The sequence below is a fragment of the Phyllobates terribilis genome, unplaced genomic scaffold, assembly GCF_046119375.1.
Source record: "Phyllobates terribilis strain yellow unplaced genomic scaffold, ASM4611937v1 Scaffold_144__1_contigs__length_4642544, whole genome shotgun sequence".
Classification (NCBI taxonomy): Eukaryota; Metazoa; Chordata; class Amphibia; order Anura; family Dendrobatidae; genus Phyllobates; species Phyllobates terribilis.
Genome location: NW_027362904.1, coordinates 1,498,393 through 1,642,571, shown reverse-complemented (window position 1 = coordinate 1,642,571; position 144,179 = coordinate 1,498,393).

The window sequence follows — 144,179 nt, the reverse complement described above, 5'->3', positions numbered from 1 at the left end:
TATTCTGTATGGATGACTATGAGGCCCATTGTACTGTATGGAGGACTATGAGTTGGCACATTACATTGTACGGATAACTATGTGGGGCCATTATTCTGTATGGAAGACGATGTGGGGACATTATTCTGTATGGAGGACTATGTCGGACACATTATTCTGTATGGAGGAGTATGTGGGACCCATTATTCTGTATGGAGGACTATGTGGGGCCATTATTCTGTATGGAGGACTATCTAGGGCCCATTATTTTGTATGGAGGAATATGTGGGGGCCATTATTCTGTATGGAGGACAATTAGTTGGCCTATTTTTCTGCATGGAGGACTATGTGGGGCACATTATACTGTATGGAGCAGTATGTGGGCCCATTATTGAATATGGAGGACTATGTGGGGCCTATTATTCTGTATGGAGGAGTATGTGGAGCCCATTATACTGTATGGATGACTATGTGAGGCCCATTATGCTGTGTGGAGTACTATGTGGGGCCCATTATACTGTATGGGTGACTATGTGAGACCCTTATACTGTATGGAGGATTATGAGGGGCCCATTATACTGTATGGAGGATTATGAGGGGCTCATTATACTGTATGGATCACTATGTGGGGCCATTATTCTGTATGGAGGACTATGTGGGGCCTATTATTCTGTATGGAGGACTATGTGGGGCCCATTATACTGTATGGAGGACTATGAGGTGACACATTAAACTGTATGGAGCACTATGTGGGCCCATTATTCAGTATTGAGGACTATGTGGGGCCTATTATTCTGTATGGAGGGCTATGTGAGGCCCATTATTCTGTATGGAGGACTCAATGGGGCCCATTATACTGTATGGAGAGCTTTGTGGGGATCACAGTTGCGGCATCATATTGTGTTGGGGTCACAGTAGGGTCATCATACCGTGTGTGTGGAGGGTTACCATGGAGGAAATCACTGTGATGGTATGATACTGTGTTTGGGAGGCACTTTTTTTGCATCATACTTTATTATCTGTATTATTTATTAAGTCAAAGTTTTTTATCTTTTGTTATTACATATTTAAATTAGGCCATTGGGCCATTTGCTTTTTACTGCTCTTACATAACATTATATTTTTCCAGTATGCCCTTTTTGTGATTGTCTTTTATTTTATTCTAAGATCTATTAATTAAAATGTACTTTGTTCGTGGCACAACCCCTTTAAGAAAAGTTTCATCATCATATTTGATAGGGAAAAACGTCTGCAATTCTAGACATTTTTTTAAATATGAACATTAGCCTGCGACTTTGTCTAAGTTTTTAATTTTGGCCATCTGTGTATTTGAGTTTGACATCCCTGCCATAAATCGTCTGATCGCTGTGTTGTGCGGGTCGTTATAGGTACAGGAACACATATGTCCATGGTATTTGCTGATTTGTGATGTTTATTATCTTAAAAAGCTCAATGAAAATGCCATTATTGTAATTGTTTTTCATTATTTTTTAGTAATGTTATAGGAAAAAAATCTTTTAATTTCCCTCTATAATACAGGGACAAAAAAATACACTGCTATGTATAGATGTATCTCTATGTATCAGTAGCATTTGCCTGTGGGTTCAGAGTGTGCAAATATCGAAAATCCTCCGTGATATCAGCAGAGGCTGTTGCTCATAGCTTTAGTTGTTACCGGCAATGATAGCGGTTGTGGGTTTGATTCCCATGGAGACCAGAAAATGGTTTATTTAATTCATGTAAGAACAAAGCAGAGATGCAGACCCCACCCAAAGGAGCATGTGCTGACACCCATTGGACAAAAAGTGTAGTGGGTTTTATTTTAACCCCACCTAGAAGTGAGAATTTCTGATGAGCCCAAAAGGGGGCAGGGTTAGGGATGGAACATAAAAGTCCCCATAAGAAAAAGTGATCCCCAATGATAAGAAAACTGAAAAGCCCTGATCTAAGTGATCAGGAGATTGGATCTTCAAATCCCCTATAGATTAGGAAAAAAAAACATTTTTCTTCGGTCTTGGTGTTGGAGCCATAGCTGTTGCTAGAGACTATAAAGATATCTATCCTTCCCACTTAAAAAAATAAAAATACTTAAAAAATGTATCAATCATTTGTATATATTATAGGTGCTGTTTATGCTGCCAATCAATGGGATATAAGGTCCTGATCCCAGCACCTATTGGTCAAAAGACCACTCTGAAGTGCGCAGCGCCTGCATAAGCTGTGTGGGGGCTCAATGGTAAGTCCTTGTGTCCGTACACCGCTCTCAGAAAAAAATCACATCATGCAGAAATCAATGGGGTCGCTCTGCTCCCATCTGCATCAGTTATTAGACAACCCCTTTCTATTAGGACAGAGCAGATATCCATCACTGCTTACTGTTGGGAAAGAGAGCCTGATGAAGGCATTAACACTGCCCCCTGCTGGATGATGTCTGGGGCGTTTCCTAGAGTAGAGCACATCCATCATGAATAACAAGTTTTACAATAACTGTCGCACTATAAGCCGTTTGTCTGCAGCCCGGGCCTATGGCGGCAGGATGAAGACTACAATGAAGCTCTGTGTGGGCAGGGCTGCACTAACTACTGAGCTACTGTGTCAGCCAATCACTGAGCTCCATCAGTGACATATGCAAATGAGCTTCTGGGAAAAGGGACAGAGGCAACGTGTATTCAGGGTAAATCTCCTAAATTTTCGCCTTAGTTGAGCTTTCTATAGCAGGAGGGTGTTCAGCAGGGGCGGCTCATTATATTAGCAGAAAAAAAAGTTTCTCTCCCTAAAGTCAAAGTTTCTCATTTTACGGACTATAAATACAGTATAGGTCGCAGGAGTATATTGGAGGTGAGGGGTAGTCTGCACTAAAGAAAAAAAAAAGAAAAAAAAAAAAAAGATATACATATCGTATATAAAAAAGTGATCTGACGCCTCAGTGTCTGCACTAAAGAAAAAAAAAAGAAAAAAAAAAAAAAAGATATACATATCGTATATAAAAAAGTGATCTGACGCCTCAGTGTCTGCACTAAAGAAAAAAAAAATAAAAAAATAAATAAAAAAAGAGATATACATATCGTATATAAAAAAGTGATGTGACGCCTCAGTGATCCACCACGTGCATCTGAATGAAGGTTAATGGACTTGTGCCAATTATCCGTCATGAATCAGATATTTTTTCAGATATTTTTTTAGAATTTTTAATTTTAATTTATAGAGATACTACCATTAATACTACACAATATATCAACAGGCCATAACCGCATATCACCAGCACTACAGTACTGACTATATACTGATCATTGACAAACCTGCTGTACAAAAACCAATATTCCCACCATACGGTGAGCATAAAGTAGTAGATACCAGTCCTACAGGGGCGCTATGTAGAGCACACGTGTCACATTCTGGCCCGCGGGCCAAGTCTGGCTCTCAGGGTGATTGTGTTTGGCCTGCGACGCTGGGGACTATATGGGGCCACTATACTGTCTGGAGGACTATGTGGGGCCATTATACTGTCTGGAGGACTATGTGGGGCCTATTATCCTGTAAGGAGGACTATGTGAGGCCATTATACTGTATGGAGGACTATGTGGGGCCATTATACTGTATGGAGGACTATGTGAGGCCATTATACTATATGAAGGACTATGTGGGGCCAATATTATGTATGGAGGACTATGTGGGGCACATTATTCTGTATGGAGGACTATCTAGGGCCCATTATTCTGTATAGAGGAATATGTGGGGCCCATTATTCTGTATGAAGGACAATAAGATGGCCCATTATTCTGTATGGAGGACTATCTTGGGCACATTATAATGTATGGAGCCTTATGTGGGCCCATTATTCAGAATGGAGGACTATGTGGGGCCTATTATTCTGCATGGAGGAAGATATGGGGCCCAGTATACTGTATGGATGACTATGTGTGGCCCATTATACTGTGTGGAGGACTATGTGGGGCCCATTATACTGTATGGGTGACTATGTGAGGCCCATTATACTGTAAGGAGGATTATGAGGGGCCCATTATACTGTATGGAGGATTATGAAGGGCCCATTATACTGTATTAAGCACTATGTGGGCCAATTATTCAGTATGGAGGACTATGTGGGGCCTATTATTCTGTATGGAGGACTATGTGGGGCCCATTATACTGTATGGAGGACTATGAGGTGGCACATTATACTGTATGGAGCACTATGTGGGCCCATTATTCAGTATAGGCGACTATGTGGGGCCTATTATTCGGTATGGAGGACTATGTGGGCCCATTATTCTTTATGGAGGACTATGTTGGGCCCATTATTCTTTATGGAGGACTATGTGGGGCCCATTATTCTGTTTGTAGGACTATCTAGGGCCCATTATTCTGTATGGAGGAATATGTGGGGCCCATTATTCTTTATGGATTACAATGAGTTGGCCCATTATTCTGTATGGAGGACTATGTGGGGCACATTTTACTGTATGGTGCACTATGTGGGCCCATTATTCAGTATGGAGGACTATGTGGGGCCTATTATTCTGTATGGAGGAAGATGTGTGGCCCATTATTCTATATGGAGGACTATGTGGGGCCCATTATAATGTATGAAGGACTATGTGGGGCCCATTATTCTGTATGGATGACTATGTGAGGCCCATTATACTGTATGGAGGACTATGAGGTGGCACATTATATTGTATGGAGGATTATGAGGGGCCCATTATACTGTATGGAGCACTATGTGGGGCCATTATTCAGTATGGAGAACTATGTGGGGCCTATTATTCTGTATCTAAGACTATGCTGGGCCCATTATACTGTATGGAGGACTATGTGGTGGCACATTATATTGTATGGATAACTATGTGCGGCCATTTTTCTGTATGGAGGACGATGTGGGGCCATTATTCTGTATGGAGGAATATGTGGGGCCCATTATTCTGTATGGAGGACTATCTAGGGCCCATTATTCTGTATGGAGGAATATGTGAGGGCCATTATTCTGTATGGAGGACAATGAGTTGGCCCATTATTCTGTATGGAGGGCTATGTGGGGCACATTATACTGTATGGAGCACTATGTGGGGCCCATTATTCAGTATGGAGGACTATGTGGGGCCTATTATTCTGTATGGAGGAAGATGTGGGGCCCATTATTCTGTATGGAGGACTATGTGGGGCCCATTATACTGAATGGATGATTATGTGAGGCCCATTATACTGTGTGGAGGACCATGTGGCGCCCATTATACTGTATGGGTGACTATATGAGGCCCATTATACTGTATGGAGGATTATGAGAGGCCCATTATACTGTATGGAGGATTATGAGGGGCTCATTATTCTGTATGGAGCACTATGTGGGCCCACTATTCAGTATGGAGGACTATGTGGGGCCTATTATTCTGTATGGAGGAAGATGTGGGGCCTATTATTCTGTATGGACTACTATGTGGGGCCCATTATACTGTATGGATGACTATGTGAGGCCCATTATACTGTATGGAGGACTATGAGGTGGCACATTATATTGTATGGAGGACTATGTGGGGCCAATATTCTGTATGGAGGACTATGTGGGGCCCATTATATTGTATTGAGGACTATTTGGGGCCATTATTCTGTATGGAGGACTATGAGGGGCCCATTATTCTGGGTGGATGACTATGTGGGGCCCATTATAATGTATGAAGAACAATAAGTTGGCCCATTATTCTCTATGGAGGACTATGTGGTGCCGATTAATCTGTATGGAGGACTATGTGAAGCCCATTATACTGTATGGAGGACTATGTGGGGCCCATTATTCTGTATGGATGACTATCTGGGGGCCGTTATACTGTATGGAGGACTATGAGGTGGCACATTATATTGTATGGAGGATTATGAGGGGCCCATTATACTGTATGGAGCACTATTTGGGCCCATTATTCAGTATGGAGGACTATGTGGGGCCCATTATACTGTATGGAGGACTATGAGGTGGCACGTTATTCTGTATGGAGCACTATGTGGGCCTATTATTCTGTATGCAGGAATATGTGGTGCCCATTATTCTGTATGGAGGACTATGTGGGGCCCATTATACTGTATGGATGACTGTGAGGCCAATTATACTGTATGGAGGACTATGAGGTGTCACATTATATTGTATGGAAAACTATGTGGGGCCAGTATTGTGTATGGAGGACGATGTGGGGCCATTATTCTGTATGGAGGACTATGTGGCACCCAATATTCTGCATGGAGGACTATGTGGGGCCATTATTCTGTATGGGGGACTATGTGGGGCCATTATTCTGTATGGAGGACTATGTGAGTCCCATTATACTATGTGGAGGACTATGTGGGGCTCATTATACTGTATGGATGACTATGTGAGGCCCGTTATACTGTATGGAGGACTATGAGGTGACACATTATTTCATATTGAGGACTATGTGGGGCCTATTTTTTGTAAGAAGGACAATGAGTTGGTCCATTATTCTGTATGGAGAACAATGTGATGCCCATTATTCTGTATGAAGGACTATGCGGGGCCCATTATACTGTATGGAGGACTATGTGGGGCCCATGATTCTGTATGAATGACTGTGTGAGGCCCATTATACTGTATGGAGGACTATGTGGGGCCTATTATCCTGTACGGAGGACTATGTAGGGCCATTATACTGTATGGAGGACTATGTGGGGCCAATATTCTGTATGGAGGACTATGCGGGGCCCATTATTCTGTATGGAGGACTATCTAGGGACTATTATTCTTTATGGAGGACTATGTTTGGCCCATTATTCTGTATGGAGGACAATGAGTTGGCCCATTATTCTGTATGGAGGACTATGTGGGGCCTATTATTCTGTATGGAGGACTATGTGGGGCCCATTATTCTGTATGGAGGACTATGTGGGGCCCATTATATTGTATGGAGCACTATGTTGGCCCATTATTCAGTATGGAGGACTATGTGGGGCTCATTATACTGAATGGGTGACTATGTGAGGCCCATTATACTGTAGGGAGGATTATGAGGGGCCCATTATACTGTATGGAGGATTATGAGGGGCCCATTATACTGCATAGAGCACTATGTGGGCCCATTATTCAGTATGGAGGACTATATGGAGCCTATTATTCTGTATCTAGGACTATGTGGGGCCAATTTTACTGTATGGAGGACTATGAGGTGGCACATTATACTGTATGGAACACTACGTGGGCCCATTATTCCGTATGGAGGACTATGTGGTGCCCATTATTCTGTATGGAGGACTATGTGGGGCCCATTATTCTGTATGGATGACTATGAGGCCCATTGTACTGTATGGAGGACTATGAGTTGGCACATTACATTGTACGGATAACTATGTGGGGCCATTATTCTGTATGGAAGACGATGTGGGGACATTATTCTGTATGGAGGACTATGTCGGACACATTATTCTGTATGGAGGAGTATGTGGGACCCATTATTCTGTATGGAGGACTATGTGGGGCCATTATTCTGTATGGAGGACTATCTAGGGCCCATTATTTTGTATGGAGGAATATGTGGGGGCCATTATTCTGTATGGAGGACAATTAGTTGGCCTATTTTTCTGCATGGAGGACTATGTGGGGCACATTATACTGTATGGAGCAGTATGTGGGCCCATTATTGAATATGGAGGACTATGTGGGGCCTATTATTCTGTATGGAGGAGTATGTGGAGCCCATTATACTGTATGGATGACTATGTGAGGCCCATTATGCTGTGTGGAGTACTATGTGGGGCCCATTATACTGTATGGGTGACTATGTGAGACCCTTATACTGTATGGAGGATTATGAGGGGCCCATTATACTGTATGGAGGATTATGAGGGGCTCATTATACTGTATGGATCACTATGTGGGGCCATTATTCTGTATGGAGGACTATGTGGGGCCTATTATTCTGTATGGAGGACTATGTGGGGCCCATTATACTGTATGGAGGACTATGAGGTGACACATTAAACTGTATGGAGCACTATGTGGGCCCATTATTCAGTATTGAGGACTATGTGGGGCCTATTATTCTGTATGGAGGGCTATGTGAGGCCCATTATTCTGTATGGAGGACTCAATGGGGCCCATTATACTGTATGGAGAGCTTTGTGGGGATCACAGTTGCGGCATCATATTGTGTTGGGGTCACAGTAGGGTCATCATACCGTGTGTGTGGAGGGTTACCATGGAGGAAATCACTGTGATGGTATGATACTGTGTTTGGGAGGCACTTTTTTTGCATCATACTTTATTATCTGTATTATTTATTAAGTCAAAGTTTTTTATCTTTTGTTATTACATATTTAAATTAGGCCATTGGGCCATTTGCTTTTTACTGCTCTTACATAACATTATATTTTTCCAGTATGCCCTTTTTGTGATTGTCTTTTATTTTATTCTAAGATCTATTAATTAAAATGTACTTTGTTCGTGGCACAACCCCTTTAAGAAAAGTTTCATCATCATATTTGATAGGGAAAAACGTCTGCAATTCTAGACATTTTTTTAAATATGAACATTAGCCTGCGACTTTGTCTAAGTTTTTAATTTTGGCCATCTGTGTATTTGAGTTTGACATCCCTGCCATAAATCGTCTGATCGCTGTGTTGTGCGGGTCGTTATAGGTACAGGAACACATATGTCCATGGTATTTGCTGATTTGTGATGTTTATTATCTTAAAAAGCTCAATGAAAATGCCATTATTGTAATTGTTTTTCATTATTTTTTAGTAATGTTATAGGAAAAAAATCTTTTAATTTCCCTCTATAATACAGGGACAAAAAAATACACTGCTATGTATAGATGTATCTCTATGTATCAGTAGCATTTGCCTGTGGGTTCAGAGTGTGCAAATATCGAAAATCCTCCGTGATATCAGCAGAGGCTGTTGCTCATAGCTTTAGTTGTTACCGGCAATGATAGCGGTTGTGGGTTTGATTCCCATGGAGACCAGAAAATGGTTTATTTAATTCATGTAAGAACAAAGCAGAGATGCAGACCCCACCCAAAGGAGCATGTGCTGACACCCATTGGACAAAAAGTGTAGTGGGTTTTATTTTAACCCCACCTAGAAGTGAGAATTTCTGATGAGCCCAAAAGGGGGCAGGGTTAGGGATGGAACATAAAAGTCCCCATAAGAAAAAGTGAGCCCAAATGATAAGAAGACTGAAAAGCCCTGATCTAAGTGATCAGGAGATTGGATCTTCAAATCCCCTATAGATTAGGAAAAAAAAACATTTTTCTTCGGTCTTGGTGTTGGAGCCATAGCTGTTGCTAGAGACTATAAAGATATCTATCCTTCCCACTTAAAAAAATAAAAATACTTAAAAAATGTATCAATCATTTGTATATATTATAGGTGCTGTTTATGCTGCCAATCAATGGGATATAAGGTCCTGATCCCAGCACCTATTGGTCAAAAGACCACTCTGAAGTGCGCAGCGCCTGCATAAGCTGTGTGGGGGCTCAATGGTAAGTCCTTGTGTCCGTACACCGCTCTCAGAAAAAAATCACATCATGCAGAAATCAATGGGGTCGCTCTGCTCCCATCTGCATCAGTTATTAGACAACCCCTTTCTAGTAGGACAGAGCAGATATCCATCACTGCTTACTGTTGGGAAAGAGAGCCTGATGAAGGCATTAACACTGCCCCCTGCTGGATGATGTCTGGGGCGTTTCCTAGAGTAGAGCACATCCATCATGAATAACAAGTTTTACAATAACTGTCGCACTATAAGCCGTTTGTCTGCAGCCCGGGCCTATGGCGGCAGGATGAAGACTACAATGAAGCTCTGTGTGGGCAGGGCTGCACTAACTACTGAGCTACTGTGTCAGCCAATCACTGAGCTCCATCAGTGACATATGCAAATGAGCTTCTGGGAAAAGGGACAGAGGCAACGTGTATTCAGGGTAAATCTCCTAAATTTTCGCCTTAGTTGAGCTTTCTATAGCAGGAGGGTGTTCAGCAGGGGCGGCTCATTATATTAGCAGAAAAAAAAGTTTCTCTCCCTAAAGTCAAAGTTTCTCATTTTACGGACTATAAATACAGTATAGGTCGCAGGAGTATATTGGAGGTGAGGGGTAGTCTGCACTAAAGAAAAAAAAAAGAAATAAAAAAAAAAAAAAGAGATATACATATCGTATATAAAAAAGTGATCTGACGCCTCAGTGTCTGCACTAAAGAAAAAATAAATAAAAAAAAATAAAAATAAAAAAAGAGATATACATATCGTATATAAAAAAGTGATGTGACGCCTCAGTGATCCACCACGTGCATCTGAATGAAGGTTAATGGACTTGTGCCAATTATCCGTCATGAATCAGATATTTTTTTAGAAATTTTAATTTTAATTTATAGAGATACTACCATTAATACTACACAATATATCAACAGGCCATAACCGCATATCACCAGCACTACAGTACTGACTATATACTGATCATTGACAAAACTGCTGTACAAAAACCAATATTCCCACCATACGGTGAGCATAAAGTAGTAGATACCAGTCCTACAGGGGCGCTATGTAGAGCACACGTGTCACATTCTGGCCCACGGGCCAAGTCTGGCTCTCAGGGTGATTGTGTTTGGCCTGCGACGCTGGGGACTATATGGGGCCACTATACTGTCTGGAGGACTATGTGGGGCCATTATACTGTCTGGAGGACTATGTGGGGCCTATTATCCTGTAAGGAGGACTATGTGAGGCCATTATACTGTATGGAGGACTATGTGGGGCCATTATACTGTATGGAGGACTATGTGAGGCCATTATACTATATGAAGGACTATGTGGGGCCAATATTATGTATGGAGGACTATGTGGGGCCCATTATTCTGTATGGAGGACTATGTGGGGCCTATTATTCTGCATGGAGGAAGATGTGGGGCCCAGTATACTGTATGGATGACTATGTGAGGCCCATTATACTGTGTGGAGGACTATGTGGGGCCCATTATACTGTATGGGTGACTATGTGAGGCCCATTATACTGTATGGAGGATTATGAGGGGCTCATTATACTATATGGAGGATTATGAGGGGCTCATTATACTGTATGGAGCACTATGTGGGCCCATTATTCAGTATGGAGGACTATGTGGGGCCCATTATACTGTATGGAGGACTATAAGGTGGCACATTAAACTGTATGGAGCACTATGTGGGCCCATTATTCAGTATTGAGGACTATGTGGGGCCTATTATTCTGTATGTAGGGCTATGTGGGGCCCATTATACTGAATGGGTGACTATGTGAGGCCCATTATACTGTATGGAGGATTATGAGGGGCCTATTATACTGTATGGAGCACTATGTGGGCCTATTATTCAGTATGGAGAAGTATGTGGGGCCTATTATTCTGTATGGAGGACTATGTGGGGCCCATAATACTGTATGGAGCACTATGACGTGGCACATTATATTGTATGGAGGACTATGTTGGGCCACTATTCTGTATGGAGGACTATGTGGGGCCATTTTTCTGTATGGAGGACTATGTGGGTCCCATTATTCTGTATGGAGGACTATGTGGGGACCATTATTCGGGATGGAAAAATATGTGGGGCCAATTATTCTGTATGGAGGACTATGAGGTGGCACATTATTCAATATTGAAGACTATGTGGGGCCTATTTTACTGTAAGAAGGACAATGAGTTGGTCCATTATTCTGTATGGAGGACTATGTGATGCCCATTATTCTGTATGGAGGACTATGTGGGGACAATTATACTGTATGGAGGACTATGTGGGGCCCATGATTCTGTATGAATGACTGTGTGAGGCCCATTATACTGTATGGAGGACTATGAGATGGCACATTATATTGTATGGAGGACTATGTGGGGCCATTATTCTGCATGGAGGACTATGTGGGGCCCATTATATTGAATAGAGGACTATTTGGTGCCATTATTATGTATGGAGGACTATGAGGGGCCCATTATTCTGAGTGGATGACTATCTGGGGCCCATTATTCTTTACAGAGGACTATGTGGGGCCCATTATTCTGTATGGAGGACTATGTGGGGCCTATTATTCTGTATGGAGGAAGATGCGGGGCCAATTATTCTGTATGGAGGACTATGTGGGGCCCATTATACTGTATGGATGACTATGTGAGGCCCATTATACTGTGTAGAGGACTATGTGGGGCCCATTATACTGTATGGGTGACTATGTGAGGACCATTATACTGCATGGCGGATTATGAGGGGCCCATTATACTGTATGGAGGATTATGAGGGGCTCATTATACTGTATGGAGCACTATGTGGGCCCATTATTCAGTATGGAGGACTATGTGGGGCCTATTATTCTGTATGGAGGGCTATGTGGGGTCCATTATACTGTATGGAGGAAGTTGTGGGATCCATTATTCTGTATGGAGGACTATGTGAGGCGCATTATACTGTATGAAGGACTATGAGGTGGCACATTATATTGTATGGAGTACTATGTGGGGCCATTATTCTCTATGGAGGACTATGTGGAGCCCATTATATTTTATCCATTATACTGTATGGAGGAAGTTGTGGGATCCATTATTCTGTATGGAGGACTATGTGAGGCGCATTATACTGTATGGAGGACTATGAGGTGGCACATTATATTGTATGGAGTACTATTTGGGGCCATTATTCTGTATGGAGGACTATGAGGGGCTCATTATTCTGGGTGGATGACTATGTTTGGCCCATTATACTGTATGAAGGACAATAAGTTGGCTTGTTATTCTGTATGGTGGACTATGTGGTGCCCATTATTCTGTACGGAGGACCATGTGGTGCCCATTATTCTGTACGGAGGACTATGTGAGGCCTATTATACTGTATGGAGGACTATGAGGTGGCACATTATATTGTATGGAGGATTATGAGGGGCCCATTATACTGTATGGAGCACTATGTGGGCCCATTATTCAGTATGAAGGACTATGTGGAGACTATTATTCTGTATCTAGGACTATGTGGGGCCCATTATACTGCATGGAGGACTATGAGGTGGCATATTATACTGTATGGAACACTATGTGGGCCCATTATTCTGTATGGAGGACTATGTGGTGCCCATTATTCTGGATGGAGGACTATGTGGGGCCCATTATTCTGTATGGATGACTGTGAGGCCCATTATACTGTATGGAGAACTATGAGGTGGCACATTACATTGTATGGATAACTATGTGGGGCCATTATTCTGTATGGAGGACGATGTGGGGCCATTATTCTGTATGGAGGACTATGTGGGGCCCATTATTCTGTATGGAAGAGTATGTGGGGCCATTATTCTGTATGGAGGACTATCTAGTGCCCATTATTCTGTATGGAGGAATATGTGGTGCCCATTATTCTGTATGGAGGACTATGTGGGGCCCATTATTCTGTATGGATGACTGTGAGGCCCATTATACTGTATGGATGACTATGAGGTGGCACATTACATTGTATGGATAACTATGTGGGGCCATTATTCTGTATGGAGGATGATGTGGGGCCATTATTCTGTATGGAGGACTATGTGGGACCCATTATTCTGTATGGAGGACTTTGTGGGGCCATTATTCTGTATGGAAGAATATGTGGTGCCCATTATTCTGTATCTAGGACTATGTGGGGCCTATTATACTGTATAGAGGACTATGAGGTGGCACATTACATTGTATGGATAACTATGTGGGGCCATTATTCTGTATGGAGGAATATGTGGGGCCCATTATTCTGTATGGAGGACTATCTAGGGCCCATTATTCTGTATGGAGGAAGATGTGGGGGCCATTATTCTGTATGGAGGACAATGAGTTGGCCCATTATTCTGTATGGAGGACTATGTGGGGCACATTATACTGTATGGAGCACTATGTGGGCCCATTATTCAGTAGGGAGGACTATGTGGGGCCTATTATTCTGTGTGGAGGAAGATGTGGGGCCCATTATTCTATATGGAGGACTATGTGGGGCCCGTTATACTGTATGGATGACTATGTGAGGCCCATTATACTGTTTGTTGGACTATGTGGGGCCCATTATACTGTATGGGTGACTATGTGAGGCCCATTATACTTTATGGAGGATTATGAGGGGCCCATTATACTGTATGGAGGATTATGAGGGGCTCATTATACTGTAGGGAGCACTATGTGGGCCCATTATTCAGTATGGGGGACTATGTGGGGCTTTATCGAGATCTATGGGTTGCATTATATTATATGTACTGTATGTTTGGCTGCATTATACTATAGGGAGGCTGCATTATACTCTATTAAGGACTGAGGAGAAAGCATTATACTATATGAAGGACTATGGGGAGTGCATTATACACTATGAAGGACTATGGAGAGTGCATTATACTATAGGGAGGGCTATGGGGAGTGTATTATACTATAGGGAGGATTATAGGGAGTATATTATACTATATGGAGGACTATGAGGTGCATTCCATTATATGGAGGACTATGGGGAGTATATTATACTATATGGAGGGCTATGGTGAGTGCATTATACTATATGGAGGACAATGAGGTGCATTATACTATATGGAGGACAATGAGGTGCATTATACTATATGGAGGGCTATGGGGAGTGTATTATACTATATGGAGGGCTATGGGGAGTATATTATACTATATGGTGGGCTATGGGGAGTGTATTATACTATATGGAGGACTATGAGGTGCATTATACTAATATGGAGGGCTATGGGGAGTGCATTACACTATATGGAGGGCTATGAGGTGCATTATACCATATGGAGGGCTATGGGGAGTGTATTATACTATATGGAGGAATATGCGGTGCATTATACTATATGGAGGACTCTGGGTAGTATATTATACTATGTGGAGGGCTATGGGGAGTGTGTTATACTATTTGGAGGAATATGGGCCACATTATACAATATTGAGCGCAGTGGGGCACATTATACAGTATGGAGGACTATGGGGAGTACATTATATTATAGGGAGGGCTATAGGGAGTGCATTATACTCTATGGAGGGCTATGGGAAGTGTATTATACTATATGGAGGACTATGGGGAAAGTATTATTCTATATTGAGGAATATGGGTCACATTATACCATTTGGAGGGTTGTGGGGCACATTATACTATATGGAGGACTATTGGGAGTGCATTATACTATATGGAGGACTATGGGGAGTATATTATACTATATGGAGGACTTTGGGGAGTGCATTATACTATTTAGAGGGCTATGGGGAGTGTATTATACTATATGGAGGACTATGAAGTGGATTATACTATATGGAGGGCTATGGAGAGTGTATTATACTATATGGAGGGCTATGGGGAGTGTATTATACTATATGGAGGGCTATGGGTAGTGTACTATACTATATGGAGGACTATGAGGTGCATTATACTATATGGAGGGCTATGGGGAGTGTATTATAGTATATGGAGGACTATGAGGTGCATTATACTAATATGGAGTGCTATGGGGAGTGCATTACACTAAATGGAGGGCTATGAGGTGCATTATACTATATGGAGGACTATGGGGAGTGTATTATACTATATGGAGTAATATGAGGTGCATTATACTATATGGAGGACTATGGGTAGTATATTATACTATGTGGAGGGCTATGGGGAGTGTATTATACTATTTGGAGGAATATGGGCCACATTATACAATATTGAGCGTTGTGGGGCACATTATACAATATGGAGGACTATGGGGAGTACATTATATTATAGGGAGGGCTATAGGGAGTGCATTATACTATATGGAGGGCTATGGGAAGTGTATTATACTATATGGAGGACTATGGGGAATGTATTATACTATATTGAGGAATATGGGTCACATTATACAATATGGAGGGCTGTGGGGCACATTATACTATATGGAGGACTATTGGGAGTGCATTATACTATTTAGAAGGCTATGGGGAGAGTATTATACTATATGGAGGACTATGAAGTGCATTATACTATATGGAGGGCTATGGGGAGTGTATTATACTATGTGGAGGGCTACGGGGAGTGTATTATACTATTTGGAGGAATATGGGTCACATTATACAATATGGAGCTCTGTGGGGCACATTATACAATATTGAAGATTTTGGGGAGTGCATTATACTATAGGGAGTGTATTATACTATATGGAGGGCTATGGGGAGTGCATTATACTATATGGAGGGCTATTGGGAGTGTATTATACTATATGGAGGACTATGGGGTGCATTATACTATATGGAGGACTATGAGGAGCTTTATACTATATGGAGAACTATGAGATGCATTATACTATATAGAGAGCTATGGGGAGTGTATTATACTATTTGGAGGAATATGGGCCACATTATACAATATGGAGGGCTGTGGGGCACATTATACAATATGAAAGCCTATGGGGAGTGCATTATACTATATGAAGGACTATGGAGAGTATATTATACTATATGGAGGGCTATGAGGTGACTTATACTATATAGAGGTCTATGAGGTGCATTATACTATATGGAGAACTATGAGGTGCATTATACTATATAGAGAGCTATGGGGAGTGTATTATACTATTTGGAGGAATATGGGCCACATTATACAATATGGAGGGCTGTGGGGCACATTATACAATATGGAGGACTATGGGGAGTATATTATACTATATAGAGGGTTATGGGGAATGCATTATACTATATGGAGGGCTATGAGGTGCATTATACTATATGGAGAACTATGAGGTGCATTATACTATATGGAGGGCTATGAGGTGCGTTATACTATATGGAGGACTATGAGGTGCATTATACTATATGGAGAACTATGAGGTGCATTATACTATATAGAGAGCTATGGGGAGTGCATTATACTATTTGGAGGAATATGGGCCACATTATACAATATGGAGGGCTGTATGGAGGACTATGGGGAGTATATTATACTATATAGAGGGTTATGGGGAGTGCATTATACTATATGGAGGGCTATCGGGAGTGTATTATACTATATGGAGGACTATGGGCCTCATTATACAATATGGGGGGCTGTGGGGCACATTATAAAATATGGAGGACTATGGCATGTATTATACTAAACAAGCAAAATGCTGCCTATTCATCGAGTAATTGGATTGTTTATGCCAGAACAAAAATCCTTGTTCTCAGCAGCACATCGGCCGGTGTAACCTGCAGATGTGCTGCTGATAACATGATGCTGTATGGGGACAGATTGATCTATTAGTGATTGTTCTGTATCCATCATTCTTCCTCAGCTGGTGTAAAGAGGTCGGGAAACAAGCGTCGAACGGCTTCAGTATTGTGGATTGCGCTCGTTTAGCGGCCTGATCTCAGCGCATGTACATACAAGCTAAATGTTTGTGTGGTGCTGTATGTCAGCATTTGGGACCCCACTTTAAACTTTTCTCCAGGGCCCCACTTTATCTAAAATCAGCCCTGCACCCACTGAAATGGTTCCCGTCCGCTGCACAGACTGGGAGAGAGAGGGGAGACTATTTGTGGCTTATGTAGTGGCGCTCAGTTTTGTGGACATCGGAGGGAAAGTTTTCTTTTAATTTATGAAATTCAATTCATGTGATAAATTTAAAAAAATATTAGGAACAATTCAACTTTATTTTAATCCTTAGGTTATGGGTGAGGATCTTTTGGCAGAAAGAACAGAGGAAGGACAAATGGACACAAAAACCACTCAGACATTGGCCTCTTACATAATGGCGTCTGACGCCGAGTTCAGAGTCAAATGGTTTCAGAAAGCGACCACTTTCCTAATGAGCAGCGAGTAAAGATGGTCAGCTCTCCGCCATCACTGACTGTCTGCCAACTGGAGCTTGTCCATCTCTAATCATTCCTGCTCAATGGGGGCCACAATATTTTGACTTCACAGTAATCACTGACATCTTTTCGGAGTATATTGTATACATAGTGATCTTTATACGGCTGGAGCACTTACAGTAGCCAATCAGATGGCATGCAGGTAGCGTTGTGCGAGATCCAGTATGCCGTCCTGCTTCTATCATTAGAGGGTCCTGCTAGAGAACAGCGGCCACACTATTATACTGTGTCCAGAGTTACAGGAGTCGGTCAGATGTGGACTGCTACGTTCCAAAAAATGCTTAATAAGTTATTTTTTTTCAAACTGGATTGATATGGAAAATATTTTTAATAAAATCATTTTCTTATACTTGCAGGGTTTCTGTTTATTCAGTAATGTTGTAGCTGTTTTCTCTCACGCTGTGGATGATTGTAAATGAATACAGTTTCCTACATAATCATTGCAGCGGATCAGTTAAAAACGGGTGCCGTATGTGTTGTACCCAGGGCCGGCATCACCACCCGGGCAAGTGCCTGGGCCCTGAGCGAGCAGGGGGCCCACTCACCCTCTGGGACACCAGCGCGCTATGGGGCCCATGAGTCAGCGGGGCCTGATGCCAGCGAATGGGCACGTGCACTGGGCCTTCCCCAGTGCTTTAAACTGTTTGCAATACTTACCTCTCCCTGTTCCTCTTCTGCTCCTCTGTCTTCTGCGTCTTCTTACTCTGTGACATCTCAGGGCAGAGGGCGTGATGACGTCACTACAGAGCACCCTCTGCTAAGCAGTCCCAGTGCAGAGAGTCGGAAGACCCTGATGAGACAGGCCTGCTTCCAGCAAGGAGCGGTGAGTATTTGATTTTTTTTTTTTAATGTAATGAGTATTATATGGGGCTCATTATCTATTGAACAATATATGGGGCTCATTATCTATTGAACAATATATGGGGCCCGTTATGTATGGAGTATTATATAGGGCTCATTATCTATTGAACAATATATGGGGCTCATTATGTATGGAGTAATATATGGGGATCATTATCTATTGGACAATATATGGGGCTCATGTATGGAGTATTATATGGGGCTCATTATCTATGGAACATTATATGGGGCTCATTATGTATGGAGTATTATATGGGGCTCATTATCTATTGAACAATATATGGGGCCCATTATGCATGGAGTATTATATGGGGCTTATTATCTATTGAACAATATATGGGGCTCATTATGTATGGAGTATTATATGGGGCTTATTATCTATTAAACAATATATGGGGCTCATTATGTATGGAGTATTATATGGGGCTCATTATCTATTGAACAATATATGGGGCCCATTATGTATGGAGTAATATATGGGGATCATTATCTATTGAACAATATATGGGGCTCATTATGTATGGAGTATTACAGTCATATGAAAAAGTTTGGGCACCCCTATTAATCTTAAGCTTAATGTTTTATAAAAATTGGTGTTTTTGCAACAGCTATTTCAGTTTGATATATGTAATAACTGTTGGACACAGTAATGTTTCTGCCTTGAAATGAGGTTTATTGTACTAACAGAAAATGTGCAATCTGCATTCAAACAAAATTTGACAGGTGCATAAGTATGGGCACCTCACCAGAAAAGTGACATTATTTAGTAGATCCTCCTTTTACAAAAATAACAGCCTCTAGTCGATTCCTGTAGCTTTTAATGAGTTCCTGGATCCTGGATGAAGGTATTTTTGACCATTCCTCTTTACAAAACAATTCCAGTTCAGTTAAGTTTGATGGTCGCCGAGCATGGACAGCCCTCTTCAAATGATCCCACAGATGTTCAATGATATTCAGGTCTGGGGACTGGGATGGCCATTCCAGAACATTGTAATTGTTCCTCTGCATGAATGCCTGAGTAGATTTGGAGCGGTGTTTTGGATCATTGTCTTGCTGAAAGATCCATCCCCTGCGTAACTTCAACTTTATCACTGATTCTTGAACATTATTGTCAAGAATCTGCTGATACTGAGTGGAATCCATGCGTCCCTCAACTTTAACAAGATTCCCAGTGCCGTCATTGGCCACACAGCCCCAAAGCATGATGGAACCTCCACCAAATTTTACTGTGGGTAGCAAGTGTTTTTCTTGGAATGCTGTGTTTTTTTGCCACCATGCATAACGCCTTTTTGTATGACCAAACAACTCAATCTTGGTTTCATCAGTCCACAGGACCTTCTTCCAAAGAGAAATTGGCTTCTCCAAATGTGCTTTTGCATACCTCAGCCAACTCTGTTTGTGGCGTGCTTGCAGAAACAGCTTCTTTCGCATCACTCTCCCATACAGCTTCTCCTTGTGCAAAGTGCGTTGTATAGTTGACCGATGCACAGTGACACCATCTGCAGCAAGTTGATGCTGCAGCTGTCTGGAGGTGGTCTGAGGATTGTCCTTGACTGATCTCACCATTCTTCTTCTCTGCCTTTCTGATGTTTTTCTTGGCCTGACACTTCTGGCCTTAACAAGAACTGTCCATGTGTTCTTCCATTTCCTTACTATGTTCCTCACAGTGGAAACTGACAGGTTAAATCTCTGAGACAGCTTTTTGTATCCTTCCCCTGAACAACTATGTTGAATAATCTTTGTTTTCAGATCATTTGACAGTTGTTTTGTGGAGCCCATGATGCCACTCTTCAGAGGAGATTCAAACAGGAGAACAACTTGCAAGTGGCCACTTTAAGTAGCTTTTCTCATGATTGCATACACCTGGCTATGAAGTTCAAAGCTCAATGAGGTTACAAAACCAAAAAAAGTGCTTTAGTAAGTCAGTAAAAAGTAGGTAGGAGTATTTAAAACAGGAAAATGATAAGGGTGCCCATACTTATGCACCTGTCAAATTTTGTTTGAATGCAGATTGCACATTTTCTATTAGTACAATAAGCCTCATTTCAAGGCAGAAACATTACTGTGTCCAACAGTTATTACATATATCAAACTGAAATAGCTGTTGCAAAAGCACAAATTTTTATAAAACATTAAGCTTAAGATTAATAGGGGTGCCCAAACTTTTTCATATGACTGTATATGGGGCTTATTATCTACTGAACAATATATGGGGCTCATTATGTATGGAGTATTATATGGGGCTCATTATCTATTGAACAATATATGGGACTCATTATGTATGGAGTATTATATGGGGCTCATTATCTATTGAACAATATATGGGGCCCATTATGTATGGAGTATTATATAGGGCCCATTATCTATGGAGCATTATATGGGGCCTATTCTTTATGGAGCAATATATTGGGCCCACTATTTATGGAGCAATATATAGGGCCCATACTGTATGGAGCAATATATGGGGCCCATACTGTATGGAGCAATATTTGGGCTCCATTATTCTGTATGGAGCATTATATGGTACCCATTATGTATGGAGCAATATATAGGGCTCATTTTACTTTATGGAGTAATATATGGGGTCCATTATACTGAATGGAGCAATATATGGGGATCATACTGTATGGAGCATTATATGCGGTCCATTATTCTGTATGGAGCAATATATGGTGCCCATAGTACTGGATACAGGACCATGTGCTGCCCATAATACTGTATTGAGGACCATGTGGTGTCCATAATACTGTATGGAGGACCATGTGGTGTCCATAATACTGTATGGAGGACCATGTGGTGTCCATAATACTGTATGGAGGACCATGTGGTGCCCATAATACTGTATGGAGGACCATGTGGTGTCCATAATACTGTATGGAGGACCATGTGGTGCCCATAATACTGTATAGAGGACCATGTGGTGCCCATAATACTGTGTGGAGGACCATGTGATGCCCATAATACTGTATATGGAGGACCATGTGGTGCCCATAATACTGTATATGGAGGACCACGTGGTGCCCATAATACTGTATATGGAGGACCACGTGGTGCCCATAATACTGTATATGGAGGACCACGTGGTGCCCATAATACTGTATGGAGGACCACGTGGTGCCCATAATACTGTATAGAGGACCACGTGGTGCCCATAATACTGTATAGAGGACCATGTGGTGCCCATAATACTGTATGGAGGATCATGTGGTGCCCATAATACTGTATATGGAGGACCATGTGGTGCCCATAATACTGTATATGGAGGACCACGTGGTGCCCATAATACTGTATATGGAGGACTATGTGGGGCCCATAATACTGTATATGGAGGACCACGTGGGGCCCATAATACTGTATATGGAGGACCACGTGGTGCCCATAATACTGTATATGGAGGACCACGTGGGGCCCATAATACTGTATATGGAGGACCACGTGGGGCCCATAATACTGTATATGGAGGACTACGTGGTGCCCATAATACTGTATATGGAGGACCACGTGGGGCCCATAATACTGTATATGGAGGACCACGTGGGGCCCATAATACTGTATATGGAGGACCACGTGGTGCCCATAATACTGTATATGGAGGACCACGTGGGGCCCATAATACTGTATATGGAGGACCACGTGGGGCCCATAATACTGTATATGGAGGACTACGTGGGGCCCATAATACTGTATAGAGGACTATATTGTCTGGTCTGAACTGTGCGCTGGGAGGATTCGCCGGTTTCTGAGCTGTTGTAGACTTTACAATAGATATCACTCATGTAATGTGAGAAGTAAGTGAGATCTTTAGCATTGTACTATACCTATATTTCTGTGCATCATGAATCGTGGTAGGTGTGAAAGGAGCCCACTGAGACTTTTGCCCGGGGCCCATGAAATCCTGGAGCCGGCCCTGGTTGTGGCATCTATTTCTTTTTGTACTGGATGCATGAGTTTTAATGGCGAATTTCTTTCAAAAAACAGTGGGATAAACAGTGATCTGAACTTGTCCCTTAACTTACATTGGTCTGTGAGGTGATCTGAAAGCAGAAAATCCAATGCTGACTTCTAGAACATTTGGGGTAACTTTCCCGCATTGGTCTCTACATAATCTGTGAATTCAGGGAACTGCTAGATCTGCGGCAGATAAAAGAGGGATTATATCAAAATGCCATCATGCAGACCAGCAAGTGACACATCGCTGGGATAAGGTCCTCTGCCCCGACTTGTTGCTTTTAGATTACATAGCAAAAACCTGATGACCGTTTTCCTGTAATAAAATCCCAGAGCTTCTCCCATGGGAGATACAGCGAGTGGCAGATACTGGCCTGGAATCCTGCAGATACACAGCACTGCCGTCGCCTATACACTGCATTGTGAAAGGATTTGGCCCCCTTGAACTTTTCTACCTTTTGCCACATTTCTGGCTTCAAACATAAAGATATAAAATTCTATTTTTTGGGGGAAGAATCAACAACAAGTGGGACACAATCGTGACGTGGAATGAAATTTATTTGCTATTTTAAACTTTTTTAACAAATTAAAAACTGAAAAGTGGGGCGTGCAATATTATTCGGCCCCCTTGAGTTAATACTTTGTAGCGCCACCTTTTGCTGCGATTACAGCTGCAAGTCGCTTGGGGTATGCCTCTATCAGTTTTGCACATCGAGTGGCTGAAATTCTTGCCCATACTTCCTTGCAAAACAGCTCGAGCTCATTGAGGTTGGATGGAGGGCGTTTGTGAACAGCAGTTTTCAGCTCTTTCCAAGATTCTCGTTTGGATTCAGGTCTGGACTTTGACTTGGCCATTCTAACACCTGCATATGTTTATTTTTGAACCATTCCATTGTAGATTTTGCTTTATGTTTGGGATCATTGTCTTGTTGGAAGATAAATCTCCGTCCCAGTCTCAGGTCTTTTGCAGACTCCAACAGGTTTTCTTACAGAATGGTCCTGTATTCGGCTCCATCCATCTTCCCATCAATTTTAACCATCTTCTCTGTCCCTGCTGAAGAAAAGCAGGCCCAAACCATGATGCTGCCACCACCATGTTCGACAGTGGGGATGGTGTTTTGAGGGTGATGAGCTGTGTTGCTTTTACGCCAAACATATCGTTTTGCATTGTGGCCAAAAAGTTTGATTTTGGTTTCATCTGACCAGAGCACCTTATTCCACATGTTTGGTGTGTCTCCCAGATGGCTTGTGGCAAACTTCAAACGAGACTTTTTATAGATATCTTTGAGAAATGGCTTTCTTCTTGCCATTCTTCCATAAAGCCCAGATTTGTGCAGTGTACAACTGATTGTTGTCCTATGGACAGACTAACCCACCTTAGCTCTAGATCTCTGCAGTTCATCCAGAGTGATCATGGGCCTTTTGGCTGCATCTCTGATCAGTCTTCTCCTTGTTCGAGATGAAAGTTTAGAGCAGTGTTTCCCATACTCCAGTCCTCACAGACCCCACAGGTCATGTTTTCAGGATTTCCATAGTATTGCACAGGTGAGAGAATTCCTGATGCCTTGATGATACTTCCATCACCTATGCAACACTAAGGAAATCCTGAAAACACGACCTGTGGGGGTCCGTGAGGACTGGAGTTTGGGAAACACTGGTTTAGAGGGACGGCCGGGTCTTGGTAGATTAGCATTGGTCTGATACTCCTTCTATTTCAATATGATCGCTTGTATAGTGCTCCTTGAGATGTCTAAAACTTGGAAAATCTTTTTTGTATCCAAATCCGGCTTTGAACTTCGCCACAACAGTATCTCGGACCTGCCTGGTGTGTTCCTTGGTCTTCATGATGCTCTCTGCACTTGAAACAGAACCCTGAGACTATCACACAGCAGGTGCATTTATACAGAGACTTGATTACACACAGGTGGATTCTAGTTATCGTTACCAGTCATTTAGGACAACATTGGATCAGTGGATTCTAGTTATCGTTACCAGTCATTTAGGACAACATTGGATCATTCAGAGATCCTCACTGAACTTCTGGAGTGAGTTTGCTGCACTGAAAGTAAAGGGGCCGAATAATATTGCACGCCCCACTTTTCATTTTTTTTTTATTTTTTAAAAGTTTAAAATATCCAATAAATTTCATTCCCACTTGTTGATTCTTCCCCCAAAAATGTGAATTTTATATCTTTATGTTTGAAGCCAGAAATGTGACAAAAGGTAGAAAAGTTCAAGGGGGCCAAATCCTTTCACAATGCAGTGTATCTACCACTCGCCGACCTCCCTCTGTGAGAAGCTGATGGTTATTAATGATGGAATACAATGTTTTATTATAGCGGTGAGTGCTGCATTCACTTCTTACACTCATTCATGTGGATTTGTCTGATTAGTGACCTGCACCAGCTTATATCATGGGGCTGCTCAAAGTATAAAAATTTACCAAAAAGGTGTGGTCTGTTTATTTTCTTTTGGTTTCCATTTTGTTTTACTTTTTTTTTTTTTCTTTACGTGGATCTTTCTGTAAAAAATAAATAAAAAATAAAATATAGTCAACCTCTGGTATGCTCTACTACCATGAGATCCCCATAATAAAGGCAGAATTTAATAAAGGGTTACACATTTATCCAAGACATTGAAAGTTATGGTTAAAAAGGTAAAAAGACTTTTCTTTTTTTGCAGCAAAATTGGCTACAATTGCCCAGACAGGTTATATTTGCTCACAGCGTGGGACTGGGGAGACTGGGGCCCACCCTACAGCTAGATGCAGATACCTGTTAGCCGTTATCCCCGTTATAGTGGGACCTCGACTGTAAAACACAGGCGGCTCCTGCACATCTACTGTGCGCACAGCACAACTGGGATGGACAATTACGGTCGTTTGCATTAAAGGGCTTCTTTTGTGAAAACAAGTTATCACCGATCCATGGGCTCCTCAGGATTGGTGATAACTTAATGATCGTTTGGGTCCGACCATTGGAAACTGCACTGATCAGAATTGGGAAGTTTTATCCCTGACAGGACACTTTTATCCCCATTTTAAAATGCAGCGGCAGGTGGGATGTCTGACCACAGATCCATTCATTGTCTTTGGGACTTCCAGAAAAAAACAAGAGCAGTGCTCGCAGCCATTGAGGGAATCAATGGATCAGTGGTGAAGTCGCACATGAGCTCCAGTCTAATGGGGAGAAAAGCTCCACATTCTACCAATCGGTGCGGGTCCCGGCAGTCAGACCCCCACCAATCAATACCTAATCACTTATCCTTTGGAAAGGTGATTACTTGTTTTCACAGTAGAATTCCTGTAAGTGCATCTTGTTCCAAGTATTTAATCACAAATCTAAATAAAGATTATTCTCCTAATATCAGAGAGAACAATTGACTGCTGTACACAACACACTCCACCTTTTCAAAACCAATAATACCACATTCAAGAGAGAACTAACGTGACACTGTGACCAGACCACATATTACCAGCATAAAGCGACCGAATAATCCCACGTAGAAGGGAGTAATACAGCCATATCGTGACCAGACCACATATTACCACCACATAGTGACCGAATAATACCTCATACTGTAAAAGGGACAAATATCGCCACACCATGACCAGACCAGATTTTAGCAGCATATAGCGACCAAATTATTCCACATAGAAGGGAGAACTACCATCACACCGTGAGCAGACCACATATGACCACCACATAGTGACCGAACAATACCTCATACTGTAAAAGGGAGAAATATCGCCACACCATGACCAGACCAGATATTACCAACATATAGCGACCAAATAATTGCACATACAAGGGAGAAATACCACCACACCATGTCCACACCACATAGTGACCAAATAATAACACATACAGGGATAAATACCACACCATGACCGGACCAGATATTACAACACAGTGACCGAATATTACAATACTGATCATTAATGAAATGTCCTCGGACGCACATTCAGTTGAAACCAGTGGGCCCCCTCTACGTCCTGCTCAGGGTCCTGCCAAGGACCCTGGCCCACCGGATAATCGTCCACTGTCCCGGTGCTCCAGTCAGACCCTGTTTGCCCACCAAACTCATCCATTTAAATGTCTGATTTTAGAGTTTGCATTGTGTTCCTTTTCTTTGCTTATAAAAACATAATAATGATAGTCTATGGACCTTTTCTGATGCTGATGGTTCACAAAAGAAATTTGAGACATGTTTGATTGTAATCTGATTTGCAGATAAAGCTGGCCCATTCAAATGATTGGATTGCCAAAAAGAGATCCATTTGCATCCTTGTTCTGTATGTTTTTCACTGACTAATGTTAGAAGTTTGTAAATCTTCATCACTTTTTTTCTCTCATCAATAGGTGGCAGAAAATGTCATTTTTCAACATGAGGAGAGAAAACTTCATTCCATCACTTTACCTGATGGGCCCATGCACGGTCGGACTGGCCTGGTGTGATAGCGGGAAAAGTTCCCGGTGGGCCCCGATGAGAGAATGAGAGAATTGGTAGCGGGGGCTCTTAAAAAGTGCGGGCCCTTTAAAAGCGCAGCCGAAGGAAATGTAGCGTCGCGTGCGGCGCTCCTACTATTCAGTGGTGACAGCGGGTGACGCGCATAGTCACATTACAGGAGGACGTGTTCTTGGTGGGCGGTGACACGCACCGCGCTCTGCTTTCCCGCTGGTGGCTGGCAGTTGTGTGGTGTCAGGTGACACGCTGACGTCACGCTCTCCTCTCCCTGTTCCCCTGCCCGCTGTTCATACGCCGCGCTCTGCTCTCCAGTCCCGGCTCCTGCTCCCTTGGAATTGGCCTTGTAACACCGGCTCCCGTCCGGGTATGTAACACCGCACCAGCACCGCGCACTGCCCTCTTCTCTCCTGCTCTCTTGGCCTTTTAAGCCGGCTCCTGGGCTGAGTATACGGTGACCTGCACTCTGCTCTCTCACCATCACCCTGGAAACAAGGCTGCAGGCCTGGCTACAGCTCTCCCTACTTCAACTTCAAGTCAAGTGCAATATCCACATTTTTCTGGGTGAGTGTTCCCAGCATTGGTCATCATCCATATATGGAGGGGTCGCAGGCTGGTCACATGGGGACATGGATGGAGACATGGGGCTGAAGGGGAGGCTGGCTGGACCCATGGGGACATGGATGGAGACATGGGGCTGAAGGGGAGGCTGGCTGGACCCATGGCGACATGGAGGGGGACATGGGGATGAAGGGGGGCAGGCTGAACCCATGGGGACATGGAGGGGGACATGGGGCTGAAGGAGGTGCTGGCTGGACCCATGGGGATATGGAGGGGGACATGGGGCTGAAGGGGGGGCTGGCTTGACCCATGGGGACATGGAGGGGGACATGGGGCTGAAGGGGGGGCTGGCTTGACCCATGGGGACATGGAGGGGGACATGGGGCTGAAGGGGGGGCTGGCTTGACCCATGGGGACATGGAGGGGGACATGGGGCTGAAGGGGGGGCTGGCTTGACCCATGGTGACATGGAGAGGGACATGGGGCTGAAGGGGGGGCTGGCTGGACCCATGGGGACATGGAGGGGGACATGGGGCTGAAGGGGGGCTGGCTGGACCCATGGGGACATGGAGGGGGACATGGGGCTGAAGGGGGGGCTGGCTGGACCCATGGGGACATGGGGGGGACATGGGGCTGAAGGGGGGGCTGGCTGGGGACATGGAGGGGGACATGGGGCTGAAGGGCGGGGGGGCTGGCTGGGGACATGGGGCTGAAGGGGGGGGCTGGCTGGGGACATGGGGCTGAAGGGGGGGGCTGGATGGACCCATGGGGACATGGGGCTGAAGGGGGGGGGCTGGATGGACCCATGGGGACATGGGGCTGAAGGGGGGGGGCTGGATGGACCCATGGGGACATGGGGCTGAAGGGGGGGGCTGGATGGACCCATGGGGACATGGGGCTGAAGGGGGGGGCTGGATGGACCCATGGGGACATGGGGCTGAAGGGGGGCGGGCTGGACACATGGGGACATGGGTCTGAAGGGGGAGCTGGATGGACCCATGGGGACATGGGGCTGAGGGGGGGGATGGCTGGACCCATGGGGACATGGGGCTGAAGGGGGGGCTGGATGGACCCATGGGGACATGGGGCTGAAGGGGGGCGGGCTGGACACATGGGGACATGGGTCTGAAGGGGGAGCTGGATGGACCCATGGGGAAATGGGGCTGAGGGGGGGGGACTGGCTGGACCCATGGGGACATGGGGCTGAAGGGGGGGCTGACTGGACACATGGGGACATGGATGGAGACATGGGGCTGAAGGGGGGGCTGGATGGACACATGGGGACATGGATGGAGACATGGGGCTGAAGGGGGGGCTGGATGGACACATGGGGACATGGATGGAGACATGGGGCTGAAGGGGAGGGGCTGGACGGACACATGGGGACATGGATGGAGACATGGGGCTGAAGGGGGGGCTGGATGGACACATTGGGACATGGAGGGAGACATGGGGCGGAAGGGGGGGCTGGATGGACACATGGTGACATGGATGGAGACATGGGGCTGAAGGGGTGGGGCTGGCTGGACACATGGGGACATGGATGGAGACATGGGGCTGAAGGGGTGGGGCTGTCTGGACACATGGTGACATGGATGGAGACATGGGGCTGAAGGGGTGGGGCTGGCTGGACACATGGGGACATGGATGGAGACATGGGGCTGAAGGGGGGGGCTGTCTGGACACATGGGGACATGGATGGAGACATGGGGCTGAAGGGGTGGGGCTGGATGGACACATGGGGACATGGATGGAGACATGAGGCTGAAGGGGGACATGGATGGAGACATGGGGCTGAAGGGGGGGCTGGATGGACACATGGGGACATGGGGCTGATGAAGGGGGGGCTGGATGGACACATGGGGACATGGATGGAGACATCGGGCTGAAGGGGGGGCTGGATGGACGCATGGGGACATGGATGGAGGCATGGGGCTGAAGTGGGTGGGCTGGCTGGACGCATGGGGGGACATATGGATGGAGGCATGGGGCGGAAGGGGGGGCTGGATGGACTCATGGGAGGACATATGGATGGAGGCATGGGGCTGAAGGGGGGGCTGGATGGACTCATGGGAGGACATATGGATGGAGGCATGGGGCTGAAGGGGGGGCTGGCTGGACCCATGGGGAGACATGGATGGAGGCATGGGGCTGAAGGGGGGCTGGATGGACGCATGGGAGGACATATGGATGGAGGCATGGGGCTGAAGGGGGGGGCTGGCTGGACGCATGGGGGGACACATGGAGGTGAAGGGGGCCAAGTTGGGGACCTGGATGGACACATGGAGATGAAGGGGGGCAAGCTGGACACATGGGGACCTGGATGGACACATGGAGGTGAAGAGCGGCAAGCTGGACACATGGGGACCTGGATAGATACATGGAGGTGAAGGGTGGCAAGCTGGACACATGGGGACCTGGATGGACACATGGAGGTGAAGGGCGGCAAGCTGGACACATGGGGACCTGGTTGGACACATGGAGGTGAAGGGCGACAAGCTGGACACATGGGGACCTGGATAGATATATGGGGTGGGGTGGGATGCATATATGAGGGGGACAGGATGGATATATGAAGGGGGGCGGGCTGGACACATGGAGGCCCGGATGGATATATGGGAGGGGCAGGCTGGATACATGGAGACCAGAATGGATATATGGGGGGGGGGTCAGGATGGATAGATGGGGGGCCACGCTGGACAAGGGACTTTATTACTGTTTAGGGGCCAGATTGAGGAACTTTATTAGTTTATGATGGCGAGTGGGGAACATTATTACTTTAGAGTCCAATTAGGGACATTATTACTTCTGTAATATAATTTACTTTTTAGGAAACTTTTCCATAAGAGGGGACAAAAGGGGGGTCCTGTTACTGTGCAGGGCGCCACTATGTCGCTTTATTTCTTCAACTGGTGTAGTGTAGAAGCCCGGGGAAAAGTGGGAATGTGCTCTAAAAGAGATCAGTTATTGATAACTGTGTGTTATTTTCTGCAGAGATGATTCCTGGCTGGAAGAAGTGATGGCGGACTGTGCCAGATGAAGAAAAGCGAAGATGAAGAACTTCACCTAGAGATATCACTGGTGAGTCAGTGTATTACTGTACACTTACACTATATAGTATATACAGAGCTCCTGTGTATGTCACTGGTGACCAGTGTATTACCTATACACTATATACAGAGCTCCTGTGTATAATGTCACTCGTGATAACTGTATTACCTGTACACTATATACAGAGCTCCTGTTTATAATGTCACCGGTGATCACTGTATTACCTGTACACTGACACTATATGCAGAGCTCATATGTATAGTGACAGTGTTGTTAGTATTGTGGTTTGTATTCCTGATCAGTATTGTATTATTTGGTCACTATGTGGTGGTAATATGTGGTCTGGTCATGGTGTGGTGATATTTGTCCCTTTTGTATGTGGTATTATTGGTGTTGTTATAGTGGATTATGTTGTGTATGGCGGTCATTTGTACTTCCTGAGATTAACTAGGAAAAGATTTTTTTCCATGAGGCCACGGCTTCACTATCAGTATTTGGTCAGTATTGTTTCTCAGTAGTGAGAGGCAAAAGCAGGAGTGGGTGATAAATCCAGAATTGGTGACTTGTTTCTATTATTCTCTTTCTCTGATTGTTCCTCACCTGGTTTTGGCTCCCACTCCTGAGAATAATCCTGACTGAATACTGATAGTGGGGCTGTGGCCTTAGAGATGAAATACTTGGAGCAGAGCGTCAGAGATGCACTTACAGGGGTTCTCCGGTGAAAACAAGTAATCACCTCTCCACAGGATCAGTGATAACTTATTGATTGGTGGGGGTCTGACTACTGGGACCTGCACCGATCGGCAGAATGTGGAGCTTTTCTCCCCATTAGACTGGAGCTCATGTGCGACTCGACCACTGATCCATTCATTCCCTCAGAGGCTGCGAGCGCTGCTCTTTTTTGGAAGCCCCCAAGAGAACGAATGAGGCTGTGGTCAGACGTCCCACCTGTCGCTGCATTTTAAAATGGGGATAAGTGTCCTGTCAGGGATGAAACTTCCCCATTCTTCCAATCGGTGCGGTTTCCAATCAATAAGTGATCACCTATCCTGTGCAGCCCATGAATCTGTGATCACTTGTTTTAACCAAAGAAGCTCTTTCATGCAAACTCCAGAAATTGTCCATCCCTGTTCTAGTCTGTGCACAGTAGATGTGAGGAGCCGCCGGTCACTGCTCCACTATAACAGGGAGAGCAGAGAAAAGAGATCTGCATATTGCTGTAGGTGGCCCCTAGAGTCAATGTCCCCTGTGGGCCCCAGACACCCCAGTCCGACCCTGCTGACATCTGATTAAGGCCTAAGGCCCCGTTCACATGTCAGGTTTTAATCAGTGTTTTTTTCTCATTTTCATCTGATTTTGGTCAGTGTGGCAGTTTCTCTCCTCAGTGGGGCATATTTTTTTATATGTAAAGTAAAAAGCTAAAGGTTTCCTAGCCTCGCTTGCCCGGCCTATAGACCCTGGAGAACAAGCAGTACAGGCAACATGGTTGGTTCTGGCCATTTTTCTGACAGACTCATTGACTTCAATAGATGATCTTTATCTACAAATCGGATGAAAATCGGACCGGTCTCAGTTCTGATTTACAGATCAATCGTCCACAAAAAATAGAGCTGTAAACCTGTCCCCGGTCTATAACGGAGCATATTCTACCTGTTAGAGAAATAACCAGACGTGAAAAGAGCCATGTGCTATTCTTACAGGGAAGGGGCCACCATTTAATTTTTTTATTAATAATTATTGATGATGTAATCAATTATTTTTAATACAAAATTAAATGTACCACTTTATTCATTTTTTAGTTATTTATGTTGACATTGGCCACTAGGCGCTGCCATTTTTATTTGGGGGAGGTGTAAGAAGCGCTCTTACACACCTCATTTACGGCAGCCCTGGCCATAAGAGACAGTAGTCAGTCACCGACCCTATCTCTAACATTAGAGGCCGCTCCTCCTGCCTCTAGCTGTGACCTGGGCACGCCCCCTTGGCTGTCCAGGTCGCAGCCGTGGGAGGAGATTGCAGCCATCTTTGTGGAGCCTGCAGTGTAAGCTGTACATTCCCCCTGTCGTCGCACGCACTGCTCAGTCAGAGCGTGCCATGACAGGAGCTGCCGGGGAGGAAATGCCTGGGAGTGGACGTCCCGAGTGAGTATCTGCGGCGGCTCCGTGCGGTGATCTCAGCTTTTCTGCTGTTATCAGTGCCGACATCTTCAGGCAACACAGACACAGCGCTGCGTGGGAACGTGGAAGGTGAGTAGAAGCGTTTATTGTTTTTTGTTTTTTTTTCCTTTGCATTGAATATATGGGGGCATATACACACAAGGGTGGGGTTGAAGGCATATACCCACCAGAGTGGAGGGGGAGGCATATACCCACCAGGATGGATGGAAGGGACATATACCCACCAGGATGTAGGGAGTTTGCATATACCCACCAATGAAGGGGGGCATTTACCCACCAGGATGGATGGAGGGGGGCATACACCCACAAGGATGGAGGGGGGGCGTATACCCACAAGGATGAAGGTGGGGCATATACCGACAAGGATGGAGGGGGGCATATACCCTCCAGGATGGATGGAGGGGGGCATATACCCTCCAGGATGGATGGAGGGGGGCATATACCCTCCAGGATGGATGGAGGGGGGCATATACCCACCAGGATGGATGGAGGGGGCATAAACCCACCAGGATGGAGGGAGGGGCATATACCCACCAGGATGGAGGGGGAGGCATATACCCACCAGGATGGAGAGGTGGCATATACCCACCAGGATGGAGAGGTGGCATATACCCACCAGGATGGAGAGGTGGCATATACCAGAATAGAGGGAGGGGGCATATACACCTACCCAGGATGGATGAAGGGGCATATACACCTTCCCTGGATGGATGAATGGAGGGGCATATACACCTTCCCAGGATGGATGGTTGGAGGGGCATATACACCTACCCAGGATGGATGGATGGAGGGGCATATACACCTACCCAGGATGGATGGATGGAGGGGCATATACACCTACCCAGGATGGATGGATGGAGGGGCATATACACCTACCCAGGATGGATGGATGGAGGGGCATATACACCTACCCAGGATGGATGGATGGAGGTGCACATACACCTACCCAGGATGGATGGATGGAGGAGCATATACATCTAACCAGGATGGATGGATGGAGGGGTATATTCACCTACCCAGGATGGAGGGGCATAGTCTCCTACCTAGGATGGATGGAGGGGCATATTCTCCTACCAAGGATGGATGGAGGGGCATATACTCCTACCCAGGATGGATGGATTGATAAAGGGGCATCTACACCTAACCAGGATGGATAGATGATGGAGCATATATACTTATCCAGGATGGATGGAGGGGCATATACACCTACCCAGGATGGATGGAGGGGCATATACACCTACCCAGGATGGATGGAGGGGCATATACACCTACCCAGGATGGATGGAGGGGCATATACACCTACCCAGGATATATGGAGGGACCGATACACCTACCCAGGATGGATTTATGGATGGAGGGGCATCTACACCTACCCAGGATGGATGGATGGAGAAGCATATACACCTACCCAGGATGGATGGATGGAGGGGCATATACACCTACCTAGGATGGAGGGGAATATACACTTACCCAGGATGGATGGATGGAGGGGCATCTACACCTACCCAGGGTGGATGGATGGAGGGGCATCTATACCTAACCAGGGTGGATGGATGGAGGGGCATTTTCACCTAAGCATGATGGATGGAGGGGCATATACACCTACCAGAATAGACTACCCAGGATGGATGGATGGATGGAGGGGCATCTACGCCTACCCAGGATGGATGGATGGAGGGGCATATACACCTACCCAGGATGGATGCATGGAGGGGCATATACACCTACCTAGGATGGATGGATGGAGGGGGATATACACCTACCCAGGATGGATGGATGGAGGGGGATATACACCTACCCAGGATGTATGGATGGAGGGGGATATACACCTACCCAGGATTGATGGATGGAGAGGCATATTCACCTACCCAGGATGGATGGATGGAGGGGCATATACACCTACCCGGATGGATGGAGAGGCATATACACCTACCCAGGATGGGGACCATATTCCATATACCAGGATGGGGCATATAGAAGGATGAGGGGCATATACTGTAGGGCGTATATTGGGCCATTACGCTTTGGCTCTTTTGATACCTGTGATACGTCTGACCTCATAGTATGTCCCCCCCTTTTTACTCTTTTGAAGGAGGCTGTTTTACACTTGAAGCATATATGTGTTACAATCCATAACTAAATCGTGTATATTTTTTATTTTCCCCTTCTCCCATGACAGCACCACCTGAGAGAGGGTATCCGCCCACCAAGGACAGGAACCTACTGAATAAAAAGGCGGTACCTCTCCTGCGCATCAGTTTTTTGGTTCCTGTCCCTGATGGGAGCCTCACCAGGTGGTACCTCACGTACCTGGATTATGGACGGTGCGGCCTGGAGGCCGTGGAAGCAGCAGATGGTCCCTGTTCCCAGCCCGTCTGGCTGCTGCCCGGGTCTGCGTGTGGGGAGGAGGTGCTGTTTTCCTTTGGATGCCTACCCGCGTGCGCCAGGGCCTGCGGCCGGGTCTGCGCCTCGCAAAGATGAACTGAGCGCGCCGGCCGGCAGGTCTTCCGGGCTGCGCACGTGGGGGTCGCGTCGCACCCTGTGACGGAGCGCGCCGGAAGTCCGGGCTGCGCACGCGCGGGGTGCTGACGCGCCCTATCACGGAGTGCACCGGAAACCGGGTCTGCGCATGCGCGGGTGGGAAGCTGTCATCCCGCTGCAAGCGCGCCGGGTGCCGCTGGGCTGCGCACGCGCAGAGGCAGGTGGATCTGCGGGTAGCGCGCCAGCTGGCTAAAATTTAAAAAAAAAAAAGAAAAAGAGAGATGAGCACGCTGCCGGAAGGGGAGGAGCCTAAAGGAGGTGGAGCCCTACTGCTTTTAAGGATGGGGAGCAATCAGGATGGCGGTGTCTGCATCACCGCCATGATGAATGAGGAACCGCAGTCACCTGGGCAGCAGCTGTCACCGCCACAGGAAGTACAGCAGCAGCCACAGCCATCAAAGCAGCGCAAGCAGCTCAAACAAATGGAACGGGAATCTTCGCATCGACAAAGTCACAGCAGTGAGGGGCGTACGAGTTCCGGCAAGACTGGTCAGAAAAGACTTCGTCAGTCCGCCTCCGCCAGATGGGAGCCCTCATGTGAACGGCAACCACCGCCTCCGGTACCCTAGTCTGAACGGCAGTGTGGTGAGTGATCTTCGTGAAAGTCTCACCTTGAATAATGTGCTCTTCTCTCTCTCTCTCTCTTTTCCTCCTTCTTCTCCTTTTATTTCTTGGGGCAGGAGGCGAAGAAGTGTAGTGCTAAAAATAAAAACAGGGAGTGTGCTTTATGCAAAATCGGTCTTCCCACCTCCTATGCCAAAAACCTATGCTCAGACTGTATTCAGAAAACCATTGCAGAGGAGTCCCCCAGGTTTTCTTTAGAATTAAAGGATCTAATCCAGACAGAGGTCAGAGAGTCTTTAAGAGGCTTAACCTCACTCAAAAAGAAGAAGCGAAAACTAGTTTCTTTAGAATCAGAGGAATCAGTGGAGTCCCGTTTTACGAGAGAACTGCCTTCCTCCTCTAATCACTCCTCATCGTCATCGGAGTCTTCGGATGGTAATGGGGGGGGCAGACCTTGTTTTTCGGTTGATAATACTGAGAGACTAGTTAAAGCCGTCAGAGGGACTATGGGTATTACCGATACCAAAGTGCCCAGAACAGTCCAGGATGTTATGTTCGGGGGCTTAGACCAAAGGAGGAGACGCTCATTCCCGGTCAATGACAGGATTAAATCTCTGATAGAAAGGGAATGGAAGAAACCGGAGAGGAAGGGTCAGCTGCCGTCATCCTCCAAGCGGAGGTACCCCTTTGAGGATGAGGATGCGGCTAAATGGGACAAAACCCCTAAGATTGACGTGGCCATTTCAAAATCTTCAAAAAAATCCACTCTGCCCTTTGAGGATTTAGGAGCCTTAAAAGACCCGCTGGATAAAAAAGCGGAGTCCTTCCTTAAGCAAACCTGGGAGTCGTCAGCAGGGGCCCTTAAACCGGCAGTAGCAGCGACCTGCACTGCTAGATCTATGATGATCTGGCTTCAACAATTGGAAGACCAGATCAGGGGGAATGTGTCCAGGGAGAAAATTCTATCAGACCTTCCTCTTGTGCAGGGAGCGGCTGCATTCCTGGCAGATGCATCGGCAGATTCAGTTAGGCTGGCTGCCCGGTCTGCAAACCTCTCTAATGCAGCCCGTAGGGCGCTATGGCTCAAGAGCTGGCCAGGAGATGTGCAGTCAAAGTCTAAACTGTGCTCAATCCCTTGTGAGGGGGACTTCTTGTTCGGCAAAGGTCTAGATGACATCCTAGATAAAGCCGCAGACAAAAAACATGGATTTCCCACGGTGTCTGGTTCCCGATTTAACAGTTCCTTTCGGAAGAGAAAATACAGCCGCAGTAAAGCTCCCAGAGACCAAGGTAGCTGGAAAGAAGTTCAAGAGCAGGCCCAAGAACACTGTCAAAATATCAGCCCCCAGAGGTTTAGCGGAACAGATAGCCTTACAGCAGGAAGTTCTCTCTCTGCTCAGGAAAGGAGTTCTGGTGGAAACACCTGCACCCGAGCAAGGAAGAGGATTCTATTCGACCCTCTTCCTAATAAAGAAGCCGGACGGCTCCTTCAGGACCATTGCGAACTTAAAGAGACTGAACGACCATTTAATCTACAGGCCTTTCAAGATGGAAACAATAAAATCAGCCATAAAGATGTTATTTCCGGACTGTTTTATGTGCGTCCTCGATCTGAAGGACGCCTACTACCACGTCCCGATTTTGCCAGATCATCAACAGTTTCTAAGAGTAGCTGTACAATTCGGCAGGCACGTAAGGCATTTTCAGTTCGCAGCTCTTCCCTTTGGCATTTCCATGGCGCCGAGAGTCTTCACAAAAATCATTCTGGAGGTCACAGCGCACTTGAGGGAAAGAGATATTTTAGTCATCCCTTATCTGGACGACTTCTTAGTAGTGGGCAGATCAAGTCAACTCTGTGCTCTAGCCCTGGCGGACGTCGTGGCCAGTCTAAGACGCCTAGGTTGGCTGTTAAATCTGGAGAAGTCAAGGCTGGAACCAAAGAGGGTTCAGTCTTTCCTGGGTCTCATTCTGGACTCGGAAAACCAAACCTGTCTTCTGCCAGAGGAAAAGAAACTGAAGATCAGATCCCTAACATCTCAGATTGTCAGCAATCCGACCATCACCCTGAGGAGTGCAATGTCTCTGTTGGGTACAATGACGTCTTGCATTCCGGCGGTTCAGTGGGCCCAGCACCATTCCAGATGTCTTCAACAGGAGATTCTGGCAGCGGACAGGCGGCTCAAAGGTCGCCTGAATGGGAAAATATCTCTTCCAGATGTTGTGATCAACTCCCTGGACTGGTGGACATCTCCGGTCAACCTATCTTTGGGGGTTTCTTGGACCTTCCAGGTGTCTGATACAATTACAACAGACGCAAGTGCGGAAGGTTGGGGAGCTCACCTAAGGGATCGTTCTGTACAAGGCCTCTGGTCGGACAGCGAGACAAGCCTCTCTTCCAACATGAAAGAGCTGTTGGCAGCCAGAAACGCGCTAAAAGAATTCAGTTCTGTTCTTCAGGGTCCTCACGTCAGGATAATGTCAGACAACAGATCAACAGTCGCCTACATCAATCATCAGGGGGGTACCAGGTCTCTCCCTCTGATGTTAATAGCGGATCAGATCTTCAGGTTTGCCGAGAGTCGGCTGGTTACGCTCTCGGCACTGCATATAAAAGGGGAAGAGAACATAAAGGCCGATTTCTTGAGTCGTCACATCTTGAAACAAGGAGAGTGGGAGTTGAATCCAGCCGTTTTTCAGCAGATTGTGGATCGGTGGGGACAGCCCCAGATAGATCTGTTTGCAAACAGACACAATCGGAAGACCGAAACCTTTTGCTCCCTGAATCCAAAAGAGGGGGCGTTTGCGGTGGACGCGCTGCAGATTCAGTGGGATTTCACTCTAGCTTATGCCTTTCCCCCTTTAGTACTGATCCCTACTATCCTGAGGAAGATCCGAGAGGAACGGGCGAGGGTTATATTGATCGCCCCGTTCTGGCCCAAGAGACCATGGTTCACTTGGATGAAGAGAATGTCCCAAGCAGATCCATGGGTTCTTCCGGACATCCCGGATCTCCTCAGGCAGGGCCCAGTCTGTCATCCCCAAAGAGCGGGCCTGCATTTGACGGCTTGGATTTTGAGAGGTCGCTATTGACGCAAAGGGGGTTTTCTCCAGATCTTGTTACTACCCTTCTAGCAAGTAGAAAGCCGATAACAACTAGAATCTATGGTAGAACCTGGGCTAAGTTCTTGTCTACCTCGGGTCAGTCTGCCAAAGGGAGGGTTCCTATTGAGGCCATACTAGAATTCCTCCAGAAGGGGTTAAACATGGGACTAGCCACCAGTACTCTTAAGGTACAGGTATCGGCTCTGGGGGCACTGTATAATTATGACTTGGCAGCAAATAGATGGATCATTAGATTTATTAAAGCCTGTCATAGATCCAGACCTATTCCTGTTCCAAGAATGCCTCCTTGGGACCTTAATTTAGTTCTGGAAGCATTAACCAAACCTCCCTTTGAGCCCTTAGAGAAGGTTTCAGAAAAAATCTTAACTTTAAAGACTGCGCTATTGGTGGCCCTGACATCAGCTCGTAGAGTCAGTGACTTACACGCACTATCCGTTAACCATCCATTCACTCATGTATGGATAGAGTAATCTTAAGACCAGACCCGGCCTATCTTCCAAAGGTAGCCTCCAAGTTCCATAGGACGCAAGTAATCACTCTCCCTTCCTTCTATCCTAATCCTAGGGATTCTGAGGAATATAAGCTTCACACCTTAGATGTTAGGAGGGTGTTAGTCCAGTATTTGGAAGTGACAAAAGCCTGGAGAAAGAGTGACGCTTTATTTATATCCTTTCAGGGGGCTAGGAAAGGACTTAAGGTTACAAGGGGGACCATAGCTAGATGGGTCAGGGATGCTATTACCTTAGCCTACTCTTCTAGCAATCTGCCGGTTCCTAAGAACCTGAAGGCCCATTCCACCAGAGCGGTAGCTGCTTCCTGGGCTGAGAAGGCGGATGTGCCCATCGACATTATATGTAAGGCGGCAACTTGGTCATCCCCTGCTACATTTTACAAACATTACCGTCTTGACCTTTCCTCTTCTACTGATCTGTCCTTTGGTAGAAGGGTGTTGCAAGCGGTGATCCCTCCCTCTGGTATTTAATCTCTATAAATCTCTCAGGTGGTGCTGTCATGGGAGAAGGGGAAAAGATCCTAGTTACTTACCGGTAACGGGATTTTACAGAGCCCATGACAGCACCCTATTAATTCCCTCCCCTTTATCACTGTGGTGTGCACTTTTTTTAAGGTGTTTAGTACATATGTTGAGGTGGTGGTTATGTATTAACCTGTCTTCGGAGGCCCTCTCATGCTCTGAAACAAAAAACTGATGCGGAGGAGAGGTACCGCCTTTTTATTCAGTAGGTTCCTGTCCTTGGTGGGCGGATACCCTCTCTCAGGTGGTGCTGTCATGGGCTCTGTAAAATCCCGTTACCGGTAAGTAACTAGGATCTTTTTCCTCTTTAGTGGTTAACTCTGGAATGAAGCACCGCTTTGTATTCATTTATATGAGATATTTTCATGTGCTGAGTGTCGGCTTATTTGTTACCCCCGCTCTTTTTCTCAGATATGATTGTAATTTGATTTATCATGAGACGATGGATTTTCGTTTTTTATACAGTTCTTCCCATTTTTGTATGTTTTAGATAAACCTTGATAAAGGCTGAGGCCGAAGTGTTGGTCAAACATCTGTCTCATGAACAATTTATTGTCTGAATAAATACCTTGATTTGCATCAATATCCATTGTGCCTAAAGGTTTATATATAAAATAAGTATTTTTGCATGTGAGTTTTCTTATAATGTTTTTAAATAGAAGACCGTATTGCGATATCATTGAGATACAAATGTTTCTGTTGCGATCCTCAGCTCTACCTGAGAACACAATCTGCGTGGGACTGGGCCGAGTGGGGGGCATCTGGCCAACATATAGCGGCGGGCACTCTGCAGCAACTCAGCACTGTTGACTTTGGAGGTCCTCTTCATTCCCTGGTGGTCAGCGGCTGCATGCATCCCCTAGAACTGGATATGCTAAGACTGTTTGCTGTGGAGCCCTCTAGTTTCGATCAGATAAATGTGGAGGACAGCTCAACATATCTGTCATCATAGACAATCTGTGCCGAATCCGCACCCCTCACGGCTGAGCAGCTACCCTGTCTAGGTGGCAGCACACAGTGCTTTGTGTGTGTCCCATTGTGTTACTAGTGATATAGCAGTATACTAGGGATGCACCAACTCCACATTTTTATTAATATTACTCCAGATATGGACGAAACCCTCCAAGATGCAGGCTTTATTATACTGCAGAATTTTGGTGCATCCATAATATATGCTCAAGCACTTTAATAGAAACCTGTTCCACCATGTCCATCCTTCACTGCGTTACTGGTATTTATTTGGAAACGCAGGGATATTCCAGGAAAACGTGTTTTATGCTTAATAAGAATAAACTGATCACATTTTCAGAGAATTTCCATTGGTGTTTATCTCCTTTTTTGTAATTTACCTGTCTGGTTAATTCATACTTTTCATGTTTTTTCTACAACCAGTTAATGGGGTGGTCTCAGTTTCTTAAAGGGAGTCTGTCACCCCAATACTCAAATCATTTATGGATTTGTATAGGAATCTTGGCCCCTATAAAAAAAATATACTTTAGGTATAGATGATATTTTTATGCAAAAACAGCATTTACACCCCACGCTTAATTACCATCCTCTGCCCCTCCCCTTACAATGATTGACAGCACTGCCTGTATTGAATCCTCAGCCCTGCACACACTGACACTGCAGGAGCTGAAAACTCAGTGTCCGAGCTTGCGGGTATCCTCTGATCCCCTTGTCCAGTCTACAGTTGTCTCGTTCAGTGGGCAGAAAAAAGCTTTTACTTAAAAATTGTAAGTCTCGATTTGAGTTTGCCAAAAGACGTGGGAGACTCCCAAAATATGTGGAGAAATGTGCTGTGGTCAGATGAGACCAAAATTGAACTTTTTGGCCACCAAGGTAAATGCTATGTCTGGCACCAAACCAACAGCTCATCACCCCAAGAACACCATCCCCACAGTGAAACATGGTGGTTGCAGTATCATGCTGTGGGTATGTTTTTCTGCAGCAGCCACCTCCATTATCTGAATGCAAGGAAGATTGTGAACTTGTGCAGTAACACTTTTTTATTTCTGCTCCATTCTGTCTTCAAGCACAGGGTTAACAATGCTCTGACTCCATATCCGGCTTCATGGCTTGATCATAGATGCTGGATCCTGATTCCCAAGAAAATCCCACCAACCCAAGATTGTGAAAGAAATGCACAAAACACTTTTAGTGAATGTTAAATAGACCAAATTTTATTACAAATCATATTATTTCATTCAGTGTCTGAAATTTAGAATCAGCCAATTGCTATGAAAAAGACACTGAAAATGGCAAACCTCCGACTCACGAAGAATCATCCGTCAGCACTCAGGAGAGGAAAACCCCCTGTGGAGGAAACCTCTAGGGAACCATGGCTGGAGGACTTGCCCATCCCTCGGGCTTAGAAGGATAGTGCCAACAAGTAACAGCAAATTGTACTAGAATTTGTACATTGTATCATATTTACAGTGAGAAATAATATACATCCACTATAGATATGATAGCAGTGACATCACATAGTCACACAAGTTACACATTACATCATCAGAAAACAGACAGTAATGGAGAAGGTCAAAGTAGGTGCCCTGTGCGAGCACCATATGGAGAAGTCTAATGCGACATCTCCAGGCCGTACACATAAAGGTGAAGGCAACTAGTACCGGACGTGAGGGAGATCTGGCTGCAACATCTGTCACCCCATTGATCGCTAGGGTTAGTTTGATCTGGCTGGCTAGGCGGTATGGCTGATCTGGCTGGCTAGGCGGTACGGCTGATCTGGGTGGCTAGGCGCTATGGCTGATCTGGCTGGCTAGGCCGTATCCCCTTCCTCCCTTACAGGTTGTGGAGTGATGAAGCTCCAGGTCTCCAGACACATCAAGTACGGCGCTTCATACGGCTGAATGACCTGTGGTTCCGGAATCATCTTCTATATCATAGATGTAAGTGTTTATGACATCAGCACAGTTGCCGTAGTTACCACAGGTGTTTATTACTGGTGTCTCACTGGCTAGAAAGTCTCTCTCAGTGTTCCAAAGAATTAACCCTTGAATGACTGGCATTGTACATTTGTCCAGAATCCTGTAACATAATCTTGTCACTGTGCAGGACCGTTATCAATATTATACTTTAAAATTACCCTAAACAAAGTCTAATTAGTGAGCGCATCTACAGATTTGATGGGTAACAAGCACAATAATCCCCTTAAGCCCTACTAAATGCATAAATGTCCAATATGAGTACAGAGCAGTCCATACAGAATGGGTGATATAGAGGGCAATACAGTTAGATAAAGAAGTAGAAAGCCAAACCAAGTAAATGTCTCCTGAGATCTCGGCTACTGAGGTCTCAATTGCGCATCTGCTGCCTCAGGCGGCCATTTGTGTAACACAAGCGATCGGAAGATCACAGCTTCTAGTCTGCTAAGGAGACTATTGAAGCATGTAAAAAGTAAAAAAAAAATATTTAAAAGTTCAAATCACCCCCCTTTTACCCCATTCAAAATAAAACAATCAAAAATCCACGTTTGGTATCGCCGCATTTAGAATCGCCCGATCTATCAATATATAAAAAGAATGACTTCGATCAGTAAACTGTATAACGAGGAAAAAAACAAAACTCCAGAATTAAGTTGTTTTGGTCGCCGCAACATTGCATTAAAATGTAATAACAGGCGATCATAACATCATATCTACACCAAAACGCTATCAATAAAAATGTCAGCTCAGTGCGCAAAAAATAACCCCTGACCCGGCTCTAGATCACGAAAAATGGAGACGCTACGGGTCTCGGAAAAATGATTATTTTTTTTACAAGCTTTGAATTTTGATTTCACCACTTAAATAAAATAGAAGCTCCACATGTTTGGTAACTACGAACTCGTAATGACCTGGAGAATCATAATGGCCGGTCAGTATTAGCATTTACTGAACATGGTAAAAAAAAAACTTTTGTGGAATTGCACTTTTTTTGCCATTTCACAGCACTTGGATATTTTTCCCATTTTCCAGTGCACAATATGGTAAAATCAATGGTGGTGTTCAAAAGAATAACTCATCCCACAATAAAACAAGCCCTCACATGGCCATATTGACGGAAAAATAAAAAAGTTATGGCTCTGGGAAGAAGGGGAGCAAAACATGAAAGCGCAAAAACGGAAAAACCAGAGGTGATAAAGGGGTTAACTGGAATTTTCTGCCATGGACTCATTGGCAAATCTGAAATAGATATTTCTCGCTCCCTTATCAGGGTGTAACATATATCTTTAGCCTCATTCAGACGTCTGTTTTTCATGTTTGTGTCCTCTCCATATTTGTTACGGATAGATCACATACACAATATAATCTGTGGAGTCGTCCACATGTCATTTTTTTTTTGAAAACCGCGTAGTGTCCGTTTTTTATCCTAGTGGTTGATGAAAATTCTCCAGTCAGATCTATGGGTCCATGACATCGCTGACAGCTGGCATTGCCATCCATGTGCTGTCTGTGATAACACTGTGACCAGAGGAGAAGCTTCTCAATTTATGGATTTATTTTGCATACAAGAAAAGCTGATGAAACGCTGAAGATAAAAACTGACCACTTTCAGACATTTTTTGCATATACGATAAGTCACTGACATCTGATTAAGGCCTAAGGCCCCGTTCACATGTCAGGTTTTAATCAGTGTTTTTCTCTCATTTTCATCTGATTTTGGTCAGTGTGGCAGTTTTTCCTCCTCAGTGGGGCATATTTTTTTATATGTAAAGTAAAAAGCTAAAGGTTTCCTCGCCTCGCTTGCCCGGCCTATAGACACTGGAGAACAAGCAGTACAGGCAACATGGTTGGTTCTGGCCATTTTTCTGACAGACTCATTGACTTCAATAGATGATCTTTATCTACAAATCGGATGAAAATCGGACCGGTCTCAGTTCTGATTTACAGATCAATCGTCCACAAAAAATAGAGCTGTAAACCTGTCCCCGGTCTATAACGGAGCATATTCTACCTGTTAGAGAAATAACCAGACGTGAAAAGAGCCATGTGCTATTCTTACAGGGAAGGGGCCACCATTTTATGTTTTGTATTAATAATTATGTAATCAATTATTTTTAATACAAAATTAAATGTCCCACTTTATTAGTTTTTTAGTTATTTATGTTGACATTGGCCACTGGGGGCTGCCATTTTTATTTGGGGGGTGTGTAAGAAGCGCTCTTACACACCTCATTTACGGCAGCCCTGGCCATAAGAGACAGTAGTCTGTCACCGACTCTATCTCTAACATTACAGGCCGCTCCTCCTGCCTCTAGCTGTGACCTGGGCACGCCCCCTTGGCTGTTCAGGTCGCAGCCGTGGGAGGAGATTGCAGCCATCTTTGTGGAGCCTGCAGTGTAAGCTGTACATTCCCCCTGTCGTCGCACGCACTGCTCAGTCAGAGCGTGCCATGACAGGAGCTGCCGGGGAGGAAATGCCTGGGAGTGGAGGCCCCGAGTGAGTATCTGCGGCGGCTCCGTGCGGTGATCTCAGCTTCTCTGCTGTTATCACTGCCAACATCTTCAGGCAAGACAGACACAGCGCTGCGTGGGAACATGGAAGGTGAGTAGAAGCGTTTATTGTTTTGTTTTGTTTTTCCTTTGCATTGAATATATGGGGGCATAAACCCACCAGGATGGAGGAGGAGGCATAAACCCACCAGGATGGAGGAGGAGGCATAAACCCACCAGGATGGAGGAGGGGGCATATACCCACCAGGATGGAGGAAGGGCATATACCCACCAGGATGGATGGGGGGGGGCATATACCCACTAGTATGGAGGGGGGGCATATACCCACCAGGATCGATGGAGGGGGGGCATATACCCACCATGATGGATGTAGGGGGGGCATATACAAGCCAGGATGGAGGGGGGCATATACCCACCAGTATGGAGTGGGGGATATACCCACCAGGATGGATGGATGGAGGGGGGCATATACACCTAACCAGGATAGATGGAGGTACATATACACCTACTCAGGATGGATGGATGGAGGGGCATATACACTTGCCCAGGATGGATGGATGGAGGGGCATATACACCTACCCAGAATGGATGGATGGAGAGGCATATACACCTAACCAGGATGGATTGAGGGGCATGTACACATACCCAGGATGGATGGATGGAGGGGCATTAACACCTACGCAGGATGGATGGATGCAGGGGCATTTACACCTACCCTGGAAGGATGGATGGAGGGGCATTTACACCTACCAAGGATGGATGGAGGGATGGAGGGGCATTTACACCTACACAGGATGGATGGATGGAGGGGCATATACACCTACCCAGGAAAGATGGAGGGGCAGATAATCCTACCCAGGATGGATGGAGGGGCATATACACCTATCCAGGATGGATGGAGGGGCATATACACCTACCCAGAATGGATGTATGGAGAGGCATATACACCTACCCAGGATAGATGGATGGAGGAGGGGCATGTACACCTACCCAGGATGGATGGAGGGGCATATACACCTACCCAGGATGGATGGATGGAGGGGCATATACACCTATCCAGGATGGATGGATGGAGGGGCATATACACCTATCCAGGATGGATGGATGGAGGGGCATTTACACCTACCCAGGATGGATGGATGGAGGGGCATTTACACCTACCCAGGATGGATGGATGGATGGAGGGGCATTTACACCTACCATGGATGGATGTATGGATGGAGGGGCATGTACACCTACCCAGGATAGATGGATGGATGAAGGGGCATGTACACCTACCCAGGATGGATGGATGGATGGAGGGGCATTTACACCTACCCAGGATGGATGGATGGAGGGGCATTTACACCTACCCAGGAGGGATGGATGGATGGAGGGGCATTTACACCTACCCAGGAGGGATGGATGAATGGAGGGGCATTTACTCCTACCCAGGAGGGATGGATGGATGGAGGAGCATTTACACCTACCCAGGATGGATGGATGGATGGAGGGGCATTTACACCTACCCTGGATGGATGGATGGATGGATGGATGGAGGGGCATATACACCTACCCAGGATGGATGGATGGATGGAGGGGCATTCACACCTACCCTGGATGGATGGACGGGCATTTACACCTACCCAGGATGGATGGATGGAGGGGCATTTACACCTACCCAAGATGGATGGGTGGAGGGGCATTTACACCTACCATGGATGGATGGATGGATTTAGAGGCATGTACACCTACCCAGGATGGATGGATGGATGGATGGAGGGGCATTTACACCTATCCAGGATGGATGGATGGAGGGGCATTTACACCTACCCAGGATGGATGGATGGATGGAGGGACATTTACACCTACCCAGGATGGATGGATGGAGGGTCATTTACACCTACCCAGGATGGATGGATGGAGGGGCATTTACACCTACCCAGGATGGATGGAGGGGCATTTACACCTACCCAGGAGGGATGGATGGATGGAGGGGCATTTACTCCTACCCAGGATGGATGGATGGATGGATAGAGGGGCATTTACTCCTACCCAGGATGGATGGATGGATGAAGGGGCATATGCATTTATCCAGGATGGATGGATGGAGGGGCATATACACCTACCCAGGATGGATGGAGGGGCATCTACACCTGTCCAGGATGGAGGGATGGAGGGGCATCTACGCCTACTCAGAATGGATGGATCGATGGAGGGGCATATACATCTACCCAGGATGGATGGATGGGGTGACATATGAACCTACCCAGCATGGATGGATGGAGGGGCATTTACACCTACCCAGGATTGATGGATGGATGAAGGGGCTTATACACCTACCCAGGATGAATGGATGGAGGCGCATCTACACCTAACCAGGATGGATGAATGGAGGGGCATCTACACCTAACCAGGATGGATGGAGGGGCATATACACCTATCCAGGATGGATGGATGGAGGGGCATTTACACCTACCCAGGATGGATGGATGGAGGGCATTTACACCTACCCAGGATGGATGGATGGATGGAGGGGCATTTACACCTCCATTCCTCCGTGCTGCTGCTATCCCCCCTCCATTCCTCCGTGCTGCTGCTATCCCCCCCTCCATTCCTCCTTGCTGCTGCTATCCCCCCTCCATTCCTCCGTGCTGCTGATACCCCCCCTCCATTCCTCCGTGCTGCTGCTATCCCCCCTTCCATTCCTCCGTGCTGCTGCTATCCCCCCTCTATTCCTTCGTGCTGCTGCTGATATCTCCCCCTCCATTCCTCCGTGCTGCTGCTGATATCCCCCCACCATTCCTCCGTGCTGCTGCTGATATTCCCCCCTCCATTCCTCCGTGCTGCTGCTGATATCCCCCCCTCCATTCCTCCGTGCTGCTGCTGATATCCCCCCTGCATTCCTCCGTGCTGCTGATATCCCCCCCTCCATTCCTCCGTGCTGCTGATACCCCCCCCTCCATTCCTCCGTGCTGCTGCTGATATACCCCCTCCATTCCTCCGTGCTGCTGATATCCCCCCCCCCTCCATTCCTCCGTCCTGCTGACCGGGTCCCCGCTACTTTCTTCTCTTCTTCCATTGTTGGCTCGTGCCTTTCCCATTCAAGTACTGGTGGTAGCAGGTATGGCCACTGAATTGGCTGCAGCAGTCACATGCCAACAGTACTGGGAAAGGAGCCTGGTGGGACCCGACCAGCAGCATGGAGGACTAGGGGGGGATCAGCAGGGGCTGTTCAGTATTTCCATCCCACACTCAGCCCATACCTACATATAGAATGTGATGTCTGCAGCCGATCTATAGCTACTGATTGTCTGCAGCGTTCCTCGGTGCACTTCACTATTGAGGGCGCTGTCCGGGATCGTCCTCACCCACTGGGATTCTGTCAATAATGAGAAGCGATAAATGACGGGTGAGGAAAATCCTGGAGAAAAGCCGCAAAGAGAAACCTTCAGGGTGTTTCCTACTGATTCTATAGAAATCCTTTTCTCCGCCAGTAACATAGTCCATTAGCCCCCATAGTGACCGCCTTGTGGTCAGGGGGTCCGGGGTGTTGTGCCCTGGTGGTCAGGGTGTCCGGGGTGTTGTGGTCAGGGGGTCTGGTGTGTTGCACCTGTGGCCTCTGTACATTTATAAGGGTGGAGTCGCTGATATCAGCCACAATATAGTGAGACATAAAGATGGAGAAATGCTGGAGATCTCCGGATCCACTGTGATCTCCTAGAAGAGATCTGCCGGTGACGCCCCAGAAACGATGACTGTTCGGAGCTCCGCACCTTGGATACGAGTGGGGTCTCATTCACACCTCCGTGATCTTCACGTGTGCAAGAAAAATGCTCCCGTGGTCCTCAGTGTTCTGGATATAAGTATAAGGGTCTGTGCGCACCACGTCTTGTAGATGCCGGCGACCCGCTCATCTTTACTACAGGAAGAAGCTGCAGAAACCGAGACAGGGAGAACTCCGAGCAGAAACCGCCTGGAGAACGGAGCGGTCACTTCTAACCGTGTGGCCTCTTCATAAACGTGAAACGGTTAAAGGACTGACCATGTGCACAGCGAGGCGGATTACATTGCAGGGTATATGGTCATTCTATCTATTTATTGGGTGGTTGTTCTTCAGACGGGTTGTGGAGCGTACCGGCCTGATAAAGGCGCTGTGTGCACAGAGCCTAAACCTGCAGCGGGAATCATAGGGTCAGCCATGAATCTCTGCTCGTAGATCACATTGCAAATGCACAAGGGATTTATTAGTGTGAACTCCCGGTAAAAATGCTCACACTCACTGTGTGGATGTGGACCAAGCCTGCTCATATTCACCACCCAACATGTATGGTGTTTCTTCATGTCTGCGAAGGAAAGATCAGGCATATTGGATATCAGCATGCCCAATCCTTTTCTTCTGAGAGAAGCTGTCATCAGTAAATATATTTCTAAAGGTGCTATTGCCATGAAATTCTCACCAGATGTCGGTAACAGCCAATCCAATCCACACAGGCATAGAAATTACCATAGATGTCCATAAATGAAGTTTTGTGTAATGAGAAATGACAATTTCTCAGCTGGAGGACTACGAGGCATCGAGTGATATCATTGCTACTAATGGAGACAAGTGTAGAGAATTCTGCTACTTCTGGGCTTAGGACCATTACGTGCAAAAAGTGTATGGTGTGTGTTACCAAAATAGGAATACCTCTTTAAAGGGGTTGTCCGAGCTTTTATACTTTTCAATGTGTGTGTCTAAGTTGCAGAATGCTGCCCCCTTGTAATATACTCACTGTCAGCATTCTGCCCTGTTGCCTACATACTATACTTCAGCATGTGACCAGCCTCACTCCTGATTTTGGAGGACCTGGTCACATCCTGACTAGTCTTTTCGTGTTCTGTTCGGAGACTAGTCATGAAGTCACAACTAACACCACACCCAGTTTCTGCCAGACCCTCCTCCTTCAGCCTCCTGTGCCTGCACATAGTGCAAGGCGGCAGTGGCATGTCACAGCTGGTGGCACTAACCAGTCCAATCAGCTGTTAGCAGAGACATACAGGTGAACTGAATGGTGGAACAAGGAACTGAAAGCTTCTTCCTCCACTGATCAATCTCAGGAAAGGCTGGAGGTCCTGTCACTGATGATGATGGGAAAACAGTGCTGCTGTAGGTGCAGCGCAAAATCACATTTTGCAAATGGGAAAGTAATCAGACCTAGGTATTTCTAATAGCTGCAGAGCAGGTGACATTACTTTGACCGGTGTCCTAATAGACCTTTCTTCAGTCAAGGTCTAATAGGAGCAGTAAGATGTCAGTCATGGGGGTCACTGTTAGGACCCCAACTTCTATAGAAACTCATCTGCACCGTAATCGTATCTCCCTCTCCTTCTGTCCAAACCATCTAGATGCTGTGGTTGCTACTGACGGTGGGGTATAAGGGGTTAAACTGCCAGGATCAGGAATAGCTCCTCCAGCAGCGGGACTGTGTAATACAGCTGTACGACTGCTGCAGATCTCGTAGGTGCCCTGACGACACCTGCCTGATGAAAATGTGCACTATTGAGCGGGTGCTGGATCCTGACTGTGAAGTAGATTTTCGATGCTTCTCGGGAACCAGTTATTCTTAATCTTTCAGCAGGTTAAGGGTAGAGAGTCTGATTCCAGTGATGTGTCAATTACTGGGTGTGTTTTGCTGTTTTAATACAATCAGTATTTTATCAGCAGGACGTTGTCACTACAAGACTAGGTGTCTCGTGTCTCCTAGTCCAACCACACCGCCATCACTGGTTAGCGGCTTTCTGTCAATATACAGTGTACATAGAAAGCTGCCAATCAATGGTGTGTTCAGGGTTATACAGGGCTCAACATCTGAGCTCTGCTACAGAGAAAAGTGTGATTCTATCACAATTGCTGCACCCAGTAAGTGGCACATCGCTGGAATCAGGGTCTCTGTCCCTACATCATGCTGCTGTCAGATTACATAGCAAAAACCTGCTGACAGATTCCCGTTAAGGCCCAGCTATAATATCACTGTAACACTATCATTAGATGTGAGCTCCCTATACCTGTATACCTGCTGCTGTGGTGCTGCACAAAAAGTTATTCACAAAATGAGCGTATACATGTATATCTATATCCCCTGAATGGTATTACTGCTAGATTTACTATAGATATACAGTACAGACCAAAAGATGAAGCTCATCAAGAGAATGCCAAGAGTGTGCAAAGCAGTCATCAAAGCAAAAGGTGGCTACTTTGAAGAACCTAGAATATAAGACATATTTTCAGTTGTTTCACACTTTTTTGTTAAGTATATAATTCCACATGTGTTAATTCATAGTTTTGATGCCTTCAGAGTGAATGTACAATTTTCATAGTCATGAAAATACAGAAAAATCTTTAAATAAGAAGGTGTGTCCAAACTTTTGGTCTGTACTTTATATGATTGTGAACTAAAAGTAAACGACACAAAGTGAATAACAATTGATCATACTTTCCATACGCTAATGAAAGTGCTACAGTGCATATATGAACAATAAAAAATGTGTATATAATTTATTTAAAACAATAATAAATATATAAGGATTGAGAGGAACCACTAATTTTAAAAACCTCCATATCAAAAAAGCTCTTGTATGAATATCCAGCCGCCTGTCACTGGTATTTATTCAGATAAGTATGATGAACATAACCTGGAATGTGACGACCAATTCCTCGTTGGCGAAATATCATCAATTCAGATGTATTTTTATTGTGTAAAAGCGCCAAAACCTAAAAAAACTATATAGATGTAGTATAGCAGTAAATGTACTGACCCGAAGAATAAAGCGACCTTATCAATTTTACCACACGTGGAACAGCGTAGAAAATAAGCTCTAGCATTAGAGTTACGGTTAGACCACGGCCTCATTATCAGTATTCAGTCAGTATTTTTCTCAGGAGTGGGAACCAAAACCAGGAGTTGGTGATAAATGCAGAGTTGGTAACTTGTTTCTATTATACCTTTTCTCTGATTGTTCCTCTCCTGGTTTTGTCTCCCACTCCTGAGAAACAATACTGACCCAATACTGATAATGGGGCCCTGGCCTTAGGGTTGTTTTAGGGTTAGGGTTGTGTTGAGGTTGGGATTTTTTCAAAAGTAAAGAAAAAAAAAAATGATGACGATATGGTGACTAGTCTTGAGCGCAAGTGCTCGCTACTTGAGTATGCATCGGGTGCCGGGTATGCACTGAGTATCGCAGGTGCTCAAGTGACATGCTCGAGTCTCTGCCCCATATGTTTCACGGCTGTTATACAGCCAAAAGAAAAAAACACATGGGGATTGCCTGCTATGCATCGGCAATCCCTGCATGGTTTTTTTTTGTTGTTTTTTTGAGTATCTAGAAACCGTGAAACATGCGAGGCGGGGACTTGAGCATGTCACTCGAGCCCCCGCGATACTTGTTTCATACCTGAGTACCTGATGCAAACTCAAGTAGCGAGCACTTGCGCTTAAGACTAATGACAACATATTCAATATGATGACATAATGTTATCAAACTCTGTGTTCTGTGTCGTACCTCTGGGTTCAAAATGTTCACTATACCCTGTGACAAAGTCACTGGCAAAGTTCTGGAGGGAAGATGTGTAGCACTGAGATTAGGAGCTCCAGTAATTAAATATAGGAAAAAGGTTCCAGCACACGAAGGGGTTACTCAGCCATCTTTAGTTCTAAGGTGGTTAAACACCTGTAGAAAGGAAGGAGGTCAGATGATAAAATCCCAGCCTTTTAGAGCATTTGTGTGTAGGGTGGGTTTGGAGATGAAAGCTCTGAGCTGTTTTGTCATGTGAAGGAAAGACAAACCTTGAGTTGTTTGTTCCTGAAGCTGGTGGTTACTCGTAGCAACAAGGACTGTGCCATACATTATGTTTTGTTTTTCCTGTTAGGCCAGGAAGGCCGTGTTTGTTTTTTCTATCTGTGCTGTGGTTTATGCAGCATTCTTAATAAACCCAGCAGAAGATTTAAATAGACAATGTTCCTGTGTACCACTATATGCAACCAAGTGAGCCAATCTACAACAACCCCTTGATAAAATCCTTGGGGGGGTCTAGTTTCCAAAATGGGGTCACTTGTGGGGGATGTCCACTGTTTAGGTGCATCAGGGGCTCTCCAAATGCGACATGGCGTCCGCTCTCGATTCCAGCCAATTTTGCGTTCAAAAAGTCACACAGTGCTCCTTCCCTTCTGAACCCTGCCGTGCGCGCAAACAGTGGTTTTTCCCCACATATCAGGTATCGGCGTACTCTGGAGAAATTGCACAACAAGTTTTGGGGTCCATTTTCTCCTCTTACCCTTGTGAAAATAAAAAATTTGGGGCTAAAAGATCATTTTTGTGAAAAATGTTAAATGTTCATTTTTTTCTTCCATATTCCAAAAATTCCTGTGAAGCACCTGAAGGGTTAATAAACTTCTTGAATGCTGTTTTGAGCACCTTGAGGGGTGCAGTTTTTAGAATGCTGTCACTGTTGGGTATTTCTGTCATATAGTCACTTCCACCTCCTATCCACGATCTGTCACAAACTCTCGCAACCCTTTTAACCTTATTCCCATCCGCCCAGCCCCCGCCTCCCCAGTCCCACTAACAGGAGCTCTATGCAATGCTCGCTCCGTGTGCAACAAACTTTCCTACATCCATGAGCTTTTCATTACTAACAAACTCTCCTTCATCGGCATCACCGATACCTGGCTCACCACCTCTGACACGGCGTCCCCAGCTGCACTTTCGTACGGTGGATTCCATCTTTCTCACACACCCCGCTCCAATTTCAAGCATGGTGGAGGAGTAGGTTTTCTCCTGTCAGGCAACTGCTCCTTCACCCATATCCCACTGCCACCCTCCATTACTCTCCCCTCCTTTGAAGTACGCTGTGTGCTCATCTACTCCCCCCTCCAACTGGCCGTCGTTTACTGCTCCCCAGGACTAGCCACCACCTTCTTTGACCACTTCAACACCTGGCTGCTTAATTTCCTTTCCGATGACATCCCCACTATCATCATGGGTGACTTCAACATCTCCATTGACACTTCCCACTCATCTGTCTCAAAGCTTCTATTCCTCACTTCCTCCTTCAGCCTTGCTCAATGGTCTTCAGCCCCCACTCACAAAGATGGCCACACACTGGACCTCATCTTCACCCTCCTCTGTTCCTTATCTAACCTCTCAAGCTCACCTCTCCCTCTTTCTGACCACAACTTACATTCTCTTACCTCTCCTCTCCTCTCCAGGTACACAAGCCACACTCCACAAACTTGCACACCCTCACAGAAATCTCAAACACCTTGACCTACACTCAATCTCTGAATCCCTTCTCCCTCTCACAGGCATAAGTTCATTACACAATGCAAATGCTGCTGCCACTTTATATAACACCTCAATAGCTGCAGCTCTCAAATCGGTCGCCCCCTCACACTTATCACAGCTCGACCCTTTCAACCGGCCACCCTGGCACACCAACCTGACTAAAGAACTGCGAAGGGCCTCCAGGGTTGCTGAGTGAAAATGGAAAAGGTCCCACTCCAACGAGCACTTCATTGCATTCTAACAGTCCCTCACTACCTTCAAGTCCACACTTACTGCAGCAAAACAAACATACTTCTCATCTCTCATATCATCCCTGTCTCACAACCCTAAACAGCTATTCAAAACTTTCAGTTCTCTCCTCCGTCCCCCAGCGCCTCCTTCATCTCCTCTCATCTCAGCCGAAGACTTTGCCACATTCTTCAAGCAGAAGGTTGACACCATCAGACAAATCTTTTGACTAAAGTCCCCACAGCCCCTCCTCACACCTACTCAACCATCCTCCTCCAAAACCAGCTTCTCCACCATTACAGACAATCAACTCTCCTCTTTACTCTCCAAATCACACCTCACCACCTGCAAACTTGACCCAGTCCCGTCCCACCTCATCCCTAACCTTAACACTATTCTCATCCCAACCCTAACCCACCTTTTCAACCTGTCACTAACAACTGGTGTCTTCCCCTCATGCTTCAAACATGCCTCGATCACACCCATCCTCAAAAAGCCATCCCTTGACCCATCCTCTCTGTCTAGCTATCGCCGCATATCACTTCTCCCCTATCGCTCAAAACTACTGGAACAACACATCCATTCTGAACTGTCCTCCCACCTCTCCTCTTTGACCGCCTCCAATCTGGCTTCCGACCGCACCACTCCACTGAAACTTCCCTGACTTAAGTCACCAACAACCTACTAACTGCCAAATCCAAGCAACACTACTCTGTCCTCCTCCTCCTGGACCTGTCATCTGCCTTTGACACAGTCGACCATTCCCTCTTACTACAGACTCTCATCTCTTGGCATCACGGACTTGGCCCAATCTTGGATCTCTTCATACCTAACTGACCGGACATTCAGTGTCTGCCACTCACACACCACCTCCTCATCTCGCCCCCTATCTGTCAGTGTCCCCCAAGGTTCAGTCCTAGGACCCCTGCTCTTCTCCATCTACACCTTCGGCCTGGGACAGCTCATAGGGTCCCATGGCTTTCAGTATCACCTCTATGCTGATGACACACAGATCTACCTCTCTGGATCCGATTTCTCCTCCCTACTAACCAAAATCCCACAATGTCTGTCCGCTATTTTATCCTTCTTCTCTGACAGGTTTCTAAAACTTAACATAGACAAAATTGAATTCATCATTTTTCCACCGTCTCACTCAACCCCCCCCAACTGACCTATCCATCAAAGTCAATGGCTGCGCAATCTCCCTAGTCCCGCAAGCCTGCTGCCTCAGGGTAACCCTGGACTCTAACCTCTCCTTTAAACCACATATCCAAGCCCTTTCCACTTCCTTCCGACTCCAACTCAAAGAATATCTCCCGGATCCGCACATTCCTCAACCAGGAATCTGCAAAAACACTAGTGCACGCCCTCATCATCTCCTGCCTTGACTACTGCAACCTCTTGCTCTGTGGCCTCCCTTCTACCACTCGCACACCTCCAATCTATCCTAAACTCTGCTGCCCGACTAATCCACGTGTCCCCCGCCTCTCCTCTCTGTCAATCCCTTCACTGGCCCCCCATTGCCCAGAGACTCCAGTGTAGGGCCAGCAATGGCAGCCCTGGGAGCAGCAGTACAGTATATCACTATAACCATAGTGAGCATCCAGGAGATGTGTGGCTGGCATGGCCGTGCTGTTTCTGTGGCAGAAGCCACATGATATAAAGACAAAGTAGCACTTTGTAGTGCTAAAGCATGGAAACATGAAATATGTGGAATTTGAATGTCATTACTGCTTTAGATAATAAGAAAAAATGGAGATGTTTAGCACATAATTTGGCCAATTCATGCAAACCCAGCAGCCAACGACAAGGCACTTTCCGGTTTGCTGGGAACTGATGTAATGTGAATCCTCTGCTAGGCTAAAGCCTGCATTTATGGGTAGCTAGGATCCTGCTGCAATTAAATCCGCCACTGGCTGGAGGGTGGAGCGCTCGGTCAGAGAGACAATATACAAATAGCAAAAAACTGACTGTCACTTCCAAATCAGAAGACTGGTGTGTACAAGTCCACTCTGGAGCGGGGCTGCGCCCACTAGTCGGGTTCTGCCCGGGAGTATGTATAATGCATATATCACCGCCGTCCCCGGGTCAGAAACCAGCGACTCCGCACAGTGCACAGTCTCTGCGCTGGAGGGTTTATAAGTCTGCAGTTACACACTGACCCCACAACCCCTTACAGCAAGCCAACCATTAGCTTTGTGTGTAATACCAGGGTGAACCCAAGGCTATGGAATGATTTGTACTCACAGAACTATAATAAAACAATATATTTGTCACTTAGTTGATTTTCTTATAGAATGATCAGACTCGCAGAATTGCAAGAAATCAGTTCTGCAGTTTTGGAGGAAAGACTTTGCCCATAAATCCAAAAGACTTTGCTAAAACATCTGAAAAGACTTCTGCCACCATCCCTTTCTTTTAGGAAGGATAATGGCCGTTCTCTTTCTTCCCTTTCAGAAGGCGTTTAATGTGTCCAGCGACTGCTCTGCACTTATACCGCTGGCAAACAGCGCAATGAGGAGCGACGTCCAGGAAAGTCAGGCGCGCGGCTTACTACGTCTGGGGAGGCGCAAAGAAGCGCTGGAGAGCGCAGAACTGCTGGGAATGGAATTGGAGACATTATAGGAAACATTATTTCTCCAACTTGAGAAGAAAAAGTTGCTTTATTATGTTTAAAAGTAAAAATGGATGAAACTTACCTTTTTTTTTAACTAGAGCATAATAGTATGGAAAAGTTGGCATCTTTGCATTGGTCCAGGATCTCCTTATGCCAGTGCCACCTATGTGAGAATGGAGCTGCCAACACCGGGGACCAGCGCTGATATAGTGTTGTGGGAAAACGCTGCAAAGTCAGAATGCTTTACAAAATAAGTGTTGTGTAGGGGGGCATGTCCGGCAGCCATTGGGTGCGTATGTGTCCAAGGGGGCTCCAAGCTACACAGAGGGCTCATCCCGGCATGGAGGGCCATCAGTGTGACTCCTCTTGTTTACAAGAAGCTTATGGGCCCATTTTCAGATGAGTTTGGCTGAGCTCCATTAGCATGGCCTACGCGATGCTCAGAGTTGCGGCCTCACTTGAGCTGAGGTGGGAGACCAGAGGACCTTGTCTGCCATTGTCCTGTTACGAATGGGCCCCAGACTGTGAGACCCGACTCAGAAACACATGGCCCCTTAGCAGCGCTTCACTAATTGGTACTGTCCGTTACCACAAGATGGCGTAGTTGGCCCAGACCAAGGGTGCAGTTCTAGGTAGACATTGTCCCCCCTGATACCATCACCTATTTACCAGCGCTCAGAGGGAGAGCGAGAGGAGACTGAGGAACAGGGCACAGATACGCCCTCACAGACATTATCGGGTGCACGTACAGTCTGATGTCAGCCATACCAGTGCAAGTGGCAGTATCTTTCATTAGTCAGCACATGTAATATGCAGGTACTGTTATGTCTGACCTTATTCTGAGCATAGTACTCTGCTGCCCTCATGTGGTGAATGTGAAAACTGAAACATCTCTGCACATATAAATAAAAATGATTATTCTATCATAGCACCAACATATTCTGCAGCACTTTCCAATTAAGTAAGGAGCTGTACAGACAATAAAAACAATACAATGTAACACATTTTACAGGAGGAGTGAGGGCCCTGCTCGCAAGCTTACAATTTATATACTGAACTATCTCAGCATCTTAAAGAAGGAAGGGGGAGGAGCTAGCAGAAGGGGGAGGAGCTAGCGGAAGGCACAGACCTTCTGCTGCAAGTTCTCCTGAAACCACAGTTACTTCTCCATGGAAGATTGCAGCTGGTGTTTATACATAGAATCCTAGAACATTAGAATTGGAGGAACCTCCAGGGTCCTAGTGTCCAACCCCTGCTCAATGCAGGATTCACTAAACCATCTCACACAAATGTCTGTCCAGCCTCTGTTTGAAGACTTCCATTGAAGGAGAATTCACCACCTCTCGTGGCAGCCTGTTCCATTGAAAAACGCACCAAATCTGCAGCGTGTGCACACAGCCTTGTTGTTCTTTTGGTCATAGGCAGGTCTTTGCACAGTCCTGAATGATAAGTACAGCACATACACGCTAAGGCTATGTGCCCACGTAGCAGATTTGATGCAGAGCGTTTTTGCCTCTCTCTGGCAGAAAAAAACGCATGCAGATTTACATGCAGATTTACATGCAGATTTACATGCATTTTTTCTGCCAGACAGAAGTGTTTTTTCAGCATTTTTTCAGCGTTTTTTCAAGCACTTTTCCAAGTGATTTTGAGCATCACTTGGAAAAGTGCTTGACAAGTTGGTCACACAATATAAATCCATGCAACCGGCAACCGGCATAGACTTATATTGTGTGACCAACTTAGATGCTTTAAATGCTGCATCTATAGTAAAAAAAAAGAATTAAAAAGTTAAAAATAAAAAAACCCTGTATACTCACCTCTCCAGTCTCCTCCCAGCAGCGTTCTCTCTCTTCAGCGTCCCGCGGTATACTGGCAGGACCTGCGGTGACGTCATTTAGTCAGCTGATGGTCATGCGACCATCACCTGACCTCTGACATCAGCGGTCGCGTGACCATCAGTTGACTAGATGACGTCACTGCAGGTCCTGCAAGTACACCGCTGGACGCCGAGGAGAGAGAACGCCGCCGGGAGCAGACCGGAGAGGGGAGTATACAGGTTTATTTATTTTTAACTTATTTATTTCTTTTTTTCACCGCTTGGTAGCCGGGATGAAGAGGAGTTGTAGTCTCTTCTTCATCCTGGGTGCCACACGGGTTTGCTGCTTTTCAATGGACGCGTAATCGCGGTAGAAATGGTCATGCTGCGTTTTGCAACGCAATGTGAATTCGGCGCGCTAATTAGCGCATCATGTGCACAGCACATCCCAATTCACATTGCTTTGCATGGCAGACGGTTTTACATGGGCACATAGCCTAAGAGCGGGGAGCGGCTCTAGTGTCACCTGCTGGGATGGCACAATCACGGTCAGCCGGATACAGGGGACATTATCAGAAAGGAGGAGATGACGTCTCTTCCCTCTCGCCTATCAGAGAATAGATGGCTGTATACGGGGGGCCTTATCCTCCTCTATTACACAGCACTCAGCTCCTAAAGGGAATGATTTGACCATAATGCAATATATTTGAGTGGGGCCAGTGCTCCAGTTTTACGTTCATAATGTTGAATGGAGATTGATCAGTTCCAGTGTGTCTGAACAGGGTCCGAGCCCACATCTCCTGAGCTCAGGCTTTACACTGAGCATCACTGTCACGGATGTCAGATTAGAAGGGCATGGAGCACGATGTGGATGGTTGTCTCTGTATCCGCCATTACCTGGACTGCTAGCTTTACCTGGACACTCTGGATCAGCTCCTCCGTCTTGTCGAGACCTCTAAGGGCCTGTTCACACAAGCAGATAAAATATCATTCAGAGTTTCATCCAGAAAAGTGGGAGAATTCTTTTCTCACTTGTCGTCCATGTGCAGTCCAGATCTAATCTGGCTTTTTAACCATTTACAGTTTCCAGGGCTACAGGATTGCAATGTATCTGTAAAAAGCAGATTTTTTTCTGTACCCATAGACTTGAATGGGTGAATCTTGTCTGACGGATGAAACGAGTACATGCTGCCATTTTCTTTCTTTATTTTTTGCTCACACACAGATTCGATCAGTGACAAAAAAGAAAAATGACTCCTCTGCACTTTCCCATTGAATACCATTGGTCTGAGTGCCGTCCATTTGTTCCACAGACAACTTTCCTACTGAAAATACATTTGTGTGAACGAGTCCTAAGAAAGACCTTGTAATTGGTTATTAGATGTTGACTGAAGTCTGGCTCTGAAAATGCAGGGCTCTTAAAGACGTTCTCTAATACTTTAATGCAGATGATTTATGCATAAAATAGGTGGTCTATATCAGATCGTTGTAGGTCCGACTCTTGGCTCCCCACCAATAAGCTGTTTATAGCTCTGGCAACGGCTGGATGTAACTTGTGAACAGAGCGCACCCCAGTGGCCACTGCCTGGTGCTGCAGATCACCTCCGGTACTCCTCAATAGCTGGTCTGCACCCGGCAGCGGCCGCAGTGTACGGAGCGGTTTTGTTCCACTTTGAACATTGCCTGCATCTTGCCAGAGGTGATGACAGCTGATCATCGGGGGGCCGAGGGTTGGACCCCCACCTATCTTATATTAATGACCTATCCAGTGGAGTATAAAAGTGTTTGATAACTCCTTTTAAAATCTTGTTTCCATCCCATTGTCTTATACAGCGTGTATCTGTGTTCTTTCTGTAACCAGATGGGCCTGACCTCTGATGGTTCTTCTAGGCTTCTATTACAGCTCTTACAGCCCCAGCATGCATCATTTGTGCTGGAGAGGAATATGAAGACGCAGGAGCAAATAGAAGAACAATTAGGAAAGCTTGGATTATTAGAAGAGCAAAAAATGCTCATAGTGGAGGTGAGACTATTATTTATTTTTATTTTTTTAACTTTCATTTTTATATTTTTTTATTTTTAGGACATTTGTTTCCTCTCTTCAGAAAATAACAGTAGATAAGATTGATTAAAGCTTCTGGAAAGGTGTTCAATAACGTCTGATCAGGTGGCTGGTTTGTAATGGTTGTCCCATCTTACCAATCCCTCTCTTCTACCATGAATGTGACATTGTGGGATGAATATATATATATATGTATATGTGTATGTGTGAAAAGTTGTTTGCCCCTTCCTGATTTCTCATTCTTTTGCATGTTTGTCATACTTAAATATTTCAGATCTCAAAACAAATTTTAATATTAGACAAAGATAACACAAGTAACCACAAAATGCAGTTTTTAAATGAAGACCCTAATTATTAAGGGAAAAAGAAATCCAAACCTACAGGGCCCTGTGTGAAAAAGTGATTGCCCTCTAAACCTAATAACTGGTTGAAGCACCCTCAGCAACAACAACTACAATCAAGTGTTTGGGATAATTGGCAATGAGTCTTTTACAACACTCTGGAGGAATTTTTGCCAACTCATCTTTGCAAAATTGTTGTAATTTAGCCACATTGGAGGGTTTCCGAGCATGAACCGCTTTCTTAAGGTCAGGACTTTGACTAAGCCACTGCAAAGTCTTAATTTTGTTTTCCTTAAGCCAATCAGAGGTGGACTTAATAGTGTGTTTTGGATCATTGTCCTGCTGCATAACCCAAGTGCACTTCAGCTTGAGGTCATGAACAGATGGCCAGACATTCTCTTTCAGGATTTTTTGGTTAACCAGCAGAATTCATGGTTCCATTTACCACAGCAAGTCTTCCAGGTCCTGAAGCAGCATAACAGTCCCAGACCATCACGCTACCGCCACCATATTTTACTGTTGGTATGATGTTCCTTTTTTGAAATGCAGTGTTACTTCTACGCCAGATGTAATGGGACATACACCTTCCAAAAAGTTCAACTTTTGTCTTGTCAGTCCACAGAGTATTCTCCCAAAAGTCTTGGCGATCATCAAGATGTTTTCTGCCAAAACTGAGATGAGCCTTTGTTCTTATTGCTCAGCAGTGGTTTTTGTCTTGGAACTCTGCTATGCGTGTCATTTTTGCCCAGTCTCTTTCTTATGGTGGAGTCATGAACACTGTCCTTAACTGAGGCAAGTGAGACCTGCAGTTCTCTGGATGTTGTTGTGGGGTCTTTTGTGACCTCTTGGATGAGTCGTTGCTGCGCTCTTGGGGTAATTTTGATCAGCCGGCCACGCCTAGGAAAGTTCACCATTGTTCCATATTTTCGCCTATTGTGGATAATGACTCCCACTGTGGTTTGCTGGAGTCCCAAATCTTTAGAAATGGCTTTAGACCTTTTTCCAGACTGATAGATCTCAATTACTTTGTTTCTCATTTTGTCCTGAATTTCTTTGGATCGCAGCATGATGTCTAGCTTTAGAGGATCTTTTGTTCTAGGGTTAAGATAATTGTGTAAATTCGCGCTAATGGTAGTGGGTTTGGAGAAAGAAAACCAGAGGTGGATAACTTAATTTGCTTGAAGCTTTTATTAAGATATAAAATATATGGGGGTGGGAAAAAAAAAAGTTTTAAAAGGGTGATATGTATCACCAGGATTAGTGTACAAATTTCTTTAAAAATGCTCCAGGCTAATATGATAAAAACATAAAACATAGAAAGAAATTTGATGATTGAAATTAATCTTCCTTCTCAGGTGCGACGGGTAGGTTAGATCGGCTGGGCCTGTTGTTGAGTACTTGTAGAATGTGGATAGGGACTCTCGTACGAGAGGATTAGATACACAGCTCAGCAGACTGTATCACACAGGATAAGATTAGATACACAGCTCAGCAGACAGTATCACACAGGAGAGGATTAGATACACGGCTCAGCAGACAGTATCACACAGCATAGGATTAGATACACAGCTCAGCAGACAGTAGAACACAGGAGAGGATTAGATACACAGTTCATCAGACAGTATCACATAGGAGAGGATTAGATACACGGCTCAGCAGACAGTATCACACAGCATAGGATTAGATACACAGCTCAGCAGACAGTATCACACAGCATAGGATTAGATACACAGCTCAGCAGACAGTATCAAAAAGGAGTGGATTAGATACACAGCTCAGCAGACAGTATCACACAGGAGAGGATTAGATACACAGTTCATCAGACAGTATCACATAGGAAAGGATTAGATACACGGCTCAGCAGACAGCATCACACAGCAAAGGATTAGATACACAGCTCAGCAGACAGTATCACACAGCATAGGATTAGATACACAGCTCAGCAGACAGTAGAACACAGGAGAGGATTAGATACACAGTTCATCAGACAGTATCACATAGGAGAGGATTAGATACACGGCTCAGCAGACAGTATCACACAGCATAGGATTAGATACACAGCTCAGCAGACAGTATCACACAGCATAGGATTAGATACACAGCTCATCAGACAGTATCACACAGGATGGGATTAGATACACAGCTCAGCAGATGGTATCACACAGGATAGGATTAGATACACAGCTCAATAGACAGTATCACACAGGATAGTGTTATAGCAGAAGATGGAGTCCCTCAAGTTTAAAGGCCCCATCTATGCTATATAAGTCTGACAGTTATTTTAGGTGAAAACAACAGCTATGAATGTTCCTTCTTGTATCATTGTGAGAAGATAAAGTATACTCCCTGGCCAGATGTTTCTTCTTGTAGCAATAATGTGTTCTTGCAGAAAGATGAAATGACCTTGCTAACTAGATAAGTCTAATTAAATATTTTAAAGCATACAGAAACTAGCTTTTTTTCGCTTGTTCAGCTAAACTGTATAATCGAACCATATATGGCAAATCTGTTTCCTGCCTTTTAGGGTGTATATTAGCCCTGTGTTTTGTAATAAAGTTTTTAGAGTATGTTTAGACACAAACATCCTGTCCTGTGTCTTCATTCTCTCCGAGCTCGTAATCCAAAGGATAGAAGACCCAAAATTCAGTGACGACAATAGGATTAGATACACAGCTCAGCAGACAGTATCACACAGGAGAGGATTAGATACACAGCTCAGCAGACAGTATCACACAGGAGGAGATTAGATACACAGCTCAGGAGACAGTATCACACAGTATAAGATTAGATACACTGCTCAGCAGACAGTATCACACAGGAGAGGATTAGATACACAGCTCAGCAGACAGTATCTCACAGGAGAGGATTAGATACACTGCTCAGCAGACGGTATCGCACAGGAGAGGATTAGATACATGGCTCCGCAGACAGTATCACACAGGGTAGGATTAGAGATACAGCTCACCAGACAGTATCACACAGGAAAGGATTAGATACATAGCTCAGCAGACGGTATCACACAGGACAGGATTAGATGCATAGCTCAGCAGACAGTATCACACAGGATAGGATTAGATACACAGTTCATCAGACAGTATCACACAGGAGTGGATTAGATACACGGCTCAGCAGACAGTATCGCACAGGGCGGGATTAGATACACGACTCAGCAGACAGTATCACGCAAGATAGGATTAGATACACAGTTCATCAGACAGTATCACACAGGATGGGATTAGATACACAGCTCAGCACACAGTTTCACACAGAAGAGGATTAGATACACGGCTCAGCAGACAGTATCACACAGGAGAGGATTAGATACACAGCTCAAAAGACAGTATCGCACAGGAGAGGATTAGATACACAGCTCAGCAGAAGGTATCACACAGCTTAGATACACTGCTCAGCAGATGGTATCACACAGGAGAGGATTAGATACACGGCTCAGCAGACAGTATCACACAGGAGAGGATTAGATACACTGCTCAGCAGACAGTATCACACAGGGTAGGATTAGAGATACAGCTCAGCAGACAGTATCACACAGGAGAGGATTAGATACACAGCTCAGCAGACAGTATCACACAGGAGAGGATTAGATACACGGCTCAGCAGACAGTATCACACAGGAGAGGATTAGATACACGGCTCAGCAGACAGTATCACACAGGAGAGGATTAGATACACAGCTCAGCAGACAGTATCACACAGGAGAGAATTAGATACATGGCTCAGCAGAAAGTATCACACAGGAGAGGATTAGATACACAGCTCAGCACACCAGTATCACACAGGAGAGGATTAGATACACGGCTCAGCAGACAGTATCACACAGGAGAGGATTAGATACACAGCTCAGCAGACAGTATCACACAGGATAGGATTAGATACACTGCTCAGCAGATGGTATTACACTGGATAGGATTAGATACACAGCTCAGCAGACAGTATCACACAGGATAGGATTAGATACACGGCTCCGCAGACAGTATCACACAGGAGAGGATTAGATACATGGCTCAGCAGACATTATCACACAGGAGAGGATTAGATACACAGCATAGGATTAGATACATAGCTCAGCAGACAGTATCACACAGCATAGGGTTAGATACACGGCTCAGCGGACAGTATCACACAGGAGGGGATTAGATACACAGCTCAGCAGATAGTATCGCACAGGAGAGGATTAGATACATGGCTCAGCAGACAGTATCACACAGCATAGGGTTAGATACACGGCTCAGCAGACAGTATCACACAGGAGTGGATTAGATGCATAGCTCAGCAGACAGTATCACACAGGAGAGGATTAGATACACAGCTCAGCAGACAGTATCACACAGGAGAGGATTAGATACACAGGAGAGGATTAGATACACAGCATAGGATTAGATACACAGCTCAGCAGACGGTATCACACAGCATAGGATTAGATACATGACTCAGCAGACAGAATCACACAGGAGGGGATTGGAGACACAGCTCAGCTGACAGTATCACACAGGAGGGGATTAGATACACAGCTCAGCAGACAGTATCACACAGGAGAGGATTAGATACACTGCTCTGCAGACAGTATCACACAGGAGAGTATTAGATACACAGCTCAGCAGACAGTATCACACAGGAGAGGATTAGATACACAGCTCAACACACAGTATTACACAGGAGAGGATTAGATACACAGCTCAGCACACAGTATCACACAGGAGAGGATTAGATACACATCTCAGCAGACAGTATCACACAGGAGAGGATTAGATACACAGCTCAACTCACAGTATTACACAGGAGAGGATTAGATACACGGCTCAGCAGACAGTATCACACAGGAGAGGATTAGATACACAGCTCAGCTGACAGTATCACACAGGAGAGGATTAGATACACGGCTCAGCAGACAGTATGACACAGGAGAGGATTAGATACACGGCTCAGCAGACAGTATCACACAGGAGAGGATTAGATAGACACCTCAGCAGACAGTATCACACAGGAGAGGATTAGATACACGGCTCAGCAGACAGTATCACACAGGAGAGGATGAGATACACGGCTCAGTAGACAGTATCACACAGGAGAGGATTAGATACACAGCTCAGCAGACAGTATCACACAGGGTAGTATTAGAGATACAGCTCAGCAGACAGTATCACACAGGGTAGGATTAGATACACGGCTCAGCAGACAGTATCACACAGGAGGGGATTAGATACACAGCTCAGCAGACAGTATCATACAGGAGGGGATTAGATACACAGCTCAGCAGACAGTATCACACAGGATAAGATTAGATACACAGCTCAGCAGACAGTATCACACAGGAGAGGATTAGATACACGGCTCAGCAGACAGTATCACACAGGAGAGGATTAGCTACACAGCTCAGCAGACAGTATCACACAGGAGAGGATTAGATACACAGCTCAGTAGACAGTATCACACAGGAGATGATTAGATACACTGCTCAGCAGACAGTATCACACAAGATAGGATTAGATGCACAGCTCAGCAGACAGTATCACACAGGAGAGGATTAGATACACAGCTCAGTAGACAGTATCACACAGGAGAGGATTAGATGCACAGCTCAGCAGACAGTATCACACAGGAGAGGATTAGAGATACAGCTCAGCAGACAGTATCGCACAGGGCGGGATTAGATACACGGCTCAGCAGACAGTATCACACAGGATAGGATTAGATACACAATTCACCATCACTGAGTCATAATAGCTCAGCGGTATGTGGTGAGGGACTACTACTCCCAGCAAGTGACAGCGCAGGCACCGATCATGTAACTAAACCATCACTGCGTCATAATAGCACTGCAGTATGTGGTGAGGGACTACAACTCCCAGCAAGTGACAGCGCAGGCACCGATCATGTAACTAAACCATCACTGCATCATAATAGCACTGCAATATGTGGTGAGGGACTACAACTCCCAGCAAGTGACAGCGCAGGCACCGATCATGTAACTAAACCATCACTGCATCATAATAGCCCTGCAGTGTGTGGTGAGGGACTACAACTCCCAGCAAGTGACAGCGCAGGCACCGATCATGTAAATAAACCATCACTGCGTCATAATAGCACTGCAGTATGTGGTGAGGGACTACAACTCCCAGCAAGTGACAGCGCAGGTACCGGTCATGTAACTAAACCATCACTGCGTCATAATAGCACTGCAGTATGTGGTGAGGGACTACAACTCCCAGTGACAGCGCAGGCACCGATCATGTAACTAAACCATCACTGCGTCATAATAGCACTGCAGTATGTGGTGAGGGACTACAACTCCCAGCAAGTGACAGCGCAGGCACCGATCATGTAACTAAACCATCACTGCATCATAATAGCACTGCAGTATGTGGTGAGGGACTACAACTCCCAGCAAGTGACAGCACAGGCACCGATCATGTAACTAAATCATCACTGCATCATAATAGCATTGCAGTTTGTGGTGAGGGACTACAACTCCCAGCAACTGACAGCGCAGGCACCGATCATGTAACTAAACCATCACTGCATCATAATAGCACTGCAGTATGTGGTGAGGGACTACAACTCCCAGCAAGTGACAGTGCAGGCACCGATCATGTAACTAAACCATCACTGCATCATATAGCACTGCAGTATGTGGTGAGGGACTACAACTCCCAGCAAGTGACAGAACAGGCACCGGTCATGTAAGTAAACCATCACTGCATCATAATAGCACTGCAGTATGTGGTGAGGGACTACAACTCCCAGCAAGTGACAGCGCAGGCACCGATCATGTAACTAAACCATCACTGCATCATAATAGCCCTGCAGTATGTGGTGAGGGACTACAACTCCCAGCAAGTGACAGCGCAGGCACCGATCATGTAACTAAACCATCACTGCATCATAATAGCACTGCAGTATGTGGTGAGGGACTACAACTCCCAGCAAGTGACAGCGCAGGCTCCGATCATGTAACTAAACCATCACTGCATCATAATAGCACTGCAGTATGTGCTGAGGGACTACAACTCCCAGCAAGTGACAGCACAGGCACCGATCATGTAACTAAATCATCACTGCATCATAATAGCATTGCAGTGTGTGGTGAGGGACTACAACTCCCAGCAAGTGACAGCGCAGGCACCGATCATGTAACTAAACCATCACTGCATCATAATAGCACTGCAGTATGTGGTGAGGGACTACAACTCCCAGCAAGTGACAGTGCAGGCACCGGTCATATAACTAAACCATCACTGCATCATATAGCACTGCAGTATGTGGTGAGGGACTACAACTCCCAGCAAGTGACAGAACAGGCACCGGTCATGTAACTAAACCATCACTGCATCATAATAGCACTGCAGTATGTGGTGAGGGACTACAACTCCCAGCAAGTGACAGCGCAGGCACCGATCATGTAACTAAACCATCACTGCATCATAATAGCACTGCAGTATGTGGTGAGGGACTACAACTCCCAGCAAGTGACAGCGCAGGCACCGATCATGTAACTAAACCATCACTGCATCATAATAGCACTGCAGTATGTGGTGAGGGACTACAACTCCCAGCAAGTGACAGCGCAGGCTCCGATCATGTAACTAAACCATCACTGCATCATAATAGCACTGCAGTATGTGCTGAGGGACTACAACTCCCAGCAAGTGACAGCGCAGGCACCGATCATGTAACTAAACCATCACTGCGCCATAATAGCATTGCAGTATGTGCTGAGGGACTACAACTCCCAGCAAGTGACAGCGCAGGCACCGATCATGTAACTAAACCATCACTGCATCATAATAGCACTGCAGTATGTGGTGAGGGACTACAACTCCCAGCAAGTGACAGCGCAGGCTCCGATCATGTAACTAAACCATCACTGCATCATAATAGCACTGCAGTATGTGCTGAGGGACTACAACTCCCAGCAAGTGACAGCGCAGGCACCGATCATGTAACTAAACCATCACTGCGCCATAATAGCATTGCAGTATGTGCTGAGGGACTACAACTCCCAGCAAGTGACAGCGCAGGCACCGATCATGTAACTAAACCATCACTGCGTCATAATAGCACTGCAGTATGTGGTGAGGGACTACAACTCCCAGCAAGTGACAGCGCAGGCACCGGTCATGTAACTAAACCATCACTGCGTCATGATAACACTGCAGTATGTGGTGAGGGACTACAACTCCCAGCAAGTTTATTTCTTTTTATTTTACACGCTGCTGTTTTCCACAGTGAATTACCAGAAAGATCTGCACCATAATCATGGAGTGCAAATTTGCTGTTGTGGATTTTCTTGTGGATTTTTGCTAATTTGCTCTGATTTTCTATGGAAATCCTCCAGGAACAATCTGCCACATTTGAACAGATCTTCAGGCCTCATTCAGACATCTGTAGTTTTCTGGTACATTAAAAAAAAAGCAAAAAAAAACAAAACTGATTTTCATCAAAGGGATCGATCTGAATTGTATCAATGTTTGTTACTATATGCAAATAAAAAAATATATATATATGGATATGTGAGCTGCCCCATAGATGATAAAGGTGCGTATTATGTCTGTCAATAACATGGATGTAAAAAAACAGACGTCTGAATGAGACGTTCACCCACAAGATCATCTAGCAATAGTGCAGCTCTGACCTGACACATCGCATTCACAGAAAGGCTCCTGATCAGCACATATGATGTCTGTGATCTATAAAGTGTCCTCCACATTGTACCCACTACATATACATTCACAATAAAGCTGCTCCCGTAACATCAACTGTCCCACACCTACCACATATAGCCAGGTCCCCGCTCCCCCACACACAGTATATAGCCAGGTCCCCGCTCCCCCACACACAGTATATAGCCAGGTCCCCGCTCCCCCACACACAGTATATAGCCAGGTCCCTGCTCCCCCACACAAAGTATATAGCCAAGATCCCCGCTCCCCCACACACAGTATATAGCCAGGTCCCCGCTCCCCCACACAAAGTATATAGCCAGGCCCCCGCTACCCCACACAAAGTATATAGCCAGGTCCCCGCTCCCCCACACAAAGTATATAGCCAAGGTCCCCGCTCCCCCACACACAGTATATAGCCAAGCTCCCCTCCTCCATGTATAGCATATTTATCCAGGTCTCCCTCCCCCACACAAAGTATATAGCCAAGATCCCCTCCTCCATGTATAGCATATTTATCCAGGTCTCCCTCCCCCACACAAAGTATATAGTCAAGATCCCCTCCTCCATGTATAGCATATTTATCTAGGTCCCCGCTCCCCCACATATAGCAAAGAGAACCAAGTCCAGCACCCCCTCCCCCACCACACAGCATACGGTATATAGACAAGACCCCCACACACAGCATACGGTATATAGACAAGTCCCCCACACACAGCATACAGTATATAGCCAAGATCCCCTCCTCCATGTATAGCATATTTATCCAGGTCTCCCTCCCCCACACAAAGTATATAGCCAAGCTCCCCTCCTCCATGTATAGCATATTTATCCAAGTCCCCGCTCCCCCACACAAAGTATATAGCCAAGCTCCCCTCCTCCATGTATAGCATATTTATCCAGGTCCCCGCTCCCCCACACAAAGTATATAGCCAAGATCCCCTCCTCCATGTATAGCATATTTATCCAGGTCTCCCTCCCCCACACAAAGTATATAGCCAAGCTCCCCTCCTCCATGTATAGCAAATTTATCCAGGTCCCCGCTCCCCCACACAAAGTATATAGCCAAGGTCCCCTCCTCCATGTATAGCATATTTATCCAGGTCTCCCTAACCCACATATAGCAAAGAGAACCAAGTCCAGCACCCCCTCCCCCACCACACAGCATACGGTATATAGACAAGACCCCCACACACAGCATACGGTATATAGACAAGTACCCCACACACAGCATACGGTATATAGACAAGTCCCCCACACACAGCATACAGTATATAGACAAGTCCCCCACACAGCATACGGTATATAGACAAGTACCCCACACAGCATACGGTATATAGACAAGTCCCCCCCACACAGCATACGGTATATAGACAAGTCCCCCACACACAGCATACGGTATATAGACAAGACCCCCACACACAGCATACAGTATATAGACAAGACCCCCACACACAGCATACGGTATATAGACAAGACCCCCACACACAGCATACGGTATATAGACAAGTCCCCCCCACACAGCATACGGTATATAGACAAGTCCCCCCCACACAGCATACGGTATATAGACAAGTCCCCCACACACAGCATACGGTATATAGACAAGTCCCCCACACACAGCATACAGTATATAGACAAGTCCCCCACACACAGCATACGGTATATTGACAAGTCCCCCATACACAGCATACAGTATATAGACAAGTCCCCCACACACAGCATACGGTATATAGACAAGTCCCCCTCACACAGCATACAGTATATAGACAATTCCCCCATACACAGCATACGGTATATTGACAAGTCCCCCACACACAGCATACGGTATATAGACAAGTCCCCCATACACAGCATACAGTATATAGACAAGTCCCCCACACACAGCATACGGTATATAGAAAAGTCCCCCACACACAGCATACGGTATATAGACAAGACCCCCACACACAGCATACGGTATATAGACAAGTCCCCCCCACACAGCATACGGTATATAGACAAGTCGCCCCCACACAGCATACGGTATATAGACAAGTCCCCCACACACAGCATACGGTATATAGACAAGTCCCCCATACACAGCATACAGTATATAGACAAGTCCCCCACACACAGCATACAGTATATAGACAAGTCCCCCACACACAGCATACAGTATATAGACAAGTCCCCCACACACAGCATACGGTATATAGACAAGTCCCCCACACACAGCATACGGTATATAGACAAGTCCCCCATACACAGCATACGGTATATAGACAAGTCCCCCACACACAGCATACAGTATATAGACAAGTCCCCCACACACAGCATACAGTATATAGACAAGTCCCCCGCACACAGCATACGGTATATAGACAAGTACCCCACACAGCATACGGTATATAGACAAGTCCCCCACACACAGCATACAGTATATAGACAAGTCCCCCACCACACAGCATACGGTATATAGACAAGTACCCCACACAGCATACGGTATATAGACAAGTCCCCCCCACACAGCACACGGTATATAGACAAGTCCCCCACACACAGCATACGGTATATAGACAAGTCCCCCACACACATCATACGGTATATAGACAAGACCCCCACACACAGCATACAGTATAAAGACAAGACCCCCACACACAGCATACAGTATATAGACAAGTCCCCCACACACAGCATACAGTATATAGACAAGTCCCCCACACACAGCATACAGTATATAGACAAGTCCCCCACACACAGCATACAGTATATAGACAAGTCCCCCACACACAGCATACAGTATATAGACAAGTCCCCCATACACAGCATACAGTATATAGACAAGTCCCCCACACACAGCATACGGTATATAGACAAGACCCCCACACACACCATACGGTATATAGACAAGTCCCCCCCACACAGCATACGGTATATAGACAAGTACCCTACACACAGCATACGGTATATAGACAAGTACCCCACACACAGCATACGGTATATAGACAAGTCCCCCACACACAGCATACGGTATATAGACAAGTCCCCCACACACAGCATACGGTATATAGACAAGTCCCCCACACACAGCATACGGTATATAGACAAGTCCCCCACACACAGCATACGGTATATAGACAAGTCCCCCACACACAGCATACGGTATATAGACAAGTCCCCCACACAGCATACGGTATATAGACAAGTCCCCCACACACAGCATACGGTATATAGACAAGTCCCCCAGACACAGCATACAGTATATAGACAATACCCCACACAGCATACGGTATATAGACAAGTCCCCCACACAGCATACGGTATATAGACAAGTCCCTCCCACACAGCATACGGTATATAGACAAGTCCCCCACACACATACGGTATATAGACAAGTCCCCCACACACAGCATACAGTATATAGACAAGTCCCCCACACACAGCATACGGTATATAGACAAGTCCCCCACACACAGCATACAGTATATAGACAAGACCCCCACATAGCATACAGTATATAGACAAGTCCCCCACACACAGCATACAGTATATAGACAAGTCCCCCACACACAGCATACAGTATATAGATAAGTCCCCCACACACAGCATACGGTATATAGACAAGTCCCCCACACACAGCATACAGTATATAGACAAGACCCCCACATAGCATACAGTATATAGACAAGTCCCCCACACACAGCATACAGTATATAGACAAGTCCCCCACACACAGCATACGGTATATAGACAAGTCCCCCACACACAGCATACAGTATATAGACAAGACCCCCACACAGCATACAGTATATAGACAAGTCCCCCCCACACAGCATACGGTATATAGACAAGTCCCCCACACACAGCATACGGTATATAGACAAGTCCCCCACACACAGCATACGATATATAGACAAGTCCCCCACACACAGCATACGGTATATAGACAAGTCCCCCACACACAGCATACGGTATATAGACAAGTCCCCCATACACAGCATACGGTATATAGACAAGTCCCCCACACACAGCATACAGTATATAGACAAGACCCCCACACAGCATACAGTATATAGACAAGTCCCCCCCACACAGCATACGATATATAGACAAGTCCCCCACACACAGCATACGGTATATAGACAAGTCCCCCACACACAGCATACAGTATATAGACAAGTCCCCCACACACAGCATACGGTATATAGACAAGTCCCCCACACACAGCATACGGTATATAGACAAGTCCCCCATACACAGCATACGGTATATAGACAAGTCCCCCACACACAGCATACAGTATATAGACAAGTCCCCCACACACAGCATACGATATATAGACAAGTCTCCCACACACAGCATACGGTATATAGACAAGTCCCCCACACACAGCATACGGTATATAGACAAGTTCCCCACACAGAGCATACAGTATATAGACAAGTCCCCCACACACAGCATACGGTATATAGACAAGTCCCCCCACACACAGCATACAGTATATAGACAAGTCCCCCACACACAGCATACGGTATATAGACAAGTCCCCCACACACAGCATACGGTATATAGACAAGTCCCCCACACAGCATACGGTATATAGACAAGTCCCCCACACAGCATACGGTATATAGACAAGTCCCCCACACAGCATACGGTATATAGACAAGTCCCCCACACAGCATACGGTATATAGACAAGTCCCCCACACACAGCATACGGTATATAGACAAGTCCCCCACACAGTATACAGTATATAGACAAGTCCCCCACACACAGCATACGGTATATAGACAAGTCCCCCACCTCCCACACACGGTATACAGACAAGTCCCCCCCACACACAGCATACAGTATATAGACAAGTCCCCCACCTCCCACACACGGTATACAGACAAGTCCCCCCCACACACACACAGCATACAGTATATAGACAAGTCAAACCACACACCCCCACACACACAGCATACGGTATATAGACAAGTGCATAGCTGTGCTAGGGTAGGAGTGGGAGGAGCCTTCCTTCTCTTGTCAGTGCTGGCCCTGCAGTGGGGCCCACTAGGGAATTCCCCAGCAGGCCAGTCCGAGCCTGGTCACATGCTGGCTAGAGTCTCAGACACCTCTCTAAGTAGCCCACTGATAGAAGTGGATGAGAATCTAGTCGGCATTTGACCTCAACTATTACATCATAACACCGGCTTTATCTTTTTAAAGCTTTGTAACCTTTACTCACTTTCTGAATCAGCCATAGATAAAACTCAATAAGGATGGGTTGCTACTGTGTGCAATTTGCCAGCCAGCCCAGAACAGCGGTGACCTGAGCTGACAGCAGCGACTTGAGTAGACTGTGGCCACCTGAGCCAACAGCGGCATTTAAATTGAGCTATCGCCAGGAAATGGATGACAATGGCAGTCAGGGGAATGGTGAAGGCCTGCATGGCTGCCATCTTGGTACTCCTGTGAAGTTCATCCACAGTCTGGACTTAATCTTATAAACTGTATACTGCATTACTAGAGGATTACTGTATATAGAATAAGCAGTCAAGAGATTGCAGGTTCAAGTGCCCTAAGGGGACATAAAAACAGAAAGTAAAAATGGAAAAAAAAGAAAAAAGTTTTACAAAGGAAAAAAAATAAACAAAAATGTTAAATGACCCCTATTTTCCAAGGTAACAAAAAAAGAAATTAAAAATAGAAACATTTTATATTGTCATGTCTGTAAAAGTCCGACCTATCAAAGCCCAAATTATTTAAACCGCACGTTAAATAGCGGAAAAATAAATGAAGAAGCCAGAATTGCCGTATTATGGTGTCACCAAACAGTAATAAATAACCCGGTATTGTGTCACCATTTTGTGAGACCCTGCATTTGTTCCATGTTTCTGCTGATGAATCTGGGCGAGGTTCGCTTTCTGCTCGCCGACCTGCGGGGGTTATTGATGCCATTCTCTGCCGTCTACAAACTTTTCATCTCTTTTTGATGCATTTTTTGGGAGGTAAAATTACCCAAAAAGAAAAAAAAATTGGGTGTTTAGATTATCTTTGCTGTTGGGCATTTGCTGTAGAGGTTAATATATTTATGATTTGATAGATCGGACTTTTTGTCAGTGTGTCAATACTAAATAAATATATATATATATATAATCTTTTAGTCTTGCTTTGTATTGACAAATGGAGGTAGGAAATTTAAAAGGATTTTTTTATATATATAAATTTCAATTTTAATACTTTTCTATCACATTATTTTTTGGTCCCGTTGGGCAACTTGAACCAAAAATCCACAACTCATTGGAATTGCGACACTTAAATTCTGCGGATGTCGGGAAGGGGATAAAGAGAATAAAGTAACTTTGCAGAAGGCTTCCGTTTTGTGTACACAGCTCCTGTGCTGACTTAGTGTTCTCTTTGGTTACACCACACACCCATTCTGTGTCTGGCCCCCACAGATCGCCATCTCCATATATATGGGGGGATTTCCTCATGTGACGACCCCTCTGCCGATGTATACAGATCACATGTGGCTTCACCTTCAGCTTTGATCTCCGCAGTCTTCAGCTCCGGATCCTCCAGGATGAGGGATAAATCTTTCTTGCTCTTCATTCCCCTTCGTGGCTGATACAGCAGCTCCACCGCGCCGACGTTCACCTCATAGGGAGGAATCGCTCCGCAAAGACTGTTCTCAGCCACAGGACGATCCGCCGGATACAGGAGGAAAGTTCTCCTCTCTGCAATGAAGGATTATTCAACTTTTCTGCCATTTGTAAGATCTCTGCTTGTTGTCTGAGAATAAAATCATTCTTGTTAATATCCAGAACCGGAAAAAAATCTAATCCTGACAACAGCGGAGCATTTATTACAATGGTATTCAGTCTAGACGATCTCCCTCCTGTCCTGACCGTTTGCTACAATGTATCAGTGCAGGGAAAATCTTTCAGTTTGGACTTGGTTTCCCTTACAGAGGCCAGACACCATTGTACCCAGTGGCAGCCCGCCAATGGCGGCAGGCCACGCGACTGCTATGGGGCCCGTGAGCTGGGGGGGCCCCATAGCAGTCGCCTGCACTGTGTACCCCCGCATCGGGTCCCCCTCCTGCACCCAGGCAAGCGGCGGGGCCCTGAGCAGGCGGGGGGCTTACTCGCCATCGGGCATCCCAGCGTACTATGGGCCCCCCGCCTGCTCAGGGCCCCGGCCGGCACAATACTTACCTCTTCCGGTGCCCTAGACGCTAGAATGTATGGGATCCTTCCAGGTATGATGTCATTTCCGGGGGCGTGTTCTAGTTCAGCACCAGACTCCGGAGTCTCATGCAGAGACAGAGCTGCCGGTGAAGCTGCAGGAGGAGGTCAGTATCCTAAGCTGAGAAACAGGAGATTGTTCTATTAATTGCTGGTCTGATGTCTTTTCTTCTTGTTGTTTTTGGGGTGAGGGGGCTTGATACTTGCGAGTGAGGGATTTGGGGGGGTTAATGCTGGAGGGCAGTCTGGTGGGGTTAATTAATGCTTGTGGAGATCTTAGGGGGCTCTGGGGAATAATGCAGGGATAATGTGTGCTTGTGGGGGCCCTAAGGGGATGCTGTGGGCTTGTGAGGGCTCTGGGGGGGATGCTGCGGGCTTGTGGGGGCCCTAAGGGGGATTTTGCGGTCTTGTGGGGGCTCTGGGGGGGATGCTGCGAGCTTGTGGAGCCCTGGGGGAGATGCTGCGGGCTTGTGGGGCCTTGGGGGGGATGCTGTGGGCTTGTGGGTGCTCTGGGGGGGATGCTGCGGGCTTGTGGGGCCCTGAAGGGGTGCTGTGGGCTTGTGGGGGCCCTGGGGGGATGCTGTGGGCTTCTGGGGCCCTGGGGGGGATGCTGTGGGTTTATGGGGGCCCTTGGGGGGATACTGTGGGCTTGTGGGTGCTCTGTGGGGGATGCTGCTTGCTTGTGGGGCCCTGGGCGGGGATGCTGTGGGCTTGTGGGTGCTCTCGGGGGGATGCTGCAGGCTTGTGGGTGCTCTGGGGGGGATGCTGTGGGCTTGTGGGGGTTCTGGGGGTATGCTGCAGGCTTCTGGGTCCTCTGCGGGGGGGGTGCTGCAGGCTTGTGGGGGCCCCGGGGGGAAGCAGAAGGCTTGTGGGGGCCCCGGGTGGGATGCAGCGGGCTTGTGGGGCCTCTGTATGGGGTCCAGCCTGCATATGGCATTACATGGGGACCAGGCAGTATTCTCTATGGTGAATTATATGGGATCCAGTATTTTGTATGGAGCATTATATAGGGCTCATAATACTGTATGGAGGACTATGTGGTGCCATAACACTGTATGGAGGACTATACTGTCCGGTCTGCACTGTGCGCTGTGAGGATTCACCGGTTTCTGAGCTATTGTAGAACTTACAAAAGATATCACTCATGAAATGTAAGAAGTCAGTGAAATGTTTGGCATTGTACTATGTCTATATCTATAATTTCTCTGCTGTATCTGTGCATCATGAATGGTTGGATGTGTTAAAGGGGCCACTGAGACTCTTTCGCCCGGGGCACACGAAAACCTGGAGGAGGGAGCATCATGTGACACTCCCTCTCCCATCATTCCTCCTCTGCGTCTGACGCAGCGGCATGATGACGCGCCACGCTGTGTCAGACAGTGGAGCTGGCAGCTGCTGAGGTGATCAGCTGCAGAGACTGAAGCAGCGGGGAACGAGGAGCGGTAAGTATGTATTTATTTTTTAAATCAGTGATTTAAAAATGACTCATACTGAGTGGAGAACCATGGCGAGTGTCTTATACTGTGTGGAGGACCATGGGGGAGTGCATTGTACTGTGTGGAGGACCATGGGGGAGTGCATTGTACTGTGTGGAGGACCATGGGGGAGTGCATTATACTGTGTGGAGGACCACGGGGAGTGCATTGTACTGTGTGAAGGACCATGGGGGAGTGCATTATACTGAGTGGAGATCCATGGCGAGTGTCTTATACTGTGTGGAGGACCATGGGGGAGTGCATTGTACTGTGTGGAGGACCACGTGGGAGTGCATTATACTGTATGGAGGACCACGAGGGAGTGCATTATACTGCGTGGAGGACCATGGGGACTGTATTATACTGCGTGGAGGACCACGGAGAGTGCCTTATACTGTGTGGAGGACCATGGCGAGAGTCTTATACTGTGTGGAGGACCATGGCGAGTGCATTGTACTCTATGGAGTATGGAGAGGTGTGGGGCAGTTGGGGGATCATACTGTGTTGGTGTCATCATACTTTACCCTTGGAGTTGAGGTGGGGTACAGTAGGGTCATTATACTGTGAATATGGAGGAATTCACCATGGGGGTATCATACCGTGTTTGGGGGGCACTTTTGTTGGCACCACACTTTATGGGCAATGAAAAAGGGATCTAGGACTTCAGCAGGAGGAAAATTACTATGTAAAGGCTGGAAGGTTGTGAGATCTGCTCTTCTGTGACCCCGACAATTATTTACATTTTTACAATTTTTTGTTGGGGGGGGGGGGGCCCAATTAGAACTTCTGCTATAGTGCCCCATGATTCCTATGTACGCCCCTGATTGTACCAAATCCTCAGCTGTGCTGGTACTAAGGATATGGACACTCAGACATTTTGGGCAAAATATATACATACAAATATTTTTTCAATAACGTTTCATAAACAATTTGGCTTTTTTATTTCCTTTGCATTGCTAGTTGCAGAATGAGCTCACTAAGAATTTATCAGTGAGCTCATTCTGACCTTCTCTGTGCTGATTATGTTCACAGACCAGCATGAAAGTTGGGCTGATCTCTGATTCAGTCATAAATCATCGCAGAAATAAAAGAGCTGGAAACTCCACATCATAAGGAGCTCACTGACTGAATCTCAAGTTAACTCATTCTGCAGCCATCAATGTGCTGCTGGGAAACAAAAAGCTGGTAAAGGCCGAACAGAGCAAATGTTACATGAAGCAAAATAGTAAAAAGTATTTTTAGACCAATATACATGTATTTAAAGGGATTGTCCGGTGTGAAGCTGAAGGCCTGCAGTCATCTGTGTGACTCTCTGTGACTGCAGACTTGTAATCCTCACATCATGTAGACTGCGCGCTGCCAGCATTATTCTCAGCCCAGAGATGGCAGAAGCCCCTGTATCATGTGTACAGGAATTGTGCCCCCTCTCCCCGAGGAGCAGCAGTGCCTCGTCCTCCAGATACATGAGGGTCCCATCGGGGAGATCCGCATGTACCGGCCATGATGTCATCTCCATGGATACGGCAGAAGACCCCTGTAAGGGAGAGCTCAGACGTGGGGGGATTGATGTGGATGTGAGGAGCAGATCCCCCCCATATTCACAGATTATCGCACAATACATGTGGCCTTGCACAGGAAAAACTGCGAGGAAAGAAGAAATCAGATTTCTTACAATATAGAATAATGTCCTCCTGCCCTCGCTCACGTCCAGTATTATTTATCCCCTGACCTTTTGGGTGGGGAACCCCTCCTGAGCCCCCTCCATTATATAGGAGCCATATATCTGCTCCATTACTGGCGGAAGGTAAGGAGCCAATCACACTGCACGGCTTCTACTTCCTGCTCTAAGCCCCGCCCACCTGCCTTCCCTTGAGATCTCCATGACAACCCTTGTGTGACTACAGTGACAGGCCACGCCCCCGAGGATTCTGATCAGTGCGGATGTCTCCATATTGCTGAGGACTGTAAGCGGCTGATGGGCGGAGCCAGCAGCGATGTGAGGGGCGGAGCCAGCAGCGATATGAGGGGCGGAGCCAGCAGCGATATGAGGGGCGGAGCCAGCAGCGATATGAGGGGCAGAGCCAGCAGCGATATGAGGAGCGCTCACGGCACTGACAGGAGCAGGTGTGTGTGCAGCCAGTTCCTCTGCTGTGGGTGTTGTGGTGTGTGAGCTTCGCCGTGTATATAATATACACATATATATATATATATATATACATACACAGGTGAAATCAGAAGTTTCCATACACTGTATAAATAGACACATCTGCAGGTTTTTCTCAATATCTGACATGAAATCAGAATAAACCTTTCCCATTTTAGGTCAATTAGGATTACCATCATTTTTAATATTTGCCAAATGCCAGAATAATGAGAGAGAGAGAGAATGTTTTAGGACATTTTTATTACTTACTGCTAAGTCAAAAGTTTCCCTCTTTCCCTCTCCTCATTCATTGGGAGTGGGGCGCGGAGGATGCTGGGTGGGACGCGCGGGGTAACCCCCGCCCACAGCCCAGCATCCACCGCGGGGTCCGCGACTCTAATGTCACCCCTCATTTGACGTGACATCAGCGGAAGAAAGAGGCGGCTGCAGCCGGGGGGTCACGTGATGCCTGTGAGTGGCGCTATCGCCAGTCCCTCCTACAGGAAATCAACCCCACATGATGCTGCCACCCCCATGTTTCACAGTTGGGATGGTGTTCTTAGGCTTCCAAGCTTCTCCTTTTTTCTTCCAAAAGTAACGATGGTCACTATGCCCAAAAAGTAAAATTTTAGTTTCATCAGACCACGGGACATGTCTCTAAAAATTAAGGTCTTTGTTCCTGTGTGCATTTGCAAACATTAATCTGGCTTTTTTAGCTTTCTTTTGGAGTAATGGCTTCTTCCTGGCACAGTGGCCTTTCAGCCTATATTGATACAGAACTCATTTCACTGTGGATATTGACACAATCTTATCAGCTTCCCCTATCATCTTCACAAGATCTTTTGCTTTTGTCCTTGATATGCACATATCGGACCAAAGCACGTTCATCTCTGGGACACAGAACCCGTCTCCTTCCTGAGCGGTATGATGGCTGGACAGTCCCATCTTGTTTGTACTTGCATATAATTGTTTGTACAGATTAACGAGACACCTTCAGGTATCTTGAAATTGTACCCAAGGATGCGCCAGACTTGTGCAAGTCCACAATTCTCTTCCTGATATCTTGGTTGATTTCTTTAGACTTTGCCATGATGCTACACAAAGAAGCAGTGTGTTTCAGGTGTGCATTAAAATACATCCACAGGTGTGTCTCTAATTAACTGAGATGTTGCCAAAAAAGCTATCAGAAGTTTCCAAGCACATAACATCATCATATGGGCAGTCCAGAATTTTTTAAAGGTATAGCAATATTAGTGTATGTAAACTTATGACTTTGCAGTAAGTAATAAAAATGCTTTAAAACATTCTCTCTCTCTTATTATTCTGGCATTTGGCAAATCTTAAAAATTATGGTAATCCTAATTGACCTAAAACGTGAAGGTTTATTCTGATTTCATGTCAGATATTTAGAAAAACATGCATATGTGTCTTTTTATTGTTATGATCTGCAACAAGTACTAAGGAAAGAAAGGAGAAAGCTATCCCTACAGTAAGACTAAGCTGAATCCCTACGATGTAGCGGGCTGCCTGTTCCTAGCGAACAGACCCGCCTTAGTCCTCGGCTAGTCTGAACGAAGACCTATAGCATAAAGGAGAGGGGTCCCTAAAAGAACTAAGGACTGGAACAAAAATGGGACATCTCCTAAACAGAGAAGTTGTTACAGAACACAAAAAGATAAACTGACAAAAAGGTACTAGAGGTCCCAGAAGGACCAAGCGAACTGACAGAGAAAGGCACAGAAGCACCTGGCTAGCAAAGCAGTCAAACAACACTGAAGTCCAACACAGCCAAAAGGGCGGAGCTGGAATATAAAGGCAGATGGTCTTGTGACCGCAAAACACAAGATGGAAAAAACAAACAGGAGGGTTCTAACATTTATATAGTGTATGTAAATTTCTGGTTTCAACCGTGTATACAGGTGACAGGAGCAGGTGTGTGTGCAGCCAGGTCCGCTCTTTTTGTGGCGCCGCAGCGGAGCGTGTTGTGGTGTGTGAGCTCTGCCGTGTATATAGTACAGAGGAGTATATATATATGTGTATGTATATATATATATATATATACATACACACACACGGGGCATGCAGGAGTTTTTAGTTTACCAGTTTGGGTCCATGCGGAGCAGCTATAGGATTCACTGGTAACATTTTGGGGAACAGACAAAGTTTTTATAATTTTTATTCCATTTTTCTTTTGCGTGAGATTAATAAAAAAAACAATTCTGCTGATGTTTTTTTATTTTTTCCAGCATTCAATGGCAAAACCCCAGGAATGGTTCTTATATTTTTTCTTTCCAGCGTTTATCGTGCAGTATAGAGACAAAATGAACAAAAGCTACAATTTTGCCATTAATTATTACTATTTTATTCTTGATGCTGTTTTTCGTGCTGGATAAATCATGTGATCGTTGTACAGTTTGGATTGTTGTTCTCTGCGATGTTAATCAGGTTTAGTTTTTTTGTTCTTGTTTTTTGGGGGTTTATTTTAATAAAATCAAGTTTTAATGTAAGAAAAAAAATTATATTTGAGTTTTTACTTTGTATATTTCCAAATATTTTATTGAAACGGAGTAAAGGGAAGAAGGATGAACTAGTGGGAGAGCAACTGTAAAGGACCCCTGCCAGTCCCTAAAACTAAAGGGGCCTGTGACGACACAGCATTTAATCGTAATTATCCAGATGTAAATTCCATAGGCACAGAATGATAGACTATTGCCTGAATTATTAACTATTGAATTTATGTGTTTCTTTCTTCGGTTGGTCAACGCACATGATCTTTTGTCATGAGTCTGAATGTTGACTCATCTTGTAGGTTGAGGTGATATTTGTTAATTGATAAATGGTTATTTACCTCTTATATCAACTCTTCTGGTTTATTGTACTGTTATCTTTGCAATACAGGGACGCAGGCTCTTTGAACAATGGATGTTTGCTAAATATGTTGATTACCATTTTATAAGTCCATGCAATTTGTTGACTTGCATTGTTTCGGAATTTATAGTTTATCCTTCAATGTTTGCAATGTTTGCAAGTCAACATTGGGGGATGAACTGTGGATGCTCCAGTAATGAGAATTAGTAACACCACCCCTTTCTCTTGACCTGTGAATGAAGTCTTGAAGAAGGACAGTTGTGAACTACATAAAGGAGTCTTTTTACAAAACCACTGCCAGGAACACTCTATGGGACAGCTCTACAGAACACCATGAATCCATTAAGAGGGACATAGATTTGGTTTCTACAGGATGCCAGCTTAAGGGACCACAGCCCTGGCTGGAGGAATACAGATCTGCTCCATTGACTACTATAGAACCCATGGATACATCTGGGAAAACCAGGTTGGGACCACCAGTCACCTGGTCCCATGGAGATGTTTGGAGTAGCCAGGTTGGGACACTCCGGCCACCTGGAACTCGTGAATATGCTCGGAAAAAGCCAAGTCGGGACCTTCCGGTCACCTAGTTCCATGGATATGTTCGGAGAAGCCAGGTTGGAACTTTCTGGTCTCCTGGCCACGTACCTCAATGGACTGTCAGCTTTCTAAGCTTGTTGTTACCTCCTCTTTGTGGGTGCTCTTTGGTGGGGGTGCCATTGGTGGGGGTAGTCAGCCCCAGAATCCCCTCGGATTGGCAGCTGCTTTAATCCCGGCGAGTCAGCGGAAGGGTGAGACTCTGTAATTTGCACCATATTAGGTATTTGCTGGGACTGTTCGATATGTTTATTGTGTGTTTGGTGGCTCAATAAAATATTACCTCACTGTTTTACAATCATCCTGTGTTGTTGTTTATGTATCTTCTATCAGTGATGGATTATAATGAGTGTGATCTGCTCCACCATGAGGGGCCCGATCCTCCCGGGGGCCCACGTTCAAAGATCCCAGCACGGCTCAGGACGGATTCTTGTAGTGCTGATGTTTGATAAATAGGATAATAGAGCGCTCATAGAAAATAAATGTCTGACCTCTTCTTTCTGATGGGCATTTTAGAGCGAGGAGCTGTGCTCTGGACTCACCGCTGCACTCCCCATGCCATTGCGGTGGCCATCTTAATATCGATCTGTGCGGAGGAGACTGTGGGAGTCAGACGGAGGTGTCAAATGTACGGACCCTTTTAATCACAGGATGGAGGGTCACTGTGAATATTAATTCATGAACCACTGTGCATAGTGACTCGCCCCCAGGGCCGTGGGGCACTCGGCAGCCGGGCCTCTGGTTGCCGGGGGATATCACGGTGGCTGGCCCGGTCCGTGGCACAGGGCGGTCACTCAAAAGGGGGGGAATGCTTATAGGGGAATTTGTCGTGACGCCACCTGTGGATTCTGGTAAGAGGTTACCAGCGCTGCGACAGTCCACTGAGGCTGATGTTAGGGGCAGCTATGATGGGACGGCTCCCCACAGGTGGAGCAGGCCTCAGGGCAGTGTAGAGGTGTAGAAAGATGGTGGAAGCAGGAGGGAGATGGCAGGACGGTCCCAGAGGAAGTACAGGCACACACACAAGGGTAAACTTCAATACCTTTACTGGTGGTGATGCAGGTATGGTCCAGGGCTTCTGGGGGCCCCGGGGAGATGCTGCAGGATTGTGGGGGCCCTAAGGGGATGCTGTGGGCTTGTGGGTGCTCTGGGGGGGATGCTGCAGGCTTGTGGGGTCTCTGGGGGGGATGCTGCAGGCTTGTGGGGGCTCTGGGGGGGTGCTGCAGGCTTGTGGGGGCCCCGGGGGTATGCAGCCGGCTTGTGGGGGCCCCGGAGAGGATGCAGCGGGCTTGTGGGGCCTCTGTATGGGGTCCAGCCTGCATATGGCATTACATGGGGACCAGGCAGTATTCTCTATGGTGAATTATATGGGATCCAGTATTTTGTATGGAGCATTATATGGGGCTCATAATACTGTATGGAGGACTATGTGGTGCCCATAATACTGTATGGAGGACTTAGTGGTGCCATAACACTGTATGGAGGACTATACTGTCCGGTCTGCACTGTGCGCTGTGAGGATTCACCGGTTTCTGAGCTATTGTAGAATTTACAATAGATATCACTCATGAAATGTAAGAAGTCAGTGACATTTTTGGCATTGTACTATATCTATATCTATAATTTCTCTGCTGTATCTGTGTATCATGAATGGTTGGATGTGTTAAAGGGGCCACTGAGACTCTTTCGCCCGGGGCCCACGAAAACCTGGAGGAGGGAGCATCATGTGACACTCCCTCTCCCATCATTCCTCCTCTGCGTCTGACGCAGCGGCATGATGACGCGCCACGCTGTGTCAGACAGTGGAGCTGGCAGCTGCTGAGGTGATCAGCTGCAGAGACTGAAGCAGCGGGGAACGAGGAGCGGTAAGTATGTATTTATTTTTTAAATCAGTGTGTACTGATAATACTGGAGGACTGGGGCTGCATTTTACCCTACGGGGGGGGGAGGGCTGCATTTTACCCTACGGGTGGGGGGGGGGCTGCATTTTACCCTACGGGTGGGGGGGGGGCTGCATTTTACCCTATGGGGGACTGCATTATACTGCGTACAGGACCATGGAGGAGTGCATTGTACTGTGTGAAGGACCATGGGGGAGTGCATTGTACTGTGTGGAGGACCATGAGGGAGTGCATTGTACTGTGTGGAGGACCACGTGAGAGTGCATTATACTGCGTGGAGGACCACGAGGGAGTGCATTATACTGCGTGGAGAACCATGGCGAGAGTCTTATACTGTGTGGAGGACCATGGTGAATGCATTATACTCTATGGAGTGTGGAGAGGTGTGGGGCAGTTGGGGGATCATACTTTACACTGGGAGTTGAGGTGGGGTACAGTAGGGTCATTATACTGTGCATATGGAGGAATTCACCATGGGGGTATCATACCGTGTTTGGGGGGCACTTTTGTTGGCACCACACTTTATGGGCAATGAAAAAGGGATCTAGGACTTCAGCAGGAGGAAAATTACTATGTAAAGGCTGGAAGGTTGTGAGATCTGCTCTTCTGTGACTCCGACAATTATTTACATTTTTTAAAAAAATTTTTTTGGAGGGGCCCAATTAGAACTTCTGCTATGGGGCCCCATGATTCCTATGTACGCCCCTGATTGTACCAAATCCTCAGCTGTGCTGGTACTAAGGATATGGACACTCAGACATTTTGGGCTAAATATATACATACAAATATTTTTTCAATAACGTTTCATAAACAATTTGGCTTTTTTATTTCCTTTGCATTGCTAGTTGCAGAATGAGCTCACTGAGAATTTATCAGTGAGCTCATTCTGACCTTCTCTGTGCTGATTATGTTCACAGACCAGCATGAAAGTTGGGCTGATCTCTGATTCAGTCATAAATCATGGCAGAAATAAAAGAGCTGGAAACTCCACATCATAAGGAGCTCACTGACTGAATCTCAAGTTAACTCATTCTGCAGCCATCAATGTGCTGCTGGGAAACAAAAAGCTGGTAAAGGCCGAACAGAGCAAATGTTACATGAAGCAAAATAGTAAAAAGTCTTTTTAGACCAATATACATGTATTTAAAGGGATTGTCCGGTGTGAAGCTGAAGGCTGCAGTCATCTGTGTGACTCTGTGACTGCAGACTTGTAATCCTCACATCATGTAGACTGCGCGCTGCCAGCATTATTCTCAGCCCAGAGAGGGCAGAAGCCCCTGTATCATGTGTACAGGAATTGTGTCCCCTCTCCCCGAGGAGCAGCAGCGCCTCGTCCTCCAGATACATGAGGGTCCCATCGGGGAGATCCGCATGTACCGGCCATGATGTCATCTCCATGGATACGGCATCAATGTGCAGAGCAGAAGACCCCTGTAAGGGAGAGCTCAGACGTGGGGGGATTGATGTGGATGTGAGGAGCAGATCCCCCCCATATTCACAGATTATCGCACAATACATGTGGCCTTGCACAGGAAAAACTGTGAGGAAAGAAGAAATCAGATTTCTTACAATATAGAATAATGTCCTCCTGCCCTCGCTCATGTCCAGTATTATTTATCCCCTGACCTTTAGGGTGGGGAACCCCTCCTGAGCCCCCTCCATTATATAGGAGCCATATATCTGCTACATTACTGGCAGAAGGTAAGGAGCCAATCACACTGCACGGCTTCTACTTCCTGCTCTAAGCCCCGCCCTCCTGCCTTCCCTTGAGATCTCCATGACAACCCTTGTGTGACTACAGTGACAGGCCACGCCCCCGAGGATTCTGATCAGTGCGGATGTCTCCATATTGCTGAGGACTGTGAGCGGCTGATGGGTGGAGCCAGCAGCGATGTGAGGGGCAGAGCCAGCAGCGATATAAGGGGCGGAGCCAGCAGCGACATGAGGGGCGGAGCCAGCAGCAATGTGAGGGGCGGAGCCAGCAGCGACATGAGGGGCGGAGCCAGCAGCGACATGAGGGGCGGAGCCAGCAGCGATATGAGGGGCGGAGCCAACAGCGACGTGAGGGGCGGAGCCAGCAGCGATATGAGAGGCGGAGCCAGCAGCGATGTGAGGGGCAGAGCCAGCAGCGATATGAGCGGCTGAGCCAACAGCGACACGAGGGGCGGAGCCAGCAGCGATGTGAGGGGCAGAGCCAGCAGCGACATGAGGGGCGGAGCCAGGAGCGATATGAGGGGCGGAGCCAGCAGCGACATGAGGGGCGGAGCCAGCAGCGATATGAGGGGCAGAGCCAGCAGCGATATGAGGGGCGGAGACAGCAGCGATATGAGGGGCAGAGCCAGCAGCGATATGAGGGGCGCTCACAGCACTGACAGGTGCAGGTGTGTGTGCAGCCCGTTCCTCTGCTGTGGGTGTTGTGGTGTGTGAGCTTCGCCGTGTATATATTATATATATATATATATATATATATATATATATATATATATATATACAGTTGAAATCAGAAGTTTCCATACACTGTATAAATAGACACATCTGCATGTTTTTCTCAACATCTGACATGAAATCAGAATAAACCTTTCCCATTTTAGGTCAATTAGGATTACCATAATTTTTAATATTTGCCAAATGCCAGAATAATGAGCGTCTCTTGTAAGGGGCATTAAAAGCGTCTTGCTATACCACTCTGACCTCCGCGTCTCTTCTGAGGGCCATTAAAAGAGTCTTGTTATAACCACTCTGACCTCCACGTCTCTTGTAAGGGGCATTAAAACCGTCTTGTTATACCACTCTGACCTCCACGTGTCTTGTAAGGGGCATTAAAACCATCTTGTTATACCACTCTGACCTCCACGTCTCTTCTGAGGGGCATTAAAACCATCTTGTTATACCACTCTTACCTCCACGTCTCTTGTAAGGGGCATTAAAACCGTCTTGTTATACCACTCTGACCTCCACGTCTCTTCTGAGGGGCATTAAAAGCGTCTTGTTATACCACTCTGACCTCCAGTTGTCTTGTAAGGGGCATTAAAAGCGTCTTGTTATACCACTCTGACCTCCACGTGTCTTGTAAGGGGCATTAAAAGCGTCTTGTTATACCACTCTGTCATCCACGTCTCTTCTGAGGGGCATTAAAAGCATCTTGTTAAGCTACTGGGACCTCCACGACTCTTCGAACGGGCATTGCATTTCCTCATAATTTTTGGAAGCTTTTGCTTGGAAGGCATAAGCAAATACTATGGGAGACCCACTCCCCAATAATGGGAATAATGTTTTTAAGATGCTGTACTGTATGGCTCTTGTAAGGGGCATTAAAACCATCTTGTTAAGCTACTGTGACCTCCACGTCTCTTCAAAGGGGCATTAAAAGCGTCTTCTTAAGCCACTCTGAACTCCACAGCTCTTCCAAGGGGCATCGAAATGTTGTTTTTAATTACCTTACCTCTAATCTCCACGACTCTTCCAACGGGCATTGCATTTCCTCCTAATTTTAGTCAGCTTTTGCTTTTCAATGCAAAGGTGAAAACTAAGGGAAACACACTCCCCAATAATGGGTAGAAGGTTTTTAGTACGCTGTAATCCACGTCTGTTTCAAGGGGCATTGCAGTTCCTCATAATTTTTGGAAAGCCTTCCATTCACTGCTTAGGCCAACAGTGTACCGGAGACCCAGTTGCTATAAATGGAAAAACGGTTTAGTTTAGGCCCTCTGATCTCCATGTCATTTCCAAGGGGCATTGCAGTTCCTCATAATTTTGGAAAGCCTTCCATTCACTGCTTAGGCCAACAGTGCACAGGAGACCCAGTTGCTATAAATGGAAAAAAATGTTTAGTTAAGGCCCTCTGACTTCCATGTCATTTCCAAGGGGCATTGGAGTGCCTCAAAAGTTTTGGTAGGCATTGCACTCACTGTATGCCCTATAACTGTGTAGCCGAACCGCTCTTTTTATTACAGAAACATATCCTACAAGACATATGTGGTTGACTGGCCTGATATTGATGTGAATGGTCCCTGTTCCTCCTGCTCTTTCTCCTTTGCCACTACCTCATCCATCATTTATCACTTGAAGCTTTGTTTTAACGAGAGTCATAGAACTTGGATAGTAGCAGGAAAACATCCAGCAATCCTCAGAGGAGGTAGGATATGCACCAAAACGCTGACCACCTCAGGCCTAGCCGCTACTACATACATGCGCTTGCATTCCTTGAAAACAAAGCAGATGCTAACTTCTATCATCCTCATCATGCTCCTCACCTTGGCACTCTCAACTCCCCTGATAGAGAAGCCGGGGCCCACCGGAGAAGTCGGGTTCTCTGGTGGGCTCGTCCAATGCTGCCCTAAAGCAGGCCAGTCTAAGAAAAGTGTGTGGGGATGTTCCGCGGTGAAATCGGGGCGGCTGGGGACCGTTTATGGACACCTGGCCGCGGGGCGGCTGGGGACCGAGTGTGGACACCCGGCCGCCCCCTGGCGACTGGGGACCGTGCGTGGACACCCAGCCGCCGGGCGGCTGGGGACTGAGTATGGATACCTCGCTGCAGCCATGAGGTAGTGGCCAGCTTCGGCCTCCACATGCCTAAAAGGCCCAATTTCAAGTGCACGCAAGCTAGCAGTATGGTATTGCAGCCTGGGGGTGGGTTGGTGGCAGGTTGCACACTTATGCTTGCATTCCAACAAAACAATGCAGATGCTAACTTCTATCATCATCATGCTCCTCACCTTGACACTCTCACCTCCCCTGATGGAGTCGGGTTCTCTAGTGGGCTCGTCCAATGCTGCCCTAAAGCAGGCCAGTCTAAGAAAAGTGTGTGGGGATGTTCCGCGGAGAAATCGGGGTGGCTGGGGACTGTCTATGGACACCCCGCTGCCCCCAGGCGGCTGGGGACCAGGTGTGGACACCCAGCCGCGGGGTGGCTGGGGACCGAGTGTGGACACCCGGCTGCCGGGCGGCTGGGGACTGAGTATGGATACCTCGCTGCCGAAGCAGCCATGAGGTAGTGGCCAGCTTCGGCCTCCTCAAAACTAAAAGTCCCCATTTCAAGTGCAAGCTAGCAGTATGGTATTGCAGCCTGGGGGTGGGTGGTTGGCTGCATATTTGCGCTTGCATTGCAAGGAATGGGGGAGGTACAATTGAACACTGCCCTGGGACAAGGACTTGCACGGGGATAGTTGCAAGTCTGCATCTTTTGATGCGGCAAGGATCACATCTGATGGGCACACTTTTAGGCAGTGACCTGGGAGTCAGAGATGCTTCCCCATGCTGTTCCCATGTCTTTTCAGCACTGTATGCATGTGTCACACAGCACATGGCCAGATAAGGTTGTAAAATGTTAAAATGACATTTCCTGGTGAATGCATTTGTCACAGTTGAAAGCAATACAAAAGTGCAAAAACGCATAAAAATGCTACTTGTGAACATAGCCCAAGGTGTGGAGGAGTATTTTTGTTTTTGGTTATTTATTTTACCTTATACACAAGTCTTTACCCTGGAAAGGATGTTCCTTAACATATTTCACAGGAAAAAAGTTTCACTTTCGTTTTTGAACGTTTTCTTATGAGCCTGTAAAAGTGGCTTAATACCTCTGAACACATAGTTGACAACAGTGACCTGGGGGTCATAAATGCTTCCTGGGGCGATCCCCATGCTGTCCCCATGTCATCTGAGCACTGTCACTATCATTTTGGGCACTTTTTAGGCTTTCTACAGACTGCCGGGGGTGCCGCCGCAAAAATGCTCGGGTCTCCCATAGACTAACATGGGCTCGTTGCTCAGGTCGAGCACCCGAGTATCACGGCGAGCTCGGGCCGAGCTTCGAGCACCCGAGCATTTTAGTGCTCGCTCAACACTATTTATAACGGGGGCACAAGCTAGTGACTGATTTATATTCTCAGTGGAGCAGACTTCATTGCGGTGAATGATATACTCATGGGCACAGTGTGGCACATATTTGCATTTGGTGGCACAGTGGGTGGCATTATTTATTTAAGTCGCTTATATTTGTAACATTTTTGTTTTGCAGGAGTGCGGTGATCTGCTGAAAAGTGCGGAGCAGCCGAAACCTGGACAGCAAACTGCAAAGACGAATCATGGCGGGAAGTCGTCACGAAAGACTGGACTAGGTAAAGAAGAGAAGAAAGAGAGCGACTGCAGTGTATAAACTGGAGGGTTAGGTGGGGCCCATTATATTATAATAAATCTATGTGGGGCCCATTATATTATAATAAATCTATGTGGGGTCTATAATATTAAAGGGACGGATATGTGGGGCCCATTATATAATAATAAAATCTATGTGGTGCCCATTATATTAAAGGGAAAGCTATGTGGGGCCAATTATATTAAGGGGAAAGCTATGTGGGGCCCAATATATTAAAGATAAAGCTATGTGGGGCCCATTATATTAAAGGGAAAGCTATGTGGGGCCCATTATATTAAAGAGAAAGCTATGTGGGGCCCATTATATTAAAGAGAAAGCTATGTGGGGCCCATTATATTAAAGGGAAAGCTATGTGGGGCCCATTATGTTAAAGAGAAAGCTATGTGGGGCCCATTATATTAAACAGAAAGCTATGTGGGGCCCATTATATTAAAGAGAAAGCTATGTGGGGCCCATTATATTAAAGAGAAAGCTATGTGGGGCCCATTATATTAAAGGGATAGCTATGTGGGGCCCATTATATTAAAGAGAAAGCTATGTGGGGCCCATTATATTAAAGGGAAAGCTATGTGGGGCCCATTATATTAAAGGGATAGCTATGTGGGGCCCATTATATTAAAGAGAAAGCTATGTGGGGCCCATTATATTAAAGAGAAAGCTGTGTGGGGCCCATTATATTAAAGTAAAAGCTATGTGGGGCCCATTATATTAAAGGGATAGCTATGTGGGGCCCATTATATTAAAGGGAAAGCTATGTGCGGCCCATTATATTAAAGAGAAAGCTATGTGGGGCCCATTATATTAAAGAGAAAGCTATGTGGGGCCCATTATATTAAAGGGAAAGCTATGTGGGGCCCATTATATAATAATAAAATCTATGTGGTGCCCATTATATTAAAGGGAAAGCTATGTGGGGCCCATTATATTAAAGAGAAAGCTATGTGGGGCCCATTATATTAAAGGGAAAGCTATGTGGGGCCCATTATATTAAAGAGAAAGCTATGTGGGGCCAATTATATTAAAGGGAAAGCTATGTGGGGCCCATTATATTAAAGAGAAAGCTATGTGGGCCCATTATATTAAAGGGAAAGCTATGTGGGGCCCATTATATTAAAGAGAAAGCTATGTGGGGCCTATTATATTAAAGGGAAAGCTATGTGGGGCCCATTATATTAAAGGGAAAGCTATGTGGGGCCCGTTATCTTAAAGGGACATCTACGTAGGGCCCATTATATTAAATGGATGGCTATGTGGGGCCCATTATATTAAAGAGAGAGCTACGTATGGCCCATTATAATAAATGTATGACTATATGGGGCCCATTATATTAAATGGATGACTATGTGTGTTCCATTATATTTAATGGAAGGCTATGCGGGGCCCATTTAATTATGATAAATTCTATGTGGGGCACATGATATTAAATGGAAGGCTATGTGGAGCCCATTATATTTAATAGAGGGCTATGTGGGGACCAATACATTAAAAAGAAAGCTATATTGGGGCCCACTATGTTATCTGGAAGGTTTTGTGGGGCCCTCTGTATTAAATTGAGGGCTATGTGAGGCCTATTAAATTAAATGGAAAGCGTTGCGGGGCCCATAATATCATATGGAGGGCTATGTGAGGCACATTTATCAAATAAAGGGCTATGTAGCGCCAATTATATTAAATGGAAGCCTATGTTTTGTCCATTATATTAAATAGAGATGTATCTTGCCTCCATTATAATAAATGGAAGGCAATGTGGGGACCATTATATTAAATGGAGGGTTATGTGGGGCCCATTATATTAAATGGAAGCCTATATGGAGCCCAGTAAATTAAATGTAAAGCTATGTGGGGCCCAATATTTTAAATGGAAGGTTAAGTGGGGCCAATTGTATTAAATAGAGGGCTATGTGGTGCCCAATATAAAACATGGAAGGCTTTTTGGTGCCCATTATATTAAATAGAGGGATATTTTGGCCCCATTTTATTAAATGGAAGGCTATGTCAGGTCCAATATATTAAATGGAGTCCAGTGCGGCCTATTATATTAAATTGAAGGTTATATGGGGTTCAATAAATTAAATGAAAAGCTATGTGGAGCCCAATAAATTAAATTATAGTACATGGAAGGCAATGTGCGGCTCATTATACTATATAGAGGGCTATGTGGGGGCCATTATACTTTATAGAATTCTATGTGGGGGTCCATTATACTTTTGCCAATGGCAAATTGTGTGTTCCGGTGGCACTCCAAAGGTAAAGGGTGTGCTCCGGTGGCACTCCAACGTCATAGGGTGTGCTCTGGTGGCACACCAATGGCAAAAAGGCCAAAGAGTAGACCCTGGTGGCAGACTGAGCAGCCCTAGAATGTGCCCCAGTGGTAAGCAATAGGGGCCAAAGAATGCACCCTGGTGGCAGGCTAAAAAGCCCTAGAGTGCGCCCCAGTGGTAAGCAATAAGGCCAAAAAGTGCACTCCGGTAGCAGGCTAAAAAAGCCTAAGAGTGCCCCGGTGGTAAGCAAAATGGTCAGAGTGTACCCCGGTCGCAGTTAAAAAGCCCAAGATGGGTGCCCCGGTGGTAAGCTAAAAGGCCAAAGAGTGCACCCCGGTGGAAGCTAAAAAGCTCAAGATGGGTGCCCCAGTGGTAAGCAAAAAAGGTCACATATTGGGCCCCTCTGGTAGGCCTACGGGAAATAGAGTTCTCCGATGGCACGCCAATGGTAAAGGGTGTGCCCGATGGTACTCCAATGGTAAAGGGTGTGCTTCAGTGGCATGCCAGTGGCAAAAAGTGTACTCCGGTGGCATGCTAATGTTGAAAGGTGTGCTCTGTTGGCACCCCAACTGTAAAGAGTGTGTTCCAGTGGCACCCCAGCAGCCAATGGTGTACTTCGGTGGCAGACCATCGGGAAATGGTGTGATATGTAAGGCTCATGATAACAAAAGGGAGGGCTATGTGGGACCCATTATTTTATATGGAAAGCAAGGTGGGGCCCATTATATTAATTAGGGGCTTATGTGGGGCTCTTTATATTAAATAAAAACATATGTGGGCCCCATTAAATTAAATGGAAGGCTATGTGGACCCCATTAAATTAAATGGAAGGCTATGTGGACCCCATTAAATTAAATGGAAGGCTATGTGGGGCCCATTATATTAAATGGAAGGCTATGTGGGGCCCATTATATTAAATGGAAGCCTATATGGGGCCCAATAAATTAAATGAAAAGCTACAGTATGTACAGCAATAATAAAAATGGTAATAATACAGGGTGGGCTATTTATATGGATACACCTAAATTAAATGGGAATGGTTGGTGATGTCAACTTCCTGTTTATGACACATTAGTATATGGGAGGGGGAAACTTTTCCAGATGGGTGGTGACTATGGCGGCCATTTTGAAGTCGGCCATTTTGGATCTAACTATTTTTTTCAATGGGAAGAGGGTCATGTGACACATCAAACTCATTGAGAATTTCATAAGAAAATACAATGGTGTGCTTGGTTTTAACATAACTTTATTCTTTCATGAATTTTTTACAAGTTTATGACCACTTATAAAATGTGTTCAAAGTACTGCCCATTGTGTTGGATTGTCAATGCAACCCTCTTCTCCCACTCTTGACACACTGATAGCAACACCGCAGAAGAAATGCTAGCACAGGCTTTCAGTATCCGTTGTTTCAGATGCTGAAAGGTTATATGGGGCCTATTAAAATAAATGGAAGACTATGCAGGACCTCTTGTAATAACTAGAAGGCAATTTGTGGCCCATTATATTAAACTAGATGGTGGCCCGATTCTAACTCATCGGTTATTCTAGAATATGTATGCGGCCGGCCGCGACCAATCAGCGAACCGTGTTAGTGAGGACCGGAGAGCATGTTTAAATTTGGCGCCAAAACCGGTGATTGGTCACGGACGGCGGCCGCGACCAATCAATGAATCGTATTAGTGAGAACCGGGGAGCGGGTACTTCCACTGTGAGCAGCCGGGAGATGACCGGCTGCTCGCAGCAGAAGTATCCCAACCGGCGGCGCCGCTCCCCGGTCCTCCCTTCACACTTGCCGTCGGGAGATAAGCGGCCCTAGCCACTGATCTAGCGACGGTAGCCGCATGGAGGTCAGCGGCGCCGCCGGTCGGGGTACTTCTGCTGCGAGCAGCTGGGAGATGACCGGCTGCATCGCCACTGACCTCTGTGCAGAGCGGTGTTTAAATTTGGAGCCAATATCGCTGATTGGTCGTGGCCGCCGAATCGTATTAGTGAGGACAGGGGAGCGGCGCTGAGTGTGCGGGTACTTCCGCTGCGAGCAGCCGGGAGATGACCGGCTGCTCGCAGCAGAAGTATCCCGACCGGTGGCGCCGCTCCCCGATCCTCCCTTCACACTTGCCGTCGGAAGATCAGCAGCCCTAACCGCTGATTTCCCGATGGTAGCCGCATGGAGGTCAGCGGCGCCGCCGGTCGGGGTACTTCTGCTGCGAGCCGGAAGTTGACCGCTAGCGCCGGTCATCTCCCGGCTGCATCGCCGCTGACCTCCGTGCGGCAGATGAGCCGCTAATGGCCGCCATCTTTTTCTGAAATCCCACGTCGCTGATTGACCACGGTCGGACCAATCAGCGACGCAGGACTTCCTGGACAGAAAGACAGACAGACAGACATGATAAGACGATTATATATATTAAATGTAAGGTTATGTAGGGCCCAATATATTCAATGAAAAACTATATGGGCCCATTATATAAAAGAAAAAGCTAAGTGTTGCCAATTATATTAAATGGATGATGGTGTGCTCCGGTGGCAAGCCAGCGGGAAAGTGGTGTGCTCCGGTGGCAAGCCAACGGGAAAGTGGCGTGCTTCAGTGTCAAGCCAACGGGAAAGTGGCGTGCTCCGGTGGCAAGCCAACGGGAAAGTGGCGTGCTTCGGTGGCAAGCCAACGGGAAAGTGGCGTGCTCCGGTGGCAAGCCAACGGGAAAGTGGCGTGCTCCGGTGGCAAGCCAACGGGAAAGTGGCGTGCTCCGGTGGCAAGCCAACGGGGAAGTGGCGTGCTCCGGTGGCAAGCCAACGGGAAAGTGGCGTGCTCCGGTGGCAAGCCAACGGGAAAGTGGCGTGCTCCGGTGGCAAGACAACGGGAAAGTGGCGTGCTCCGGTGTCAAGACAACGGGAAAGTGGCGTGCTCCGGTGGCAAGCCAACGGGAAAGTGGCGTGCTCCGGTGGCAAGCCAACGGGAAAGTGGCGTGCTCCGGTGGCAAGCCAACGGGAAAGTGGCGTGCTCCGGTGGCAAGCCAACGGGAAAGTGGCGTGCTCCGGTGGCAAGCCAACGGGAAAGTGGCGTGCTCCGGTGGCAAGCCAACGGGACTGTGGCGTGCTCCGGTGGCAAGCCAACGGGAAAGTGGCATGCTCCGGTGGCAAGCCAACGGGAAAGTGGCGTGCTCCGGTGGCAAGCCAACGGGGAAGTGGCGTGCTCCGGTGGCAAGCCAACGGGGAAGTGGCGTGCTCCGGTGGCAAGCCAACGGGGAAGTGGCGTGCTCCGGTGGCAAGCCAACGGGAAAGTGGCGTGCTCCGGTGGCAAGCCAACGGGAAAGTGGCGTGCTCCGGTGGCAAGCCAACGGGAAAGTGGCGTGCTCCGGTGGCAAGCCAACGGGAAAGTGGCGTGCTCCGGTGGCAAGCCAACGGGACTGTGGCGTGCTCCGGTGGCAAGCCAACGGGACTGTGGCGTGCTCCGGTGGCAAGCCAACGGGACTGTGGCGTGCTCCGGTGGCAAGCCAACGGGACTGTGGCGTGCTCCGGTGGCAAGCCAACGGGACTGTGGCGTGCTCCGGTGGCAAGCCAACGGGACTGTGGCGTGCTCCGGTGGCAAGCCAACGGGAAAGTGGCGTGCTCCGGTGGCAAGCCAACGGGAAAGTGGCGTGCTCCGGTGGCAAGCCAACGGGAGAGTGGCGTGCTCCGGTGGCAAGCCAACGGGAGAGTGGCGTGCTCCGGTGGCAAGCCAACGGGAGAGTGGCGTGCTCCGGTGGCAAGCCAACGGGAAAGTGGCGTGCTCCGGTGGCAAGCCAACGGGAAAGTGGCGTGCTCCGGTGGCAAGCCAACGGGAAAGTGGCGTGCTCCGGTGGCAAGCCAACGGGAAAGTGGCGTGCTCCGGTGGCAAGCCAACGGGAAAGTGGCGTGCTCCGGTGGCAAGCCAACGGGACTGTGGCGTGCTCCGGTGGCAAGCCAACGGGAAAGTGGCGTGCTCCGGTGGCAAGCCAACGGGAAAGTGGCGTGCTCCGGTGGCAAGCCAACGGGGAAGTGGCGTGCTCCGGTGGCAAGCCAACGGGGAAGTGGCGTGCTCCGGTGGCAAGCCAACGGGGAAGTGGCGTGCTCCGGTGGCAAGCCAACGGGAAAGTGGCGTGCTCCGGTGGCAAGCCAACGGGAAAGTGGCGTGCTCCGGTGGCAAGCCAACGGGAAAGTGGCGTGCTCCGGTGGCAAGCCAACGGGAAAGTGGCGTGCTCCGGTGGCAAGCCAAAGGGACTGTGGCGTGCTCCGGTGGCAAGCCAACGGGACTGTGGCGTGCTCCGGTGGCAAGCCAACGGGACTGTGGCGTGCTCCGGTGGCAAGCCAACGGGACTGTGGCGTGCTCCGGTGGCAAGCCAACGGGAAAGTGGCGTGCTCCGGTGGCAAGCCAACGGGAGAGTGGCGTGCTCCGGTGGCAAGCCAACGGGAGAGTGGCGTGCTCCGGTGGCAAGCCAACGGGAGAGTGGCCTGCTCCGGTGGCAAGCCAACGGGAGAGTGGCGTGCTCCGGTGGCAAGCCAACGGGAAAGTGGCGTGCTGCGGTGGCAAGCCAACGGGAAAGTGGCGTGCTGCGGTGGCAAGCCAACGGGAAAGTGGCGTGCTGCGGTGGCAAGCCAACGGGAAAGTGGCGTGCTGCGGTGGCAAGCCAACGGGAAAGTGGCGTGCTGCGGTGGCAAGCCAACGGGAAAGTGGCGTGCTGCGGTGGCAAGCCAACGGGAAAGTGGCGGGCTCCGGTGGCAAGCCAACGGGAAAGTGGCGGGCTCCGGTGGCAAGCCAACGGGAAAGTGGCGTGCTCCGGTAGCAAGCCAACGGGACTGTGGCGTGCTCCGGTGGCAAGCCAACGGGAAAGTGGCGTGCTCCGGTGGCAAGCCAACGGGAAAGTGGCGTGCTCCGGTGGCAAGCCAACGGGAAAGTGGCGTGCTCCGGTGGCAAGCCAACGGGAAAGTGGCGTGCTCCGGTGGCAAGCCAACGGGACTGTGGCGTGCTCCGGTGGCAAGCCAACGGGACTGTGGCGTGCTCCGGTGGCAAGCCAACGGGACTGTGGCGTGCTCCGGTGGCAAGCCAACGGGACTGTGGCGTGCTCCGGTGGCAAGCCAACGGGAAAGTGGCGTGCTCCGGTGGCAAGCCAACGGGAAAGTGGCGTGCTCCGGTGGCAAGCCAACGGGAGAGTGGCGTGCTCCGGTGGCAAGCCAACGGGAAAGTGGCGTGCTCCGGTGACAAGCCAACGGGAAAGTGGCGTGCTCCGGTGGCAAGCCAACGGGAAAGTGGCGTGCTCCGGTGGCAAGCCAAGGGGAAAGTGGCGTGCTCCGGTGGCAAGCCAACGGGAAAGTGGCGTGCTCCGGTGGCAAGCCAACGGGACTGTGGCGTGCTCCGGTGGCAAGCCAACGGGAAAGTGGCGTGCTCCGGTGGCAAGCCAACGGGGAAGTGTCGTGCTCCGGTGGCAAGCCAACGGGGAAGTGGCGTGCTCCGGTGGCAAGCCAACGGGGAAGTGGCGTGCTCCGGTGGCAAGCCAACGGGGAAGTGGCGTGCTCCGGTGGCAAGCCAACGGGAAAGTGGCGTGCTCCGGTGGCAAGCCAACGGGAAAGTGGCGTGCTCCGGTGGCAAGCCAACGGGAAAGTGGCGTGCTCCGGTGGCAAGCCAACGGGACTGTGGCGTGTTCCGGTGGCAAGCCAACGGGACTGTGGCGTGCTCCGGTGGCAAGCCAACGGGACTGTGGCGTGCTCCGGTAGCAAGCCAACGGGAAAGTGGCGTGCTCCGGTGGCAAGCCAACGGGAAAGTGGCGTGCTCCGGTGGCAAGCCAACGGGAAAGTGGCGTGCTCCGGTGGCAAGCCAACGGGAAAGTGGCGTGCTCCGGTGGCAAGCCAACGGGAGAGTGGCGTGCTCCGGTGGCAAGCCAACGGGAGAGTGGCGTGCTCCGGTGGCAAGCCAACGGGAAAGTGCCGTGCTCCGGTGGCAAGCCAACGGGAAAGTGCCGTGCTCCGGTGGCAAGCCAACGGGAAAGTGGCGTGCTCCGGTGGCAAGCCAACGGGAAAGTGGCGTGCTGCGGTGGCAAGCCAACGGGAAAGTGGCGTGCTGCGGTGGCAAGCCAACGGGAAAGTGGCGTGCTGCGGTGGCAAGCCAACGGGAAAGTGGCGTGCTCCGGTGGCAAGCCAACGGGAAAGTGGCGTGCTCCGGTGGCAAGCCAACGGGACTGTGGCGTGCTCCGGTGGCAAGCCAACGGGACTGTGGCGTGCTCCGGTGGCAAGCCAACGGGAAAGTGGCGTGCTCCGGTGGCAAGCCAACGGGAAAGTGGCGTGCTCCGGCGGCAAGCCAACGGGAAAGTGGCGTGCTCCGGCGGCAAGCCAACGGGAAAGTGGCGTGCTCCGGTGGCCAGCCAACGGGAAAGTGGCGTGCTCCGGTGGCAAGCCAACGGGAAAGTGACGTGCTCCGGTGGCAAGCCAACGGGAAAGTGGCGTGCTGCGGTGGCAAGCCAACGGGAAAGTGGCGTGCTCCGGTGGCAAGCCAACGGGAAAGTGGCGTGCTCCGGTGGCAAGCCAACGGGAAAGTGGCGTGCTCCGGTGGCAAGCCAACGGGACTGTGGCGTGCTCCGGTGGCAAGCCAACGGGAAAGTGGCGTGCTCCGGTGGCAAGCCAACGGGAAAGTGGCGTGCTCCGGTGGCAAGCCAACGGGGAAGTGGCGTGCTCCGGTGGCAAGCCAACGGGGAAGTGGCGTGCTCCGGTGGCAAGCCAACGGGGAAGTGGCGTGCTCCGGTGGCAAGCCAACGGGAAAGTGGCGTGCTCCGGTGGCAAGCCAACGGGAAAGTGGCGTGCTCCGGTGGCAAGCCAACGGGAAAGTGGCGTGCTCCGGTGGCAAGCCAACGGGAAAGTGGCGTGCTCCGGTGGCAAGCCAACGGGACTGTGGCGTGCTCCGGTGGCAAGCCAACGGGACTGTGGCGTGCTCCGGTGGCAAGCCAACGGGACTGTGGCGTGCTCCGGTGGCAAGCCAACGGGACTGTGGCGTGCTCCGGTGGCAAGCCAACGGGAAAGTGGCGTGCTCCGGTGGCAAGCCAACGGGAGAGTGGCGTGCTCCGGTGGCAAGCCAACGGGAGAGTGGCGTGCTCCGGTGGCAAGCCAACGGGAGAGTGGCGTGCTCCGGTGGCAAGCCAACGGGAGAGTGGCGTGCTCCGGTGGCAAGCCAACGGGAAAGTGGCGTGCTGCGGTGGCAAGCCAACGGGAAAGTGGCGTGCTGCGGTGGCAAGCCAACGGGAAAGTGGCGTGCTGCGGTGGCAAGCCAACGGGAAAGTGGCGTGCTGCGGTGGCAAGCCAACGGGAAAGTGGCGTGCTGCGGTGGCAAGCCAACGGGAAAGTGGCGGGCTCCGGTGGCAAGCCAACGGGAAAGTGGCGGGCTCCGGTGGCAAGCCAACGGGAAAGTGGCGTGCTCCGGTGGCAAGCCAACGGGACTGTGGCGTGCTCCGGTGGCAAGCCAACGGGAAAGTGGCGTGCTCCGGTGGCAAGCCAACGGGAAAGTGGCGTGCTCCGGTGGCAAGCCAACGGGAAAGTGGCGTGCTCCGGTGGCAAGCCAACGGGAAAGTGGCGTGCTCCGGTGGCAAGCCAACGGGACTGTGGCGTGCTCCGGTGGCAAGCCAACGGGACTGTGGCGTGCTCCGGTGGCAAGCCAACGGGACTGTGGCGTGCTCCGGTGGCAAGCCAACGGGACTGTGGCGTGCTCCGGTGGCAAGCCAACGGGAAAGTGGCGTGCTCCGGTGGCAAGCCAACGGGAAAGTGGCGTGCTCCGGTGGCAAGCCAACGGGAGAGTGGCGTGCTCCGGTGGCAAGCCAACGGGAAAGTGGCGTGCTCCGGTGACAAGCCAACGGGAAAGTGGCGTGCTCCGGTGGCAAGCCAACGGGAAAGTGGCGTGCTCCGGTGGCAAGCCAAGGGGAAAGTGGCGTGCTCCGGTGGCAAGCCAACGGGAAAGTGGCGTGCTCCGGTGGCAAGCCAACGGGACTGTGGCGTGCTCCGGTGGCAAGCCAACGGGAAAGTGGCGTGCTCCGGTGGCAAGCCAAGGGGAAAGTGGCGTGCTCCGGTGGCAAGCCAACGGGAAAGTGGCGTGCTCCGGTGGCAAGCCAACGGGACTGTGGCGTGCTCCGGTGGCAAGCCAACGGGAAAGTGGCGTGCTCCGGTGGCAAGCCAACGGGGAAGTGTCGTGCTCCGGTGGCAAGCCAACGGGGAAGTGGCGTGCTCCGGTGGCAAGCCAACGGGGAAGTGGCGTGCTCCGGTGGCAAGCCAACGGGGAAGTGGCGTGCTCCGGTGGCAAGCCAACGGGAAAGTGGCGTGCTCCGGTGGCAAGCCAACGGGAAAGTGGCGTGCTCCGGTGGCAAGCCAACGGGAAAGTGGCGTGCTCCGGTGGCAAGCCAACGGGACTGTGGCGTGTTCCGGTGGCAAGCCAACGGGACTGTGGCGTGCTCCGGTGGCAAGCCAACGGGACTGTGGCGTGCTCCGGTAGCAAGCCAACGGGAAAGTGGCGTGCTCCGGTGGCAAGCCAACAGGAAAGTGGCGTGCTCCGGTGGCAAGCCAACGGGAAAGTGGCGTGCTCCGGTGGCAAGCCAACGGGAAAGTGGCGTGCTCCGGTGGCAAGCCAACGGGAGAGTGGCGTGCTCCGGTGGCAAGCCAACGGGAGAGTGGCGTGCTCCGGTGGCAAGCCAACGGGAAAGTGCCGTGCTCCGGTGGCAAGCCAACGGGAAAGTGGCGTGCTCCGGTGGCAAGCCAACGGGAAAGTGGCGTGCTCCGGTGGCAAGCCAACGGGAAAGTGGCGTGCTGCGGTGGCAAGCCAACGGGAAAGTGGCGTGCTGCGGTGGCAAGCCAACGGGAAAGTGGCGTGCTGCGGTGGCAAGCCAACGGGAAAGTGGCGTGCTCCGGTGGCAAGCCAACGGGAAAGTGGCGTGCTCCGGTGGCAAGCCAACGGGACTGTGGCGTGCTCCGGTGGCAAGCCAACGGGACTGTGGCGTGCTCCGGTGGCAAGCCAACGGGAAAGTGGCGTGCTCCGGTGGCAAGCCAACGGGAAAGTGGCGTGCTCCGGTGGCAAGCCAACGGGAAAGTGGCGTGCTCCGGCGGCAAGCCAACGGGAAAGTGGCGTGCTCCGGTGGCCAGCCAACGGGAAAGTGGCGTGCTCCGGTGGCAAGCCAACGGGAAAGTGACGTGCTCCGGTGGCAAGCCAACGGGAAAGTGGCGTGCTGCGGTGGCAAGCCAACGGGAAAGTGGCGTGCTCCGGTGGCAAGCCAACGGGAAAGTGGCGTGCTCCGGTGGCAAGCCAACGGGAAAGTGGCGTGCTCCGGTGGCAAGCCAACGGGACTGTGGCGTGCTCCGGTGGCAAGCCAACGGGAAAGTGGCGTGCTCCGGTGGCAAGCCAACGGGAAAGTGGCGTGCTCCGGTGGCAAGCCAACGGGGAAGTGGCGTGCTCCGGTGGCAAGCCAACGGGGAAGTGGCGTGCTCCGGTGGCAAGCCAACGGGGAAGTGGCGTGCTCCGGTGGCAAGCCAACGGGAAAGTGGCGTGCTCCGGTGGCAAGCCAACGGGAAAGTGGCGTGCTCCGGTGGCAAGCCAACGGGAAAGTGGCGTGCTCCGGTGGCAAGCCAACGGGAAAGTGGCGTGCTCCGGTGGCAAGCCAACGGGACTGTGGCGTGCTCCGGTGGCAAGCCAACGGGACTGTGGCGTGCTCCGGTGGCAAGCCAACGGGACTGTGGCGTGCTCCGGTGGCAAGCCAACGGGACTGTGGCGTGCTCCGGTGGCAAGCCAACGGGAAAGTGGCGTGCTCCGGTGGCAAGCCAACGGGAAAGTGGCGTGCTCCGGTGGCAAGCCAACGGGAGAGTGGCGTGCTCCGGTGGCAAGCCAACGGGAAAGTGGCGTGCTCCGGTGACAAGCCAACGGGAAAGTGGCGTGCTCCGGTGGCAAGCCAACGGGAAAGTGGCGTGCTCCGGTGGCAAGCCAAGGGGAAAGTGGCGTGCTCCGGTGGCAAGCCAACGGGAAAGTGGCGTGCTCCGGTGGCAAGCCAACGGGACTGTGGCGTGCTCCGGTGGCAAGCCAACGGGAAAGTGGCGTGCTCCGGTGGCAAGCCAAGGGGAAAGTGGCGTGCTCCGGTGGCAAGCCAACGGGAAAGTGGCGTGCTCCGGTGGCAAGCCAACGGGACTGTGGCGTGCTCCGGTGGCAAGCCAACGGGAAAGTGGCGTGCTCCGGTGGCAAGCCAACGGGGAAGTGTCGTGCTCCGGTGGCAAGCCAACGGGGAAGTGGCGTGCTCCGGTGGCAAGCCAACGGGGAAGTGGCGTGCTCCGGTGGCAAGCCAACGGGGAAGTGGCGTGCTCCGGTGGCAAGCCAACGGGAAAGAGGCGTGCTCCGGTGGCAAGCCAACGGGAAAGTGGCGTGCTCCGGTGGCAAGCCAACGGGAAAGTGGCGTGCTCCGGTGGCAAGCCAACGGGACTGTGGCGTGTTCCGGTGGCAAGCCAACGGGACTGTGGCGTGCTCCGGTGGCAAGCCAACGGGACTGTGGCGTGCTCCGGTAGCAAGCCAACGGGAAAGTGGCGTGCTCCGGTGGCAAGCCAACGGGAAAGTGGCGTGCTCCGGTGGCAAGCCAACGGGAAAGTGGCGTGCTCCGGTGGCAAGCCAACGGGAAAGTGGCGTGCTCCGGTGGCAAGCCAACGGGAGAGTGGCGTGCTCCGGTGGCAAGCCAACGGGAGAGTGGCGTGCTCCGGTGGCAAGCCAACGGGAAAGTGCCGTGCTCCGGTGGCAAGCCAACGGGAAAGTGGCGTGCTCCGGTGGCAAGCCAACGGGAAAGTGGCGTGCTCCGGTGGCAAGCCAACGGGAAAGTGGCGTGCTGCGGTGGCAAGCCAACGGGAAAGTGGCGTGCTGCGGTGGCAAGCCAACGGGAAAGTGGCGTGCTGCGGTGGCAAGCCAACGGGAAAGTGGCGTGCTCCGGTGGCAAGCCAACGGGAAAGTGGCGTGCTCCGGTGGCAAGCCAACGGGACTGTGGCGTGCTCCGGTGGCAAGCCAACGGGACTGTGGCGTGCTCCGGTGGCAAGCCAACGGGAAAGTGGCGTGCTCCGGTGGCAAGCCAACGGGAAAGTGGCGTGCTCCGGTGGCAAGCCAACGGGAAAGTGGCGTGCTCCGGCGGCAAGCCAACGGGAAAGTGGCGTGCTCCGGTGGCCAGCCAACGGGAAAGTGGCGTGCTCCGGTGGCAAGCCAACGGGAAAGTGACGTGCTCCGGTGGCAAGCCAACGGGAAAGTGGCGTGCTGCGGTGGCAAGCCAACGGGAAAGTGGCGTGCTCCGGTGGCAAGCCAACGGGAAAGTGGCGTGCTCCGGTGGCAAGCCAACGGGAAAGTGGCGTGCTCCGGTGGCAAGCCAACGGGACTGTGGCGTGCTCCGGTGGCAAGCCAACGGGAAAGTGGCGTGCTCCGGTGGCAAGCCAACGGGAAAGTGGCGTGCTCCGGTGGCAAGCCAACGGGGAAGTGGCGTGCTCCGGTGGCAAGCCAACGGGGAAGTGGCGTGCTCCGGTGGCAAGCCAACGGGGAAGTGGCGTGCTCCGGTGGCAAGCCAACGGGAAAGTGGCGTGCTCCGGTGGCAAGCCAACGGGAAAGTGGCGTGCTCCGGTGGCAAGCCAACGGGAAAGTGGCGTGCTCCGGTGGCAAGCCAACGGGAAAGTGGCGTGCTCCGGTGGCAAGCCAACGGGAAAGTGGCGTGCTCCGGTGGCAAGCCAACGGGACTGTGGCGTGCTCCGGTGGCAAGCCAACGGGACTGTGGCGTGCTCCGGTGGCAAGCCAACGGGACTGTGGCGTGCTCCGGTGGCAAGCCAACGGGACTGTGGCGTGCTCCGGTGGCAAGCCAACGGGAAAGTGGCGTGCTCCGGTGGCAAGCCAACGGGAGAGTGGCGTGCTCCGCTGGCAAGCCAACGGGAGAGTGGCGTGCTCCGGTGGCAAGCCAACGGGAGAGTGGCGTGCTCCGGTGGCAAGCCAACGGGAGAGTGGCGTGCTCCGGTGGCAAGCCAACGGGAAAGTGGCGTGCTGCGGTGGCAAGCCAACGGGAAAGTGGCGTGCTGCGGTGGCAAGCCAACGGGAAAGTGGCGTGCTGCGGTGGCAAGCCAACGGGAAAGTGGCGTGCTGCGGTGGCAAGCCAACGGGAAAGTGGCGTGCTGCGGTGGCAAGCCAACGGGAAAGTGGCGTGCTGCGGTGGCAAGCCAACGGGAAAGTGGCGGGCTCCGGTGGCAAGCCAACGGGAAAGTGGCGGGCTCCGGTGGCAAGCCAACGGGAAAGTGGCGTGCTCCGGTGGCAAGCCAACGGGACTGTGGCGTGCTCCGGTGGCAAGCCAACGGGAAAGTGGCGTGCTCCGGTGGCAAGCCAACGGGAAAGTGGCGTGCTCCGGTGGCAAGCCAACGGGAAAGTGGCGTGCTCCGGTGGCAAGCCAACGGGAAAGTGGCGTGCTCCGGTGGCAAGCCAACGGGACTGTGGCGTGCTCCGGTGGCAAGCCAACGGGACTGTGGCGTGCTCCGGTGGCAAGCCAACGGGACTGTGGCGTGCTCCGGTGGCAAGCCAACGGGACTGTGGCGTGCTCCGGTGGCAAGCCAACGGGAAAGTGGCGTGCTCCGGTGGCAAGCCAACGGGAAAGTGGCGTGCTCCGGTGGCAAGCCAACGGGAGAGTGGCGTGCTCCGGTGGCAAGCCAACGGGAAAGTGGCGTGCTCCGGTGACAAGCCAACGGGAAAGTGGCGTGCTCCGGTGGCAAGCCAACGGGAAAGTGGCGTGCTCCGGTGGCAAGCCAAGGGGAAAGTGGCGTGCTCCGGTGGCAAGCCAACGGGAAAGTGGCGTGCTCCGGTGGCAAGCCAACGGGACTGTGGCGTGCTCCGGTGGCAAGCCAACGGGAAAGTGGCGTGCTCCGGTGGCAAGCCAACGGGGAAGTGTCGTGCTCCGGTGGCAAGCCAACGGGGAAGTGGCGTGCTCCGGTGGCAAGCCAACGGGGAAGTGGCGTGCTCCGGTAGCAAGCCAACGGGGAAGTGGCGTGCTCCGGTGGCAAGCCAACGGGAAAGTGGCGTGCTCCGGTGGCAAGCCAACGGGAAAGTGGCGTGCTCCGGTGGCAAGCCAACGGGAAAGTGGCGTGCTCCGGTGGCAAGCCAACGGGACTGTGGCGTGCTCCGGTGGCAAGCCAACGGGACTGTGGCGTGCTCCGGTGGCAAGCCAACGGGACTGTGGCGTGCTCCGGTGGCAAGCCAACGGGACTGTGGCGTGCTCCGGTGGCAAGCCAACGGGAAAGTGGCGTGCTCCGGTGGCAAGCCAACGGGAAAGTGGCGTGCTCCGGTGGCAAGCCAACGGGAAAGTGGCGTGCTCCGGTGGCAAGCCAACGGGAAAGTGGCGTGCTCCGGTGGCAAGCCAACGGGAGAGTGGCGTGCTCCGGTGGCAAGCCAACGGGAGAGTGGCGTGCTCCGGTGTCAAGCCAACGGGAAAGTGGCGTGCTCTGGTGTCAAGCCAACGGGAAAGTGGCGTGCTCCGGTGGCAAGCCAACGGGAAAGTGGCGTGCTGCGGTGGCAAGCCAACGGGAAAGTGGCGTGCTGCGGTGGCAAGCCAACGGGAAAGTGGCGTGCTGCGGTGGCAAGCCAACGGGAAAGTGGCGTGCTGCGGTGGCAAGCCAACGGGAAAGTGGCGTGCTCCGGTGGCAAGCCAACGGGAAAGTGGCGTGCTCCGGTGGCAAGCCAACGGGAAAGTGGCGTGCTCCGGTGGCAAGCCAACGGGACTGTGGCGTGCTCCGGTGGCAAGCCAACGGGACTGTGGCGTGCTCCGGTGGCAAGCCAACGGGAAAGTGGCGTGCTCCGGTGGCAAGCCAACGGGAAAGTGGCGTGCTCCGGTGGCAAGCCAACGGGAAAGTGGCGTGCTCCGGCGGCAAGCCAACGGGAAAGTGGCGTGCTCCGGTGGCCAGCCAACGGGAAAGTGGCGTGCTCCGGTGGCAAGCCAACGGGAAAGTGACGTGCTCCGGTGGCAAGCCAACGGGAAAGTGGCGTGCTGCGGTGGCAAGCCAACGGGAAAGTGGCGTGCTGCGGTGGCAAGCCAACGGGAAAGTGGCGTGCTGCGGTGGCAAGCCAACGGGAAAGTGGCGTGCTCCGGTGGCAAGCCAACGGGAAAGTGGCGTGCTCCGGTGGCAAGCCAACGGGAAAGTGGCGTGCTCCGGTGGCAAGCCAACGGGAAAGTGGCGTGCTCCGGTGGCAAGCCAACGGGAAAGAGGCGTGCTCCGGTGGCAAGCCAACGGGAAAGTGGCGTGCTCCGGTGGCAAGCCAACGGGAAAGTGGCGTGCTGCGGTGGCAAGACAACGGGAAAGTGGCGTGCTGCGGTGGCAAGCCAACGGGAAAGTGGCGTGCTCCGGTGGCAACCAAACGGGAAAGTGGCGTGCTCCGGTGGCAAGCCAACGGGGAAGTGGCGTGCTCCGGTGGCAAGCCAACGGGGAAGTGGCGTGCTCCGGTGGCAAGCCAACTGGGAAGTGGCGTGCTCCGGTGGCAAGCCAACGGGAAAGTGGCGTGTTCCGGTGGCATGCTAATGGTAAAGGTGTGCTCCGGTGGCATGCTAACGGTAAAGGTGTGCTCCGGTCACATGCTAATGGTAAAGGTGTGCTCCGGTGGCATGCTAACGGGAATAGGTGTGCCCGGTGGCATACTAACGGGAAAAGGTGTGCTACGGTGGCATGCTAGCGGGAAATGGTGTGCTTCGGGGGCATGATAATGAGAAAAGGGGTACTCCATTGGCACCACAATGGTAAAGGGACTTGGAAATGTCACATGTGAAGTCATACTCGCATAGTGTCTGTTGTTGCAGGGATCAAAAGAGCGACCCGGTGGAACAAGATGTGGACACTGTGCGGCAGATGGTGGTTTAAGGACAGCAAAGAAGCAAAATAAGACCAAGTAACAGCAAGAAAACAATCCAAGAATTACAGCAGCAGACAAGTAAGTGATTGTGATTCTTTTAAACGGTGATGTATGATCAGATGAAGTGGAATGCAGTAAGTTTGGAAATATGATTAACATGTTAATAAAGTGTCTGAAATGTATGAGCGAGAAAGAGAAAAAGATGGATTGTTACAAGGGGAAAGCTGAGAGTAGGGAGTTGCAGAGAAAGTCCTTGTGACAGGTTTAGGATGTATACGGCTGTTTATTGTCTCCTCCACATACAAAGGCAGGAGATGAGACTATCAAACTATTGAACTTGGAGTTGTCAGTAATGTTGGAGGAGAAATTAATAAAGGAAGTAAAATGGGAAAGAAAATAAGGGGTTGTATGTTTGCCTGGTCAGAGGGATGTTTGCCTGGTCAGAGGGATGTTTGCCTGGTCAGGGGGATGTTTGCCTGGTCAGGGGAATGTTTGCCTGGTCAGGGGGATGTTTGCCTGGTCAGGGGGATGTTTGTCTGGTCAGAGGGATGTTTGCTTCACGTTGGGGAAGAGGGAAAGGACTGAATGATCCAGCACCTGTCCTATCCACAGGATGGTCAGCTAGCGCTGCCATAGGGAAAGAGCTGACCTAGTGTCACTATCAATCATCTGAGTCTGCAGTACAACTGATTAGGGGTCCAGCAGGGGTGCGCTGATGACACAGGTGGACTTTGGGGCGGTTTTCCGGTTGCCGATGCTGCACCTAGAGGGTTTTCTTCATGTAATTATCCTCCTCACATTGCAGACTTGTGAACTTTATAAATTTTCTTCATTTGCTTATTTTCTTCCTTCTCTCCCAAACACGTTGCTGAAGTGCTGTCTCACCCCCACTGCCCCCATCCAGAAGCTTCTTGTAGCTGCTGTTCAGCGAGATTTGTCCTCTATATACCAGCAGTCTGTGTATGGGCCTGTCCCTGTCTGATCCTCTCTGCTCTCCACCCCTGCACTCAGACATGGGAAACCCTGTACTCGGATTACTTCACATCTTGGTGAACAACAGCTGAAAGGACCCTATAAAGGAGCCTGTACCAGGCAGGTGACAGCGGTGCAGCATTGTGTTTGTGAGGGCAATCGGGCGGTGGAGTCAGAAATTGGGGAATACTTGGGTGCTCTCTGGACGGACAATATTAGTGCTGCAGTAATTTCCCACAAGTTTTTGCACAGAGCGGCCACTAATATAGAATAAAGTAAAACAATTGTGCTCTGTAAATAATGGCTGTGCTTTGCTACAAATGCTTCATGTTCGCAGGTGTTTTTTTTTTCTTTAATAAATTTTATTTAGTTTATAATTGATTTTTTCTCTTTCTGCTAGATATCAGCACATGATAGAGGCTGTACGGGACTGATATAAGAAGTTCTTGGCTGAGAAGGAAAGAAGCTTCATTCCTCCATGAGCTGCAGTTCTTTGTGTCCAGTCGGGAGCTCTATTAGTAAGTAGATTTTATCACCGGCGCAGACATTTCCGGGAAGGTTCCAATTGGCCAAATACAAGACGTTCATTAAACTCTTCATTTGAAATAAACGTCTGGTTATCATCCACAATACTTAATACCGATCACTTGTCACAAATTTGTATATTTTTTACCTGTTATAAAATGCTGCTCATCCCTTGAATCTTTTCTTTTTTTTTGTCATTTTAGACAAAACATTACATATTTCTGACAAGTCCCAGGTCTTTTCACACCACTCGTTTTGCAGGTTCTTTAATACTACAGCACTTACGTTATTGGGGTCATTTTTGTGCAGTTTGCAGTTACATGATTTTTTATACATGTTTTTTTTTAGCTTTGTCTTGTTATTACAGCACATTCATCTTTTTCCTCTCTTGCTTTCCTGGACTGAAGGAAGCATATCTCCAACTCATTCTGAGCTGCCGGCAGGAGAGATGGACCCTCAGGAGCCTCCTAGTCTTCAGAATCCACATGAAGGAGAAGTCCAAGAACAAGAAAGGCCTCCGACAGCAGAGCAACCTGTCCGCCAAAAAGTCCCAGAAGAAGAAGCGATGGTCCCGCAGCTCATCTGTGTTTTTCCTAAATGTGGTTTATACTTTTACTGATTGTAATTTTCTTGGTCGATACCAGATAAAGTTTTGGATGACAACTGTCTGGACTTGTGTCTTATTTTACATTTCTCCTTTTTTCTTCTTGCTTCCCCTCCAGTGAGATCTGGCTTAGGTGATAAAAGCCTTTCTCTATCCGGCATTTTTTCAGCAGGCTGGAGAAAGACTTTCTGGATGATAACTTGCCTTAGTCTCAGATGCCCATACACTAGTTAGCTTTAGACCGGACGCTTGTCCACACAACACATCCCGACTCCCCCATATACATGAATGTGGTTATATGTGTGGGGGAGATGGCCTCATACACAGCACATGGTCGGCTGCTCCAGCAAAAATCCTTGGGTTTGACCTACCTTCCTGTAATATATATGGGGGGCCATTAGTTGGATGTTTGCAGGACCCCTCTTTGTCCGACAGCTTCCCTCCCCCACACATAGCAAGCAGTGTACAGACAAGCTCCCTTCCCGCACATACAGCATATATAGCATATAAAGAAAAAACCTAGAAGTCTGAACTGAAACATAAATTGATGTGCATGCAAAATGTTAATGCATGTTCACACAAGGCCACTAGACAAAGAAAAACCAAAGACAAGCAAAATACCCAAGTAACCGGAAGTGAATGGGTAAATCGCAAAGTGCAAAAATAATAAATAATGAAGGGTATTTAGTTAACATAATTTTGATAAAAATAATGCAAAAACTATCCCGCCACATCACGGCAACCCTTATGGGACAGTCCTAACTCTAATATTAAAACCTTACCATTTGTCAAGTGACGTACATATGGATAAGGACAGAGAGACTGACCCCCTAGTAGAAGCATAGACCTGAGGCAGAATAAACATTTCAGCTCAGACAAAGGGCGGCCACACCCTTATATGTACTAAAGCACACTACAAAGAAAAAACCTAGAAGTCTGAACTGAAACATAAATTGATGTGCATGCAAAATGTAAATGCATGCTCACACAAGGACACTAGACAAAGAAAAACCAAAGGCAAGCAAAATACCCAAGTAACTAGAAGTAAATGGGTAAATCGCAAAGTGCAAAAATAATAAATAATGAAGGGTATTTAGTAGTGAAGAGCGAGCACTAAAATGCTCGGGTGCTCAAAGCTCGGGCCGAGCTCGCCATGATACTCGGTTGCTCGACCTGAGCCACGAGCCCAATGTTAGTCTATGGGAGACCCGAGCATTTTCGCGGCGGCATCCCCGGCTGTCTTTTAAAAGCCTAACAAGTGCCCAAAACGATAGTGACAGTGCTCAAATGACATGGGGACAGCATGGGGATCGCCCCAGGAAGCATTTCTGACCCCCAGGTCACTTCTGTCAACAACGTGGTCAGAGGTATTAAGCCACTTTTAAGGGCTCACAATAAAACGTTCAAAAACTAAACTGAAACTGCTTTCCTGTGAAATATGTTAAGGAAGTTCCTTTCCAGGGTAAAGACTTGTGTATAAGGTAAAATAAATAACAAAAAAAAAAAATACTCCTCCACACCTTGGGCTATGTTCACAAGTAGCATTTTTAATGTGTTTTTGCACTTTTGTATTGCTTCAACCGTGACAAATGCATTCACCGGGAAATGTCATTTTAACATTTTACAACCTTATCTGGCCATGTGCTGTGTGACACATGCATACAGTGCTGAAAAGACATGGGGACAGCATAGGGAAGACCCCTGGAAGCATCTCTGACTCCCCGGTCACTGCCTAAAAGTGTGCCCATCAGAAGTCATCCTTGCCGCATCAGAAGATGCAGACTTGCAACTATCCCCGTGCAAGTTCTTGTCCCAGGGCAGGGTTCAATTGTACCTCCCCCATTCCTTGCAATGCAAGCGCAAATATGCAGCCAACCACCCACCCACCCCCAGGCTGCAATACCATACTGCTTGCTTGCACTTGAAATTGGGCCTTTTAGGCATGTGGAGGCGGAATCTGGCCACCATGTCATGGCAGCGTTGGCGGCCTGGTATCCATACTCAGTCCCCAGGTGTCCATATTCGGTCGCCAGCCGCCTGGGGGCAGCCGGGTGTCCATAAACGGTCCCCAGCCGCCCCTATTTCTCCTTGGAACATCCCCCCACACACTTTTCTTAGCCTGGCCTGCTTTAGGGCAGCATTGGACGAGCCCACCAGAGAACCAGACTCCTCCGGTGGGCCCTGGCTTCTCCATCAGGGGAGTTGAGAGTGCCAAGGTGAGGACCATGATGATGATACAAGTTAGCATCTGCTTTGTTTTGTTGGAATGCAAGCGCATGTATGTAGTAGCGGCAAGGCCTGAGGTGGTCAGCGTTTTGGCGCATATCCTACCTCCTCTGAGGATTGCTGGATGTTTTCCTGCTACTATCCCAGTTCTATGACTCCCATTAAAACAAAGCTTCAGGTGATGAATGATGGATGAGGTGGTGGCAAAGGAGAAAGAGCAGGAGGAACAGGGATCATTCACATCAATATCAGGCCAGTCAACCACATATGTCTTGTAGGATATGTTTCTGTAACAAAAGGAGCGGTTTGGCTACACAGTTATAGGGCATACAGTGAGTGCAATGCCTACCAAAAATTTCGAGACACTCCAATGTACCTTGGAAATGACATGGAGGTCAGAGGGCCTTAACTAAACAGTTTTTTCCATTTATAGCAACTGGGTCTCCTGTACACTGTTGGCCTAAACAGTGAATGGAAGGCTTTCCAAAAATTATGAGGAACTGCAATGCCCCTTGAAACAGACGTGGATTACAGCGTACTTAAAACCTTCTACCCACTATTGGGGAGTGGGTCTCCCTTAGTATTCGCCTTTGCATTGAAAAGCAAAAGCTGACTAAAATTAGGAGGAAATGCAATGTCCGTTGGAAGAGTTGTGAAGGTTAGAGGTAATTAAAAACAACATTTCAATGCCCCTAGGAAGAGCTGTGGAGTTCAGAGTGGCTTAAGAAGACTGTTTTAATGTCCCTTTGAAGAGACATGGAGGTCACAGTAGCTTAACAAGATGGTTTCAATGCCCCTCGGAAAAGACGTGGAGGTCCCAGTAGCTTAACCAGACGGTTTGAATGCCCCTCGGAAGAGGGGCTTTTAATGCCCCTTCCAAGAGCCATACAGTACAGCATAGTACAAACATTATTCCCATTATTGGGGAGTGTGTATCCCATAGTCATTGCTTATGCCTTCCAAGCAAAAGCTGCCAAAAATTGGGACGGAGGAACTTGCAATGCCCCTTACAAGAGCCATGCAGTACAGCATATTCCAAACATTATTCCCATTATTGGGGAGTGGGTCTCCCATAGTCTTTGCTTATGCCTTCCAAGCAAAAGCTGCCAAAAATTAGGACGAAGGAGCTTGCAATGCCCCTTACAAGAGCCATGCAGTACAGCATATTACAAACATTATTCCCATTATTGGGGAGTGGGTCTCCCATAGTATTTGCTTATGCCTTCCAAGAAAACGCTGCCAAAAATTAAGAGGAACTGCAATGCCCGTTCGAAGAGTCGTGGAGGTTAGAGTTAATTAAAAACAACATATCAATGCACCTTGGAAGAGCTGTGGAGTTCAGAGTGGTTTAACAAGACGCTATTAATGCCCCTCAAAAGAGATGTGGAGGTCCCAGTAGCTTAACAAGACGGTTTTAATACCCCTTGGAAAAGTGGTGGAGGTCCCAGTAGCTTAACAAGACGGTTTTAATACCCCTCGGAAAAGGGGTGGAGGTCACAGTAGCTTAAGAAGACGCTTTTAATGCCCCTCAGAAGAAACGTGGAGATCCCAGTAGCTTAACAAGATGGTTTTAATGCCCCTTGGAAAAGTGGTGGAGGTCGCAGTAGCTTAACAAGACGCTATTAATGCCCCTCAGAAGAGACGTGGAGGTCCCAGCAGCTTAACAAGACGGTTTGAATGCCCCTTGGAAGAGACGTGGAGGTCACAGTAGCTTAACAAGACGCTATTAATGCCCCTCAGAAGAGACGTGGAGGTTCCAGCAGCTTAACATGACGGTTTTAATGCTCCTCAGAAAAGTGGTGGAGGTCCCAGTAGCTTAACAAGATGGTTTTAATGCCCCTCAGAAACGTAGTGGAGGTCCCAGTAGCTTAACAAGACTGTTTGAATGCCCCTTGGAAGAGACGTGGAGGTCCCAGTAGCTTAACTGGCCGGTTTAAATGCCCCTTGGAAAAGTGGTGGAGGTCACAGTAGCTTAACAAAACGCTATTAATGCCCCTCAGAAGAGACGTGGAGGTCTTAGTAGCTTAACAAGACGGTTTTATTGCTCCTCAGAAAAGTGGTGGAGGTCCCAGTAGCTTAACAAGACGGTTTTAATGCCCCTTGGAAAAGTGGTGGAGGTCGCAGTAGCTTAACAAGATGGTTTGAATGCCCCTTGGAAGAGACGTGGAGGTCCCAGTAGCTTAACAAGACGGTTTTAATGCTCCTCAGAAAAGTGGTGGAGGTCCCAGTAGCTTAACAAGACGGTTTTAATACCCCTTGGAAAAGTGGTGGAGGTCGCAGTAGCTTAACAAGACGGTTTGAATGCCCCTTGGAAGAGACATGGAGGTCCCAGTAGCTTAACAAGACGGTTTGAATGCCCCTTGGAAGAGACGTGGAGGTCCCAGTAGCTTAACAAGATGCTTTTAATGCCCCTCGGAAAAGTGGTGGTCACAGTAGCTTAACAAGACGCTTTTAATGCCCCTCGGAAGAGACGTGGAGGTCCAAGTAGCTTAACAAGACGGTTTGAATGCCCCTTGGAAGAGACGTGGAGGTCCCAGTAGCTTAACAAGACGGTTTGAATGCCCCTTGGAAGAGACGTGGAGGTCCCAGTAGCTTAACAAGACAGTTTTAATGCCCCTCGGAAAAGTTGTGGAGGTCACAGTAGCTTAACAAGATGCTTTTAATGCCTCTCAGAAGAGACGTGGAGGTCCCAGTAGCTTAACAAGATGGTTTGAATGCCCCTTGGAAGAGAAGTGGAGGTCCCAGTAGCTTAACAAGACGGTTTTAATGCTTCTCGGAAAAGTGGTGGAGGTCCCAGTAGCTTAAAAAGACGCTTTTACTGCCCCTTGAAAAAGTGGTGGAGGTCGCAGTAGCTTAACAAGACGGTTTGAATGCCCCTTGGTAGAGACGTGGAGGTCCCAGTAGCTTAACAAGACAGTTTGAATGCCCCTTGGAAGAGACGTGGACGTCCCAGTAGCTTAACAAGACGGTTTTAATGCCCCTCGGAAAAGTGGTGGAGGTCACAGTAGCTTAACAAGTCGCTTTTAATGCCCCTCAGAAGAGAAGTGGAGATCCCAGTAGCTTAACAAGACGGTTTGAATGCCCCTTGGAAGAGACGTGGAGGTCACAGTAGCTTAACAAGACGGTTAGAATGCCCCTTGGAAGAGACGTGGAGGTCCCAGTAGCTTAACAAGATGGTGTTAATGCTCCTCGGAAAAGTGGTGGAGGTCCCAGTAGCTTAACAAGATGCTTTTAATGCCCCTCGGAAAAGTGGTGGAGGTCCCAGTAGCTTAACAAGACGCTTTGAATGCCCCTTGGAAGAGACGTGGAGGTCACAGTAGCTTAACAAGATGGTTTTAATGCTCCTCGGAAAAGTGGTGGAGGTCCCAGTAGCTTAACAAGATGCTTTTAATGCCCCTCGGAAAAGTGGAGGTCCCAGTAGCTTAACAAGACGGTTTTAATGCCCCTTGGAAAAGTGGTGGAGGTCGTTGTAGCTTAACAAGACTGTTTGAATGCCCCTGGGAAAAGTGGTGCAGGTCCCAGTAGCTTAACAAGATGGTTTGAATGCCCCTTGGAAGAGACGTGGAGGTACCAGTAGCTTAAAAAGACGGTTTTAATGCCCCTCGGAAAAGTGGTGGAGGTCCCAGTAGCTTAACAAGACGGTTTTAATGCCCCTCGGAAAAGTGGTGGAGGTCCCAGTAGCTTAACAATACGCTTTTAATGCCTCTCAGAAGAGACGTGGAGGTCCCAGTAGCTTAACAAGACGGTTTGAATGCCCCTTGGAAGAGACGTGGAGGTACCAGTAGCTTAAAAAGACGGTTTTAATGCCCCTCGGAAAAGTGGTGGAGGTCCCACTAGCTTAACAAGACGTTTTTAATGCCCCTCGGAAAAGTGGTGGACGTACCAGTAGCTTAATAAGACGCTTTTAATGCCCCTCAGAAAAGTGGTGGAGGTCCCAGTAGCTTAACAAGACGGTTTGAATGCCCCTTGGGAGAGATGTGGAAGTCCCAGTAGATTAACAAGACGGTTTTAATGCTCCTCGGAAAAGTGGTGGAGGTCGCAGTAGCTTAACAAGACGCTTTTAATGCCCCTTACAAGAGCCATACAGTACAGCATTTTAAAAATATTATTCCCATTATTGGGGAGTGGGTCTCCCACAGTCTTTGCTTATGCCTTCCAAGCAAAAGCTGACAAAAATAAGGACGGAGGAACTTTCAATAATGGCAACACGGACCACGGTCACCCTGGTGGTATAGTGGTGGTGGAGGCTGAGGATAAGGAGAAGAACATAAAACAGCCGAAATGAGGAAGCGTATACCCATGTGTGGGTGTGAAGCGGTGCATGTGAATACACCTTCCGAAATAACACAGTGGATTTGACTTTATGTTACTCTGCTGTCATTTGGTGGTGATGAGAAGTCTGGCCCAATCCAGCTACTGTTCATTTTGATAAGGGTCAGCTTGTCAGCATTGTCAGTTGACAGGCGAGTGCGCTTATCAGTTATAATTACCCCAGCAGCACTAAAAACACGCACCGATAACACGCTAGCGGCAGGGCAGGCCAGGACCTCCAAGGCGTACAGAGCGATTTCATTCCAAGTGTCCAGCTTGGATACCCAATAATTAAAAGGCACAGAGGAATCACGGAGGACGCTGGTACGGTCGGCAAGGTACTCCCTCACCATCTTTTGAAACTTTCCACTGCTTGTGAGAGTACCCCGCGCCTCAGGGCCTGTAAGCTGGGCAGGTCTCAGAAAACTGTCCCAGAATGTTGACAGTGTTCCCCTGCCTCTGCTGGATTGGAGTTGCCTCTCTCTCGCTTGTACGCCTTGGTTGGTCAACGAACTGTGACCTCTGCCGCTAGCGTGTTCAGATGGGAATTTTTTTTAACAGTTCTGCAGCAAGGGCCTTCTGGTACTGCCCCATTTTCGTAGACCTCTCCACCTCAGGAATAAGAGAGTGAAAGTTCTCCTTGTAGCGGGGGTCTAAAAGTGTCACCAACCAGTAATGACTGTCACCCAACATTTTGACAACGCGAGGGTCACGGTTAAGGCAGAGTAACATAAAGTCAGCCATGCGTGCCAGACTGGTAACGGGCAAGACTTCCGTGTCCTCACCAAGATGACGACTGACCATGCTCTCCTCCTCCTCCCCCCCCCCCTGTCCTCAGGCCACCCACGCTGAACTGACAGTATGACAGTTGTACAGGTACTACCGTCTACAGCGCATGATACAAGCTCCTGTTCTTCCTCCTCCTCATCTCCCTCATTGTCCCCCAATGCACGTTGGGATGAGATGAGGCTGGGCTGTGTGTAATCGACCGCTACGGCTTCTTGATCCATTTCATCATACTCTGGCTGCAATGCCTCCTCTTTAATTCTCTGCAGAGAGCATTGCAAAAGACAGACAAGTGGAATGCTGACGCTAATGATGGCGTCATCTCCACTCACCATCTTGGTGGACTCCTCAAAGTTTGTCAAGATGGTACATACAGTACAGACCAAAAGTTTGGACACACCTTCTCATTTAAAGATTTTTCTGTATTTTCATGACTATGAAAATTGTACATTCACACTGAAGGCATCAAAACTATGAATTAACACATGTGGAATTATATACTTAACAAAAAAGTGTGAAACAACTGAAAATATGTCTTATATTCTAGGTTCTTCAAAGTAGCCACCTTTTGCTTTGATGACTGCTTTGCACACTCTTGAGAGACTGCCATAAAGACTGAGAGGAGGGGGCATCTTTGCATGCAGTATGGACAGGGGATTGCCATGCACACACAACAGGTGACACCCGCTGACACTGGTCATGGACCCTGGGGTTCGCCCCACAGTCGGGTGCTTTGCTGCCATGTGCCTGATCATGCTGGTGGTGGTCAGGCTGGTAGTTTTGTCACCCCTGCTGATGCTGGCATGGCAGGTGGTACAAATGGCCTTTTTGGGGATATCAGCAGAGTCTTTAAAAAAATTCCAGACTCTGGAAGACCTACAGGTTGTACTGGCAACGTCCCTCGTGTTGGTGTTACGGGGAACTGTTGCCGGCCTTCTGTGTGCGGCCACCACACTGCTTTTTTCTGCCTGTTGGGGTACTCTGCCTCCCTCACCCTGTCTGCTGCTGGCCTCGCTCTGCATGTCCTCCTGCCACATTGGGTCAGTTACTAGATCATCCAACACCTCCTCCTCTTCCACTTGCGCACCACGATCCTCCTCCTCACTTCCTGGCAATTGTGTCTCGTCATCGTCAACCTCTTGTGACAAATTGCCAGCGTTGACTTCCTCTGGCCGTGGCTGTTCAAATATTTGGGCATCTCTACATGGGATCTCCTCTTCCACCACTTCAAGAGGAGCAGGCGAGGGGCACAAATCTGGAAATGGACCAGTGAACAGCTCTTCAGAGTGTCCAAGTGTGGGATCAGTTGCTATCTGACGACACTCGGCATGATGGGAGGGAGGAGCATCAGGGTGAGGAGGAGTATGCGGTCGAGACTCATGGCTACTAAGAGTTGACCGTGTGGAAGACAGACCGGAGGTGGTGGTGCCCAGGTAACTGGAAGTATTATCTGCTATCCAATTAATAACCTGTTCACACTGATCTGGTGTTGTTCTGTGCTTCCCTAGTAATTCGGTCAAGAAGTGGGAGTGAGAAGATATGGCTGTTGGTTGTGGCACATTTTCACCTTGGCCACGGCCCCGTCCTCTGCATGCACCATCACCAGAACGTCCACTTCCATGTCCCTTGCCACGCGCCTTGCCCATTGTAAAGTAAGTAAAATAGCTTACACTCGCACCATCAATGGAAAAAGGGTAATAAAGTAGATTAGAACCGTGGAAGAGGAAAACCACAGTTCTATTTCTCTGGCCTACACCCGACTCTTTTAAACAATCTGAACAATCAGGGAGAAACTATTACTGTTTTTCTTTACGGAAAAAATACCAAAAGGTGAATAATAGAGATTTTTTACCGTGGAATGGCAAAACCACAGTTATTGTTTACTGGGGTATACCAGAAAATTTTAAATAGATATATTTGTGTCTGAACAATCAGGAGACAGTACTGTTTTTCTTTACAGCAAAAAATGCAAAAAAGCAGGATAATACAGAGATTTGACCCGTGGAACTGCAAAACCACACTTGTATTTCTCGGGCCTACACCAGACTATTTTCAACAGATATATTTGTGTCTGAACAATCAGGAGACACTACTACTGTTTTTCTTTGCGGCAAAAAATGCCAAAAGCAGGATAATAGAGATTTTTTACTGTGGAACAGCAAAACCACAGTTATAATTTACTGGTGTATACCAGACTATTTTCAACAGATATATTTGTGTCTGAACAATCAGGAGACACTATTAGTTGTTTTTTTTTACGGTGACACATATTACTATAACTTGCACCCATAGTGCAAAAAAAACAAAAACCCTAAAAAAACACAATGGGTTCAACCGTACTCAAATTGTTAACTAGGAGCAATGATTAGTGTGAATAATATAATATTTTGATTGGAGATGATCCAACCTCTGGTTCCACCACTGATCCTGAGAATGAAGGAATGGGGAACCTATCAGCTTTTTTTTTTCCTGCACAGCTGTGCTCCCAACCACCCACAGTGCAAAAAAAAACCCTAAAAAAACAATAGGTATAACCGTACTCAAATTGATAATTGGGAGCAACGATTAGTGTGAGGGATATAATATTGTGATTGGCGATGTTCCATCCACTGATTCTGAGAAAGAAGGAATGGGGAACCTATCAGCTTTTTTTCCTGCACAGCTGTGCTCCCACCCATTGCGCAAAAATACCCTAAAAAAATGCACGTACTCAAATTGTTAATTGGGAGCAATGATGAGTGTGAAGGGATATAATATCTTGATTGGCGATGGTCCGACCTGTGGTTCCGCCACCGATTCCAAGAATGAAGGAATTGAGAACCTGTAAGCTTTTTTTTTCCTGCACAGCTGTGCTCCCAACCACCCACCCACAGTGCAAAAAATAAAAAAAACAATAGATCCAACTGTACTCAAATTGTTAAATTGGGAGCGTGAAAAAAATAATGCATCCACTTCTTTCTAAATTAGGCTGTCAGACCCCCAAGAATGACATCCTAGTAATATGCCATGACTTATACCTCTTTAAATGTATGCAAAGGATAAACCTGGATATCCAGGTATACGTTCTATTGATTGATTTCTATAAGGGCCTATTTCCACACATAAATGTGTATCTGCTACGGACATGAATGATCGGCTGCAGCCCTTCCACGTGGCCAGTCAATGGATCCGCAAATCACAACAAGTAATTCAAGGAAATGGAAAAGTAAAAAAAAAATTCTAGTAACATTGCATAGCGTACCGGTGATTGCGCTATTTAACTTGCCATCAGTGATTGACGGCATATAAATGGTTAAACAGCAGTGATTGACGCTCCGCTCTGGCCGCTGCTGTTACAGCAAGATGTCAGCTGTGTAGGATGGGGGCTCTGCTCCTGAGCCCACCCGAAACAGCAATCCAATGGACGGTTTCACACACCACATTATCCAGTGGTGTTTAATTTGCTTTTCTATTTAGGAAACAAAACCGTTTTAATAACGTTTTCCTTCTCTGGTATCTAGGAGCCATTTCAGCTATTTGTAAAGGGAATCTGTCAGCAGGTTTTTCTTGGCTATTCTGAGAGCAGCATGATGGGGTGAGCGCCACACTAGGAGTAGGACCACCGAGCCCAGAGCTATTGCAAGACGTGCAGACAATATATACCAGGTATGAATGAATCCAATACAACATTATTGTTACTTAGGAATTAACCTACTTGGATATAATACATCCCTTGATATGTATATACCAAAAGGTCATTATCTTGGGAATGCCTATATTGGCTTTTATTATTTGGGATTATATCCTTTTACTATGTGACCTAGGATATACTATCAGTATGCATTAGCACAATTGGAGCTACTACTATTTAGCCCTGGTGTCTCTGCAATTCAAATATTTACATTATACCTCCTCACTATTATATGGTATTACTATATATATGTGTGTGTGCTCTTTTCTTTGCCGCCATGTACCCAAATTATTATAATAAAGGTCTTTTGACACATTGACCCCTTATCGGATGTACTATTTATTGGTTGTTCTTGAGAGCAGCATGATGTAGAGACAAAGACCCCTTACAGGTCTTTTATTAGCAGAAGATTATCACTAGATGACTAGTAAACCTGCAGCCAGGTAGTCCAACCACGCCCCCCACCACTGATTGGCAGTTTAAATACAGTGTACACAGAAAGCTGCCAATCAGTGGTGTGGGTGGGGTTATTATACAGAGCTCAGCATTCAGAGATCTGCATGAGAAAAAAAAACCTGCAATTTTATCAAAATAACACTAAGCAGCCCAGTAAGTGATACATAGTTGGAATCAGGGCCTCGGATTATGTTGCTCTCAAATGGGATAGCAAAAACCTGCTGACATATTCCATTTAAAGGGGCAGCTGCTACTAAATCCAGACATGGTGCAAAATGTAAATTCTGCTGCAGATTTACTGCTGTAGATTTTTAATTCCTAAAAATCCCTGTAGATTCAGAGGATCTCAACCTTTTCAATGCAAATTATTTTCAAGACTTATTCACAGATATTATGAAATATTACAGTAGAAATAAAAAAAAAAAAAGCACAATACCTAAACCCCCTCCTTGGGAAAAATATACGGCAAGTATAAGAAAGACAAAAATTTATTCTGGAGTCATATTGAAGTGTAAATAGAACTGTAACCATACAATGTAAACACCAGCAAATGTAAGTAGGATCCACTGGATCTATATAAGAGGAACGCTTTCCAAAGCCGATCTTCTGAGCCCACCGCTATGCTGGCTGGACCGGCATTGTGATCGTCAGCACCTGGAATATACGTCACGTTTTACTGCAGCTCATAGAACCAAATGATAAGACGCAGAGCAGTGCGAGGCTTGTGACTCGCTATACACAAAATATACGACATGTTTGATGAATGGCATAAAGGAAAGCCGATGCATTCAGATGTCTCTGGGCAACTATATGTTGTGATAGATAAGTTCCTGTCAGGGTGAGGGGCAGCATCCTATCTGCTCACTCATCATGACAGGTTTACAACATGTTGACTGATGGACGTGATCAGTCAGTCAATCAATGACAGATGCACGTTCTTGATTCTGACAGGTAGGTCAGAGATGTCCGTCTCAATCAGTTTACCTTCCATCTAGGATGGATGGCTGCTGACATCGTTGGCCATTATGTCTATACGCAATTATTATCCCCTAATTGTGATGTACAGTACAAATTTATATTGTGGTACCGTGTTAGCCAGAAAATTTGATGGAAATAATTTTATGCCGAAAAATGGCAAAAGTATTCTCGGAGTGATACCTTTATTGGCTAACCAGAAAAAAAAAATATATATATGCAAACTTACAGAGCACAGAGGCTCCTTCTTCAGGCAGGATTACAAATGTTATGAATTCATTTGTAATATTGCCTGAAGAACGAGCCTCTGTGCTCTGAAAGCTTGCATATATTTTTTTTTCTGGTTAGCCAATAAAGGTATCACTCCAAGAATACTTTTGCCATTTTTGGGCATAAAAGTATTCACATAGAATTATCCACTAATTAAAACAATTTATTTTTGCTAAATAAATGTATACATTTTTTAAAATTTTATTTTATACATTTTCTCAGAGAACCTCTTTAAGAAGGAGATTTCAGAATGGGCTATAAGACATGTCCAGCTTTGCTTAATTGTCTCACCTTACTGTCCTTGTTGAACTGAGCTCCACTTTGTTCTTGGATGATATTGTAAGGAATGAAGACGTCTAGATGATACAAATCGGGACGTCCGACTATTCTGTCTTCACCCAAGTCCAACACAAGAGATCTAGCAGAAGACTGTAAAGAGAAGACCAGCGTGGTAACAACGCTTATGTCGCTGAATGCTTCTGTACGGGAAAGAAAGTTGTAACCAACAAGTGCACAAAAATCTAAACTTTTATCTTGATACGTGGCCAACTAGAAGTTACTGTGTAGCTCCACACGTCTCCTACATTAAATCTGACACGTGGAGGAACTGCTCACAGAAAATGCTGAAAAATATTTTTTAGGATTCACACTGCATTAAAAGGGGTTGTCCACCACTTTAATACTAATGGAATATCCTTAGGATAGGTCATCAATATTAAAGTGCCAGGCAACCCCTTTAAGTGAGGCATAATGAATGGTACCAGAATTTCAGATAATGTAGCCTTCATTAGGCAGAAGGCCCACTCGGTTATATGAAGAAATCTGGGGTCCCCAAAAGCAAACCCAGTAATCACCAGATTCCCGTGTGGTGACTACTTAATCTGCTTTTTGGGAAGACCAGAACTGACCCCTATACTTAACCAAGTGGGTCCCCTCAAGCTACATTATCCTGTCTGATGAAGGCTACATTAGCTGAAACATTCTTCATCTTCATTATGCCTCATTTAACGCAATGTGAATCATGGACATGAGAAAAATCAAATTAAAAAATAAATACATTTAAAGCATTTTCTGTGCGATTCCTCCAAATGTCGCATTAATATAGAAAAAATAAAGAGCGGCGTGTTCTACACTATTGCAACAAGCCTCTTTCATCATTTCTATCATCATTATAACATCATTTATATGCACCAGCACCATGGAATCAATGGCACTATATAATTAAATAACAATAATAATATATACATCTTCCCACCAGCTTGTTTTCCCTCTATCTCCTCTCTGGATCTATGAAGCCAGAACTGTCAAAGAAGAGGTGATGGTGGAGATGGAGGGGAAACAAGCAGGGGGGGAGGCTTATATAAATGACTGGTCCCGCCGTGAAGCACTGGGCGTCTGTGCTTGGTTTGAACAGTCGTTCTCTGCTGACAGAGTCGTTTACAGAGATCTTCTTTCCCATTCCAACAGCTTGCAAACAACCCACCATGGTATGAAAAAAAAATTATATCATCATCATCCAGCAAATGTGTCACAGCTGCCAGCAATTGGCTACTGTGGACACATCAAAGCTGTGATGATAAAAGTTGGCAGAGGAGGACCGGTAGCACGAGGTTGGCACAGACTTTTAATAAGGGAAGACTATTGGAAATCACATGAAATGCAAAAAGGTCACAATCCTAAACCACATCTGAGGGTCTCACCACTTTAGGTAAAGAGACTTCAGCCACCAGAAAACTTGGGTGTCCTACAGGAGGTTCCGCCACAATCATGTAATCTGGTTTCACGGGTGAACTGATAAAAAAAGGAAGGAAGCAGTATATTGCAAGGGTACACCATCAATTTATGATCTGTTGGGGTCAATCTCTAATATAATAAAGGGGCACTGATGCTGGTAATGAGGAACAGCCCCTTTCACAGTCATTCCCTGCACATTGGCATCATGGCCTCCACTGTGCAGCGGAACGACAGCATAGATCCAGCAAAGTGAATGGGCTTAGCTGCAGTTCTCCTGCACAGTGAATATCCGGGTAGCTGACCCACACCAGCATATTCTTTAAAAAGGGCAGTGGGGTTACTTCCAGGCTGCAGCCCCCTTATTCTTGGAGTCCAAGAAGTTGGATATCCTATATCTTTTGTACGATGGGATTCTAAAAAAATTAAATGCATGCATTAAACCTCAAAGAAACCCAAACCTTTCAACTTCTGAGATTAGGGACTTGCTTGGAGTTAGCTGGGAGGGTCTGTAGGAAAAAAATAAAGAACATAAAGGCATAATAGTTAAAACAAAAAAAAAAAAAACATGTCCACATTGTTCTTGCACCATAACAAGCCATTCTGCAACTTCCGCCATCTGTTGGGTATAACCCATCACCACGAGGAGTGGGGCTCCCCCATCTGTTGGGTATAACCCATCACCTCAAGGAGTGGCGCTCCCCCATCTGTTGGGTGTAACCCATCACCACAAGGAGTGGAGCTCCCCCATCTGTTGGGTGTAACCCATCACCACGAGGAGTGGCGCTCCCCCATCTGTTGGGTATAACCCATCACCACGAGGAGTGGAACTCCCCCATCTGTTGGGTATAACCTATCACCTCAAGGAGTGGCGCTCCCCCATCTGTTGGGTATAACCCATCACCACGAGGAGTGGAGCTCCCCCATCTGTTGGGTGTAACCCATCACCACAAGGAGTGGCGCTCCCCCATCTGTTGGGTGTAACCCATCACCACGAGGAGCGGCGCTCCCCCATCTGCTGGGTGTAACCCATCACCACGAGTAGTGGCGCTGCTCCATCTGTTGGGTATAACCTATCACCAGGAGGAGTGGCGCTCGTCATACTTTGTGTCCCTAGGGCAAATGTGGTATTATAAGACATTCAATCAATTGAATGGCCGACCATGTACTGCATGGATGAGCGAGGAACATCAGAGAAGAAGCCGCCGATGCTCAACAGCAGCCTACTCTGTCGTCTTTTACAGACTGTATGCCATAGACTTGTACCTTAGAGTTGGGACTTACCCCATTATGTCCATTTCCTGAATCATCGGTTTTGATTTGGTTCTGATATTCTGTTCAAAAATGGATCCCAGGAACTTCCGATTTTTCAGCATTTTTCACTCTGAAGGGAAACCATAGATGATAAACAGGGTCGGACTGGAACTGAAACTCAGCCCTGGCATGTGAGAACACGCAGGCCCGCCCGACGCGCGTTGAATGTAAAATATTTTCGTAAATGATATGGGTATATGTCACAATAAAAATTGCTGCAAACTGCACTTTATCATCGATAGACAAAAACTGACATAATGTAAAATATAAACTTCCCTCCAGGAAAATGTTAATTTCTTTCAACTGGGGGGGTGGACATATTTGTAATATAGAGCTCCAAGTTCCCAAAAACGCTATGTTTGATAGTACCAGGAAAAGTGAATCCTTGCAGATTTGAAGCAGTTTCATGTCTATTCTTTCAGTATTTTTGCAGCGTTTCTAAAGAACGGGAAAAAAAAATCTCAAAAAACGCAATATCAAGGGGATTTTCCTGCCGAGCGACACGTTTTTTGTGCAGAAATGTTCTTCCCTTTCTTTTTTGTTTATATTTTGTGTTATACACCAGTGGCCAAAATTGAGGCAACACTTTCAGTTTTTCACCATCACCAATATTTAATGGAGGATTTCACTGACCTACTTACTTGTACACACGCCCTCTTCTGCGATATGTATTCTATGTTGGTTTATAGTGACCTGGGTGTGATTTAAGACAGATATTGTGCGATTAAAATGCGGTTTTTATATTTTAATGCCAGTTTGTCATCAGAAGGTAAGCAATTACATGTTTTCGTTCTCAAAGTGTGTAAGCGGTTTCAAGAGACTGGTTCGATAAAGAATAAACCAGGTAGAGAAAGGAAGAAGGCTACAACTCCTCAGACTGATAGAAGAATTGTTAGAATCGCCCTAAATAACAGGAAATAAACGGCTGTTAACATCAACAAGGAGCTTGTCAACACCGGAAGAGAGCTTCTCGGGATCCATTTGCAGACCTGTTTGGGAGATGACATAGCCCAAGAACGGAAGGGAGGTCTGATCGAAGAGGCACTTCTCGTATTTGGCGTAAAGGTGGTTCTGCCGAAGCCTAAGCAGGACCTGACGAACATCCCTCCGGTGTGTGGGGAGATCCGGAGAGAAGACCAAGATATCGTCCAGGTATACCACTACGCAGGAGTACAGGAGGTCACGGAAGATGTCGTTGACTAGTTCCTGAAAGACAGCGGGAGCATTACAGAGACCGAAGGGCATCACAAGGTACTCGTAGTGACCGTCCCGGGTATTGAATGCTGTCTTCCACTCGTCTCCTTGATGGATACGGACCAGATTATACGCTCCTCGTAGATCCAGCTTGGAGAAGATCCTGGCGCCCTTGAGACGGTCAAACAATTCGGAGATGAGTGGCAGGGGATATTTGTTTTTTACCATGATGAGATTGAGTCCTCTGTAGTCAATACAGGGACGTAGCGAGCTGTCTTTCTTTTTGAAAAAGAAGAATCCGGCTCCAGCCGGGGAGGTAGATTTTCGGATAAATCCCCTAGCCAGATTCTCTTCAATGTACTCAGACATGGCTCGGGTCTCGGCTGCAGACAACGGGTAGATACGCCCACGGGGAGGAGTGGTGCCAGGTACCAGGTCGATCGGGCAATCGTATGGCCTATGGGGTGGCAACGTCTCAGCTTCCTTCTTACCGAAGACGTCCGCATAGGGCCAGTAGGGAGCCGGGAGACCAGGTAAGTTAGCTGGAGTAGGCTGAGGGCGAAGTGGACGGACCGGGACCAGGCAGGTCCTATGGCAGTCAGGACCCCATCGGAGTACTCCACCGGACCGCCAGTTCAATACGGGTTCATGTGTCTGGAGCCAAGGTAGACCTAGCAACAGGTAGTGAGAAAGTCCGGACAGCACATGGAATGAGATCTCCTCAGAGTGCAGCATTCCCACCTGCAGGGTTATGGGTTCGGTGACGAGCAGGATGGTCTCCGAGAGAAGTCTTCCATCCACGGAGGCGACTGACAATGGTTCAGCCAGGGACTTGGTGGGAATATGGTATCTCTCTACCAGAGACTGGGAGATGAGGTTTCCAGCAGCTCCAGAATCCAGATGGGCGAGTTCAAAGAGACGGTTTTCTCCCCAAGCAATAGAGACCGGTAAGGTCAGAGACGGAGAGGGCTTACTTTTGTCTAGGACGACCTCTCCGAGTGGTCCTAGACACTGGCGTTTCCCGGCTTTTCCGGGCAGGAACGGATGAAGTGCTTCATACTGCCACAATAGAAACAGCTTCCCTCGGCTCGGCGAGATTCTTGGCGAGAACTGACCATCTTGGTCTGGTCGACCTGCATAGGCTCAGGAGAGTGTAGCTGAGGAGAGACGGAGGGAGTGACGGGTTTCTGAAAAGTAGGAGCTAGACGTGGAAACCTCCTCTCACGGGTGACCTCTTTGGCACGCTCCTGGAACCGCAGGTCAATCCGGGTGGCAAGAGTTATTAGGTCATCGAGAGTGGTAGGAATATCCCGACCGGCAAGTTCATCTTTTATACGGCCGGACAGACCCTCCCAGAAGACGGAAACCAGAGCGTCATTATCCCAGGCCAGCTCCGAGGCAAGGGTACGGAACCGTATGGCATATTGGCCCACGGTGAGACTTCCCTGACGGAGGCGTAGCAGAGATGATGCGGATGACGTCTTCCGTCCGGGTTCGTCGAAGACTTTCCGGAAAGCCGTGAGAAAGGCAGGCAAGTCGGACACCAGGGGGTCTCCTCTCTCCCATAGAGGATTTAGCCAGGCCAGGGCCTCTCCGGTGAGATGGGACATGATGAAGGCAATTTTGGCCCTGTCGGAGTTAAACTGGTGAGACAGGAGTTCAAAGTGCAGGGTGCACTGATTTATGAAGCCCCGAGCCTGGGCGGAGTCGCCTCCGAAACGAGGAGGTGCAGAAAGCCGGGGTCCGGGGTAGGATACCATGTTATTAGTTGGCAGTGGAGCTGCCGGATTGCGAGTCATGGCACTGGCGGTGGTTGCAGGCAGAGCAGTCAGAGTGTCCAGGCGAGAATTGACATTCCGCAGGTGACCCAGGATGGACTCCTGTTGGGACCTCTGACGGGAAAGTTCATGACACAGGTCTGAGAGCGAGGGAGCTTGGGTGCCACCGGGTTCCATGGCCCGAGCAAACTGTAACGGGTCTGGGAGGCGGAACCTCTGAGCTACTATACAAGGGGGCGGTCCTTGTAAGGGAGCGGGTGGTGACCAGGGTAGACGGGCAGGCAGTCACAGCAGGTGACTGGGACAGTCTCTGAATGAACGGACAGGAGGTCACGGCAAGTGACCGGGGCAGTCTCTGGATGAACGGGCAGGAGGTCACGGCAAGTGACCGGGGCAGTCTCTGGGTAAAGGATTGGTACGACCTGTGGCGGCAGATGATAGACGTGAGCTCCCAGGTGAGCAGGTGTGAGTCTCTGGATAATCGGGTGGTCACAGCATGTGACGGCGGAGCCTCCAGGAAGACCAACAGACAGGTAGCAGATGAGCGCTCCCAGGTGAGCGGGCAGGAGTCTCTGGACAGGCGGGTGGTCACAGCACGTGACGGCAGAGCCTCCTGGTAGGCTAGCAGACAGGCAGCAGATGAGCGCTCCCAGGTGAGCGGGCAAGCTGGTCCTTAGACAGACTGACAGGAGTTGGAAGGCAGACCGTCGGACCTCAGGCAAGCAGGCAGGTAGAAGATGTGCGCTCCCAGGTGAGCGGGCAAGCTGGTCCTTAGACAGACTGACAGAAGTTGGAAGGCAGACCGTCGGACCTCAGGCTAGCAGGCAGGTAGCAGGATATCAGGCAGGAATTAGACAGCAGACTGGCAGGAATCTGGCAGGTATCTGGCAGGTAACTGGCAACGGGACCTGAGGGCTGAAGCAGAGTAGTGAACAGTGCTACAACATTGCTCGGGCACCTCCATTTTGGAGGAGGTGCCTTATATATGGGAGGTCCTCTGGCAATTGGCCGGGGACTCCTTAGGACGGCGCGCGCGGTCCCTTTAAGAGAGGGGGAGCGCGCGCGCGCGCGCCCTAAGCACGCTACCGGGGAAGGAGCGCGTGCCGGAAGCAGCGGGGAGAGCAGCGCTGGAGGACGCCGCGCCAGGAGCGGGCAGTTGAGAGGGACGGCGTCTCTGCCTAGAACGGGGCAGAGACGCCGATGCTACAGCACGTAGCCATCTATACACAGCAGGAGGCCGCACGTAGCCACCTATACACAGCAGGAGGCCGCACGTAGCCATCTATACACAGCGGGAGGCCGCACGTAGCCATCTATACACAGCGGGAGGCCGCACGTAGCCATCTATACACAGCGGGAGGCCGCACGTAGCCATCTATACACAGCGGGAGGCCGCACATAGCCATCTATACACAGCGGGAGGCCGCACGTAGCCATCTATACACAGCGGGAGGCCGCACGGCGCCATCTATACACAGCGGGAGGCCGCACGGCGCCATCTATACACAGCGGGAGGCCACACGGCGCCACCTATACACAGCGGGAGGCCCACAGCGCCCCCCCCAGAGAGAGCAGGAGGCCGCACGGCGCAATCTATACACAGCAGGAGGCCGCACAGCGCCCCCCCCCACAGAGACAGCAGGAGGCCGCACGGCACCATCTATACTCAGCAGGAGGCTGCACGGCGCCCCCGACCCCAAAGACAGCAGGAGGCCGCACGGCGCCATCTATACTCAGCAGGAGGCCGTACGGCGTCACCTATACACAGCGGGAGGCCGCACGGCGCCACCTATACACAGCGGGAGGCCGCACGGCGCCACCTATACACAGCGGGAGGCCGCACGGCGCCACCTATACACAGCGGGAGGCCGCACGGCGCCACCTATACACAGCGGGAGGCAGCACGGCGCCACCTATACACAGCGGGAGGCCGCACGGCGCCACCTATACACAGCGGGAGGCGCCACCTATACACAGCGGGAGGCCGCACGGCGCCACCTATGCACAGCGGGCGGCGCCACCTATACACAGCGGGAGGCCGCACGGCGCCACCTATACACAGCGGGAGGCCCCACGGCGCCACCTATAAACAGCGGAAGGCCGCACGATGCCATCTATACACAGGGGGCCGCACAATGCCATCTATACACAGCGGGAGGCCGCACGGCGCCATCTATACACAGCGGGAGGCTGCACAGCGCCATATATACACAGCGGGAGGCTGCACGGCGCGCCCCCCCCCAGAGACAGCAGTAGGCCGCACGGCGCCATCTATACACAGCGGGAGGCCGCACGGCGCCCCCCCCTAGACAGCAGGAGGCCGCACGGCGCCATCTATACACAGCGGGAGGCCGCACGGCGCCCCCCCAGAGACAGCAGGAGGCCGCACGGCGCCATCTATACTCAGCAGGAAGCCGCACGCAGTCACGCACACACAAACATATACAGACATATACATACACGCATAAACACATTTGAAGCACAAAAATACATATACACAGACATCACACAATGACATCTGCCTGCACACACACACACATACATACATATACATACACACACACACACTCACCATCCCCCGACTCGGCTCCAGCTCTTTTCCGGTGCAGCACTGCAGGCCGGGTGCGCACTGCGTGACGTCACAGCTAGGAGACACGGCCGCGCACAGGGCCGTGTCTCCTAGCAGTGACGCGGCCGGGCCAGCACAGGGAAGTTAACTGCTGCAGTGCTGGCCCGGCCGAAGAAGAAGCAGCGGCTGTGTGCCGCTGCTGGGGGAGCGATCCTGGGCCCCCCCCCCCCACTGCCTGCCGGTATGTGCCGTGGCGCAGCACATATAATGAGGACAATCTGGCCATAGACACCCCGGAGCCCCAGGCCCCCTGGAGGTTCGGGGCCCCGGGCGGTAGCCCAGATCGTCCTCATTATAATCCGCCTATGGTTATATACATGTAACACTCACTACCCCCTATTCCTGTGTATTGCTGCAATATATAACCTATACTCGTTATCCATCATTATAAATTAAGAAGATTTTCCACTTTATCCGATATATCTACACTCAATCAGTAGATTAGATGTCTGCTGAAGAGGCAATACACATGAACGTCTCCACATCATCCTCCCCGACTGTATCTATATGTGCCCCGTGACCCCCGATCAAGTGTCTCCATCACGTGCTCGCAGCATCACAGGTCACATAGTTTCCTCGTAGCGTTGGTGCGCGTTGTGTATCGCGCCGCGCCTCCTCAGCACCCATTGGTTGGTGGAGACATACCTCCATCCTGATTGGCTATAGTTTGCCGTTTAACTCTTAGCTCTTTCCGAATGATGCCACCCCCTGACGAAGACAAGAAGCTGAAACATACATCGGGTGGACGCCAATCAGGAGTGGGATCTGCATCTGCTATAGTGTGAGTACAATGCACATGTGGTCACCTTTTTTAAAAACGCTTAAAGTGGATACAAATACATATCTGTCAACAGCACATATGCCCAAGTCAGTGCCCTACTCTCTACAGGATTCACACCGACCTCCAAATAATAAGGGACCAGCCCTTGTATATATACATATACAGATGCATCTCACTAAATTAGAATATCATCAAAAAGTTAATTTATTTCAGTTCTTCAATACAAAAAAGTGAAACTCGTATAGCCATAATCATCAGCATTAACAGAAATAAACAATAACTGTTTTGATTATATTCTAATTTAGTGAGAAACACCTGTATTTGTTCACATAGGAGATATATAATTTATGTAGATTTATTCTTTGGAGGCACTTGCACTTTATGTAAAGTTTATGATAATTAAACAATCATATGTACAGATATATCTAGCTAATGATATGTATATATATTTTTATATACTGGATTAATTTGTGGCTTGATTCTCTGTATTATCCCTTTGCTGTTCTAATCATGATCCATTCCCACTGGTGTTAATTGTAATTCCTGTCTCGACGTCCCCTTTGCGTATAGTTAATTCCCCCCTTTTTCTGCATTTCCTCCTCTTCCACCTGGTTATCAATATAATAATTATGTGCATCACCCACATGCCTGGACTCTTCTGGTCGATGTCTCCTTTCTGCTATACACTAGAGTGGTATACTATGTGCACAGATACATGGAGTGCCATATACTTCTCAGGAGGTGCGCAGCGTCCACCTCCTCACCGCACAGGCCCACAAGCTCCTCTCCGGCAGGAAGAAGATGCATTCAGGCGGCTCCTACCACTGCAGCAGACGGCAGTGCACAAGGATACAGGGTGCAGTGTGGATGTGTCTGCACCACTGGGATGTGGCCGACCTGCATGTATACATATGCCCCTCTGCAGGGGGGACTGGCCCACCGGAGGATCGGGAAAACCCCCGGGTCCTGATGGCCCCGCCCCCTACACCCCTGGGCCCTGTACAGAGAACAGAGGCCCTCCCCGGTTCGCAGCACTGCCGATATGATTAGTGATGGGCCCTCTGCCTCCTCTGCGCAGCGCGACACTGCCGGCGCGTGCGCAGGAGGTCAGTCTCAGGGTGATGACGTCATTGCCCTGGGACTGCTTCCTGCGCGCGCTGTGGAGTACGGACCCTGCGTCGCTCCAGGCAGCGGCTGCAGCTCATCTCGACGCGTGAGTATGAAACGGGGAGGGGAGGGAGGAAGGGATAGGGGGGAGGGGTGACTGGGAAGACCCCTGGCCGGGGCTGGCAGTAAATACTACTGGACAATGGGCATGTCCTGCTGCCAGCCTCTGGTTACTGGTACTATGCCCAGCAGCATGTACTACCACCAGTGGCTGGCAGGACATAGTGGGTGGGCGTGATAGTACCAAGGAGGCTGGCAGGACATACTAGGCATGAATCATGCCCAGCATGTCCTGCCAGCCACTGGTGGTACCATCATGCATGCCCATTGCCCAGCCACTGGTGGTGTGGTACTATCATGCTAGTACTAACACCAGTGGCTGGCTGGCAGGACATGCCATGTGAGCTTGAATGCTAATACCACAGAGGCTGGCAGTACATACTGGGCAATGGGCATGATAGTACCACCAGTAGACTGACTAGGCGGTCTCCAGGGCTCCGTCTCCCCTTCTCGCTGCTGTTAGGCTGGGTTATCATTGCGTTTATGCTTTGCGTTACAACGCATCCGTTGTAAATCAGCGCAGACGCAATGTACTGTAGACTTGCATAGCAAAAATAGGCATGTGTTTGAAAGTATGCATTATTTGCACCGCACAGCAAAACATGGTCGGCGGCTGGAGGCCAGCTGAGCACTTCTCTGACAACTGGGTTCTAGTGTCATTCTGTGCCTGCTCATCTGTCAGCAGGCATATTTGTCTAATGGCAAAGATGTAGCAGAGCTGGAGACAGAAGATCCGTGGATTACGTCAGAGCGAGGATTTTGTTTTTAATTAAAGATGGAGTCCCTACATGTGTTTTGTGTTTTATTTTTATTAAAAAATTGTGTTGTGTTTTTTTCTGTTTACTGGAAATTCATGGTGGCCATGTGTAGTTTGGCGTGACTCCATGAATTTCAGGCTTAGTGCCAGCTGATAATACAAAGCTGGTATTAACTCCATTATTACCCAGCGTGCCACCCCCCACCAGGGCCGTTGGAAGAGCCGGATAAAGTGCCTGGAAATGGCGCTACGATGAATGCGCCAATTCCAGGGGTGGCTGCAGGCTGCCATTTTCAGCGTGGGGGGCCCAGAATGCTTGGGCCTTACCATGCTGAGAATCCCAGCCCCCAGCCCCACCGATCAAAATATGGCGGGAGGCCACGCATTTTTTTTTTATTATTATTTTTTTAAATAATTTAAAAAAAACATTGGGCTTTCCTGACTTTTGATCGCCAGTCAAGGTAAAACCAGGCAGATAAAGCAGACAGCTACGGGCTGCCACCTCTATCTGCGCTGAGAATCAAAATTTCTGCAGAGCGCTATGTCATTTTTGTTTTATTATTTATTTATTTTCACACTTCTATATGTGACAGTCCCAACAGCTAATCACAGACGCTGACACAGAGAATGGGCGTCTGTGATTGGCTGCTTGAGTAGCCTGAAAGCAGCCCATACATAGTACCATACTAGAATGTATGGGCTGATTGTACATTACTCAAACAGCCAATCACAGAAGCCCATCCTCTTTGACAGCATCTGCGATTGACTGTTGGGTCTGTCACATATAAAAGTGTGAAAAGAAAATTTTAAAAATGAATTTTTGATTCTCACCGCAGATAAAGCAGACAGCTACGTACTGCCACCCCCAGCTGCCTGGTTTTACCTTGGCTGACGATCAAAAGACAGAGAAGCCGAATATTTGTTTTAAACTTAACTTTTTTTTTTCCCACCATATGTTGATCGCCAGCCAGATAAAACCAGGCAACTGGGGGCTGGGATTCGCAGCATGGTAAGGCCCAAGCGTTCTTGGCCCTCCACGCTGAAAATGGCGCATTCATCATGGCACCATTTCCAGGTGCTTTACTCGGCTCTTCCAGCGGCCCTGGTGGTGAGTGGCAACCTGGGTAATAATAGGGTTAGTACCAGGCCATCTTTGCCTTATCAGCTGGTACTAAGCCCGAAATTCATGGTTTCACGCCAAATTAGACATAGCCACCATCAATTTCTAGTAAACAGAAAAAAAAAAAACAGAATTTTTTTTTATTATTATTAAAAATAAAACACATTTAGGGACTCCATCTTTAATAAAGAAAAATCCTCACTCCCAACGGAATCCATAGGTCTTCTGTCTTCATCTCTCTTAGATCTTTGCCATCAGACAAATATGTCTGCTGACAGATGAGCAGGCACAGAATGACACTGGAGCACTGTTACTGTGTAGTGCAGTGCTATGTTTCTTTTTTTGTCATTTCATGCAGTGTAGAAATCTTGGGAAAAGTGTGGATTGTGCTCTGGAAGTGATCAGTTATATCTAACTAGGTTATTTTCTGCAGAAATAAGTCCTGTATAGAAGATGTGATATATCAGTCTGCAGTTAAAGAACTTCACCTAGAGACATCACTGGTGAGTATGTGTATTACCTATACACACACACACTGACACTATATACAGAGCTCCTGTGCATAATGTCACTGGTGATCACTGTATTACCTGTACACTGACACTATATACAGAGCTCCTGTGTATAATGTCACTGGTGATCCCTGTATTTCCTATACACACACACACTGACACTATATACAGAGTGTAGCGTCGGCGTCCCTGCCTCCTGCTAGGCAGGGACGCTGTTCCCCTCACCTCTCCGCTCCGAGCCCGGCGTCCTCCTCCCGCTCTGCTGGCAGCGCGCGCTCCTTCCCGGCCACGGTGCTTAGGGCGCGCGCGCTCCCCCCCTCTTAAAGGGGCCGCGCGCGCCGTCCTAAGGAGTCCCCGGCCAATGGCCGGAGGACTTCACCATATATAAGGCACCTCCTCCAAAATGGAGGTGCCCGAGCAATGTTGTTGCACTGTTCACTACTCTGCTTCAGCCCTCAGGTCCCGTTTTCAGTTACCTGCCAGTTTGCTGTCTGATTCCTGCCTGTTATCCGCTTACCTGCTTGCTAGCCTGAGGTCCGACGGTCTGCCTTCCGACATCTGTCAGTCTGTCTATGGACCAGCTTGCCCGCTCACCTGGGAGCGCTCACCTGCTACCTGTCTGCTAGCCTACCTGGAGGCTCCGCCGTCACGTGCTGTGACCACCTGCCAGTCCAGAGACTCTTGCTCGCTCACCTGGGAGCGCTCATCTGCTACCTGCCTGTTAGCCTACCTGGAGGCTCCGCCGTCACGTGCTGTGACCACCTGCCAGTCCAGAGACTCCGGTCCGCTCACCTGGGAGCGCTCATCTGCTACCTGCCTGTTAACCTACCTGGAGGCTCCGCCGTCACATGCTGTGACCACCTGCTTATCCAGAGACTCTCGCCTGCTCACCTGGGAGCACACATCTGCCATCTGCCTGCTAGCCTACCTGGAGGCTCAGCCGTCACAGGTCGTACCTACCCTTTATCCAGAGACTGTCCCGGTCACTTGCCGTGACCTCCTGCCCGTTTACCCAGAGACTGTCCCGGTCACTTGCCGTGACCTCCTGCCCGTTCACCCAGAGACTGCCCCGGTCACTTGCTGTGACCTCCTGCCCGTTTACCCAGAGACTGTCCCGGTCACTTGCCGTGACCTCCTGCCCGTTTACCCAGAGACTGTCCCGGTCACCTGCTGTGACTACCTGCCTGTCTTCCCTGGTCGCCACCCGCTTCCTTACAAGGACCGCCCCCTTGTATAAGTTGCTCAGAGGTTCCGCCTCCCAGATCCGTTACACAGAGCTGTGCATAATGTCACTGGTGATCCCTGTATTAGAATCATAGAATCATAGAATGGTAGAGTTGGAAGGGACCTCCTGGGTCATCTGGTCCAACCCCCTGCTCAAAGCAGGATTCACTAAATCATCTCAGACAGATGTCTGTCCAGCCTCTGTTTGAAGACGTCCATTGAAGGGGAACTCACCACCTCTCATGGCAGCCTGTTCCACTCATTAATCACCCTAACTGTCAAAAAGTTTTTTCTAATATCTAATCTGTGTCTCCTCTCATTTAGTTTCATCCCATTGCTTCTAGTCTTTCCTTGTGCAAATGAGAATAAAGATGATCCTTCTACAATGTGACAGCCCTTGACATATTTGTAGACAGCTATTAAGTCTCCTCTCAGTCTTCTTTTTTGCAAGCTAAACATTCCCAAATCCTGCAACCGTTCCTCATAGGACATGGTTTGCAGACCAGTCACCATTCTGGTCGCTCTTCTCTGAACTTGCTCCAGTTTGTCTATGTCTTTTTTAAAATGTGGTGCCCAAAACTGTACACAGTATTCCAGATGAGGTCTGACCAAAGAGGAGTAAAGACCGATAATGACTTCACATGATCTAGACTGTATGCTTCTGTTAATACATCCCAGAATTGTATTTGCCTTTTTTGCTGCGGCATCACACTGTTGACTCATGTTCAGTCTATGATCTATTAGTATACCTAAGTCTTTTTCACATGTACTGTTGCTTAGCTCTATTCCTCCCATTCTGTATATGCTTTTTTCATTTTTATTGCCCAGATGTAGTACTTTGCATTTTTCCCTGTTAAAAACCATTCTGTTGGTTGCTGCCCACTGCTCCAGTTTATTTAGGTCTTTTTGAATCCTCTCTCTCTCTTCTCTAGTATTAGCTATCCCTCCTAGCTTTGTGTCATCAGCAAATTTAATCAGTTTACCCTCAATTCCTTCATCTAAATCATTGATAAAGATGTTGAACAATACAGGTCCCAGACTGCATTATAATCTTCTTTAGATATGCCTCCCTCTTTCCATTTAATAAACATTTCTTTCTTTCTTTTTAGCATGTGTTTAAGTTCTGTGTTCATCCATCCTGGTTTCCTTAAATGCTTCCCATTCTTCCTACTTTTCGGGATTGTTAACGATTGTGCTTTGAGAATCTCATTTTTAAAAATTTCCCATCCTTCCTGGACATTTTTGTCCTTAAGGACATCCAGCCATTGGATCCCTCCTATTCTCTTTCTGAGTCTCTTAAAATCTGCCTTTCTAAAATCTAACCTTGAAGTTTGAGTCTTCACATGTCTTCCTCCTCTAGTTATCCAAAATTCTATAATAGCATGATCGCTGCCTCCTAGGGTCCCAGCCACCTTTACCTCCTCAACCATTTCCTCCCTGTTTATAAGGATTAGATCCAAAGTAGCAGATCCCCTTGTTTTCTCCCCTACCTTTTGGAAGATAAAGTTGTCAGCAAGAGAGGATAAGAATTTGCTTGACCTGTTAGTTTTACTTGAGAGAGATTCCCAACAAATGTCTGGATAGTTGAAATCTCCCATGACCACTACGTCATATTTTTTGGAGAACTTGGTCATTTGATACATAAAGAGTTCATCCATATCTTCAGCTTGCCCAGGTGGCCTGTAGTAAATGCCTACAATGGTATCCTTTCCGTTGTTCTCTCCTTGTATTCTTACCCAAACAGTTTCCACAGAACTCCCAGTCTCTGAAGCTTCAGTCTCTGTGCAGATATACGCTTTTCTAACATACAATGCAACACCTCCTCCTCGTTTATCAAGTCTGTTTCTTGCAAATAAGTTGTATCCTTTTAGCCTTTTATTCCAATCATGTGTATCGTCCCACCAAGTTTCAGTGATTCCAATGACATCATATTTCTTTTCCTGCATTAGTAGTTCCAATTCTCCTTGTTTGTTGCCCATGCTTTGTGCATTTGTATAAAAACATTTTAGTTTGTGATTGGTTTCTCTTCCTCCCATATTTTTATTATTTAAATTGTTTTGTCTTTGTTCTTCCTTTCCACTTCCAGTAGCAGAGATCTCAATAGTATTTGTCAGCTGTATGGCTTTTTCTGGCCTTTTGCTTCCCTTCCCACATTGTTCTAGTTTAAAGCTTTCCTGATGAGTGTAGCAAGGCGACTTCCAAATACATGTTTTCCAGTCTTCGTAAGGTGCACCCCATCTCTAGCAAGTAGTCCATCGTATAGGTAATTCATTCCGTGATCCAGAAATCCAAATCCTTGTTGACGGCACCATCGACGTAGCCAGTTGTTCACCTGTAGAATCTTATTCCACCTCATTGTTCCATGGCCATCCACTGGGAGGATGGATGAGAAGACCACCTGCGCTCCCAATTCTTTTACTTTCTTGCCTAAGTCTTCAAAGTCACTGCAGATGGTTTCCAGGTCCTTTCCTGCGGTGTCATTTGTCCCCACATGTATTAGCAGGAATGAGTAGTGATCTGTAGGTCTGAAGAGTCTTGATATCCTGTCAGACACATCTTTAATTTTTGCTCCTGGAAGACAGCACATTTCTCTTGAGGTTATGTCTGGTCTGCAGATAGCGGCCTCAGTTCCTCTTAACAGGGAATCCCCCATGACCACCACTCTCCGTTATTTCTTCACAACATTCTTCTTTCTCCATCCAGGAGGATTCTGAGGGCTTACAAGGTTATTCATTGCTGGCAAAGTCTTATCTTGCTGTATTTCTTCATGGTTCTCCTGCGTGAGAGCCTGGTACTGGTTCCTGAGCAGTATGGGTGCTGACTGCCTCTCGATCCTCCTGCTTCTCTGGGTCACATGCTTCCATTCCTCTGTTTCCTCAGGTGCAGTTCGAATTTCTTCTCTTTCTGAATCATGAAGAGATAATTCTGCTCTGTCTAAGAACTCTTCACCTTCCTTAATGATTTTCAAGGTAGTTAACCTCTCTTCTAGATTTCGCAACTTTTCCTCCAACAGGGACACAAGCTTGCATTTCTGGCATGTGAAGTTTGGCTTTTCCACTGGCAAGTCTGTGAACATGTAGCAGGATATGCAGCTCACCAAATGGCTCCTGGACTCTTCCATGTTCTTACTGTTAATGTTCTGAAAACAGTGAAAAAAGCTTCAAAAAAAAGCTTCAAAACCGGCGCGCGGTTTACCGATGTCCTCTTTTCAGCTCCAACAGCCAAAATCCAGTGTTCTTTGAGCTCGCGGAGACTCTTCACTTACCCCAAAATGCAGTGGGAATATGCAAATTATCTCCTCAGGACTCCTCCCCTGGTTTACCGATGTCCTCTTTTCAGCTCCAACAGCCAAAATCCAGTGTTCTTTGAGCTCGCGGAGACTCTTCACTTACCCCAAAATGCAGTGGGAATATGCAAATTATCTCCTCAGGACTCCTCCCCTGGTTTACCGATGTCCTCTTTTCAGCTCCAACAGCCAAAATCCAGTGTTCTTTGAGCTCGCGGAGACTCTTCACTTACCCCAAAATGCAGTGGGAATATGCAAATTATCTCCTGTACACTGACACCATACACAGAGCTCCTGTGTATAATGTCACTGGTGATCACTATATTACCTGTACACTGACACTATATACAGAGCTCCTGTGTATAATGTCACTGGTGATCACTATATTACCTGTACACTGACACTATATACAGAGCTCCTGTGCATAATGTCACTGGTGATCACTATATTACCTGTACACTGACACTATATACAGAGCTCCTATGCATAATGTCACTGGTGATCACTATATTACCTGTACACTGACACTATATACAGAGCTCCTATGCATAATGTCACTGGTGATCACTATATTACCTGTACACTGACACTATATACAGAGCTCCTGTGTATAATGTCACTGGTGATCCACGTATTTCCTGTACACTGACACTATATACAGAGCTCCTATGTATAATGTCACTGGTGATCACTGTATTACCTGTACACTGACACTATATACAGAGCTCCTGTGTATAATGTCACTGATGATCACTGTATTACCTCTACACTGACACTATACACAGAGCTCCTGTGTATAATGTCACTGATAATCTCTACATTATCTGTACACTGACTCTATATACAGAGCTTTTTTACATTTTCATTATCAGTCACTATCTGGTGCCATTATGAGCCATGGTCATGGCGTGGCGGTATTTGTCCCTTGTATGTGGTATTATTCAGACAGTCACTATGTTGTGCTAATATGTGGTCTTCTCATGGTGTGGCAGTATATATACCTTGTACTTGGTAGTATTTGATCACTATGTGGTGGTATGTGTTCTGGTCATGGTGTGGCGGTATTTCTCTCTTCTATATGGTATTATTAGTCTAGGTATAGTGGATTGTTGTCAGTCATTTGTTTTTTCGGATATTAAGAATGGGAACATTCTTTATTTGCAATACATATTAAATACTTGGATGTTTAACCTCTCCCTGTGTTGTGACTACTACACAGCAGCAGAGATTTATTGGTTAATAAAGTTGATTCATTTTGAAAGAGTTTGTGGACTTATGTTATTCCTATATACGGTGACTGCATGGTGCTGGTGGGCCCCAAGATTGATTTTTCCTGGTGGGCCCCAGGTACTCCAGTCCAGCGCTGGTCCCAGACAGTTACCTCCTCATCTGTCCTGCTGCCGGCTGGGAGTCCTGTACAGTGCAGCATGTAGTGTGATGTGAATGCCACACTATGGAGATGCTGCTCCTACTACTGCCAAGTGAGGATCTCACCTCGCCAGTATGGTGCCCTCAGGAGCTCCCACAGGGCATCACAGGCCTTAGTATGAAGCAATTCCACAAGTCTTCTAGTATTGCTTCATACTAAGGCCTGTGATGCCCTGTGAGAGCTCCCTGAGGAGGTGAGAGCCTCACCTCATAGGGCCCCATGATCTCTATGTACGATCCCTGACTGGGCCCCATGATCTCTATGTACGCCGCTGACTGGGCCCCAT